Source organism: Sphaeramia orbicularis, chromosome 7, assembly GCF_902148855.1.
Source record: "Sphaeramia orbicularis chromosome 7, fSphaOr1.1, whole genome shotgun sequence".
Classification (NCBI taxonomy): Eukaryota; Metazoa; Chordata; class Actinopteri; order Kurtiformes; family Apogonidae; genus Sphaeramia; species Sphaeramia orbicularis.
The window spans coordinates 35,578,957-35,696,982 of record NC_043963.1 but is presented as its reverse complement, the minus strand read 5'-3'; the positions used below and the strand labels follow the sequence as shown (position 1 = coordinate 35,696,982).

Genomic DNA, 118,026 nt, shown 5'->3' with positions numbered 1-118,026 from the left:
GGGGGATGGTTGAGAAATGCAATCGGTGACTGGAATTTGTCATTTGAAACGAAACCAACACCAAAACAAAAGTCTTTGCAGGTTCACTGATATCAACGAAACAAATAAGTCAGATGGTTTTGTGTCCAGGGGATCAATGCCCTCTGTGTTTCTGTCCATTTCCAAGGCTCTTGGATTGCATCTAGGCCAAACGGGTTCATTTATATTTAGAAATGTTGGAGCTGCAGTTCTTCAAATGAAAAAACTATAACTTATTATTTTATTAAAAAGGTTGGCTTCGTTCTCCACCAGATAAATAGACTACACTTAGATTAAATTATGTGTTTTTTCTGATGCCTTTCCTTTTTCTATAAGTAATAATTTATTCACACAATACAGTTTATGATGCCAATCACAGTGGGTAAATGCTTTTGATCCTGTAGGGGGCTAGGATTAGAGGAAGGCATTTCTTTTTTTATCAGGTGGATTCCATGCTTATCACTGTGAGAAAAACACATCTGTCAGTGTAACTAAGGCAAGACAGGGTGAAGATAGTTCCTCTGACAGCTTCTGGGTCATTTTGAGGTAAAACAGTGATTTCAATCATGAAAAAAATATACTTTAATTAAGATAAATAAACTGTGGATTTCGTAGAAAGTATATTTTTACTTATTTAGTGGATATTGTGATGATTGTGTACTTTGAAATAGTTGTCATCTTCTCATATAATGTAAAAAGAATATAACCAACAGGCCGTTCTTGAGGGTCACACAGTGTAAACGCTACAGTAGCTTGGATGGTAGTATGAAGCTGTGAACCAACAGAAAATAAGGTTTGGTAACAGGTTTTAATCTACATCAGCTACTGTATATCTCATGTCATGCTTCAGAGTAAAACACTAAACTGTAACAGGTAAGGAGCTTAGGCTATAACTTAACATGTAAAAATAACCGAAAGAACAGCATCTGTTAAATGTCTTGGTCTGAGAGTAAAGGAGAGATTATCTTGAGGCAGTAGAGTTTACTGTGAAACATGCAGGGCTTCATGTTCAGTGCATTTCCCCTGAGGCAGAGCTGAGGAAAAAATGTTACAAATGTGCTAATTATTTCTCAACACATTTTAAATGAATTCTCCTTCAAATATGACAAGCTGTTAATGATATAGACTCTTGAAATATGGCTGAATTAAATAGATAAATCAAGGTTTTGCTTTCTTCTAAATTGTTAAATTTACATTGACATTTCATACTCATGAAAAATTCTAAATGCAACCTGTTTGGTTCCTGTAATATATTAATTATGAATATGCTTCTTCAGTCATTTATGGAATTTAGTTTGACTAAATGAAGTGTATTTTTTATTTATTGTGTCGTCAATTCATATGGCCAGAAATAAGTCAATTAAGATCATAAATTGTCCATAACATTTAAAAAAATAAATAAAAATCAAGATTTAATCTTTCAACCACATCTCCCTGCTCTATCTTGAAATATCTACTTGGTCATGACAAATTCATGGTTTAAAACTTAAATTTTTTATTAAAAGAAAAAAAAAAAAATCATTCATTATTTGTGAGCACAAGTCTACACAGACATGAAAGGAACAAAACAGTTGAATGCAGATCCTAATGAAACTAGAGGCAAACCTGAATTTTGGTTAGTTTCCAAGATTATGCAGTTTGATCTAGCCTTCAAAATTTGAGTGTCAATCAGATAATCAGAAATCATAGGGTTTTTCTTATTTATTTATTAGAATGACTGCTGAAAAATGTGCCAGTAAACAGGTGATCTCCATATGAGCAGATGTGTGCGTTAACAAATGGATCAAAAACCTTTACCTTCTGCCACAAAGAAAACAATGACCTGTTATTCTGATAAGCATGAAAAAACGTGCTTCATTTATATACTGTATTTCCAGAATTGCTGAAATTCTATTATTAATCACCACTGATGTTCTTATATATTATGTATTATTAGAATAGATGAGACTTTATTGATCCCACAACAGGGAAATTCACTGGTCAAGGCAGCAACAGAATAAAGTGCGAGAAAAAAATAAGAGTACAAAAGACAAACAATATTCATCATAATTATTATTGCTATTTTTTGTCACTTAAGCCACTTTATCAAACTTGTTTCTATTTTTTATCTCTTTATTTTTCTATTGTCTTGAGGCATACTATCTTGTGCTCCTGTACACACTTGAATATTCCCCTTGGGTGATCAATAAAATATATCTTATCTTGTTGTCTTAATATAAAAATAGCATGTAATAAAACTCTATAGGCTATATACATATTTATGTAGTAGTAGAATTGCAATGTGTCAGACAGTACTGTTTGTTTTTTTACAGTATTCACTTTTGTTGAATTAAAGTACTGCATTATATTCCAAGCTTTGTGGTTTGTTGTTTTATACATATAAGTACAGCTCCAGTTTAGCCTTGTAAGTTTGTCAGTGACTGTACAAGGGGTGTACAGCCAGGTTTTCATTTTGAAAATAGGTTATTACTAGTCCCTTTGACAGGATTAGTTAACTCCCCATTCAGCTTTAGCAAGATTGGATTAGATTTTGGGGGGCTGAGACTGGTTGGAGGACAGCAGCTGATTGGCCAGTAGATGTAAATAGAGGGTGGTATTAGCACACTGGGCCTCTCCTATTGGCCGTTCAGCAGAGCCAATGCTTTCCCATCTGCCTCTTGCATCTCAAGGATAATCCCCTGGAATACCTCCACAGATGTTTGCAACAGAATATAAACCGAAAGAAGGGAATGCAATTTGACTATCTGTTATGATTTTTGCTTCAGTTAAATGTCATATAATGATCAGTTAATAGGGGGAGTTTGTAGTTGTAGGTTTGTAGTTTCTTTCTGTAGTGCAGTGTTTTGAGTTTTCACAGAGAACTTGTCAATTCCAGTAACAGTAATGTCTGTAAAAATAGAATACTGAACAGACTTGGGTTGGCAAAAATGGTTATTTCAGGCACAATCATGAGGAGTAACTGAGAAAGTGGTGTGAATTAAAATTTACAGGCACAGTGTCTGTTCCTCCACAAGGGGGTGTATAATCCTAACCTTATACTGTGTCCTAAACTGAGCTCTAGTCATAATGGTGAACTTCAGAGGAGTTTTACATGAAAAATACTGCAAATAATTATGTAAACTGAGCTTGGAGTATGTTGACAGTTATATGACAGACTGGTTTAAATCAGAAAAATGAACTTTAAACATCAACAAAGTTAAAATAGGTGTAAACAATACTATACTGCACCACTGACAAGTAATTCTCATGACCCAAACTGGTCAGTGACTACAAACAACCTGTATATCATCTAAGGAGGGTGCTGAACCCACTTGAAATATAATAGAGTGATAAAGGCTGAGGCTGTGATAAAGTCAAGGTGTTGGCACAGTCTGAGCATATTAAGTACGTCTGGGTTTTTTATTAACTCGTCAGCCTGTTAGACTACATTTTTACCCACATAATGCTCTACTACGAGACCTAGAAGCTTCTACACGTCTCAGGCTTTTTATGGAAAGCAACTCAATTCTGATAAAAAGGGATAGAGAAGTCTGCAGACTGTTGTATAATACCATGACATTTTAATTAGTTTTATGACATGACAAGTGAGGACATACAATGCATGTAGTGGAATTATTATAATAAAATGAAACTTTATATATTATGATTCAAACAGTACAAAAATAAAGATTCTATTGTGTGAAAATTCATTCCTATCCCATTAGAATAGTACATTTTTTTTACATGTGTAATTGTCATAATTAAAACAAATGTCTGATGTACAAATAAGCTAATATACAAGTCTCATAATGTGGACATTTTACATTTTCTCTTTCAGACAGAACTATTTCACCGAACTCAACCTTATATAAAAAAAAAAAATTCCTTTACCATAGCGTGTATATCATTATGATCATGAGAAAAAAAAAAAAAAAAAACAAGTTACTCCAGTGCTTTTAATTTACTGAAGGAATGAGGAAAGGGAAGTGTTAGTGTAAATGCTTCAAAGTTATATCAAATGAGCAGTGGAACATATATGTTTTTAAGAATGAAAGAAGCTTGAATCTAAGATGACAGATCCAATATTGTAGAGTAAGCTGGCATACCAGTGTACATTGGACATCTGTCTTTGTAAGGACTGTTTTCCTTCCATTTCCATACGTATCGGTGCACTCTGATTGTCCTGTTTATTTAGAAAGTGGTCGATCACAGAAATGCCTGCTTTGTCTCTTGTAGTGCAGGAAGTTTTACTGTCTATAGTTTGTTGTTTTGTTTTCTTTCCCCAAAGCAGCTGGTTGAATGACGAGAAGATCCGAATAGGTCCAAACGCCCAGTGTGCGAGATTGTGATCTTCCACTAATGCGTAGCTGGACGTCAGAACACCATCAATAAACAGTGTTCCATCTTCTGTTAAAGGTGCATACACTCCGACGCTCTCCTCTACTGACACTGAGATGATTTTAGAAGGACGGACTTGACCTGCAGCAGTATGAATGAGAACATAGTCACCTGGTTTGGCTCTGCTGGAAAACTGAGCCTGGTACTCACTGCTGTGGAGTTCACCATGAGGGGCTAAAAAGATCAAGTGATGTGGAGTAAGGGTCAATCTGTGACCATCCTCTGTCTCCAGAGACAGAAAAGTAGACCAGCTCTCTGGGTCCTGGTGCAGAAACAGGAGGACTTGGCTGAACACTATTTGGCCTGTCGCAGACATGGCCATGACTCTGTCCCCAGGAGCCAGTGATGACAGCGTCTTCTGTCCCCCTCCAGCAACAGTCACCCGGGCCCAGCCTGGGAAACAGCCACCCTTTTCCACTGCAACAGAGTGATCTGCAGGAAGATCAGCAGAAAACACCAAGATGACAAACTCAGATTTTGTTTCTCCCGTTACACCAAAAGATGATATGATTTAACCCATAAAGACCCAAACATCCACCGTTGGCCAAAATTATGTAATGATCTAAAATGTTAAATAACTGTTGATCCACTAATCCTATCAGTATGTGTAAATAATTGTTGTAAAATGTAGTTTTTCCATCTTTTCATGGTCATCTGATATGACCCATTTGGACGTTCAGAGGCTCCGTAGTGAACGTGGAAACACAGTCATGTTCTATAAAATTGATTCACCAGTAAAACCTGTGTACTTTGATCAATGACAGTGGATGGAGACACTTGCTTTTATGTTCAGTTATTGATATCTTTACTGAAAGTCACTTTTTCTTCAGTTTTCTGTTTCTGATATAATAACCCTCAACTTTACTCTGAGCTTTTATGAACATCTACATGATCAGTGAATTAAATAAAGGAAACACTTGATTTTCACTGAAAAAAAATCAAAATACAGATGATAATTTATAATAAATGGTGATAAATCACTTAAGAAAGGTTAAATATAGAGAAAAATTCATTTGGGAACTGCCATAAAAGTAGCACTGGATCTTTATGGGTTAATTAGACATTATATAATTACTGCACCATCTTCAATTTAAACCTACCAGCTTTCACCGAGCAGTGGATGTGATACTTGGACTCGTAGTGGACCCAGTCAAAGCCAGCCTCCACCGCCAGCTGGGCTAGAAGTCCATACTTCTCCGTTTCTCTGTCATCAGTGGTTATGTCCACAGCACGACCCTCATAATGCAGAGAGCCAGGAGGGTGGTGACCGTCCTCATCCCAGGCCTCTGTCACACGTAAGTGGACGCCTGGCCACTGGTTCATGACTGCAATCGCCAACCTGTTCAAACAGTCCTTGCATCGCTAGGAACACAATGAAAAAAAGGAGTAAAAAAAAAAAAAAAAAAGAGTAAGAATGAAAAGATAAAAAGATCTTTGTAGCCTAAATATTTTATCAACTTTTTAAACCTTGGTATCAAAACAGGATATATTTAATAACTGTAATCCTTAAGCAGAACTGGAACCAAACCTGAAAAAGTCAAACACTACTCAAAGCAGTGATTGCTTGTGCATTTTCATTCTATTTTGGACTTAGTTAAAAAAAAAAAAAAAAAAAGGCAAAATTCCTTGTACCAAATTCAAGTATTTTTGATATGGCATTCACAGTTGTGATGAAAAGATGATTTGTCAGTAATATTAATTTACATTTTGGTTTGATGCTTACCACTTTACTCTGCATAATGACAATAAAGCTCAATCAAGCTCATTCATCTCATAATACAAATCAAAATCATGGTCATTAATGCACTGGAGGACATTTGTGTTACTGCTGTATTAATGCGTGTATGTTTGTGTTATTTCGGTTTTTGAAGTTTAATTGTAATGTTTCCGAAAATGTTTACTTAATTTTCAATTAAGACAAAAAAAAAAAAAAACAACCGGCTACTAAAACTAAACACCAGAGCAACTAAGAGGATACAAAGAAAAATGATCAGTTTATGTTTTAGTCACTCTTTCTGCAGTTTGAGCCACATACTATAAAAAAAAACAGGTCTGACCCTGCTAAAGTTGAGTGACAATAATTATTTATTAACAGAAAAAAGCCCCAACCTAAGACAGACAGTGTACAGGAGGCATGTGCAGTATGTAGATGACAGTACGCTACAGTGCACAGGCTGATAGAAGAGAAGAAAAGGAAGAGGATGGTGACCTGTTCCCTCAGTATTTCTGCACTGTCTCTGACTCTCAGGTTAGGATTGTTTGTCTGTTGGCATCATCTCATAATTCCTCCTCTTCTGTCTGCTAAAATGCCATCTCAACCTTGCTCACACAATCAGAGTAAAGAACAAAGCTACTGTAGCCAGTTTGGCACATTCTTTGGCCTTTTCGACAGAATAATCAAGGCCATTCTCTGCCTTTCCAGACTGTTCCAGGCATGAGTTTCTCAGTTTCACCCCTGAGACATTTGATCAAAAACTGAGCATGGTGACTCTTAACACCCCCGTGGGCCATAATGTTACAGAGAATGTCACAAAAATTCAGAATGAGAATTGATGACGTCAACATCTTAAGTGATACAGTTTTATCCAACATTATCATGCATTTGTCTTGCAAAAAGGGTAAAAACTGAACAGTGTGAGGAGAGAAAAAGATTAAAAAGGATGAGGAAGTGAGTGGGGTGATGGAGAGTGAAAAAAGTTGGGTGAGAAGGAAGCAAAGAGCCGAGGCTGGGAGTAAAGAGAGAGGGCAGAGGGGAAGAATGTATGGGCACAGAGATGGGAATGTGACAGCAAGAGTGAGAAAGATAGAGGGACCGAAAACAAACTGGGAGCATTTTTCTCGGAATGCCATTGAAGAGAGGCGTTTCATTGTCAGAACTACAATAGTCGCTTTTCCGACGGTGCCATTACTTCAGCAGGCGGGAATTTTGTATAGGCGACCCCTCAGAATGACGCACAAAGAGTGTCTTTCACATCTGGGCAAAGAAGGGGCACATGCACACATACACACACTCAAACTGGGCATCAGGAAGGTACACATATACAACCACAGATTTCCATCACATACAATCACTTGGGGAGGGGGAAGGAACACAGACTGATATCCTGAACAATCACAAAAAGCCACAGCATCCCAAACAGAGCGCCGCCGTCTGACCATCAGCAAGCCCTTGGTATAGATATGCAACTACTGAAATGTTCTGCTGTCTTAATTCCTCCTTGCTACCAATTGTCTTTTCTAGGCCTCGTATTGATTTTGGAAACCTATCACCAATTGCATACTTGTGCATAGTTCTCCTGGTATGCACAACCTGTCATATGAGCAGTTTTATTTCCAATAACAACGACTTTGGTTAAAGATTAAAAGGAAATGTTCCTGAAGGGGAACTCGGACTCCTAAAGGGTAGTGTTGAATTTCATCCTGATCTTCTTATCTCAAAAAAAAAAAAAAAAAAGGGAGGGGAAGTTTGGTTAAAACTTACACACACTGTGTTGAACATTTGTTTGTGTGATAAGAGCCTGGTCAGGGCTTGTAGTTCAGAGTACAGTGCACAGTAAATGAGGTTTCTGAGCTGAATGTGCCATGCTGCACTGGCAAAGTATGAACTATAAGCTGCTCATGTCGGTCTACTGTTTGTAAACACTGGTAATCCTCATCCGTCAGTGATATTGTCATGAAAAGAGACAAAAGTGAGAGGATGTTTCAGTCAGTTTTGCACTCTCGGCTATTTTTAAAGCACCAAGCAAGTTGTCTTTGAGGGTTTTTTTTACAGTAACATTACACCACAGCCTCACCTTAGTCATAAATCGGTCTGCGTTGGTGTTCTCTTCATCCTTAAACACAATATCTGGGTTGTAGTTGCACACAAGCTCATTGAAGCGATCCGAGTTGCGAGTGATCTTGCCCTCCGCTCTCCCGCTGGCCCCAAGGTTGTTTTCTGAGAAGTTGGGGAAGAACTGCTTGTAGTGCATGGCTGCGAGTTTCCTGGGCCTGGAGCGGATGCCGTACCCAGGGCCCGGTCCACATCCCTGCACCAGCCATATGCAAGTCCACACAGCAAGCAGGCCAAGCTGTGCCAGGCGGGCCCACCAGGACTGCTTCATTGGGGAGAGTTGTGGCTCCCAGGAGTCAGTGGCTCACGGTGCCGGCGGTGACAGCCCAGTTCCAGGTGGGTGATAGCATGTGAATGAGGCTCAAATCCTGGTCCATTCCAAATCATGAGGTTCTGGGCTGACTGGAGATGATGATTAAAACTGTCTACTTATTGGGACACATATGATTTATCTTATTCTGCTCACTTTTAAACAAAATCAAGTAGTTTCAGAGCAAAAAGTTACTTGGTGTGAATTAGTTTACGGTCTGATGGTCAAACCAAGAGCCCAATAAGTGACCAAAATAAACTTTTAGAAGTGTGGCATCAGCTGTGAAAAAAAGAAAAGAAATTGTTTTAGTATTTCTGTCTTGAACACATGTCAGCAGCATTTATCATTGTTGTATAGCAGTGGTTCCCAACCTTTTTTGGCTCGTGACCCCATTTTAACATCACACATTTCTGGTGACCCCAGACATTCAAAACACTAAAATTAATTTGTTTTTGATCATGTAATAGTTTGCTATACTATGTTGCAAATAAACATTAATTTTAGGTGACATTCAGTCTATATAATGTATATTATTATGGACAGAAGCAGTAAAGCCAGGTGTAGATTACTGCACAAAGTGAGAATTTGATTTTCCTTGGTCAGGATATGTACAGTCAGTCCATCTTGGATTTACAAGGCTGACAATTAATACTGAACAAACAATAACTCAAACTATGAATTATGAAAGAGCTGCAGCATCTGAAACTGACCACAATGAACATTTGAAAGATAACCAGAACCACAGTGCTTCAGTTTCAGCTTCACAGTTTGTCATGTCTTTTATGGATTGGGATTGTGTCTCTCAACTCACCATATATTTTTTATTAGTGAGTTTCATTTTTGTTTTGTTTTTTTGTTTTGTTTTTTATCATTTATGAGACATTTCAGGTGACCCCATTTGAATTCCAGGCGACCCCACATGGGGTCCCGACCCCAAGGTTGAAAAACACTGTTGTATAAGGTGTCTACAGGTATCAAATATTTGTTAAAACTTTAAAACCCAATTTAAGATTTTTTTTTTTTTTTTTTGTGCAAATGCAAAATAAAACACAATTTCATATTCTGGTTATATTATTATTATTATTATTATTATTATTATTATTATTATTATTATTATTATTATTCATATACTGGCCTATGTATAGAGGTAACAGAAAAGTGGACTTTGATACAGAAAATCCTGACTCACTGTGATTAAAACAAGTTAAAAAAAAAACATGATAAATGACAGATTAAATGTTGAGATGGCTGTTAGGACTTTGCAAATTCTTCTTGTCTAAAACTTGAAATCGGGTCATTTTAAGGACTTTCCACAGACCTGCAGACACCCCTACCCCTGCTCATGCGTCCTCCATGCCTCAGACGCAGGTGTGTGTTGCTTTGTGTGCACTTACCGCTTCTTTCTCCATTGGAAAGGGACCCAAGTGGCGCACACCCAAACCCCCTTCAGATCCCCTCAGTGCCTGCAGCTGTTACAGACGCTCCTGTTGCGCACTCATCCTCTTCGTCAAACCAAAAACGCCTCTCCTGGTTTTACTTTTTTTTTGTTCTTTTTTTTTTTTTTTTTTTTCCTCTCACTTTCCTGCCTCGTCCACCGTCTTCTATCGCGTTTCGGAGATCCTGGCCACCTTGCACCAGCCATTGGGTCTTATTAGCGTCCGGACAAGATTGCCCTCCCTTCCTCTGCGCGCTCCCACTGCGACAGCACACGCCTCCAATTCACCCTTACAAAGGACATATGATTAGCCTACTTATGTTCACACAATGACCACCTCCACCCTCCACCAAGTGCACCTCAAGAAATATTAAAGAATGACCTGAACCACAATTAAACATTTTCCAACTCATCATGCACATTCCTTAAGCAAACTTATAGCAGGTAAATAAACCTCAAGGACACAAAGTTTTTATTGTCTTTTACATAACTTCTTGTGTTTGCTCATCCCACTGAGCAAAAAGTCAACTGCTGATTCCGTGCTTGTGTTATTAATAGCCAGAGTTGAAGGTAAGGGTCTGAACAGGAGCACAAATGTCCAGCCTTGACACCCTTGACTGTGACTTACAGTGTTGCCTTCCTGTGTTTGGGGAACCAACCTGACCCCCCTGAACCCAGTGCACCCAAGACCTGGTGACTGGAAACACCCTCCGGCAGCATCAACGTATTATTTTTTAACTCAGAACAATAGCAGGGAGAGTCATAAAATCAGTCAGATAATGTCGAAGAGGGGGCGAAAAGTGAAGGATCATTGTGTCTCAGCTCTGACATTTCTAATCGTGTACGGAAGCATCATCCTACCTCAAATTTCCTGGAATGATTGTGGATGTGGAGGACTGTGTCTTCACTGAGACATTGTATTAAATAATCCTCTCACAACAAATCAGACTAGTACTTTCTGCACACTTTTCATATGTTTCACCCAAATATCCACTGGCAACCAAAACCATCTACTGATCTAAACTGTTTAATACCTGTCGATCCACCAATCCTATCAATACACGTAAATAATTGGTGCAAAATGAAGTTTGTCATCTTTTCATGGTCATCAGATATGACCCATTTGGACGTTCAGGGGCTCTGTAGTGAACGTGGAAACACCGTCATCTTCAACAACATTGATTCCCCAGTAAAATCCATGGAGTTTAATCAATGACAATGGATGGACATCAATCCAACATCAATTAATCAAATACATAAATACATAATAAAATAAATATACTCAATCAGTACGGATAAAAATATAGATAAAAAAGTATGAATATAAAACCACAGGATTTCAAACTGATAAAAACAAAGAGGACACTACAGGTAGACTGATTTTTTTTCTCCTGGAGTTTAGTAGGGCAATAGCTGAAGGTACAAAGGAATGTTTGTATATGTTAGTTTGAGCAAGTGGAAGTCTGAGAAGAAACTGAAACTGTTGATGGAGAGGATGAGAGCAATCTAGCAAGATGGATTCTGCTGTCTTATACAACTGTTTGTCATTAAGGTCCTGGAGAGTTTTTTGAGCAGTGCCATTTACTTTAGTGCAGACATTAACCACCTTATTGAGTAGGTTTTTCTGCTTCACCTCAAGTGACTGGAACCAAAAAATGAAGGAAACGGTAATCACAAACTTGATTGTTATTGATACCTTTACTGAAAAAGTCCCCTTTTCCCTCATGTTTTTCTGTTTTGATAAAATAACCTTTGAATTTATTCTGTTTTCATGAGCATCTACATGATCAGTGAATTAAATATAGGGAAAAATATACAATTTACAGTGAAAAATGCAAAATACAGAGGATAGTATTACAACAAATTCAATTCAGTTTCATTTGTAGAGCCCAATATAACAACAAGGTCACCTCACATGGCTTTACAGAAGTTGTTGAATTGATAAAAACACAATGAAAACAAGCAAACAGTCTATTAATTAGTTAGTTAACCCATAAAGACCCAGTGTGACTTTTGTAGAAATTCCCAAATGAATTTTTCTCTCTGTTTAACCTTTCTTAAGTGATTTATCACTATTTATTGTAATATCATCCTCTGTACTTTGTGAATTTTCAGTGAAAATCAAGTATTGTCATAAATGTAATTTACTGATCATGTAGATGGTCATTAAAGCTCAGATTAAAGTTGGGGGTTATTATATCAGAAACAGAAAAAAATGAAGAAAAAAATTACTTTTTCAGTCCAATCTCTCATTAACTGAACATAAACCCAGTGTGTCCATCCACTGTCATTGATCCAACTCCATGGGTTTTACTGGTGAATCAATGTTGTAGAAGATGACGGTGTTTCCATGGTAACTATGGAGACTCTGAATGTGCAAATGGGTCATATCTGATGATCATGAAAGATGATAAACTGTATTTTACACCAATTATTTACATGTATTGATAGGATTAGTAGGTATTAAACAGTTTTGATCAGTAGATGGTTTTGGTTGACAGTGGATGTTTGGGTGTTTATGAGTTAAACAGTTAAGCAAATAGATTAACGTCCCGAGCATCCCTGGTCCTTAGACCCTCCTTCTCGGTAAGGAAAAACTCCAAAAAACCCAGTGGGATAAAGAGAAACCTTGGGGAGAACCACAGTGAAGGAGAGATCCACTCCTATGGACGGACAGGCTGTAGATGTGACCAGGACTAATGGACATCCATTTGCTGATGCAGTTCCAAAATGGTGATAAATCATTTAAGAAAGGTTAAATGGAGAGAGAAATTCATTTGGGAACTGCCAGAAATGTAACACTGCATCTTTATGGGTTAACAGTAACTTTGTATTCAGGATGTATTAAACACTTAAGACACAAATGTCCAATAAGTGAGGTATCTCAAAGCTTCTGCGACTCATCTGAAAACATTTGCTTTTAAGGCATGGGTCACAGAGGTGCACGGTGACCATGGAAAGGCATCCTCAGTCAGGGGAAGGTTCCAGAAGATCCCAGGATGTTGTAGGGAGGGGTGGCGAGGCGAGGCTGCATCTTCCTGTCTTTATGATAAACATAGAAGAGTAGTCGAGTCTGGCCCGAGCAACACAGATGAAAGATATCAGCCTTCATGACAAATGCAGGGAATGACTCAATCAAAAAGAGCAACAAACACGTTCATATCTACAATTACCCACAGCGATGTTTCTCTTCAAAGTCATACAAAGAGAAGAGATTTCCATCGGACATGAAAGGGAAAGGAAGGAAGCAAACATCTGTGGGTCGTAGATGGAAATAAAGTCATTATTATTAGTTTTTATTTTGGTGCCCCCATCCTTCGGCCTCCCCACCTCCTCCTGGCTCTTAACAGCCCCGTACTCCCCCATTTCAGGATGGGAGTACATGACTGGGTGAATGGTTTAGTTTCCTGCAAAGCCACAGAACAGAAAACGAGATCTTTCCTGCCCGGGTTAGTCTACCCCTGCTTTGCTCTTTTCAGATGTGATGTGCGTGCTTGGTCCTGAGATTGTGGTCAAACACCCACAAGTTCGCTTTTCCTCTTTCTGGAACATGGAACATTTGTCCATAATAATAAGAAACTGGACATGTGATACCAGTTTGGAAGAATTTCAGACTTGTGGTATGAATGTTGTCTCCTGATAGACTTTTAAAACCTCTTTCGTGTCACTTTTTTCAAGATTTCTGTACTTTAATCCACACGTAAGCATCAAGAAGCGACTCTGAGAAAAAAAAAATACAGAAAAAAAGCAAATCTTGACATCTACACGAGTAGCAAAATATGAAATTAGAACTGCAAGCTCTTATTTTTGGTGATGTCGTTTTTGTTGGCTTTGATATCTCAAGTGTTTGTCTTGTCTCTTGGAGCTGAATAGACACTCTGCAGGATCCACTTCCTCAGACGGAGGCCGTAGAAGGGTTAGGGGGGAAAGGAAAGTCAAGGAACTGACACCTAACCACCTCCCTCCCTCCTCTATCCCAAACACACACACATATGATACACTTTTTTTTTTTCGGGCCACCACTGCACCGCCCAGTCCACTGTCTCTCACCATGTTATCAGTGCAGGAAGAGGCAGGGTGGTGCATTCTGATGTGGCTCCACACACTGGATGATTCTTGGCTTATGTATAGTCGCGTTTTATTGCAGTTTACTACGCATCGGAGAACATGCTTATCCTTACATATCTCACGTGACAATTTGACAATGAGGTGTAACCTGTTCTCAAACATATCCTGTCCAGGTATAAGTGGCTTTGCTTATTGTTGTTGTGGCCTTTAAACGTGTGCTGGAGTCAGTAGTGGTCTAGTCAATGCTGCGCAGGAGTGGACAATAGACTGAAAAGGGTGGAACTTCCTGCCCCAGACAAGCAGGTCAAAGGTCAAATATGATGCTATACCTTATTTATGAACCTGCCCTGAGAAAAATATCAAAATAGAGATATTTCACCCCCTGACAACACACACACAGGAGTAGATCATCAGTAATGTGACGCCATATCGCACATTTTGATACATGTTCCTTTGAGGGCCACGTCACACCACCAGTCCAGCGTGACAAAGGCCTGCGCCCGTCGACTGTGTGAAGCAAGTGTGCCGTGAGTGTGCAGGCAGGATGGAGGGCAGCTATGGCGAACGGACAGTGCGACCCATTATCAGTTGATTAGCAAGCAAGTCTCGCCTTTTCCTGTGAGTGGTTCTGTATTTGCAAGCGTACAAACCGGGCGAATAACAGCCCCTAATGCACTTTGGCATTGACTTCAAACGGCCGACTGTCAGGAAAGCTAATCTGTGTCTTTTTCCCCCCTTCATTCTTATGTTTTGACAATAAAGATATCCTATCTCATCCCATTACGAGCTGCTTGTCTCCCGCCTTGTTCCCGATATGCACCCACACCAGTCCAGGGGAGCGTGTTACCAGTGGAACTGCTGGGACACTTTGATTACACAACTATCAACCCTTCATATTTGGAGTGTCTGTGACCCAGTGGTTGTTCGGTTAAATCCAAGGTGAATACTGATATGTTGGGCTGCTTTATGACCTCTACGTGCATATGACTGCAAGTTTTGGTGGGACACTTTCACTAGTATTTTGACACTTTAACTTTATTATCACTTATTCAGGAGGAAGGAGTGAATGAATACCTGTCTAAAGTCATTACATCACAGACTTAATTCTATTTAGGAATTACATGTGACCACTAGTCCTGCTTTGAGATTAAACATGACAACGTAACAAATGTCAATTCCCGTTTCACATATGTACAGCCAGGAAAATGTGGATTGTCTAAAAATAAGAATAAACAGCAGGTGAAAAAATTAATGAATGCATCTTCTTGAGCATATAATGCAACCATTAAAGAGATACATATCATAGCATGTGCCAAGGTAACACTATCATTATTATTATTTTTATTATTATCAGTTGTAGTATTAGTAGTCATCATATTAGCTTTTATGTAGGCGAACTCATCATTGATGTTAAATAGGTCATTTTGAAGTAACCAGGCCAAGAAAACTGTAAAAAACCAGACAATTTTACAATAGGAAATGAAGACAAAATACTCTCACACAATACAAATGAATACATTATCTAATGAATATAGAAGATAAAGATTTATAAAGGAACACTTCTAAAACAATTCCAGCGGAAATTTAGAGGCTTTTCCATTGGCCTGGTAAATTATATATAAAGTCTGTTAATACAGACTTTAATTCCACTTAAGTATCAACTTCTGACAGTTCCAAGTCCTTCAAAATCCTTCTGTGAACAAGGGGCAGCGTACTGAAAAGCTAACTTTACCCAAATCTGGGAATCCCAATCATTTGTAGGAGGCTTTGAAAGATTGTAGAACATACTGCTTTGGTTTTTACTCGTGTATGTTGAAGAATGAAAAGGAAGTAAACCACAGAGAGATATACAAGTAAGGGCAAACTATTATTTTAATCTTCTTTTTCCAGTTGAATCAGGATAGGCATTTTCCTGTTTCAAGTCTTTATTTTAAGTCTGGGTAAAACTATTACCTTGAATTTAACAGATATAAGTGGAAGGAAGTGAAGAAAAAGACAAGGCATTGTACACACACCTTCCTGGATTAAAGCCTCTTGAATGTCATATTGTTCTGTACGTGCCTCAAAAGTCATGTCCAAAGTAATGAAATATAAAAGTGTAAAACTACGTTTCATCCAGTTGCTGGTGGACTCTATCACTTATGACAGCACTGACCTGGGTTTGCTCAAACATTAATCACTAAACAAACTCGTTTTTTCTTTCAAGACACACTGATAATGCACTAACCTCTGTAACACACACCTTATATCTGACTTATGTGTCACTTCCTTTAGAGGGTAACGAGTCTCCAGATGTGCAAGTAATGTTACGGCGACATTTTGGGTTCATTTCCTTTTAGCAAAGGAAGCACCATGCAAAACAAAACCTAAAGCAAATAAGCTTAATTAAAACATCCAACGAAACAAAACAAGATATGCAAACAAAAATCAAGAGGGAGAAATTAATCAGAGCTGGGGTTTTCTTGAACTGACTTCAGAAAACTGGGGAGGAAATGAACAATAGGCAAGGAAAGGGGATGGAAGTAAGGAGGCGGGTGGGTGGTGGAAATGTGAAGGAGTGAATCTGAGTGAACGCTGCCTCTCCTCTTGATTTGAGGGGTTTTTATCTGGCACTTGTATCAGAGCAGGGAAAGCGTGGGCTCTGGCTGTAGTGGCGTCGTGGCAGCTTACTGCTGACAGACAGGCCAAAGCACAGCTTTCTTCTACTGTTGATTAAAGAAGTGCAACAGAAGGGTGAAGGGATGTAGAAGACAGCAGTCACACACACCCACCACACCACATTTGTCACAAAGTAGAAACATTCCACAAGTGTAACCGTTTCAAAGAAATAGTTTATGGTACAAGTCACCTTGATACGTATCCAAAATAACACCAGAGAGTTTTAAATACAAAACATTTTTTATTGCATTCTGCTCATGAACAAATATGGTTTTAAGAAAATCTGAAACACCAGAGCATTAAAAAGGTAAACAATAGACACTATTTTTTCTTGGCAAACACCTCAAAAATGGGTTCTTTTACCTTAAACTGTATCACATTCAACATTTTTCAACCCTTTTAAATCTTTTCTGGAAAATCCTTTGACTACTGACTTAACATGTGAAGTATGGATCTCAAATGCCCGTAAATGAGGGGAAAAACGGATAACAACAATGTACAACATTTGGCTTCACCAAGAAAAAAAGAAATTCCCAGAAAAAGTGAAATGAGTAAACCTCAGAGTGCACCATACATAATAATAACACCTAATGACGACAGGAACCTCACAACACAGGCTGGAGTTGTGTTTGCGAGACACTGTCCCCTGCTGGTCAATCCAACAGATAATAACCTGCTGATACAGCAGTAAAAGCACACGGTGACACAGATCACCGACACAGTGAGATATACTGGATAACCATTATAAAATACAAGGTATCAACACATAAAAACGGACAGCCTACAATGGAAAAGATTATACAGATTGTAGTCACATTGATTTTGGAAAAACACTTTGTACAATATAATGTCCCAACAGAGGAATGAAATGAAATGAAGAACAAACAAAAAAAAACTATAGAAACCATATAGGTGATTTAGGAATTACTTTTGGTAAAGTTTAAAAGTGTCAATATTGCACTTACCCACAGTTATTGGTAAATATTTCACAGTATGATTGGTCTAAGGCAGAAATTCCTCCTAGTGGATGTCAACTGGCATTCAAAGGTCTTGCATAAGAAAACGAGTAAAGCTTTGTTTTTAATGTAATTCTGTAAATTTTCATGTAGTCCCAAAACTCAGTAAGCTGTTAACTATGAACACACAAACCCTGCTCAATGATAAATCACTACATGAACGCTCTTAAGTCTGTTTGTAAACTGATTTTTTTTAATTTTTTTTTTTAAAAGGAGATCCACCACAGACGATCAGCCAACTCCCATATTCCCTGTGTAACCTGTAGATCCATAGATAGACAAGGTACTTGATGTCACATCTGCACCAAATAACAACTTCCTTTCATTAACTAACATAACACTGGTGCAGACTGGACCGAACACATGGATTCCCAATCTTAAAATAGTGGTACCACCTAAGAGAGGAAAGCGTGGGGAAGCCACACAGAAAAAGAGAGCACTCCACCGACCTGGAGCAGGAAGAGGAAATTATGTCACAGTTACAATGTAATATTTGAAAATAACTCTGCTGACTTTCACATGTGTCAGAACAGCAGCTATTCAGTGGATCCACTTAGTGTAAGGCATCAGGTTTGGTCAGGGGCTTGTTCTGTCCATCACTGCAGAACTGGCATCATGGCTTCCATCCTGTACTTTGTTCCAGTCATAACCATGACTCAGGTACCCGACAGTACCAGTTTGTCTTTGCAGTCAATAACTGCAAAACATTTGGACCCTAAATTGGTCATAAAAACCAAGCTTCCAGCAGAGCACTCATTTCACAACACACTGTCCATGTTCCAAAGGGAATGAACTGCAAATACCTCTAATCCATTGGACACACATTTAAGGTGGCTCAGTTTCTTAAGTTAAGGAATGGCAGTGGTGAGGACAAAATCATCACTGGATTTTAGACAATCCACTGGCTAGGAGGAGTCTAAAGGGGACGGTTGAGCGGGACACAGTCAAGGGAAGTCTGTGGAGACCTGCAAGACAACAAGAAAAAAAGACCATTGAGCATGCTGTTAAGGCGGAGCACCAAAATTGCAAAGTTAGGAAAAATAGTGAAATGAGCAAAATGAAAGTCTATCAATCACAGAACAAAAGTAAATGGGAGGCAATAGGAAAGTGCAGGAGAGCTGCCACTGTGCAGAGATGATATCTATGCTGTGAGGAAGGGGAGTGTGTGCATGTGTGTGTTTAGCGTGTCTATGCTCTGAGCTCTTGTTTGTGTTGGGTGGAGAGGTGGTGGGTGTGTGTGCTGCGAGGGGTCTAGGGCGGTCAGCCTCAAGGTCCCCAAGGGGACCCGACTCTCCTCTTGTCCCTTTACACTTTCCTGAAAGAATTGTACTCTTTCTATCTGAGGAAGAGAGTCCAGCCCATAGGGAAATGGGCCCAAAGGTGGGAAAACTTGTGACACAACTATCCAAGTACAATGAACAAAAATATAAACACTGCATGCGATATGTTTTGATTTTCTTTTTTTTTTTTTTTTTAAAACAATGGAGTCATGGAAATCGTTTCACATTAAATCTCTACAGGTAGAAAACCAGCAGATTGAGCAAGTTTTTAAAATGTGTTTACTGCTCAAGCAGCAAGTATCAGGGCAGAGTTAAGCTGCAGACTAGACAGGTGTGGCTCCAATAAACAATGTGTACAATGAGTTCAGAGTGCAGTGACAAACCATAGACCAGGGACAATAAAAGGCTACCCTGAAAGGAAAAGACAAGATGCCACAGATGACGAGAGCGTGCATTGTGCAACGTGCACTACAATCCCAGAACATCCACCAACTTTGTCAGAGTGGAACAATGCTACCCAAAATGTCATCATCCCATCTGTGATCTGTTTGTGACTGATTTGTGGCACTACACAACACCAGTGGGGGACATACCCATTACTGAGTGGGTGAGATCCAGAAGACCACCCTACTTGAAATCCACTCATTGTCTTTGGGGCCATAACGAATCATTTCCAATCTGTTAATCAATTTCACTTTTTAAGGTTTTGTTTTCATGAAATAAAACTATTTAGGAATGTATGTCAGCATTAAATAAAAATGTGAATGCTGAATTTCTATTTGCATATATGAATGAAATCCAGAACATTAATCTAAAAAATATATATGATACACAAATATAAAAATATATGAAGACTAAGTGCTTTCTCCCTTCTGTAAGAAATAAAAATGCTAAAGTAGAGACTTACCAAAGGCACGTATAAGCTCTCTCTGCACTGCCCATGTGACAGTTTTGATCAGGGAGGCAGATGTGAGTCCAGCAAACAACATGTTGTACAAGAAGACAATGTAGAAGTTCCCCAGCCAGTTATAGCGACCAAAGTCTCCCAGTAGATCAAAGCGGGTGATCCCTAAGGTCATGTAAAAGCAACAAAAGATTTATTAAAAAAAAAACATGTGACAAGCAAATTAACTCCTCTAGCCAGCCCTGATCATTATTAGCATACACATGCCCTCTAGTGGCCATTACTATAAATACAGGTGAAGTGGGGTTTCTGCAATGCCTTACACGCTACTGTACGTACTTATGAGGCGCAACTTGTTAGATTTTTGTCATAGAAATTAATCTGCCCCAATACTGAAGAGCACAACAAGTACAATGACATACATTTAAGATACAGCACTTAACTCTCACCATCATCCTTAATCAAAAAATACTCAGGTATGCTGAGAGGATAAATAGACATAGAAATCCAGAAAAACTTCCAGACAGTGTTTTCAACAGTTGAAATGTTTTTATTATCATGGCATGGTCATATTAAAATGCTGATGAGTTTCAGCACCAAGGACTGAAGCAGAAAACCACATAATTGTTTAATAAGAGACTCTTAGAGTTTGAATGGATTTTTATGGACATCAATAATTTAGTTGCATTTTACTGCAGTTGTGAATAATGTAACTCAAACATTTAGTTTGTGCATTACACTGTGTAACAGCACAGTAACACCACCCTGATTTTATAAAATTATGAACAAGATATGCAAAACACTGCTTGTAACATCACGAGCTGTACATTTGTAGGCTGTGTAGTGCTCTTACCAAGTGTGCGTGAGAAGACAGGCAATGCTGAGCTCAGGATAAGCAGTGAAACACAGTTTGCGATTATCTAAGACATAAACACAACAGTCAGTAAGAGCAGTGAGCAGAGTGCATGAGGAGTTACATCTTAAGTTAAACAGACTACAGGTAAAAGGTTGTTGTTGGATACCTGTGTGAGGTTAGTGTCCTGTGCCCGAGGCAGCAGTCCAGTGAAGAGAGGAGAGCTGTAGAAGCCAACCACTGACGACACCATCAGATAACTGACATTCATTAAGGTCGGCACTGGAATGTGTGTAGCTCATATTCTTGCCAAACTATGTTCAAAAAGTGTATTAAAACATATTTTAATTCATGAATGTGCAGGACAGTTTAAAACAAACAAACAAACAAAAAAAAAACACAAAGGGCAGTCTGTGAGGGGCTGTATCAGAGTTAGAACCAGGACTAGCTGACTCTGTACAAAATGTGAATGGAACAATAAAAGGATACAGGATAAGGACCACTTGAACTGCAGCACCCAGTGAGCCGAACATGGAGAAGGAGACCATGCCCAGGTGAGGGTCCTAAACACAGAAAACACATGCAGCAGTTGTGTAGAAAAGATTGCAGTGGTGAGAGCTGAATGTTAATTTCTGTCTGGATTAAAATTTACCTCCATTCCTCTGGGCATAGCTGTCTCATCCAGGAGCAACTCCAACACATTGAAACATACCATTAGTACGCACATGACCTGGAGAGACATCAACGGCAATTAAAGAACAAAATACCAACAGCTGTTTTAATAATATGTCTCCTGTGGCTACATTCATAAATAAACCTGTACCGTCAGTGCAAGGAGTGCAAGCATGGCAAGTGGATAGCCTAAGTTTCGCTGCCATGGGGATGCTTTCCTTCGCATTTCTGTGGGAGGAGTCACGACAAATTAGTAAAAGGGCAACAAACTCATATTAGGGTACAGAAACAAATGACAATATGTGTGAATAATGCTGTTTTTTTTTTTCATTATCGGTTTTATAGATTAGAATTTCACATCTGTGTTTACTAAATGTAAAAATCCCAACCCACAGTGGGTCGTAGAGCTGTTGTTACTGGGTCACCAACTGGCAAAAAAAATATAGAGCAATAATATATGTCAATTAAAAAATAACTTTAAACTTTAAGTGTTTCTGTTGAGGTCACCATCATAAACGCTTCCACTGTCTGCAGAGTGGAGGTGTTAGTTGTTAGTTGTCATAACAGAAATGATGTAAAAGAGGTAACAAAGCAAAAAAAAAAAATTTTAAAGGACCAAAAACACATTAAAATGTCAAGATGAAAATGTAAAAGAAACAAAAAGATGTCAAGAAGAAAATGATGTAAAAGTTGCAACAAGAGTAAAAGACAATACAAGACAAAGACGATTTACAAAAAAAATGTAAACTGTGAATGATACAAAAAGAAGAAAAAAAAAAAAAAATCACAGTGTTTTGACAGTGAAAGAGGCAGTAAAAATGTAGATCTACAGCAAATCATGATATATTTTTATAAGTTTGGGATGTGAGGACAAAAATCATGTTTCTCATTTGAGTTTCAAGATGAAAAAGTTTGGGAAACCTTGTGTCAAATCATTATCATTAATGTTATACTACATAGTATTATATTTGTTTTTTCTTCAGTGGTGTTTTGACTACACTCTATAAATGTATTATTTATTACAGACCAACAAAATATCTTTGATACAGATTAAATCAGTTTGTGTAATTTCCAGTTTCTTAAATGTGGATATTTTCTGGTTCCTTTACTGCTCAAATATTTAAGGATGCCAGCCTTGGCTTTGGGGAGTCCTGATGGACAGTATTCATCATTTTCTGGCATTTTAATCAATGAAAATGATCAGCAATACTTTGTGAAAAGCCCAGAAAGATTAGCCTGTTTAGTCAGTCTTACCGAGGGCGATGCGCTTGTTTCGAACTGTTTGATATTCTTTCTTCATTGCCTCTGTGTTGAGCTTCACCCAGCATGATGTACTGCAATCTACAATCACAACAACATGGGACCAGAAAGTCAAATCAGCTGTAAACTGAATTAACAGAGAAAGTCAATTGTCTATGGTGGTCCACTCACTGTTCAGTTTCCTAGATAGTGTGTCTTCCTCAAATGTAGTACAACTCAAAGTGTCTTCGACATCTTCCAATAGCTGAGGATCAAAAGAGACAGAAATCAATCAAAAATACACAATATAGTCAAAGGAATGTCATCATTATAAATCCTGTGCGTGTAACCTACCCGTGGTTTGACCAGCAGACTACCCGTTACACTAAACATTCGAGACAGTCCAAAGGGAGTACACACTAAGGATAAACACACAGGAATAATAAGGGTTGTGAACTACAGTTTACTTTGGCACTTAGATTCAAGTAACTGTAAGTGAAATATACTTACACAGAAGAAGTAATACTCCAAACAAAGAGATGCCTGAATACACATATGGAAGGTAATATTCCCACAAGTCTAGAATTCAGAGAAGATGAAGTATGAGCACCCACAAGGAAAAAAAACAGTCAAGCCAATTGTCAGTGAAGAATCTTCAGGTATACTGCAGGTGACTCACCGTAAAGGCTTTTCCTGGCTACATTGTCATGGAGAAGGGCTGATGCCACCCACACAATGCCCAGCACAAGCAGAGCTAGCAGCAGCAGCAGCACAACTGCCTCATACACTCGTGCCATTACCCCCTAAAAACAAAGAGCACATCCTCTGCTAACTTGAATTACACTCTTTGCTCATCGTGAAATTATTATGGATTTTAAAGCAACTGTACAGAAATGCCAAAACCAGTACCTTTTTGGATCCTGCAAATCCCTCAGACTCAGTAAAGAAGTAGGCAAAGGGCATGAGGAAGACCAGGGACAAATTAGAGAAAAGAAAAACTAAGTTCCACAGACCTGAAAGAAAGAAAGAGAGATATGTCCAAATGTTAGTTTTTAACATAAACCTGTAAAATTGTGAGGCATATTTGCAGTGCTGCTGCCAACCACTGTGAGGCAGTGCTCTGCCAAGAAGTGCAGAATATCAGCACTGGATCCCCCAAAATGTACAAATACACAAGTACCAGTAGTAACAAGATGTTCAACATAAATACACTCCAGTCTAGCTTACATTTGGGTTTGATTTCTCTTTTATTCAAGATGGTGAATCTATGCTTTACTTAAGAAAAACTACTCATGTACTGTAAAAGGATTCCACTAAAAGTACTGCATGAACAATCTTAAATTAGTGAAGGTACATTAACACCTAAATGTAGGTTAAGTATTGAAGTACAACTGCTGGTTTGATCAGTGTGACTGACATGTTGTTTGTCAGAGATTATTAATTTTATTAATACTGAGTCGTCAATGTTGTGACAGCATGCTACTGTAAAATTCTGCTGAAGATGGAGCTAGTCTGAATAACTTATTCATATCCAGTTTTATGCAGAAGGACACCTGATAAATCTTTGGGCTCATCACATGGTTAACTAGAGAGAAAAGGTAAAAAAAAAAAAAAAAAAGCTCTGATACACAATTGTTTTCATTTCTGGAGCTGAAATGAAGCCATATGAGATGTTTAGAAGGACAGGTCACTGTTTGGTGGAGCTGTTAATAACTGAGATATGAAATGGGACTCTGCCTACACGCTGGTTTATGTAAGACATCAGAGGACAAAATGTTAGAAACAAGTAGTTTAACCCTTAATGAGCTGTATGTTAAAGCAAGTATCAGGCTATCAGGTAAACTCTTTATGTTAAACGCTGTTAAATAAATGTAGGTGAATAAAAAGTGCAATATGTCCCTCTGAAATGTAGTGGAGAGGAAGTAACATGAACCATAAAAGTGCAGTTCTTGGTTACTTCCCTTACTGTTCATTCAATATTCTGGAAAACAACTTTATCATTCATTGTAAATTAAGGTATTTGGCTGAGTTTGCCTTGTGCAGAAATGTTTTCTTTTGCATCCCAACCATGCACACACTAAGGTCACAGCAGCTGAATCCATATTAATTATCACTCTGAACACAACTCTGTGCAATATTGATCCTGAAGTTGAAACCAGTCAACCTCATTAACTCTTTTTCAAACATCAACTCCCTCCAAATGTAGACTGATAAGAACTACAATTTGCTTTGGCAGTGTTGACAAATAAACACAATGAGATGTACCGTGGATAAGAGATCCGTTGAGCCACTGCATGTAGTAGCTGTGTGGAAAGGCAAGCAGCACTTCATTGGACAGAATAGATATTGGCAGGAGCAACACAGCACACACTGCAACAGACAGGGTGAACGTACACAACCACAGCCTGGGGGAGGAAAACAAAGACAGGCTATCAGTGAGGGCTTTTTCTTCAGTGTCACATGCACGTTTCTGTTAAGCCTCAGCCTAAAAGCTCTGTGTAGGTGAAAGGCTTGTAAGTGGCCAGGGATAAGGTAATGCAGTGCCAGCGTGTAGGGGCAAAGGGCAGAGAGGCGCTGCTGGGCCTTCATCCCTACCAACAACAACACGCGAGATGGAGCCATGAAACTTTATCCAGCTGACCCGAGGCCACTACTGATGTCATGCTGACTGAGGTGTCATTCATGATGACACTGACTGTGAGTGAATGACTGCAGATTGCTGTGGGTCAGTAAATCATTAAATTTCACTTACGCAATTTTGTTGACGGTGGCATCCTCAACATCATCTGAAAAATAAGACAAAAACAAGTGTTAGGTCAGCTGTAGCAAAAATGTTTCAGACACGCGTATTTGGGTCACGCGAAATCTCCAGTGAGGTCTCAAGTTGCCACAGACATGCCTAAATTATACTCCATCTTTCATGACTGAGGAAAGCTTAAACCCAAACCAATCAAAAAAGTCAAAAAAGGGTGGCTTGAAATGTGTTGTGTTTGAAAAGGTAAATTCAGCCAGGGGCAGAGTGTCTGTGTATACATTCAGTACATACCTGTAAGTTAAAAAGGGGAAAACTGACAGAAACAGAGACAGTCCATGGGAAACTGAAAAAAGTCCCACTGGCCTCAGACTGGGGCGTGGGTGGGGGAGTATGTCAGGAACATTTTGTTCAACAGACTCACATAGATATTGGAAGGAACCGTACACTGATCTGCAGAGCATTAAGGACACCAAAGCTTCCTAAATATTATTGAATGTCCAAATATTTCACAAACAGCTTCAGTCAGAGGCAACATGCTATACATCCATGATCTGTACTCTACGGAAAGTTGTTCGTGAATAATGCATATCACAGTACAGTGATGCAATACTTTCCTATGCAGGTGGTGGTACAGCTCTTTAATAAAATGAAGGCAAAAGTACCAAAAACCAGTTCTACAGATTGCTTGATGTTAAAAAAAACTTTGTGGTTTGGTATTGCGCAATTGTTGCATAGCTGTAAGGCACAACTGTTCTGCAGTTGCCGTTGCAGAGATGACATAAACAACAGTGGATTAATGCAAAGCAGGTTTCTAAAAGAAAAAAGGAGTTTGGCCATGTCCCAAGTCCCAACCCAGTGAAATTAAAGTGGAGTATGAAGACCTGGCTAGTTGGACATCCTACATCTGGTTCCAATAACAGCAAGTTATTGCATTTATTACGTAACTTCCAGCCTAGTAACAACACTGGTCTTTAAACATGCTTTTTAATTTGGGTAAAAAATAAACGAATGCAGCATAAACCTAAAACACTTAAAAAAGTCAGTCTTCCCTTAAAAGCACATTTTACAGTATACAAATGATTGTAAGTTCATTACCTCCATCTACTGTGCTGACAACACGTATTCTGACATTGCTCCTATTGTCATAAATCAAGGCAAATTTCATAGCAAATACACCCTAAGACACTTTCATAGCACTGAATCAATGGGAGTGAGTGCTTGCCATTTTGCTTAGTTCGAAGTATCTTGAAAGATACCTCTTAAGTACAACACCATGTTTATCTTGTAACATTCTTTACTGCCCCTCCACCATCCTGACTCACGAGGATACTGTCTGAAAGAGCTGGTCACAGGTTACATAACATTTTTTTTAACTTGTGGGCTGCTCAAACCACAGTCCAGAGCATTAGGTTAAAATTTATAAAATAGATGCAGGTAATTTACCCTCTTGAAAAGCATATAAAAGATTTTCAGAAGAAGTACAGTTCAGGAAGAAGAATTACTTTTGCACCCCTCTGCTTCCAACCAACTTTAAGTAGAAGACTGTTTTTTGTTATATAAAACAAGCACTTTTCATTTAAACGACATTTATGTGTTGTGTTGTGCAAGTGTCGTTAAGGGTAGAAACACATTCCAAAACACAAATGTAATCAGTGAGCTGTCAACACCATGAATTCTCCTCCAGGCAATTACCTTGGAGGAGACTTTGATGCAAATATGTCTCACAAAGCATTCTTTATGTAGACCTTATATTCAAATCGAAGAAGTGGAAAAGGACAAAACTCACCTGTGATGAACTCAGCAGTCTTTTTGAAGTGAGTTAGTATGAGGTAGGAAACTATGTAGAGGCATGTAAACAGGAGCACACAGATCTGCAAAAAAGACAGAGGAATGTAATGCATCATTTTCATTTGGCACAGGCCACATGTGAGATGAGCAAACCAAACTGCTATTCCTTTCACTACATGAAGCCTTGTAACCAAATTATCACATGCTGTTGAACAACTAGTGGGCCTTGAAAAGCAAATTACAGAAAGCACAGAAAATAGCTTAGTGAAAAACATAACATTCACAATTTTGAGAGAATTGTTCCTCACAGATTCTTCCAATTGGTATAGATAAACTGACAGAAAAGCAAAAAAGAGTACCTGTACTGTTACACATGCCAAAATCCAAAAAAAATAATCAGCATTTTGCTGTGGGCAAAATTGACAGATGGGGACAAGAGCTTAACATTTTATTCCAACAAAGAGCTAAATGGGGTGACAGTGATCAACTAGTAAAGATTAAGTAGAGCAAAGAAAAGAGGGTTAATACCAGAGACAGATAGCCCCCATACCACGAGAGCAGCAGGATAATTATCCAACATTATAATAAATCTGCCAACAAATTTAAGATAAGCCTACATTCACTCAGCAATCTGGTGTCTGGCAACACTGTCTCTCCAGAGAGGACTGTAAAAACTCTTGATCAACAATGATGCAAAACATGAAAGAACAACTAAAAACTAAAACCATCTTAGTATTTTTTTTTAATACATTATCAATATGAAGTCTGTTTATGGTGCAATCCATTCCCTGCAGCACAAGCACTCCTGAGCCCAATAACACCTAAACACTCAAATCAATATTAACATGTGTATGTGTGTTCCCATGTGGGAGGGAAAAATGCTCTCTTCTCTTTAATAATTTTAAGCATTAGTTTGAGCCACAGAACTACAAAGTACCCTGATAAAACACTTTGATCAGAAAAGAAAAGTATGATAGAAACGTATGAGAAAGAGGACATGCAGAAGGAAGCTGTAATGCCCGTTTTACCAGAATATAAATTCAGACTTACTACGGAGACGCTCCAAAGTACTAAAACTTCATAATTTTATCATCAACCCCTTTGCCCTCCAGGGATTGTCCCCAGCCTTCAAATTTAATGGTGACCAAGCATTAGACTAGTGGGTTTTCATTCCTGACTGAAAAGTGACAAATGAACTGATAGGTGTCTCGTCTCAACAACCAAAATCAAAGGAAAAATAGTGAGAGTATGTCAACTCTGAGGTTAAAAATACCAGCAAATAACATAACAGGTATGCAGGTACAAAACCAGTTTTTCTTACACAGGAAGCCAAAAAATGCATTGGCGACATGACGCCTTGGCATAAAAGTTACTAGTTTTAGGTTTCTAAGAAAGTTTCCTTTAAGGTCCAACACCAGATCAATTTTCCAAAGGCAGCAAACGGCACATTTTAAAAAAACTCAAACATAACAGGGCGTCTTTGTTTCTAGATTGACAGCTCCTTCGTCCCTGGCTTTGTCCAAAATTCCAACAGTAAAAAGCAGTTTGTAATTTGTAGTCCTATTGACATCTGACACAGCTAGATAGTCATATTACTGTTACATATAAGTTATGAACATTTAAGTATACAATTAAATTACATTTTGTGTGTTATGAAATAAAGATTCTGTAAAAATTAGGTTGGAGTGATCATTAGTAATGTTTTGAAACAACAATGGACTGTGTATAACAGCTAATCAGTTTGGCTGGCAACTGTTCATTAATTATTTCTGTTTTGGCAGTGATCTTTAATCCAACAAAGGGAAAGCAAGGAAACAATGGATGGAGGTTATGGTAGAGAAAAGTATACAAATTAACCGCCTTTTTTAAAATACATGCTGGTAGAAATATAGACTGTCTGGCAATGTTGTGAGTAGGTCCAAATGGCACACCACTGGGAAGAGTTCAAGAAAATGGATGTCAAATGGATGTCTTTGTCCTGAAAACACAGACCGAGGGTTAAGAGGTCACTGAAAAGCCTTTAAACGTGCAGACTAATACAAACATCTTTGTGCTGATGCAAGCAAAAAAAGAAACAATCAAGTGCACGTTTTGAAATCTCATCTAACCTTGTGAAAAATAAAAGGGAAGTGGTTTTAGCTTGTCCATGGCAATGTGTGACAGGATTCCTTTGAACTGTGTTATTTCAGAGGCACACGGCCTTCCAGCTGAACACGCTGAGCAAAAGCATGCCTGATGGCTTTTGTTTACAATAAGAGGATAAATTGGGCAAGCTCTAAGCAAGATTTGTTTTGTGTGTAGAAGCAACTTATTATTGTGACGTATAGCAATCCTGATACAGAATGTGGTCGGATGTGTTGCGCCAACACAGCTCTATACAAACAAACAAATACTTTAACGCACTTAAACATGCACTTAAATGCACTTATGCATCTGTACTATACATATTTATATATTTTTCTGACAACTTCATAATTTTACTTCAATCATTTTAACACAAATGTCTGCTTTCTAACAATTATGACAATTCTGAAACAAGTATTACTGAAGCTTTAATGTATATGAAAGAACTATTGCATTTTGAGGTAATTTATTTTGCACCATTGAAACCTATTTCAGACTAAATGGATTAGGCAAAAACATATAGAAACGTTGATCCTTTGGTGTATCCATCTTGGAAAATCTCACTCAACAAATGTAGAACAAAACCTAGATAAGATAGGAAAGATGAAATAAGTGTGAAAAGGAAAAATGGGCCACAGAGAAAGGGGCCAGAATGTCTTCATCTTTTGTTGACAGTGAAAACTGATTTGCATATATGAGCAAAGGTAGTGCTCATTATTTTCATTTTTGTTTTCTTTTTTTATATTGAGTTAGAATGTAATGGTTATACTATATGACACAAGCATAAGTCAACTTTGCTCAGAAACAGCCAGTAGATGTGTCTTTCAAGTGCTACTTATACTTTCAAAGTCAAGATTTTTTCACTTTTAATTGAGAATTTGAGTTACTGTCTCAGCTTTTACTACTTTTTAAGAAACCTCTGCTTGTCTAGAGTAATAAACCATATTTATGCTACATACAGATCACTGTCATTGTGCCTTCTCTGAAAACTCAGACACAGTGGTTACATTTTTAAAAACCGGTTCTAAACTGTTTCCATTTTAATGCAAGCTGATACAGGGTGTTGTATTTCTGCAACAATCTTATCATGACCCTTTTTATTTTCCTGATCATTGATCCCTCCTCATCCCTCAAGGCCCAGGGTGTGGACTTAATGTTTCTATTCCTGAGACTATCATGAAATTTTCATACCATCTCATACAGACAGTTTTTTTTAGTCTACAGTTATTAAATTTGCCAGAAGCATTTACCAACAGTGATTTATAGTGCTATTTTAGATCAATCGAAGACAGACATTTGGCTGCAATCAAATCTTCCCACAGCTTAGGTTGTTATTTTGCTTAATAATTCATTCAAAAAATTAACAGTGTGGCACGTTTGACCCATATAAATTTCAGGCTACATTAAATTATATTTCTGAGGACTAAATCTGTCTAAATATATCTATTTATAATCTGGAAAAAATTTGTTTACAAGCAGGAACCTGGCACAAAATGCACAGCTGTAAGGCCTCTGTAAAAACTGAATTAAACAGCACCTTTGAAATGTGATGTGGGTGAAATAACACAATATGAACAAACATCAGATTTAGTTATATTGCTCACAGTTCACAGTCTGAATTAAGTGTTTGTTCTTAGTGCAAATTGGACAAATGTATCCATATTTTAGTGAAACAATGAACCTGCTTTGCCACCTTTCAGCACTACAATGTAGTTTGTGTTCTGTATTAAATGGGACCAAATTCAAATGATCTATTCCACAACATGTCTGCAATTATTCTCTTTTATATGTTATGCTCTGTCATACTACAGACTTCTCTATTACACATTTGAACATTTTCTGAACTTTGAATTTATCTGCGCTTTCACTAATATTATTTATCATTGCCAAATTTGCTATCCAATTGGTACAAATGCTCATTGGTCACTGAGGCAGCGCTGTGAAGAGCTGAAGCTGCAGACTTGAGGCTGGATAGTAGCTTAAGAAGGGGGTGCCGACTAATAGCATTAGGTCTTTAGGTGAAAGGGCCAATGACACTACAAGGGCATTACAGTGGGCCTACCATAAAATGTGGGGGGGAAGGTAGGAGTCACACCTTTTTCAGACAACAGAAAAATGGGGGGTTCACTTGAGCCCATCTGTCACTCAAAGTTCAAGTCAACCCATCTAAAATGTAGCTTTATGGGCTGTTAAAATGTGTGCATCTTCATCCTATCGCAATGACAGTTTATCTTTAAGGATGAGTAACTCTTTGAAGTAAATATTGGACACTATCTGCATTTGCTGGCCTTATCTACTGCAAGACTATATGAGCTTCAGTCAGATTTTGATCTACTCACAGATAGCCGTGGTAGGAGACGACAAAGTGATAAGCAAACAGATTGCGAGGTACATAATGTCCAGCAGTAGGGAAGGTCCTATCTTTTACAGTACACTGTATCACTGACAGAAAATTAACTGCTTGTGAGACCTGACTTCTCCCAAGGGTTAAAGGGCAGTATCCATGTGCTTTGCTGTAACTAGCTATATCTATAAAGTCTGAAGTTCACCAGAGTCTGTAACATTATTCAACAGAGAGTGAGCCACTGTGATTGAAAAAAGTGACCTGGAAAATGCATTGTTTTCAGTACAGTCTATCTGAAAATGCCTGGCAGGCTGAGCCCGACTACGGATAAAGGAAACGGAATGGGGCGTTAAAACACAATAGAGGTGCCCCAGATGGTCAACGGGCTTTTTAATGTTTCCAAGACACACCACTTCCTAATAGTGAGCAGCTGCATCCATGTAGCAATTAACGGTTAGAGAAATGTTTAGCTAGCATTAACTTCACCTTAAAAAGAAGTGTTTCCAAGTCTAAAACTCACAATAAAATAACTAAAGAATACATATTAGAAACATACCGTGTCATTTGTTAAATATGACACTAAGACAACTTAACGCTGCGAGTTATAAAGTAGGCAAATCATGTAAAATGTTTAGTTTAGAGGTGTGACTTTGCCTTTAAACAGCGGTTCGTATTGTTTCCAGTGCCCCTCATATGCATATTAACTGACGCTTACACTAACTGTGATACTTACAATAGTCTCCCGGACACGGTTGTGGAAAAGTTGCTCCCTAACCGACACGTCGTCCGTTTCCATTCTCCGAAACCATTACAGTATCCTCAGGCTTTAAAGCTCTGTGTGAAAAGACCGGTAGTTAAAAGGTTAAAAGATAAACCATTTTCTTAAAAACTCCGTAGGTGTGTAGCTGGGTAGCCCGGCTGCATTAAAGCGGCTAGCCTACTGCTGCTACACGACTGTGATAAAAACCAAACAAGGAGGGGTCCAAGGGGCGGGGCTACAGGGGAGACAGGAACAGGAGAGAGGTGTAGGTAGCTGTCAATCATCACAACCATCATTCACACATTCCCAGCCGTCAGCTCTGTAATGTAGACCTACTCCTTCACAGAGGTGTATTTGCATTTCCAACATGCCATACAGGTTGATCAAGTGTGAGAACGTAAAAGGGGGCTACTCTTGAATGTTGCCTGTGGCATGTTCCCCATAAATGAAGGACAAATAGATCCACAGATTCCTATATGGATACTGACATCTGTTGGTCAGCCCTCACATAAAAGCTGAATCCTCTATCACACAGGTGTCAAAAATAAATCCGGCCCGCCCCAGGGTCCAGTCTGGCCCTTGGGATGAATTTGTGAAATGCAAAAATGACACTAAGAAGTTAACAATCCTTTTACTTCAGGTTCCATATTCAGACCAATTCAATCTCAACTGGGTCAGACCAGTAAAATACTATCATAATAACATATAAATAATGACAACTCCAAATGTTTCTCTTTGTAAATATTTTCATGTATTTACACTAAAACAAAGTTTAATTTTGCAAAAACTGTGAATACCCTGAACAAATATGAACAACCTGAGATGTCTTAAGAGAAAAGTACAATTTTAACAAGATTCTGTCTGTTATTAAATGTTTTGTGTATTTGTAGATCCACTGTGTTCTGTGAGTTGTAATGTACATGTGTAAATGATAAACTGAAACAGAATATTGTTAAAATTACACTTATTTTTTCAGTTTGTTCATGTTGTTCACATTGTTTGAAAGGATAGTTTGTAAATGTAAACCATCTCATGTAATGTAATGATGTAAATTTACTTTTTTCGCTCCAAAACAGAGAAAAGTTTGGAGTTGACATATTGTTATGTTATTATTTCTGTGGTTCGGCCCACTTCAGATCAAATTTAGCTGAATGTGGCCCCTAAACTAAAATGAGTTTGACACCCCTGCTCTATCAGTACATTTTCTCAAATGAGAGAGGAATTTATTTGTATGTTTTTATTAGCTTATGTTTGGTAAAATGTAGAGTTGAAGAAGACTATGCTCAACATTGCAGTTTAAAGGCGCAATTTATAATATTTTTGGTTCAAGTCAAAGAAATGTATTGCGATTTAAAGACACCATAGACGAGTATTTTTCAAACTTTATCAGCTTGAGACATGGATGATAAATGCGGTGTCTCATTGGGATCCAAATTTGCAGAGTTATGTCCTTTGTGTTGTTTTAATTTTGTTGCGTCTCTTATGTTATTTTTATCTCATCCTGTCTTTTGCACCATTTTTGTCAGTTCTGTATTAGTCTTTGTTTCATGTCACTTTTGTCTTTTGTGCTGTTTCTGTCTTGTTGTATCTTTTACATTATTTCTGCATTTTATGTCATTCCCATGTTGTTGCATTATGTCAGTTTTGCCTTTTATGCAATTTTTGTCTCATTGTTTCTTTTACATAATTCTTGTCTTCTACAATATCTTGTCTCTTTTCACATCTTTTATGTCATTTCCATGCGGTTGCATCTGCCTCTTTCCTACATATCTCATACGTTCGATTAAATTCTTCTGTAGGACACTATTTTTGTTAAGGAGGATGAATTCACACTCAGTATTTTGCTCTTATTATATTGTTCTTGCTCTGACAGATGGTGGCCATTTTGGTCCTTGCTCTAAGTTTGAGAAAGGCAGTCAAAGGCAGTCTGAAAGCTTGTATGCTAATGAGCTAAAAGATGCATTAAAAATATTGAAACTGGAGATAATATTGACATTGCTTTCCACTGCTGGAAACAGGTCACAGCATTTCTTCAGGGCTGTTACTGAGAGAGTAAACACTTTTGTTGGGTAACTTTCTGGTAAACATTCTGGTTGCCTCCATCTGTTGATCATTGGACTTACAAATTGTATATTACTTTCACACAAAGTCATCTGTTAGGATAGGATGCAAGGTTAATTTTACAAATTAACAAATTTAGCTAAAATTTTGTACATTTTTAATCATTATACCTACTCAGAGTCTTGGCTATGGAAGCTGTTAGTTGAAAAAATGATCTCAAGAGCCCTGGAACTGCTTCTCAATAGAAGATAATAATCACTAATCGCTGAGGGCATATTTTGTTTATTTCTTTTTTTTTTTTTTTTAATATCCTACATGTCTATTAATAAGCTGTTAGGTCAGGCAATTCAAAGTCATATTCTAAATGCAGCTTTCCTGTTATAGGCCAAACACAGTATTTAAATAGCTTGTAAACATTGCTGATTAGCTACTTCACCTCTTTACTTCATATTTGTCATCACTGATTATTTTCCAAGAGCGTCATCTTCAGTTTTTGGTCATTGTCAATTATCAAATTAACCAAGAGATTTAATCTCTTCATAACACAGTGTTTGATCAGTTTCACCTCATATGACTTAGGGCTTCAGTGTTAATGTGTGACATCTTGGTGCGGTGTCAGATTCACTGTCATGATCCAAAGTCCACCAAACTGTTGCAACAACATCGAGTAACGTTACTGACAGAAACAAGAGAAAAAGGATTTCCTGGAATATGGATTAATAATTTAGTGTTCCGTGAGTAATGCAGTCTTCATTCATCAAAAGCAGTTGGGTAAGTCTTACTGTACGGGTAAAAAAAAAGTCAGCCTAATGTGTTTTGTTCATTAGAGATAGTGATGCTTCGACTATCATTTCTTACCTATATCATATGACTAGCCAACGTTTCTGTGTTTTCTCCCATAAAAAATGATAACACAGGCAAACATGGACAAAAACACGCCAGTCAAGCTAAGATAAATCCCTATTATATAATAACTTATTTAACCGGGGATGTTGACCACAGATTAGATTATGTCCTGGCCAGCAGAAAATAAAGCACTGACCAGAGTAACGTAATGAATTAGATATAGCATTAAAATAATATGAGTAGGCTTTCACAAAAACCAAAATGAGATCATGTATTATTACAAAAATGAAATAAGCAGATAGCATATTGCTTTTTAATATAAATGCATCAAATGGACACAGATTTACAACACTGAGGGTCAACTTAATGTTCTCAAAATGTATCTGAATAAGAGACATCTACATTGTTCCTTTAAATTATCCATTTGTATACTTCTTTTTTATTGCAGGTTTACAACAAGGATGTTTAATACTCCATATCTGCACTGGGACTGATTTACAGAGGCCAAAGTATGAATAAAAGTGTAATGGTAACCTATGTGCTGTGGGCTGTAGGTGGGCCTTTGGGACTTCATCATTTATATTTAGGAAGAGACAGCCATGCTCTGTTATGGATGCTAACTCTGGGAGGATTCGGCTTTGGCTGGATCAGGGAGGCCATACGAATCCCTTCATATGTCAGCGAGGCCAATCAGGAAGCAGAGAAAGTGAAGAGAAGACACCCCACTAAGGCCATCCCAACTCTAGGTCCTACCAGATTTGTGGGACAGGTATGTGTTGGGATCTACTTTGGTACAGTGGCTCTTATAGGACTAAACTCCCTCAGCTACTTCTACCTGCTCGTCCTTCCTTTATGTGTGGGGGCGGGGGTACATCTGGTGTCTACTGTGGGCCAGCAAACCTCAGATCTTCAAAAAACTCTGACTGCATGTCTTATAACATCCCCAGTTTTCTATGGCAGTACTTTGTCACCTCTCCCTATTAGCCTGGCTGCCAGTGTCACCGCTGCACAACACCGCAGGTTTAAACCTCCACAAAATCCTGAAACCAAGCCAGAACTAGGTGAGGACATCTCACAAAGAATGCCAAATTGTCACATTTTCTTTCTACACACATGTACGACAGTAGATTGTTCTTCTTTTAATGATATCTTCTTCTAAAATTGCATTTGTCTTTATCTTGTGTCCAGTTCCACGGCTGTACAGACTCGGTTTAGCCTGGCTGGCCTTCTCTGCTCCACTGGGTTACTGTATTTTCCATAACACCACCGCCACACTCTACTACCTGTCTGACTGTGTATCAGCACTGCTGGATATGTTCTGGTTTTTACCTTGGCTTAGAGGCGCACTGGAGTACATCCTTTTAATGCCATATAGGATCTTGTGTGCTCTGACTGGAGGAGGGTACTATGAGGAGGCTTGGAGGAAGGTGCTGGAAATACTGCTCAAAGAATATACCGAGAAAGAAAAAGAGGCTCTGCAGGTGAGCAATGTAATTCTGTTCCAAAGATTGATAGAAATGCTCATTTATGTCACTGTGTGCATTTTACAGAAAAAAAAAACACTTTGGTGTAAAGATAATTTGGCAAATACAGTAAATTTTGACATTTACTGTGATAGCTTCACCTGTTTAGAGACACCGTGTGTTTAAGTCTGTGCATATATTAGTATGCTTTTATGGTAATAGTGATAGAACTATTCAGTAAAAATACTACCACCACACCATATACTCCACTGGATGTAACAATTTTACATTCAAAACATATTTTTAGCAAAATGTTCTTGAAGCATAAAGTCCCATGCCGCTAAATGGTCATATTCTGTATTTTTCTATTTAGTATTATGTATTTGCTGTCATAAATTAATCCCATTCAATTAGATCACCATGTATTTGTAGCACTGCTGTCCTGTGAAAAGTACATACAGTACCTCTAAAAGACAATTTTCATCAGTTCAGAAAAACTGGCCTAAATTGGAACAATGGGTTTTCTAGTGGATATAGGTTTTAAATAATTTATTTAGCTTAGATAACTTTAAACTCGACCCATTGAGAAACCCATCATCCTTTAGTTTATCACAAACATTCGCAGTCAGCAAATCTGGAGATATGTGGTTTTCACTGGACAGGAACAAGATGGATAACTGTAATATCAAAAGTAGTAATGGTAATAGTAATAAATACAACATTGTGTAGAGATGCAGTGGAACAGAAGTGCGGTATAGAAAAGGAAATTGTCAAGTAAAGTACATCCTCAAATTAAATACAGTAGGCTGAGTACTTCATTCCATTCCTCCAATCAAAATGACATGTTTATTACATTCTTGCTCTGTGTTGTTGTCTCAGGTCATGTGACTTTCTGTAAATTTTTGTGTGTACATATACTGACAGCAACCAGTCAAGTCCTACATTCATCTAGGCCAGTAATCCTGTTTCCTGTTGCAGATACTGTCACTGAAAGCAGAGGCCTCTCTTGAGGAGATAACCCGGTCCTATAGGGAGCTGGCTAAGACATGGCATCCAGACCACAACCCCAGCAAGGATTCTGAGGCGATGTTTGTGAAGATCCATGAGGCTTATGAGCTCCTGCTGCAGCGGCACAAACCAAGGCGATTCAGATAGTTGTCATCTATTTTTCACCTGCTGCTTGAACTAAAGATTATTAACTGATATACTCCACTGTTCATTCAATATGAAAATACTGAAGAAATGGTATTGTTATTATATTTTAACAAGTGGTGCCAGGCACAACAAACCCCGCCCCTCGCACATATTGTAGCTTACTTTGGCATCGAGCTGATGTCATCATGTCTGTGCGTGTGGTGATGTCAGCGTATCAATTGCCTCTATGTATGTGCCAAGTTTGAATTAAATTGAAACAAAACTGATGTTTTTTTTATAGACTTGTGAAATTTTGCCCTTTATAAGTAAATGGGAGAAGAAAAAATTCATAAAAAATGTGAACTTTGACCTACTGTTCCTAAATTGTAATCACATCTATTCTGGGTCAATGGCGATCTATAAACCAAATTTGATATGAATTCAACCAATAGTTTTGCTGCTACAGACATGTGAAATGTCGCCCATTGTAAGTAAATGGGAAATAAAGAATTTAAAAATTCATTACAAATGTTAACTTTGACCTATTGTTCCCAAAATGTAATGACATCTATTCTGGGTCACTGGCAATCTATGAACCTAATTTGGTATGAATTCAACCCACAGTATTGCTGCTACAAACATTTGAAATTTTGCCCATTGTAAGAAAATGAGGGGAAGAAAAGAATTTTAAAAAGAATTTTTTTAAAAAAATTGAAATATTGACCTACTGTTCCCAAAATGCAATGAGATCTATTCTAGGTCACTGTCAATCTATAAACCAAATTTGGCAAGAATTCAACCAATAGTTTTGCTGCTAGAGTGTTAACAAACAAACAAACAAACAAACAAAACCGAACCAAAATATCATACTGCCACAGGTTAAACAACATTTCATATCTCTGATTGTTTGGTGGGCAGTGTTCCTCTTTTAGACTAAAAACAACAGTTTGGTGCCACCCTGTGGTTATATACATGTGATAACGCATAAACTATTTTTCACAAAAATTGTTGTTCGGCTATGTAATGCACCCATATTTTGTATTAAACGCAGAAAACACTACACATCCGTATATTTTTGTTATTCTGGGAAATACTGTGACTTCCCCATAAGAGGTGTTGTAATAGGGTGAATGTAAATCTCCACGGACTGAGATATACAGATGCAAAAAGACAAAACGAAAATATAGAAAATACGCCTACTCTGTTTTCATTTGGATTTCCGGGAGATGGGGACGGAGTTCATAAACAGGTTGAATTTCCACGTTTTATTTTTTCATCTGCAGGATATTGTCCATCTTGTTTAGTTCCTTAAAAACACACACACACACACACACACACACAAACCCTCCGCAGACTACAGCCTTCTATGGACCCTATACTTGTTCTTATATGACAATATTTCGATCCCTTTTCGCCACCTGTACCCTGAGCTGACATGCATCGATGCATTCGGCAATCAGTGAATCCAGAGCTCTGTTGTACAATTATTCGGTCTGTATCCCAGCATGGGCCCGGAAGTTCTTTGGGATTCCCAGGTACAAAAAAAAAAATCCCGGAGATGCTGTCGTCGCCTGGGAAAACAAACAGCTATCCAGACAATTAAGGAGGAAAACACCGATCGGTCGCCAGGTAAGGACGAGGCTGGTGGACTTCTCCGCCGTGCTCGGTAAGACCATCGGTCGGTTTTAATGTGGAAGTACGGCATGTTTTTGAGTAGTTGGTAGGTGAATGCCATTTGTCGTGTGGTCGGGTGCCATAGCAACGGCTCATGAGAAACATTGTATAGGCCAGTTTGACGTCCTCGATGCTGGATGACAGCTGCGTTCATGCGGGCAATTTTTTTTTTTTTTTTTTTTTTTTTTGGACAATCGCAACTCTTTGCAACAAATTGCCGTTGTTGTCTTGGTTGCTTGTGTCGGATCATCAGTGGACTGGACGGACCGGTGTCATCGCGGAACCAAATCTAACCGAGCGGCTAAAACAAGTAGCTATTGATATATATGGACGAGATGACATGTATGTGGGAAATGTGTGTGTTTTTATTGCACAGTAGATAGGATAGACGGGTAAGTGTCTGCGGTGGTGCGCGTCCCTTTTTTTAATCGCCGTGCCCTGGTGTGACTGGCGCGTCTCCCGGCTGCATCAGCGCCTGTTGCTCCCCATGCGCGGCCAATGCCAGGATATTAATTTTCCCTGCGATGTGTTGTCTCCGCCTCCTGCTCGCTCCACAGTCTCCTGTGTCCACTGCTGTCATCCATTTGAGCAAAAGGTGCAGCACTGTATAAATGGTACTTAAGTCTATCTCTCTCTCTCTCTCTCTCTTGTTTTTTTTTTTTCTTTTTCTTTTTTAAAAACAGGGAAATAAATGCGCCTCAACTCAAGCTGCGGAAAATCCGTGTGAAATCTATCAGAATATAACTCAGCACCGTCAGTGTTGGAAATGTTTAGAGCAGGCTACCTCAGTTTTATTGTCTGCTGTTGAATACATCAGTCGTACTGTGCATTTTTACCCAGTATTTAATATGAGGTGACTGCACTGCATGGAAACACTGGAGGTGGATAAAAAAACAACAAAAAACGGATCAATGAATTTTCATATTATTAAATAATCTATCAAGGTAAACAGTTATTTGTAAGCATAAGTATTAGCTCTTTATTAGGCATTATAAAGCATGTATCATGTGCATGTATGTCTCTATTAAGTATGTATTATGTCATGCAGAATATGTATTATGTATTGTGCATGACCATATTCTACAAGTACTGGGCCATTAACTTACCTGTATGTGTTCCCTCTGTAGCCACCTAATTCCTGCTAGAAAAATAAATTGTTGTACATGAATTGCCATATGAATGTGCTCTAACTAGTGTGAGCTTTACAAGGTGGAGAATAATAATTTTCCCCTAATAGCTCTTGGTACATCTGACTTCTGTAAAAATAAATAAATAAATAAAACAAATGTCCGTGCAAGACCTCCCTAAATTAATACAGTATGTTCCCCTTTCTAAAGTACTAATTTACTAGTAGTTTAACCCACATAGGTGCCTAGTTCTATTAGTTTAATTAGTTAGTTATGGTCATGCTGGATAAGGCGTTGATAAATGCTGATAATGACTAATAAAGAGCCTTACATGTATGCTGACAAACTAAGTTGATGGTGAATAGGTTTACCTTAAAGTGTTACCCAAATCATAAATCATACAAAAGATTCAGTAGTATTTTTGGTCACTTACTATTCTGCTTCACGCTGTAATGTGATGTTAATATTTTGTCTTCCCCCTTAAGTTTTAACTCCTCCTTCAAACCCCTTAGCTATCACTTCTCTATAAATATGGAGGCTGACGGTTAAAGAACTTGATACAGAAATAGCTGAGCAGAACCAGAGTTTGCCACATTATTTTATTAAAGCAATCTTATTATAAGTACCTCTGAATCTGAAGTGTAAAACATTTGTATCCTAGTTTATTAGTGTACTATTATAGAACAGCCGCTTTGGTTAGTATTCCAAGTATTAAAACACAGTTTACATTTTACTGAGATAGTTGAGCTGTTAAAAATAGACATTATCAAAGGGAAAGAAAAGTTCTCTTATTGTTTTATGTTGTTCTTTTGCAGAAATCTGGTGAGAGAATGAATGCTGATGACTGCAATGGACGCTCATATGCACCAGGTGAGATTACAGACAAAGGAAAAACTACTGTACATGTGTGTGTACAATCTCCAGACTTTGATGTTGACTTTAATAATGTGGGCATATTTGTGTTTCAGGCAATGGAGGAGAGTCAACCGAACAGGAATTTTATGGCGGGCTGCAGGGCCCTTCAGCAAGATCTCCAAACAGTCAGCAATCTTCACCACATCAGTCTCTTAGCGGTGATCATTCTCCTGTTGTATTATGTCGACATTGTCTTTTAGGGATTTTTCATTCAAAGTAGGTGTGAAATTAAATGTGTCTTTATTTGTGATTTGTATATACACAGCAAATTCCATTAAGGTTGAGCTGTGCAGCGATGATGAGTCACCAGGTGCTCCACAGGCGGAAAGTAAGGAGGCTGTGAGGGACGATAGCAGGATGGATGACAAAGGAGATTCCATGGAAGAGGGGAGTGCCGAGTATGCTCCTGCTGGAAGAGATAGAGTGAGCGTCTACAATGAGATGGCCAGTACAAATGCCGGTTCTCCAGGACCTATTCGACTACCCAATGGAAAGCTCCAGTGTGAGGTATGCGGGATGATCTGCATTGGACCCAATGTGCTCATGGTGCACAAGCGGAGCCACACGGGTAAGAGCCAGCACTAAATGTTTTATAGACAACACATATATGTATATATTTGCTCTACATGTCAAAATGTTAAGTGAAGAGGGTGCGCTGATAGAATGTGGACAACGTAACAAGGCTCAGTCCTTATCACAGTGGCCTGGGTTCAAGTCCAGCTCAGGCCCTTCACTGCTTAATGCCATCCTCTGTCTGTCTCTAGTCTCATATTTAAGGCTACGAATGTTCAGAAATGTATCTTAAAATTAAGAATTTAGCCAATAATTTGATGAGTGATTCACATCTAAAATGATCTGTTCATCCATGTGTTCTTAGGTGAGAGGCCATTCCACTGTAACCAGTGTGGGGCTTCCTTCACTCAGAAGGGGAACTTATTGCGGCACATCAAATTGCATTCAGGAGAGAAGCCTTTCAAATGCCCTATTTGTAACTATGCCTGCCGCCGGAGAGATGCACTGGCAGGACATCTGCGCACACATGCAGGTAAATCAACCTCTGAAGAAATGAAAGCAGCTAAATCATTATATGTGTTCTATAAAAATGTCAAAAATCCACCTATTCAGTTGATAATCCATAATATCACACCATAGTATGAAGTATGACATGTGAAATAACAGCAGAGATTTATTACAATGGTCTGTTTCACCCCTGTTTGAATGTAAGAGGAAATGGGTATTTTGTACAAGAATATACTGTACACGACAAAAACATGACATTTAACAGTCTGAAAACAGGAAATCCTGTACAACAGGTGCTCAAATGGTAGGTCTTGGTGGATCTTCAAGTCTCTAAACTTCAATTTCACAGAAAAGACTCTCGCAAACTGGATTTCAGTGAATTGACGTCACTCGTTCTGATGATTTTCTAAAATGGAACATTGCGGTAAAGAGTCGGACATTTTTTGTCATCATTGGCGGGAAACAGAACAATATCAAGAGTTGTTAATGAATGGGAAAACCCATTTCGTTGAAGATAGAGAACACTGCATTGTTAAAAATCCCCTCCAATAAATACAGTAAATAAACAACAATACAATACAAAACGTACATATTTGTTGTTACCACAAATTACCCGCATATTTGACCATCATGGTTAAACGTTTTCCTTTTAGCTCATCTTGGAGGTAACCACTGTATTTTCTTCTTTTTTTTATTATAGTGTCTTCTCCAACGGTGGGAAAACCTTTTAAGTGCAGCTACTGCAGTCGCAGCTACAAACAACAGAGCACATTGGAAGAACATCTGGAGCGCTGCCATAGTTATTTGAAGAGTTTGGACAATCAGACAGCGGTTACTGCTCAGACCGCACGAGGTAACACAATATAGCAACATGAAATACATTATCTTTAAGACACAATAGTTGTGTGAGTCCCATGTGACTGCCTGGTCAAAAATCAAGCTAAAAAAGGAAGAGTAAATAAAAGTATTTGTGCATTAATGTTTGACATGGTATCTTCTATTTTCAGGGGAAGAATCACTGAATATGGAGCCAATGACTAAACCTGCACTCCAGCCATCTAATGAAAAAGTCCACTTTGCAGATAGACTGTCTATTAGTATCACCAAACGCAAAAGATCAACGCCACAGAAGTTTTTGGGTGAGCTTTTTAAAAATCAATAGAAGTAATGTTTCTTCATCTTTGCTCAGTCTGCTACAGTACATTTATTATTCATGTCCAATCCAGTAGAAATGTCTTGCTGATTGTACTTGAGTGTAGGCAAACATGTAACCTGTGTCATAATATGTAACTTGATCTAGTTTTGGCTTGTTAAGGGGCCACATGGAGCACATTAAGTCAGTCATCAAGTTCTCCCATTTTAACTCGTGTTTGTGATTGACGTGTCCTTTTCATAGGTGAAAAGCACATGCATCTTGACTTACCTGAAGCACCTTATGAATTGTCCTCTGGCTCTGAGAAGGAGGGGGACCTCATGAGCGCTCACCCTACGGGGGACTCTGCTCGGTTGGGAGCGTCCCATCTGCAAGGTACCAGGGGCAAAGTTGAGAACCATGAGCCACCCACACAGCCTCAGCTCCATCCTGCCTTCCTGTTGGGTATGGGCCCCATCAACAGTAACGTGACTCCTCAGGGCCCACGTGCACACGCTGGAGGTGGGCTGACAGCGATGTCTTTTGGTCTCGCTGTGCGGGAGGCAGGCGAAGGCCGTGATGACCAACCCTCAACCCATAGCCACACCACCTCACCCAACGGCTGTCCTGACTCCACAGACACAGAGAGCACAGCAGAAGAGCAGAGCACAAGGGCTACAGGCCCCACAAGTACCTCTAACAACCACCACCTCCACTACCAAACCGCAGCACTGCCCCGCAGCCATCCCACTTCCAGCCCCAGCCAGGCCAAAGACTTGGACCCAGAGTGGGAGAGAGTGTGTCCGGTGCCCACCACCATAGTAAAGAGGAGCCCTGGCTCACCTCTTTCTTCCAAGGAGACCATGCAAGTTTTGGACAGAGATGGTCGGCCCGTGCGCTCCTTCTACTGCCGGCACTGCCGCATCCTCTTCCTGGACCATGTCATGTTCACCATTCACATGGGTTGTCACGGATTTCGCCAGCCCTTCGAGTGTAACATCTGTGGCCACCGCAGCCAGGACCGCTATGAGTTCTCATCTCACATCAGCCGTGGAGAGCACCAGGTGGGCTGAGAGGACGGTATAGTGGTCGTCGAGGAGAGGTGACTGCTGCTCTCTAAAGTTGTCGGCTCACGTTTGTTCTGCACCAGATTAGTTGCTTTAAATCCCTAGCATAAGTAAAAGGATTTGTGGGATCATTGTGAAAATCTTTATGAAACATAACCAGGTGCAAGTGAATCTTTTCATTGCACATTTTAAAGATAAGCGGAGGCAAATTACATTTTATGATTGATTGCACTCCCACATCAAATCATCTGGCAAAACTGCAGGTTTTGCTTCAGAAGTGCCTTCTTGGGGGATTTCCTCTAAACTAAAAAAAACTGGCAAAGACCTGGTGCTCAGAAATCTTGACTAGCCATCTTTCCTTAGCGACATAGTTAGCACTTTTGAAAGGTCTTGTGCACAGGTAATTAAGAAAAGCGTGGCATGTACATTTAAAGAATTATATTTGGTACGTTTAGTATGCACAAGGTGCTTTGTTTTTGTGGTTGAGGGGGGTATTTTGTGTGTCAGGTAAGCTTAATATGCACTGAGAGCTTTGTGCCTCTGGGTCTGGGAGGAGCTTTTGTCGTAGACGAAGCACAGAAAATGGATTGCCTTAACTCCTATAACAGTACGCTGTTATGGGAATACATATTGTTTACAGTATGGTTCAACAGTGTGAAATCACCTCAGAGGTAAGAATATTTGCAGCTGCACAGTCCGAAGACACAGCAAAATCATGAAGGAAGCTAACTACAAAGTTCTCACCTAGAGGTGAATTGGGGGTTCAGGTCTTAGATGTGAAATAGGCTTTTGGATTTTAAAGTGAGCCTTAGAAAACTGGTGCAGATCAGACCGTGAGCCGTGTAGTGTACAGTAAGAGCCTGACTGAGATGGCCCAGGGTGCTATACCTACACAGGATTGCACTTTTAGGTTCCCTGCTTATATATGAACATTTGCTGAAGCACTTGATGGCTTTACAAATTTTTTTCTGTGATTGTTCTACTGCACTGATAAATGGCATAATACTCTCAATAATTGATCGTGAAATTTGCAACACCAGTGCATTTTTGACGGAGCCGGCCTTCTACAGAATCCCACAGCGCTGCACTGGTTCTGCGGTCTACACTCAAGTTTGCTGCAAAGTGTGACTGAGAATTAAATATCAGTTTAACTACAGTAATTCTTTTGCAGTTTTTCACTCAGAATCTTGGGTGAGATTTTTAAGAATTTGCATAATGAATGAATTAATAATTCATTATTTAAAAACAATTAACAAAACCAGTTTGAATCTGTTCAGTTATCACTTGTGGTTATCTATTTAGTGTTGTTTGTTTCAGCCTTGGTGTATTTGCATCAGCTATATTCCAAATCTTATCCAGCATATTCCTCAAGTCCATGAAATGTTACCTCCTGCTTCTTTAAAGCACCCAAATACCTTATTGCTACAGTACGGTGAGTTATCTGGTAATGTTAATATTGGGAACATGAATGAGACCAAACTCAGTATTCTAACTTGTTATTGTGGGTTTGCTGCTTCATAGTTTAACTTGATTTTCTTTAATTGCAGGCAAAAATGTACTTGAAACTGTTTTCAGAAAAAAAGAAAATCTAAAATGCACTTGGTTTGATAAGTAGAGAAATGTGTGTGAATGGAATATAGCATGTGTGCTTGTCATTTTCTGCTTTTACCTGAATTGTGAATTATTTTTTCTAAATGTGAAGTACTTTCAGAAAGTGAAAATGAGGCATGGGTTTTTGTCTTCTTGTGTGGACCTTTAATGTTATATGATATTTTGTGAATGACGTAACATGACAAAACACTTTACCTCAAAGTTAAAGATGTACAACTGCCTCATTATTTCAAGAAGTCATGTTGCTTTCCGAGATGTAATTGCAGTTACAGATGCGTGCCCCTCAATATTCTCAAAACTTTTTACTGTCAATAAAGTAAAGTTTATTAAGTGATTTTATTTTTCCTTGTTTGACTATGATAACCTTGTTTCTTTGTGTGTTTCTTTGTGCTTTCTAGTCACTTAAAATTGCTGATGTTTACCAGTGGAGCAAAAAAAACTAGACTGCAGATATGATAAGACATTTATTTCATTTATTAAAAACATTCCTCAAAGTCCCCAATCTAGAAGAAGCAACACAAATGTATTATTTCATCCAACAAATGAGACTGCAGCAATACTGTAACCTGTTTTTGAGAATTATTACTACGGATAGGCGACTAAGCCTATACGTCATGGCATTTACTTTCAGATAAATAAATTAAAATGATGAATTAATGTCCATCCTTATGAACCTTAAGGTGATGAAAACTGTAACAGCAAGAGCAAAGACTCAAATGTTACCTAATGTTCTTCAGAAGAAGCATGTGCAGCACATACATAATAAACAAAACTTAGACAATGATTGATTGATTGGTTAGTTTATTAATTACTTATTCAAGAAACGAGACAGTGGTCACAGCTTTAACTCATCATTCACCATTAAAATTTATTATAAGCTACCTCTGTTCTTCATAAATAGCTAAAAGAGAAGGTTAATATCTACATTTTATCTAAGTTAACTTAAAGGTTTCACATACATTTTGAAAAAATTATAATAGCATCAATGGAGAAAAATATGTTACAGGACAAAAGCAAATAAAGATTTCATTATTGCATATTTACCTTTTGGTTTATTTTTATGGAATTTAAAAATTGTTAAGAGCAGTTGTCAAAAAGTAACCTCACTCAAATTTACTAATTCCAGAAAAGAGTGTTTTTGGGCAGGTTTTTGTCAGATGCAAAACTATGGGCTTAACAAAAAGATAATACTACGTGCTATGAATGTGGGAAAAAAAGACGAGGTACTAAATAGGAAGGCTGTACTGATGCAGACATCTAGATCTAAAAAGATCAAATTTATTTACAAAAGTGTCACTATAAAAAAATGACAACTTAGAAACAAGCACAGACTCCGTCGTTCTGAGGATTCTTAGGGAGATTTTTTTTCATATGACCTTTGTTTATACTTTGGGCTTACATGTCAGACCTTGATGTGCAGGTTTTGACCTTTTTAATTCACAGCAGTGGAAAATCTGCACCTACATACACAATCCAGGTGCAGTTTAAAAAGTACATAAAATAAGGAAGCACAACAATGATTGACACAGTGAAAGCAAATAATTACATTATGATACAATAAACTTTTCTGCAAATTAATATACTAGTATCTCTCCAAATACTAGTAGTATTTAGAGAGACAGGCTCCACTGAAGAGTAGACAACCAGGTGTTTAGAGCATTTTTATTTATTTATTTATTTATTTATTTGAGTTTATTTTTAAATCAGTGAAAATATTCCGCTACAAATGAAACTTTACTTGCCTGTTTACAGTCCTGGTCAGTAGTTGATCACAGAGTTAGTTACAGCCAACCAGTAAAGGTACAGTATTTTTATATATTAACATACACAATATTATATAAATGACATTAGAGACTTAGATATGTGTTCATTTTCTCACTCATAGCTGCATGTTCAGATCAAAACCACTTCCAAGTAAAACTGTAAATGATTTTACCACATTGGCCCCACCCAACGAACTCACCTCACCACCCGAGCTGATCAGTTTTATTTCTCTCTGTTCAATGTCACTGCAGAGGAAAGCGAAACAAAAAATACACATTATACACATTATCTTTTTGGGGTGATAGGGTTTTAGCATTATTTGTGCATGTTTCTATCTGGCTTACTTTAATATGTCATTGTGCATTTTTTAAAAAATATATCTTCAGATCTCCGGTAAAAAAAAAAAATACAACTTTGGTGCATCAGTGCAAAGGTACTTTAAACTGACAGGTTCCTAATAAACAGTTGTTGTTGTATGATTTATTTCCAAAGCATCATTTTTCAGTTTAAGAGGTTGTATAAGGAGAGAATAGAGAAGCTTCATAAAAGCATGAAATGACATAATTTTACTAATGGATTTTGGAGTTGTTTATTTTCATTGACTATCATGTAAACTGTTTACTGTAATAGTTGTAATGGCAGCTTATGTGATGTAAGCAGATGTTTCAAGAAAGGGGCAGGAATTATATGTTTTCTTCATCCTGCTCCTTTCCAATCATTTAGATTGGAATGAATAAATAAATGAAAATGAAGGAAATGAAATCATGTGTGCCACAGTAAAATACCATTCAGAGGCTCTGGTATGCAAGACTTTTAATTACGTACTGAAAAGCATTCCAAAGATACAGTATGTTAAGTACAGTACAGTGTGTTGTCGCAAAGAGGCAAGATAACTCTCCCAAGTGTGGAACAATGAAAATTCAATGTAGCAAAAGACACCCAGCTAAATACAATTATGAATAATGGATAAGAGTTTTATAGGCCTTTCAGTCCTCTAACATTGGAATAAGTGAATTGATTATCAGTCAATCCAGTTTAACTCTGTAAAATGACTCATAACACAATGAAGATGAGGCAAAAAATGCTGGTGGTGGTGTGGAGTGTCTAAGCAGACTGGGAATACAGATGTAGATGATATATTCCATGGATGATGTCCTTCAGAGTGTGCTGCCATAGCCCATGTTGTGTCAGCTGGTGACTCACAGAAATCAGTGACCACAGTGGGGTCTTTCTTCTCACAGTGGAGGGTCAAATCAGGTCAGGCGGACTGGATGCACTGGACGAACCCACCACTACTCCACGGCTGATGGTTCAGGTGGGATGCAACCAGAAGTCTGGCTCCACACAGGACCTGATATCAACACAAAATGTAAACATTAGACAAACGACAGCATGTCTTCGCTGTTTGTGTTAGTGTTTGCAAGATGTAGCTTGCTACTTACAAAATGCTTTTTTTGTGTGTGTTTTCTTTCCCTTCGCCGCGCCCCCTTCTGTTTCTGCTTTAGGTGTGTGGCTATAAACAGAGGTAGCGTCTCACCGTGGATGTATTACCGGAGTGGTGTTGTTTTGTCGCCACCAGCTGGTGCACAGGGAATCTTTTCTGCCAAACTGACTCGTAGTCTAAACTAATCGTCACTCGTAGTCGCAGTCATAACCGTCTCTCTGAAAGACAGTTAATTTGTAGCATTAGTACGTGGTGATAAATTAGCTAAAATGTATACATTATTAGCCTCCTCCACTAAATATTCAGAGGCATACGTTAAGTTACCTAGCAACGGCTTGCACCCTGGAGCTGCACACTGAGAGGTAAAGTGAGCTTTCTTTGGAGGAGAGCTGATTCGTGGTTTCAGGTAACAGCCTGTTGACACGGTACATGTTTGCTCTCGTTACTTGTTGGATTATCAAATATTTAAATTATACACGCACATCTATGAATGGATATAATGATTTTAGATATTCATTTGTAAATGGACACCTGTGAATATATCAAACAAAAAGCTAAGGTAAAATCAGCGGATCTCGCCCAAAATCTAACTTACAAGCTTTTGAGATACTTTATTTGCAACCAACATGTTTGATTTCATTATTTTGTGTAGCCAACACGTGTATATCGAGAGGAAATACCCACCTAAAATTTGTGTTTGTTATAAGCTAACTTTCACTTTGTGAGTTGAACCTTCACCCACAAGATGGCAGCATTTTACAAGGTCCTGGTCGGTAGAGCAACACTGAGGATGTTAGCTATAGGTACATATATTCAGTGGTGGGAGCCTATGTTGCTCAAGTACAATAATTAATTGCAAACGTACTTGCACTTGACATTTACACTATACATTTTATGTAACATTATCCAATTTTTCATCTCTTTATGTAATTAAACTTTGTCCAAATGTGTTGTTTTGATAAATACTTTTGATAAATTGAAGGATGAAGTGTTCCTTTATAGGTTGAGAAAACCGTCCTTTTTCTTAACTAAATTTAATTATTTTAAAGCCCCCTTGAATTAGCATGCGCAAATCTGACTGAAGTCCAGCTCATGAAAAGGTTGTTTTACACATATGTGGTTTTCACAGGACAGAGACTCTACAGACAAATGATGATCTTATAGAATGTAAATCATTACTGCATATTAAATGACCCAACAGTATATAAAGTAGTCCAGATGTGACAACAGTCAGTCACCAGACTCAGCATCATCTCAGAAACCATCTAGAGTAGTAGATCTAATGCAGCAGTACTGAAGGTTTTCAGTGTGTGGCATTTATGTTTTTTGGATCCCTTCCACATCATTCATGATTTCTAGCTTTCACAGCACAGAAGAAGAAACAGTATTGAGTCACTGGCTGATATCTAATTCCAGACTCCAAACTTTCCACAGTTAAAGTCTTATCAGGGCAGAGTGTGAGTGATGTAATATGTATTAATATGAGGCTCTTCATAGAGAAGGAAGCCAACAATTGGACGACCCTAGGTATAAAGATTAAGAAATGTAAGCATCTAAGTGTGTAGACTCTCATGATAAAAAAAAGGTACAAGACACACTAAGTAGTTCTTAATGCCTGTCCAGTGTAAGTAATTACCCTCATACATTTGTTGCTGTGCCAGTGAACAAATCAAGTTCTATCCACCTGCCTCACATTTCCCTTAATTTCCAAATTCTTTTCTTCTTCCATCTGTGAATTCTCTCTTTAAATTGAAACAAGCTGAAACCAAGCAAAACAAACTTGTTTACATCCCAGAGGAGATCTGAAGGAAAACCACTGTATAGCTACCAGACAAATGTATAGCTAGTACTCTTTCAAAAGCAGAACAATTATTCTAGTGAGCTAATTCTTTACACACTTGTGTGTCTTTTAGACGATCCAGATGTCAGATACTTTATAACTTGTAGCCAAGAAAAACAGATACTGTTTCTCTCCCAATATGCTCACTGTTGAGGGAAGCTGCTTTTTGCAGCTGAACCTTGTGTGGGCCACAATATGCATGTGTTGTTAATTAATGCACGTATTGTGCCATTTCAGTTGTACAAAGAATGTGTTTATGTGTCAGCAGCTGAATGTCAATTAAGGACACATTCAGGTATGCTAGGGTTACATTATATGTGCCCACTCTGCAAGAATAGTAGCAGGGTTTAGTGCCTCCCCACCATTTCTGAGAATAACAGCATCACAAATGAAGACATTCACAGGGTAAATGTGATTATCTCACTTTTCAGTTTGGTCACTGACCATGTCAACAACATGCTAAATTTAATGCTACTAAATGAAACACATTTGTGTATTAACTCACATCAGCACTTCTGCAGTACAGCTATGTATTACACTCACACAATATTCATTAAGGGGCCACAAGGAACATTTTAGGGTGCAAAATGTATTGAAAGACTGCTGGCACAGTTTGTAGGATAGTGCTGGCTCTGGAAGCGATTAGCCCTCAAAGCTTGGGTGAGTATATTGCACAGAGACAAGGGCGGGTGGGAGCAGTATCATATGTGTAAGTGTGAGTATGACACAGAAAAAGAAAATTTGTGTGCGTGTGTGTTTGGAAGAGAGTGAGAAAAAGAGTCTTGGGCGGTTCTGTTATGCAAGCAATTCTCAGTATGCATGTAGATTGGAAGATGTGTGGCTCCTGTGGTTGGCTGTCCCCTGTGTCACTGCCTTTTAAAAAACAGTTGCCAAGAGAAATGTCTTCTTTACAGGCTTTGGCTGCCAGATGCTGGGGATAATAGATGGGACTGCAACAGAGGGAACGATGGAGAGGTGTGTGTATCCAGCCACACAGACATACATGCAAGCACACACACATCTAACAAAATACATGTTATAGTGCACTGTATGGATAGTTATCATCAAAATGCTGATGTCAGGCATGAATAATTCACCTTAAAGTGACTGTTGTTCAAATGCCACAGACACACTGTGACACAGAGGCGATATATTAGACTATTAGATTATCACACTAAGTCATGATGAATGAGTACAGTTTGGGCGTGCTTTCAGATTCCAGAGGTGCCACATTTAGTGGATATGTTAGGAAGGAATAGTTGTGTGTCTGTGCAGCTGTGAACCGACATATGGGGCGCCAGTGTGTGAATGTGATAGTGTGTCTGCAAGTGGGAGCCAGTGACACAGGAATGTGTCATAGTTCCTGCAAGCCACTCAGTTCCTAAACTGCAGCAAATAAACATTCCTCTACTGCTGTGTCAGTGCTGAGCCTTTGCCCACTGTGCTGTAAAACACAGCTTATAATTAAAACCAAAAACCAAGTATATCTGCTTTTGTTTCCAGGAACAGTATTTACCAGATAAGAGATAATGGCCCATTCCTCTAGAAATTTCTCAGTGTTTTCAGTGGTGCACTGTAGTCCTGGTTATGTCCACGTAGACAGTGCATTGTGGTGCTGACCGATAATTTGTATTTTCAATGTCATCACGACATGAACATGGACGATAAACACATGACAACAGACAGTCTGAAATTAGATGATTTAGGAAAAAAAGGAATTCCAGCTAGTCATCAGCCAGCCCCAGATTAAATTATGTCAATTTGGTGTTGACTGTGAGGTTAGTTTGTTTATTTATCACAAGGATATTGTCATTGCAGTACTGAACAATATCAACATATATCATGGATTATTCTTATATCACACAGGACTTATATTATGCAGTGATTTTAAGGTGTTTATCATGTTTCACCATGCTCCCAAACTTAAGGTTCACTTAGAGAATACTAAAACATAAACATACCTTCAAATCTAATTTGAGATGGTTTCACAAAAATTCATTTGGGTGAAGAGAACTACTGCTATTCCATATTGCCATATTGCTGTAAATAATCACAGACTGGTCTGACTGATTTTAATAAATGTAGACTTCATTCCTGCTGACAGGTGAAATGATGCACCGGGTTATATTGTGTCACACAGATTCCACCACAGTTTGTGCTCATATTTCATGTGGATCTCAGGACTGAAAAATTGCTGTGCTGTACCCATACATTGTCAGATGTCTATAAACATATTCTGCTGTTGGTTGTCCTTGCCCTAAAGTTTTCCCTGTCATTAAAGCTCTGTTTACAGGAGGACTTGCAGTATTTGCTATTATATGATCTCCTGTGGAATATACAGTGGGTTAAAGTCGCACTCTGACGCACACTTTTCCACTTTAAACACTTAATTCCAGTGGAACCAATTTAAACATGTCACTTTATCTGTTTCATGTCGCTTATTTGGTCTTGTCAGGTTAACGCTTCACAGATGTGTAATTGGGGAATTTAACTGTTTCTCGTTGGATAATAGTTTTCATCAAACTATTGCTGGTGCATTCCAAAACTTTAGCTGAGCAGTACTTGGACTAGAGAACCGTTATGTTTAGTTAGAGGTGATAGCTTTGTGGTCATACTGTGTTTATCTCAGCAGTCTTGAGGTCAAGGAAAGTATTTAATATCAGCAGAGATGGGGACGATTAAGCTGAGACAATTGAGAGGTTACGAGGTCAAGAGGTGTATATGTGCGGAGTGGAGCTTTTGGGAAACTCAGAAGACAATCCCACCATGTAAACTCACCCATTCTTGTGTGTTCACATGCAGCGCACTACAATTCAAAACATTCTTATACACGTGTGAAGAGTAGTGGCATATCACAAACACGCACACGTGGACACACAAACACTGCACATTTTTCTCCATCCCACCTTAACTGCAGGGCTCATTCTCCATCCTGCTCCACAGGGGCATAGAGCCTGACCACAGACATCATACTGATTGCTCACCGTGGTCGAGTGGTCTGTCCACATTCCCACCCTGATTCACTATGTGCAGAAAACCCAACAACGGAAAGCAGTGGTTTGAGAGTGTCTGGGGGTTTGTGGACAGCAGTGAGTGTCTGCTCTGTCTCTCCTAAGTCTATCCTCCTCTCATCCCTTCATCTGCCCTGCCACATACCCCAGAAACATGGGAACAGTAGAATACTCATCTCAAACTGATGTGTGCGGAATTGAAGACAGGAAAAGAGTGCAGATCAGAGCCAACCTGACACCAAGTGAAACCAAACACCTGCTTAAGACCCCCATGGCCACTAGATGGCCCCCATCATACCAAGATTTTTAAGAAATGTAACATTATGTCAATGCTAATGCAAAAAACCCACAATATTATTGCAAGGAAATGATAATATGTATTTTTTTCAGATCCAAGAATTGTTGTTGATTGTTGCTTTTTACTTTCGCATAGTGCAAATTTTTGGAATGTCCAAAATATATGATTTTGAGTTTTACCTAGTTGGAGAAATGGAATATAATGTTCATAATTATGTTTTCGTCAGCGTATAATTACATGAAAAAGGAGAATTGTTTTGTTGTTACTTTTTTCTGTTCAGCATGGTGAACTGCCGTGTTTTAGCTGTAGCTCCAAACAAACCTCCTCTGGTTTTTTGAGTTTTACACTGGACGCCATCCAGGTTTAATGTACAGTATCTTAACTTAGGGTGGATCTGAGTTAATATCCACTTAAAAGCCCATGCACACCAGAATTTTGTGTTTTGTGTTGCCCCCATAGGTGAGAATGAGGAGTTGGTGGAGTTTAGTTGGTTGTAAATTGTAGCTTCACCACTAGATATCACTAAATTTCACACACTTTCAAATTTAAAAGTCTAGGAGGGTGAAAACATGCCAGGCTCACGCTAGATGTATTGGAAAACCTTTCAAAAATCCATGATTTCACAAAACATTTTTTTTATATACTTGAAATGATGCCTTTTTACAAAAGAATAATAACCACAGCAAACATTCATTCATTCATTCATTCATTCATTATCTGAACCCGTTTTATCCTCACTAGGGTCACAGGGGTTGCTGGAGCCTATCCGAGCTACTTATGGGCAAAGGCGAGGTACACCCTGGACATGTCACCAGTTCATCGCAGGGCCCATAGCAAACATCCAACTCTAATGACAGATCAGCTGACTGCTTAGCTCTTTGTAGCATCTTCCTAGATATTCAGATGAAGTAGAATAAATGTCTGTTTGTAGAATATGTTATGAGGACTGATGAGATTTTGATTGTAAATATCAGAGCACACTGTTTCTTGTACTCTGTTTATTACAGTAATGTGCAATGCAGCCGACATCGCCACCTGCTGGGGACATAATGCAACTGGATGGTTCACTCCATGGCAGTCTATTAAATAACATGTAATACATGTTTTCAGTTTGCAATTTTCCAAAAGTTTGCATCAGATTCACTAGACGGAAACACAGCTATTGGAATGGAAAAACTGATAATAAGTGTGTTCGATTTACAGTAGGTGTGCCAATGATCCAGCATTGGCAGAAGTTGATCGTATAGGCAGCCCTGAGGTGCTAGTGGGGCCCTCAAATCAAGTTCTGCTTATGTCTCCATAGAGACCTGGCCTGGCCCTAGTGTATATGCTGGTGTGGATTTGCTCAGTGATTACAACTTTCCTTCTCTCCTGTGTGACAGGTTGTGGCAGGCCAGTAGATGATGAAGTGATGGAGATGTTAGGAGGCCACAGCCATTGTGCTTCTGGGAGGCTGTTGCTCTGGAACTGCCATCTGCCATAAAGGTCAGTTGCTAGGGGACGGTTCTCCTGGACCCTGTCTGCCTCCCAGCTGCCATCCACACACCCACACACACGTACACACACCTCACACTGGCTTGAGAATGTGTACAAACTTGCATATGTACAAATATGCACACTCATTTCATGGTTTCCTAGAAACCTGAATTGAATTGGGGTAAATTAAGCCAATTGGATTGACCAAAACTAATTCACTTGGTAGTTTTCTGTAACTCTAGGTGAGGTTTAGTTGATTATAATTCTGCATGTAGTGTGTGTGTGTGTGTGTGTGTGTGTGTGTGTGTGTGTGTGTGTGTGTATGTGTGTGTGTGTGTGTGTGTGTGTGTGAGTGAGATTAGGCTGTAAATGCATATCTTATTACATAATAGCCCTGTGGTCACTTAATGGCACCAAACAAATGCTTCAGATTATTACAAGGGCAGTGTAAGGGTGTTCCTGTCATAACAATGCCCTAATTAATTGGAGCTTGGCCCATGACTCTAGGATTACAATGAAATGTTAGGACAGCATGAAAATCAAATCAGTATTATTAGCTAGATCCAAGCCACGCCACATTGTCCATCACAACCGCTGTGAGCAGAATATCATTCAGTGTGGTGACCCAAACCCAATTCTAAATTCTTTATCATACGCCCTTTAAATTAGAACCAACTCCACCCAATGGGCAAACGTTTTTCCGCAATTTATCAGGAATTTTAATATGAAGCTGCTGTGCCGTCGTTATGCCATATCGTCTTCTTTGCATGTAAAATAACTGAAGTGAGTCACCTGATTGTTACACTGAGGTTATATTTCTACTCATCAGATTACGTTGTTGGCAGAGCTGCTTAATTAAATCTGACCTTTTGTTTAGAGTTAATAGCTCTATAAGACAGGACCTTTATAGGAGAAGAGTAGATTTGTCCTGAAAGGAAATTGACCATGTAACAATTAGTTAGCCACAGACCAAGAGCATTAATTTTAGAAAGAGTAGCGATATGAATAGAATAGAATAGAATAGAATAGAATAGAATAGAATAGAATAGAATAGTCACTTTATTCACTGATACAGAAATTCTGCCTGTTATAGCAGTGAGATTCACAGTCCAGATGTTTTATATATACAGTATATACACATATACTGTACACCTACAGGCCAGTCATTTATATACATAACAAAAACATATCCACTTCAATACATGCATGTATAAAAAAAGACATAACGTACAATGTATATACAGTGTTGATAAAAAGTTCTGGCCAAAGGTTTTACTAATGACACAAATGGATTATTTGCTTGACTATGAATTTATATAATACCTCTGATTGTTTGTCAGTGTACCTCAGAAACGTGTGAAACTCGTAGCAAAAACAAAAATTTTTCTTTTTTTTTTTGGCCACGACTGTGCACATGTAAAAATGTTTAAATATTTTTCTGTATTTTTTTTTCTCCTGCTTGCTCTCACACACCTCCATTCTTCATAACAATCACATGTGGATGATATGCACTGCTTTTTGGCTTTGACACACACATTTTTCTCCAGCTGTATCTGAGTGAGTTTGCGTACGTCAAGTTTTGAGTGTTGATTTTCGTCTGGTTTAAATTTGGTTCAATAAAAATAATATCTAAATACACCTCAGTAATCACAATATGATACGGTGCATAGGCACTGTGTCGTTAGGATCAGACCAGGACTAGATGTCAGTGAAATTTAAACTAAAATTCAGACTCAGCTCTACATTCATGCACCACTTATGTCTCTCTTTTGCTGCCTCCCTGTCACACTCTGCTCTTTTTCCTTTTTTCCTCCGTCACTTGCACACCTCCAGCCTGCTCCTCTCTACTGGCCCTCCGCAGATAGTGACTTTTGTAAAGGGGAGCTGTTGTTTTTGTTTGTGCCCTTCTCACCATGGCTGCCTGCTCGCCGCCTGGCAGCCCCGTGTGTCAAAGGTGGCTGCAGCAGAACAGACTGTGGGAACAGCCGGTTAGCCTCCTCTGGTCCCCTGCTCCCCAACCAGAGGGGCAGCCATCAATCCAGAGCTCCCCCTGCCCCTGCACGCACACATACACACAAACACACAAATGACCAACCAAACACACACTCACACAAAAAGCCTACAACGCTCACACCCTCTCCCAATAATCCTCGGAAGCAATTTCATCTCGACTCGGGTGGCAGCCCATTGTCGCCAGCCCCTTCAATCTTTCCTTATTAACTCTCGCTTTGTCCTGCATCCGAGCTTCTGGACTCATCTCTCCTACATTCCGATCGGTGCTGCTCCCAGCACTCCCAGGCAACCTCCATTCGCTAATCCCACTGCCTCCCCCACCAGCCGCCCCACCCCAAGGAACTCTTACTGCTTTTTTTCCCAACCTGCCGATCACCTACTTACAGGGTAAGGTAGGGGCATTAACTCCATGGGTTTTCTGAAGGCAGAGTGTGAAGGCGGGGTGGGTAAAGGAGGAGGCGGCCACAAAGTGACTCCAGCCCAGACAATTAGAACAATGAGCCGGGCCTGTAGGGGGCTAACTCGCTGCGTCACGCCTGGACGGTGGGGTATTTTGTCAGTTTAATGAATTGTCCGTCAGGCCAGGGCCACATCGCAGGCTGCGCAGGGAGAGGCCAGCAGGGACCCAGACACTAAGTCGGTATTTATTACACTGCCTTTGTCACTAATTGAGCTAATTATCACTGACTCCTCAGCACTCCCACAGGCTGCACCCCCTCCACTCAGACTCTACCGACTCTCCCACCTCACTCTCACGCCTGGGATTTGAACTCTGCCTTCCTTCTTCTGTTTTTTAATCTGTCTGGCACTTTCTCTGTGGGTTTTTTTTTGTGTGTGTGTGTGTCTTTATGTATAATCATTGTCACTTGTCATCTCAGATCTTTACCGTTTTCAACTCGAGTTTCAGACTGAGCACCTTATAGCTCTGAGAGGTCCCTCATATGATTCAGTGGCGCACAGTTTGTGTTATTAGTGATCAGATTAGAGATCATTTTTTGTCAAAGTAAAAACTTATTATAAGAACTAAGTATTGTTAGGCACTTGTATTTAAAGTATCAAACGTAAATGTACAGAATGACTCCTTTCAACCTGTTACACTATGATTGTTTAATGTAGTATCTAGTATCAGTGTGGAACCAGTTTTACATACTATTAGGTATTTGAGTTATATAATACAATATAATATGTCATATCATGCACCTATACTGTATTATATTAATATGATTGCAGAATCCTCCTTAGGTTTTTAGAGGGCTTTCCTTCTGTATAGGTTCCAAGTTTGTAGATGTCTTAAGAGCACAGGTTGGGGGTTTTAAGGGTCCTTCTGTGATTAAAGTGTACATTTTTGAAACAGAAATATACAAATTTGCATTGTTTGTGGACCATTATTATTTATGTGTGCAAAACCATCTGATAAGTCACTCAGTTTTGATGCTTTCCACATAATTTTACATTAAAATGGCCAAGGAGCTGCCAAAAAATATCTAAACTAAATAATATTAGGGAAAATGTTGTAATTTCCAAGTAAATGTAAAGTACAATACTGCCCTCTGAGGTGTATAGAAGTATTCCATAGGTTCAAATGTAGATACTTAAGTAAAATACAAGTATGTCACTACTACACTTAAATACAGTGCTTTCGTTGCCTTCCACTACTGGTTTTGGAGGAACACATGTGTCTCTGTGATGAATTTACAGCTGTAATCTTTATGTTTTGTTTGACCACCTATTCTCAGGTGCAGTTCTTTGATTGACCCCGGTTCTCATTGCTCTTTTGGTTTCTATCCTGTGTTGAAGTTCAGAAGTTTATATTCTGCATCAAGTTTTTTATCAAGTAACTTGTGTGCCATCTTGTTTCGTGTGGAGACCATCAGACTGAGAGGTGTGTGTCGGTGGCCTTATTGTGCCTCTGCTCTGCTGTGTTTGGGTGAGCCTGGCTGTTCCTGAGCTGCGGTGGGCTACAACAGAAAATGCACATTTTTCCAAACTCTCGTGGTTAGTCTAGTTGCCAGGGGTTGGGGGAGAATTTATAAGGTTTTCATTATTTTTCATATTATTTCTTTCCGACATTAAGCAAATGAAGCAATACATTCAAGTCCAGTAAAACCCTATACTGTATAAACTAAGGTATGTGGCTGGATAAGCAGTCGCTGTGGCTGGGAGCGCAGATGCAGGGATGTTTTGTGAGCTGGAGAAAGAGGCTGCTTTGGTGGCGGTAATAGGATTAGGCAAAGGACACCCAGGGACAGGCTTATATGTTCACTTGGTTGGTTGTCAAAACTATCTCAAACACAGAAAGTACAACAGACATAATGGCATCTTTTGACACATTCAGGAGGGCAACTTAATTGAAAATATAGACTTTATTGTTCTATCTTACAATACAAAACCAACTGAGACCTAAATCTTTTGATTAAAATCTAAAAATGCCTTTTCTTACGTCTTTCTATAACAGTATAAAATCCTCAGAAATAAATATTTTGTATTTACAAAAAATTTCAAAAAAAGTAAATATTCAGTGCATGACCAAAAACAAAATGGTTTAACAGGAAAACGAGCGAAGATGCAATATTTCTGTTTGTAGTAAGAGTTGGGATTTGTGTCATCTATATTACACATAAATGCAACATATCTTCTGACTTTACACTAATGATAGTGAATACACAGCCATTGACCGGTGCATATGTCATTCACCAAACTTATGAGTGACACCATTATAAATATATTTATATATTTTAGTATTTACAGCATTTTGGTTCTCTTAGCTGATATACATGATTACTTCTGAAGAGGCTGTATTCTTGTAAATAACAATATCTTTAACATACTGCTCTTTACTGCCTGTAGTTTGAAGAAATACACCTTTTGCCCATTATAAACCTGGAGCAGTCTCATGCTATACTCATGCATAATCAGGAATTTAGTGTATTTTCCGTCACTACATATCAGAGTGCCATCGGTTTTCATTCCAACAGCATGCTGATGATCTACATGTCACATTTCATTTATTTATTTAATTCTGACTCCACAAAATTGCCAAACACTATCTAGTCAACTCATAATATTCAGTGTATTGATAATACATTCAAATTATTTGCCTCACTAAGACTTGTTTAGACAGCTCCAGGTTATGGCTACGTTTCTGTTTTGCTTGGCGATTGCTGGTTCCAATCATGTAACATCAGGACCATCTTGTGGTAAATCAGAGCGACAAATCAGAGTTGAGGTGTATTCAGCTCCAGAGAAATCTAAACAAAACGGGCAAGTGTGGTGAGGAAATTATAAGAGGCTGGGCTGCATCCAGCGCCTAAGTATACAACTTGGGAAAAAGACAGCCCATCCCAGGAGATAAACTTCACACAGTTTCATGTGAGAGAAGCCAAACTTCAGCTTAAGAAAACAAAACACAGATTTTTTAAATAACTGCCCCCTTGTTCGAGGTCTTCACGAGTTTATGAGAGAACATGTTTGTGGCTCTTTGGCCACAGAAACATCTGTGAAACATTGTGTCCAGTTTCTGCCCTCAGTGGGAGAGGAGGCTCTAGTAGTACCTGGTTACAGCAATCGATTCTCCACCACAGAGCTTTGTCTGTTTACTTCTATTTCTATTTATCCACAGTGTAAACTTTTGAGGGATGTGGATGATTTCCAGTCTACATGGATGAATGCAGTGTTTAAATACCCTCATAATACTGTAAAGCATCCAAGGCAAGGAGCAAGCACATAGAGTATACTCCATCAGTACCCTGTTCATATATTTGTGCTTTTCTCCATCTCTCCTTCATTACACTGATTGATTTTTTTTTTTTTTTTGTGCCCGTAAGTTCCCTGTTTTAATTTACCTGCTTTGAAGCTTTTCTAGCTTCTATACTTTAACCTTTTCAAAGCACCTGCACACTAGCGGCATTCTCAGCCAACTACATGATTTCCTAAGAAGTTCTTTTCTCCTTGTAAATGCCTTAAAATTCCTAATTTTCCACTTGTGATCATAGACACTGGTGTAACGTCCGTGTACTAGTGCAGTTCAGGCAGCTCACATGACAGCACCAGTGAAACGTGCAGTGGCATCGCTCAGTCACGCTCTCAGTCCGGGTCTTATATCCACGTCCACAGCATAGCAGCTCACATCCATCCAGGCCTGGAGAGGAGCTGTTGCATGTTCTCCCTGATGTGCCCAAAGTGCCAGTTTTGCCATTGTAGGAGCAGAAATTTGGGGATTTCTCAAAATACACAAGGTCCATGGCAGAAGGAGGTTTGTGAGCCGGGTTTTCTGGTTCCAAATGTCGGGGGTCAGCTCTGTGAGAGGCTCGGTTGCTGCCCTTATTGGCATAAACTACTCTGGAAGCACCATCAAAACGGTCCTTTAAGAAGTCTCCTACTGTGCGGAAGCTGGGCAGACGCATCCAACAGGTACGCACAGTGCAGGAGCCTGACATGCCATGGCACTTACACTCCTGATGCATCTCTGATGATACAGTCTGCACAGAGAGAATCAAAGGCAACTGATGAAATACATTTGAAACGTGAGTTTTTATCCAGAAACCTGTTGCAGTACCATCTCCTTACCATTCTACCGGCTTCATTGTTGTGTAGGTTGGTGAGGTAGCGCAGGTCTCTGCCCCTCTCACTGGAGTCCACAAATTCACGGCTGAACATGCGGCCAAAGTCCACATTGTCACTGCAGCCCCCCCAGTGCCAGTCTGGCCCTCCGGGGCCTCGCCGACGGTAATCGCATGTGCATGACTCTATGGCTCCTTCTGAGCAGGAGCGAGCCACAGCATGGGTCACCCCTGCACTAGTAATGGCAAATACAAATGCTGTCTCCCGGCAACCTGAGGAAACAACATCAAAACTTCCTTTCAGAACCTGATCCAGCCTTTTGGGCATAGATTTGGCACCCTTTTTGACCAAAATTGGAAAATATTTGGAGACAAAGCCTTTAAATGTGTATAAGAGATTCCATTACATCCTGCCTAAATTGCCCAAATATTGCCTGATGAGAAAGAAAAGAGAGGCTCACCACGGTTGACAATTTTGCCAAATATTGCCGGGCTGTGGGTGGTCGGGCAGTTCCAGCGGCGGTTGCGGAACTGCCACTTGCACTCCTTTATGGCAGTGTGCAGTCCAGCGGCGATGGCATGCAAGATGCCAGGATTCTGCCGAATCAGCCGGCGCTGGCGACGACTCAGGAGGGCCAGGCTGGGGTCCAGGACCAACTGCACGTTCTTGGAATTGGTGAGGAGGTTGGAGGAAGAGGCCACATTGACAATACCCCTGGCACAACACAAGGACAAAGGAAATCAGAGTCCAGGAGCTGGCATGTTATGCATATAGCTCTTTCTGTGACCCTTTAAACTGATGTTTCTTGGCATGTCATGAGTTTTGTTCCATTAAAATAACAGTTTTCATTATGTCCTACAATAATAGATAGTGACACATGCTGTTCCAAGAACAGGGGGAGACAGTGAGTCGCTGAGTCAAAATGCACGTTTCAGGCTTGGCCAACATTAAATGAAACTATACTATTTTGTGTATGACGATACAGTATGAGTCACATGGAAAAGAGCTATATACAAATACCTGTCAGATGCATAAGGAGATGATGTAACCATATTTTGTTAAATATTTATTATAAGGCTAAGACTGACATACAAGAAAGTATGAGTTTTACTAAAAGACATCCTCTTTGATACACATTAGTCTGCAAGTCATATTCATACTTTGTGTGACAACCACAGAGAAAAATGAATGAAACAATAAACCACATGAGAGTAGTGGTTACATAGATCATGAAGATCTGATCTTAATTGACCATCCTAAATCAGCCAACCTAGAGGAGGCCTCCTGGGGCCTTTCATGTTAAAAATGTGCATGGCTTTCTGCCAAAAATAAATAAATAAATCACATTGTGTACTTTACTTAAAAAATAATAATAATGATCTAGATGATTTACTTATACAACAATAACTTAACATAATCTCACAGAACATTCAGTCAGTGTGAAACCACTGTCACATCACATCAGAAAATCCTCTGTTTAGTTTTGTGAAAGTGTCCTGTTTATATGTGTCCAAATATGGCACCTGTGATTCTTCAAATTCACACAGAACTGTCTGAGCCAGTGAACAGGATCTAAATGTGCTCATTTTGGTTGTCAAGTTTCAGAACATTTCTGCTTTGAGCGTTTCAATTCACATACTGTGTAATTTTCCACTTTATCTACCGGCAATTTCAGTGAGACTTCTGTGTCAACATTTTTGATTCATGTTCAGTGTAATGGCTGTGTCTCCTGTTAACCATTATTATCCGGAAAAGCGGCCGAGTCTTGGCCTGTTAGAGGAGTGACCCAGACAGTAGTGTGGTGAGGCCTGGGAACATTAATAATATTCTCGTCTTTTGGATGTTTTCGACATTCCAGGACTCCGCGGTTTCTCGCATTTTTTTCTCTTTTCGTTGTTTCTTGGATTTCATTTGACATTTTAAACATTTGAAAACGCACTGACGTTGTGCGCAAATACTATCCATCTAATGACGCCGCAAAATCAACCGTATCTGTTGTAATATCTACCCACAGTTTATGGATTTAAAACACAGAAAACGGCATACCCACTAATCCATTTCATTTTTTGTTTTCCATGACAAAATAGCTGGCGCTGACGCGTTTGTTTTGGGCCATTGTATACGTATGTGGACTGATGGACAATATTAGATCAACACAGCTCAGGATGAGAGCTTGTATTCTTTTCAGCTATGAAATAAATCCATATTTAATTTATCCCATATTGGCCTGAAAATGTTGTCTCGTATTCAAACCGCAATGTTGAAATGACAGAGTCAGGGAGAAAGAGAGAGTAAATTTAATCTACCGCAAATAAAAACTGTAATTACTACAAACTTAATTGGTTTATCGTTTAACAGATAGTCTACTGCCGCAGTTTGCGCTGAGGGCGCAATAAATTCAATAGAAAACTGTAAAATGGGTTAAAGCTGAGCTCACGTGGAGCAATTTGGACACGACGCAACTAAAACCCACATGCCTTAAAATCATGCAGTGGCTTTTTTTTTTTCCTTTTCTTTTTTTGTGTGTTTTGTTTGTTTTAGGATGAACAGAAGTTGTGAGCAGTGCCAAAACTAACACATTATTTTGAGTAGCGTAGAATTCGGTAGCCCAATAAAACACTTTCATGTGTTGCACACTTTAAAGCGGCTTTTTTTTTTTTTCACGCTGATAATTGAATGCGTCCACCTTTACGCACAGTGTCAGTGAACTCACCACCACCGGCCGCTGTTGTTGACGGCCCCTGTGCCAGAGAGCGAAGACACCAGCAGGATGCAAGCGGCTTTCACCCCCAACAGCAGCGCTAGACTCCTCATCGTGTCTCCAGTTCACATGTGAGGAGGAAAACGTCAAATTTACTCTTTGAGCACCTTCTTATGGATTTTATACAAATAAAATCAGTGCCTTTAGATTCAAGTACCTAACTTTGCTTTATTTTTCCCAAAAACGCACGACACAAAAATTGCAAAATACAGAAATAGAAAATCCATCAAAATGCACTTTCAGCTCAAAACAAGTAAAATAAAAAGTGAAACGCACAGTGATGCCTGGTTTCATTACCCAGGGATGCATAGGCTACCACATAGGCTATGATTTCCATAATTAATAATTGTGTTTTTATAATGGTCTAAATTCTGCTCATCAGGGTGTGTATAGGCTACTCACCACGCCACAGTCCAGTGAGGCGACTTGAAAGGTGAAAGAAGCAGGCAGCCTTAATTGACTTAAATGGATCTTGAGTGGAGACAGGTTGCTAAATGATCTGAAGTCTCCAGGAAGGATGCTACTGCTGCTCCAGTCCTCTTCACTCTGTCTCTCTCAGTGATGCTCTGCACGGAGCATTGAACGCGTGGGACAGTCCCGAAGACTTGATCCCCTCGGTGACTGATAGGCAACACATTCTTCTCTTATTGAGCGCTACGAGGGGAATAAAAAAGGGATTTGCTGCTCTCATCTCCCTCTGTTTTTTTCGGACCCTTTTCAATAGGATTGGAGGGAGGGATAGTTAATGCTCTTCATAGGGCGCACAATGAATAAGGAAACACAACTGGGCAGAAAAAGGAGAAAGGAAGAGAAAAAAAATAGGACAATCCTCAGTGTTGCGCATATTACTTGTGGAATCTCACGGTCATCACATAATCATCCCTGTAAATGTGTGCAGCAGAGAGTACTTTCCCACTGGCCGTGCGCTTGCTCCCACATCCAGTGTTGGTAAGAAGAGAAGTGCCCTGACGCACAGATGTACTGGTACAGATGCTGGGTGCGCCCGGTTTGGTGCTCCGCCGCTGCTCAAAGCTGGTGTCACGGTGCAATACAGTTACAGCGGAATATGAGCTATCTAAAACTGCCCTTTCTACCCGGTGGTTGGATTAGCCTACTCCCTAACCGCATCTCCTCCTCCTTTCTCCAAATACGCTCCCAAAATGTGCAATGACTAAGGCCATTTCTGTGCGTTAGGTTTCCCTTACTAATCCTTTCACAAGTGTACCCCCATTTTCAGTCCTTTTATCATCACACTTATTGAATACATTTCATGCTTTTGCAAGGATCTTTTCAGAGTTTTGTTTTAAATATTTTCCTTTTGTGTTCCCATTTTTTAGCCCGTGACGCATGCACAAGCGCAACAAACTTAAATAGGAAAAAAAAAAAAAAAAAAAAAAAGTGACACTATTTCAGCTGTCTTCTAACTCACAATACGTAGCCTAGATTATTTAGATGTTCTTTCTTAACGTGGGAGAAATGAAATACGGCTTCTAATCAGAAGTTTGATGTATGATGAACCAGGAAAGGAGGGGGACGAGTAAGAATAAAAACCATTCGAACATCTGGCCTGCAGACCTCCCTCGACGCACATGTAGCCCAGTGTAATCACATCTTGAGCCACTTTGCGGCATCTCCATCTAACCAGACCAGGACTAGGAGCAAGCGTAAATGCGCCCAGACTTCTTCATATTGGTTCATTGCTGAATGTTTCACTATATGACATTTATCTGCTAATTTGCATGTTTCACATTATTCGTGGCAGTGGCTGTAGTCTCTCTCTCTCTCTCTCTCTCTCTCTCTCTCTCTCTCTCCGTGTCTTTGCCTCAGATGACAGTAAAAGGAAGTGGGCTTTTGTAAAACGGCTTTAATGACAGCCATCCTACGTTTATACTCCAGTCTTATATGAAGGTGCTCAAACGGGTTTCCTGGAGCAGTCATGCGACACCGAGCAGATTAGAGCTTCAATCCGGATAAGGGGGCCTTTTATATACAAATCAACTTAAAATCACTTTTTAAGCCACTTAGATATACACGCCAAGGCAGAATGCTAATGCACTTTTCATTGCTGAAGCTTAGGGAATGGAAGGAGATTAGATGAATTGGTGTCACTATGCGAACCGTGTTCGAGGGGGGTTTTAACTTAATTTTATGAAAGTAGCCTCCATCCATGTTTTGGGTTATCTCACAGAGGTGTCTATTATAGGAGGGATCGATAGTGAATCTGAAATTGTGGTATTTTTGTGAGTCTGACCTGTTGATTCTTTCCCATCATTAAATGCAAAAGCAGTATGAGGGATGTATTCAGTGACGGGTTACCATAAATCTGCTGCTGGTTTGAAGGCCTGAACACTGTTAATAAAGTGGCATTTGGATAGATAATGAATATGAGGTTTTTTATTTTTCCCATATGCACAAGGAATAATCTGATAAATATTAATACGTGATGATGCCATTAAGACATCACATACCAAACCAGTGAATCCATACATGTCACTAGCCTTTAGATATTTTTCCTGGACATGTGACGCAAAAAATGTGAATAAAGACAGTTCCAAAATTGCTGTAATTTATGCATATAATTTAATATTCTGAAATAAAGTCTTTGGAGTGACAAAGTGAAGTTGTTTCAAAGTTAACAATGAGGAACAGCCGCTCTGATGGAGGTGGTGAGAAGGGGGGGCCACATGACTAAAAACAGTATTGTTGGAGGGTCTGTGAGCGGAGCCGCCTGCCTGCTGCTGCCTCCCTGTTGTACAGTGGAAACAGCGGCTCTCCCCTCCCCCCCATACATCACTTAAACTAGTTCACCCTTTATGAACAAAATCTTCTTTGACTTTCCATTTTTCATCTTATAGAACGTTTCTTTGTTCTCGGAAGTTGGGACGCCTGTGCTACACAGTCTGCCGGCTCACCAACAAAAAACATGAATAAACACATTCATATTTAGATGTTTAATTTGTTTATTCAATATTTTAGATGGAGGTCACTTCTGCGCAATGATCAATTAAAGGTGCCCGTGCGTAAAAGTTTGGATACGTCATTTTACGCGTGGACAGATTATTATATTCACAAATAATCAAATGATCAACTGGTGGTCCAACTTTCATATTGGCCAATATTTTGCAAACAGTCGCCTGTGGAGGCATCTCCCCTCCCCTCTGTCTCTCCCCCTCCCGTTTACTCTCGCCCCCGAGCTTCTCTGTTCTCCGTCTTCACTCTTCGGTCGTTTGGCGGTGCATCGATAATACTCCACTCTTCTTCAATTCTAAGTGAATACGGGACTCGAACATCATTGTTTTAATGTCACGTCGCGAAAGACTTCTGACAAAATGGAGCTATCAAATAAACTCCGCTGGGACCAATTCCTGATTTTGGCAACAGCCCTTATGTCACCTGCATTAAAGTAAGTGCACTTGAGAGCGTCAGGAGACTAGATGTTACATGCGGTTTGTGACTTCATGAGATTTGGAAATGGAGTTCATTTTGTGTTTTTGACTTTGAATATTTTTCCTTATTTAGTTTAATCAAACAGCTGCTTTTCATTTCTCACGGTGACTTGTGTGTTATTCAAACACTGGGATCTGTTTACTGTGTTTTTTTAGCTTAAGTTTAAAGTTTGGCAGAAACATTTTTGTTCTTGTTCTCTATAAATATAGCCTATGTGTATTTTAAAAAATACTCTCTTTATGGGACTGTAAAAAAAAAGAAGAAAAAAAAATTCCCTTCCTATAAACATAATGAAAACAGTTTTAATTTAGTGTATTTTTAATATCTTCCAAACCCAAAATTACACTACAGTGAGTTGGTGTAATTATAATTAATATATTATACATCACATATGTCTTACATTTATCCCTGATCCCTTGAATTCCCTAAATCCAAATGTTACCAACCATCTTCCACTGCCACCTAATTCTGTGGATTTGACTAATGAACTCCTGAACAAATATGATGAGCCACCCACCCGTCCACTCCACTACCAACCCAACTCTCTCCCTCTTTTTGCTCTGCAGGGTGCTGTGTAATGATATCCTCAGCCTGAAGGTGGCAGGAGACCCAGTCCTAACCCCTAACTCTGTGTGCCTGAGGCTGGCGGGCCTCAGTAAGCGTCAGATGCGGATGTGTGTACGGAGTCCCGATGTCACAGCCTCTGCGCTGCAGGGCATCCAGGTGGCCATACACGAATGCCAACACCATCTCCGGGACCAGCGCTGGAACTGCTCCTCACTGGAGGGTCATGGCAAACTGCCCCACCACAACATCATCCTCAACAGGGGTGAGATACTGAGGCAAGCTAATGATGGACAAAATGTGACATGGGTTTATGGGTGGAAGGTGTAGAGGTCAAAGAGGGTTCCACATAAAGACCCAGAAGATGTAAGAAAGTGTAGAACTCATTTGTTAATCGTTCCCAAGTCTCTGAGTATGGATCTTGTGTTCCCAGGTTTTCGCGAGAGTGCCTTCTCCCTGGCCTTACTGGCAGCGGGTGTGGCTCACTCTGTGGCCACGGCCTGCAGCATGGGCAAGCTGCGGGGTTGTGGCTGTGAGGCCAAGCGTCGCCAGGACGATGACAAGATCCGGCTGAAACTCACACAGCTGCAGCTGCAGACCCTGCAGAAGGGTGGGGTAGGCCTCAGCATGACACGGTCATTACCCACTGAGTTGAACAGTCACCATGGCAACCTGCCCGCTAACCTGCGCTCCACCCACCCCTCTGCCCTGCTCAAGCCTTTACCAGATGAGCTGAGCTCCATGCAGGAGACCTGGGAGTGGGGGGGCTGTAGTCATGACGTCCGCTTTGGGGATCGTTTCTCCAGGGACTGGCTCGACTCCCGTGGTTCTCCAAGGGATATCCACGCTCGCATGAGGATACACAACAACCGGGTGGGACGACAGGTGATTAACGATCTTATTCTTGGAGTTTTTAGTGTGTCCAAAGCAAATCAGCACTACATTTCTAATCTGACCCCAACATTTACCTTTCTCCACAGGTAGTGACTGACAACATGAAGAAGAAGTGCAAATGTCATGGGACGTCAGGGAGCTGTCAGTTCAAGACCTGCTGGCATGTGTCCCCAGAATTTCGGCTTGTTGGTTCTTTACTTAAGGACAAGTTTCTGTCAGCCATCTTTGTCAACTCTCAAAACAAGAACAATGGGGTTTTTAACCCCCGAGCAGGAAATGGTGCCAGTGGCAGCACAGGGGGACTTAACGGAGGCCGTCGTCGAAGCATGTCCAGAGAACTGGTGTACTTTGAGAAGTCTCCAGATTTCTGTGAGCGTGATGCATCCATAGACTCTCCAGGAACACATGGTCGCATCTGCAACAAAACCAGCTACAGCACAGACAGCTGCAGCTCACTATGCTGTGGCCGTGGACACAACATCTTGAAACAGACGCGAAGCGAGCGCTGTAACTGCAGATTCCACTGGTGCTGCTACGTGCTGTGTGAGGAGTGTCGTCTCACAGAATGGGTCAATGTGTGCAAGTAGATTACACATCTTCCCGTCCTAACTGCCTTTACCCATCCAGGACTCAAGATGGCGAACCTGTCCCTCCTTCGCCCACTCCTGTTGTTCCAGCATTTGTTTTTCTCCTTGTGTAACTCTCCAAGTGACTCTGTTTATCCCCTCTTTCCTTTTTTTTGCTCCATCATCTGGGATCTATTTTCTCTTTGTAGCCGCTGTTATTCTCAAAATGCCAAGTCAGAGATTGAAGAGGTGACTCATGTCATTTGTCTTGCAATGGTCTGTTTAGAAGCTGCCCTCTCAGGCATGAAAGCGGCCTAAACCCATCTTTTCTATTGCACAGAGCAAAGAAGAGCAGAAGCAGAGAAACATTTCTTTTTAAATGTTTTTCTGCTAACTCATCTCATTTTGTACAGTACGTGTGTATTTTAATGTGTACATGTATATTTGTAAATCTGTTATTAATATTATTGTCGTGGAAGATTTTGTCTTTTTTTCTAGTTTGGTCTGAGAGAAAGAGCTCTGTAGTCCCATCACAATTTATCTTAGACCTTACTCTAATGTTTTCCAAGATATTTACACCATTTGTATATTTTGCATCGTTTTTTTGGAATCTGCCTCCAACAAGGATTTTACTAAATATAGAAGACATGAGTGAAGACTGTGTATTTGTAGTTTTTGAAATACTGATTCATTTAACTGAAAGCTTTTTCACAGAAGCAATGCAAAGAACGCACAAGACATTCACTGTATAAGCTTATCATAGCTTGTATACTTGATAGGAAGTTAAACTATCACTGTAGCAGTAGTAATTAGAGCAGGAAAAACATGACCGCTTGGTCAGTGATGGTCGTGTTTCTCAAAAGTTCGTATCAACATTATGACAGAGATATGTTTTCTCTGGAGATAAATGTGTGGTATGATGTGTGACACTTTACTATGAAATCATGACTGAACTCTTGTTATTCTGTACTTGCTTTTCTTCATTTTGTCAGTCTGAGCACGCCGCAGATTCTTCCCACATGTAGTACATGTCAAAATGAGAGATGGACTTGCTTTAGTCTACAACTGATGTTGATGAATGTGCATGTGTGTATGAGAGTGTGTGTCTGTTGCTGTGTAAATAGGGTGTATGCTCTATGCTCTGCTTTAGGAGGTGAGAGCCTTTTTTATGGCCATTTCATTCTGAGAGAAGGACTTTTTATGGCTGCAGGATATTGTTTCCTTAAAGTATGACTTTTATTACTGGAGAGAAGCATCGAGAGAGAGAGAGAGAGAGAGAGAGTGGGGGTGATTATACCAGTCTTTGCTGTGTGAGCATCTGAGGGGATCATCTGTCCAGAGTTCATAACCAAGGATGGGACTCAACGAACCACGTGCTTCTGGGACACCGTGCCCCTGTTACCTGGGATACAGACTCCACAAACACAAACACACAAACACATGCATGCATTTATGTACAAAGACAGTTCACATGCAGAAATGCTGACAGTAATGCACAATCAAAAACATGCATGCTGGTGTGTACACTGTAGCTGTCAGACGGTGACTCCTGGTGAGTGATTTGCGCTCACATTCTAGTTACACTGCAGCTTTAGCAATATACTAATGTCAACACCTGCCTGGATTTACGATCGCAGCACACTGAGGTATCTTAAATGATTTAGACTGTCTCCATATTGTGTCTGCTGGGAAAATCTCCTCTGCCATAGGATTTAATACCCATTAAGATTTGTTTGTATGGACTCTGGTAAAGATCTTTTGACTCCTAAGGAATGGCAGTGCCACTGGCTAAATTGACCAGCATTTAGTGATGGAATAAAAAAGAAAGCGCGACTGGTATGATATGATAAGGCTCTAGTTCTGGTTTGCATTTCTTCATTCCTTTATCATTTCACCCTGGAGCGGTTGCAAAAGGGAATTTCCTGTCACTGTTGTCTTCCATGTGTGAGACAGAGGTTGGTGGACAGCCTAGGATTGCTTTCTCTGCTGCTTTGTGCTCTTTTTCTCTTCTTTCTCATTCTTCCCCTCAGTGCAGCAGACATAGACACATGCATAGCAACACATTGACTGCCCCCTGAGTAATGACAACCAGACTGGGCTGAAATTAAAGAGAGGGAGGCAGAGAGAGGAAGTACGAAGAGATAAAAGTTACCCACTTTGATTGACAGGATGATTATATGTATAAAGTAAGGCGATTTAGTGTGTTTAGTTGGATATAAAGATGTGGAGATAGATCCTCACTGTACGTACAGCGGAGATGCTGTAGCAAAGGACAAACAGGGTATGGAGAAGGGGGTGAATAAAGTGTACTCTGTATAAATACATGCCTCAAAACATCTGCTTCTCAACTCCCCTTTCATTTTTGATGTGGGACAGGGAGAGAAAGAGAGCGGGAGAGAAAACACAAGGAGCCAGCTACCCAGAACATCAAAGCCCCTGCCCTCAACGCGCAGGCCCTCATTAGTTCAGCTAGCAGAACCAACGAGACTTGTGATTGTGTTTGCTGGGGTGCACGCTGGCAGACACTTCAGAGGAAAGGCTCCTTTAAGTCATAACTCCCCACCCCACCTCTCCTACCACTACCCGAGCCTGCTGTAACCCCCCTGTAACCCTCTCCAAAGTCCCCGCGCACACAAACTCGGCAGGCTCCCCCACCATCCACTCCACCCCATAATCTGGTCTGCAGCTGCAAACATCTGCTCCCCTCCTTATTCCTCTGCCTTCACCACTGAATTGATAAACACATCTATCACCGGACCACTGACTGACACGCAACAAAGAGGAAGAGGGAGAGAAATGTTTGGTTCACCTAGATCTGTGGTGCTGGTCTCAGGGGTGTCATTTGGTTATATGGGCTACTTTTTAGATGGGCGCTAGGCAAAACCCACAATTACACACACAGTGGAGCTATTTACATGTAACAGGGTTACGTAATTAAATTACAATATAAATGTTAGTTAGGGATGGGAATTAATAATATTTTATGAATATCAATTGTGATCATCAGTCCAGTTCTTTAATGATTCCCTTATTGATCACTGATCAGTTGTCTTTGTGGGAAACTTTTTTTGTCTAAAAAAAGGACATGTACATTAGTTATAAGTATCAAATCTCCAATGTTTTACTGCTGATTAATTTGGGGGGGAAAAAATACATATATATATATATATATATATATATATATATATATATATATATATATATATATATATATATATATATATATATATATATATATATATATATATATATATATATATATATATATATATATATATATATATATATATATATATATATGAAATTATTTTTAAGATCGATCAGACAATTTGGAGATGGTTTTTGATTCCAATTCCTAGTTTCAGTTACTGATAAAAACATTGTAATTAAATTACAGTCATTAATCAAAATATCTGTGATGATATAGGGGTTATGTGCAAACCTGTTCTGTTAGGTGAAGAGCTTAGCCTCTGTGTAGAGTATAACATTAACTCTGTTGCCTTGCATCTTTTTTGCTGTATAGAAATGTCCTCTTTTGGCATGTTTCTGGACAAAGTAGGTCAGTAAAGCTGATGGGTACAACACCTTGTTTCAGAGATAGTTGTGAGGTTTATACTGACAGGTCGAATGTGTGCTAAAGATTTTTAACATTGATCACTTGGTTGAAAGCTATAAAGATGCATTAAGTGTAAGGAATTATATTATTTTTGAAAACATCTACATTACTTGATCGCATTTTGAGTAATTTGAGACCAGTTACACTTTGACAATCCTTATTCTCATCACTCCATGTTAGATGAAAGTTCACATGTAAGTGGACAAAATTATTAGAACTCTTGGCATATTTAAGAGGCTTCATCTGTATGTTTTTCAGCTGGCCATTAAAATACCCATAAAATGAATGAAATATCTACACAGTCATCATTATGCTCTATAAAACATAGAATAGAAACATCAAAAGGAGTTTTAGGTCATTTTCCTTATTAAAAAGCAGCTACGCCCATTTCGCTGTCAGTATCACATAATCATGTTCCTTCACTGAAGAAGCTGAATTCTTTGTGTATCATTGTCAAATATGTAAATATTAAATATTAGATTAAATACTAAAGTTAAAAGTGGATAAATATAGCATTACTTATTTCATCTGATTTCACTGGTCTATGAGTAAAATGCCTCCAGAATAAAAGTAGTGAAACTTAACCCAATTTGAGTCAAAAATGAAGAAAAATTAGTCAAAATGCTGGTTGGCTATAGTTTGTAAGATGCAGTATTGGGTCAAAATGTGAAATTCTGTGAATTAAGGTTCAAAGTTTGTCTGAGAACAACCAGATCTACTTCAAAACACTGTGTGTATATTATAATACATTCACTCTACAGGTTATTTCCAGTGGGAGATTTATACATCTCTTGTATAAATGCACATAAACCAATATATGTGTGTGTGTGTTTGTGCGATAACACAACACATATATACACTGAAAACATCCACTAATCAGCACTTTTGTCATTTGTTTTCCAGTTCATCTCATCAAAGCATGTAAGATTCACCACATTTAATCACTGAGGCAGATCGTTTCTAAAAAATTAATAAATAAATAATCAAATTATAGAATAGTGTCAGTGCTGAAGACATTAGTGAGGTTTACAGTGCCTGGTTAAATGTATACTGAAGATTTTTTAACATTGATTACGTAGTCGAAAGCAATATAGATCCACCAAGTGTAATGATTTATCTGAAAATATTTCCATTACTTAATAGCATTTTGAGTTGGAGACCATGCCTGTTCCTATCACTCCATCAGTTAGATGACGGTTAAGATGTGAATGACAAGCTGTATAAATATAGACATGTATTGTCACCTGTAAAACCAAATCATGCGTCAGGAGGCTATCACCTTTCTATCTCTATGACATGAGCATGCTAGTGGAGCTCATCCCAGGCTATGATTCAATGTCAGTTTTTCTGCCTCCTGTCACCTCATTATCTGTCACACACACACACACACACACACACGCACGCACACACACACACACACACACACACACACACACACACACACACACACACACAGGGCTGCTGCCGGGAAGGATCACTTGGCATCCTATTACAGTCAGCTATTAACTTATTCATTAGGATGATTCCTGTGTTAATTATTCAAGCATGTTTTCCTCCAGACTCAGTTAGCTCCATATCATATGGGTTTGGGCCCAGCTGACTCTGAATAAACATGCAGGTGTTTATTAGAAAGATTGTGCCGTTTTAATTTAATTAAAAAACTGATGAATATTTTTGTCTAATAAAAACATTAGGAATGACAATATGATCCTGGTGTTACATGCTTATTTTTCCATTATTTATAAAGTATTAAAGTAAAGCTCTGCTGCTGGCTTTTAACAAGTCATCTGGAGAGACAAACGTGAGAGGCGATCTGGACAATTGTACTATCGCGAGAACATGCGAATCACAGCCGTAGCTCATCGCGAGATTACCGTCCAGTCCTTTGCCTGTATCCAGCTGGTAGCCTGCCTGCCTACCGTTGAGGGGTAAGTGTGACTGAGATGTAAATAGTGAAAATGCTCAAATTACGTATGTATAAAAGGAGCCCGCGGTAATATTTACAGCTGTCTTTCCGCCTTTCACGCTTCTCGGTGAATAAACGGCCGTTAGTCGACGACATCAGGCCGTCTCGTGCGCTTGTCGTGACTGCACGAGGGGATTACAGCACACAAATTGACCCGGAGAATTATTTTTTAATACCGCAGACGTAAGCTAACATTGCCCTAGAGCTAACTACCTCTGAATAATTTCGTTCCGAGCTAAAACACGTAATATGGCGCATTAACATCCTTCTCCTGGTCTGACTGCAGCATCAGCCGACATCCCCTCGCATTATGACAGATGTACATGAATGTCCGGCCACTGCAGCTGTAACAGGCTATGCTAGCAGCTCCAGTCTCGGCTGTGTGTAAATGAATGAATGTGTAGCAGCAGCTAGACGGTGAACAGCATCAGTAACAGGTTCAATCATAAGAAATGGATTCCTAGAAACATAGGATGCTCCACATGTCGCCCTTTAGCCTGTACATGCATATATGCCATATCTTATAGTATGTATAAGCTATAAAATATTTATATCGTTAATACTAAAGCATAACCATCTGAATATTTTATGTCAAAGCTGGCCTTTTACCAAGAAATACGTTACAAAATCTGCATTCTAAACCTCTTGCTTCAGTGCTACAAGTTGTGTGTATCATACTTATGTGTTATGCAATAACAAGTGATCATTACACTACTGCATATTCTTTCAGTGATGGATGAAGTACTCACATCTTTTACTTGAGGAAAGTAACAATACTACACTGTACGAGTAGCTACTCTGTTACAGGTAATCAAATAGACATACCCTCAAGTAAGAGTACAGATGTCCAAGTACCAAAAGAAAAAGTGTGTAACAGCCCATTTCTGAATCATATATAACATATAATAATATAATTATTGATGCACGAGATTTAGTGTTGCAGGTAATAATGGTGATACTACATAATGGATAAACTGATTTTTATTTTATATTAATGATATGAGTTTGTCAATAAATAGTAACTTGAAGAAAAAGGTACAATATTTGCCTCCAAAATGCACTGGAGTAGAAATGTAAAGTCACAGATGGTTAGGAACAATACTTAAGATAAATGCAAGTCCTTTACCTCGATCTATCAATACTTTACTCTGTGAAGACTCAGAAAATAGTGAATAAAGCCACTTGTAATCTCTTATAGCTCAAATGATGTCTTCAGGATGTTTACTTAATCAAACGACACAAAACCAAAAGATAGCTCACTGACTGTCCTGTGAGACAAAAAAGGAGATGAAAATTACGCAGATTGTCACATTTAAGAAGCAAGTGTTCTTAGTGTGAAAAATCACTGAAGTAGTTGCCAGTTTTTCAACCAATTTTTGCGGCTCAAGAAAGGTGGTTGTTCTGTACCACATGAAAGCTGATCCACATATCAGACATTCAGTATGGCTGCCTCTTTCCACAGTGAGCTGTCAAAGTGTAAAGCAGCAGCCTTTGAGTCAGGTCAGCTGCCTGTTGAGGTGTGAAGTACGTTTTTACTGGCTTTCCTCTGAGGTGGCTTGAAGCTGTAATGAGGTGGTAATGTTGAGAGCTACTTTTGAAGAACTGCTGTTTCTCACCGCGGCATTTTTGTGTGGTTTTTTGGACTTTCTATTTGTGGTTCGCAGTTTGTTTTGTCGCTTTGTATAGAAACCAGTCTTTTTTTTTTTTGGTGTCTCACTGACAGTTTTGTAGCAGTGAGGTGAGATTCACCCATCGTCATGGGAAACATCTTTGGTAACCTGTTGAAGAGCCTTATAGGCAAGAAGGAGATGAGGATTCTAATGGTGGGGCTGGATGCAGCAGGGAAAACCACTATCCTGTACAAACTGAAGCTGGGGGAGATTGTTACTACCATCCCCACAATTGGTAAGTGGGTGAATAGTTCTGTTCTAGTCCTGATAACAAACTCTCTGTAATATTGACAAGTCTGGTGTACACTGTATGAAACGATGTGCCTGAGATAATCTTTTATAGAAAAAAAAGATAAAGTGAGTAGGTGTAACAGATGTATTTGCGTTTTTTTTTGTAGGTTTCAATGTGGAGACAGTGGAGTACAAAAACATCAGCTTCACCGTGTGGGATGTGGGTGGCCAGGACAAAATCCGTCCCCTTTGGAGGCACTACTTCCAGAACACCCAGGGTGAGACACAACGAGTAAACTCTCCCATGATGCTGTAGCTGGTCATGTTGGAGTTAACGAGGGCACTCGAGTCCTGCAGCAGATCCTGCAGCACATGCTCGCCCCCAGCACCTGAGGGCACATCTGACTAATACTGTAGATGAGGTCATTTGCATACACCCTCCAACAGTTTCATATTATTGTCATCTTAGTCATGTTCAAAAGACTCCAGAGTGAATAAGCTCGGTTTACCAGTATGTTCCTTTTTTAAACCATGCAATGTCAACTAGTGGGTTCACAGACATTGATCACTGTGGCTCTTATTCTACCATAGAAAAGCTGGTGGTGTGAGGATTTTTTTTTATTGCACAAGGGGTAAAAATGGCTAATAAAGAAGAAGGAGAAAATAGTTTTCCCATATAATTTAAAAGGTGTAAATATTGGCCAAGATTATTAGCAATTAGTACTCATATTCAAACAACCCATGCAAGTCAAGGATCTGGCAAAAGACACATAAAATATGAGATTTACAAGTTGAATAAATAAATAAGCTGCATTTAATTACAGACAACAAAAAACTAAGACATACATACAAATTAAGAGCATGTGATGTTGAAAACCATTCCACTCCCAAAAACATAAAATCCAAAGTCATTTGAAAGACTGTAATGTTGAATGGAAAATCACAGATGGGCTCATAAATATTTCCGTAGATGTATATCACACACAGATACATTAACACATTTACCCACAACCACACATAAACACACAATTATACACACACACACACACACACATACACATTTCTATACATAGTTATTTGTACAGTTATACAAACAAAGAGGAAAAATAAACAACTATATATAAATAAAATATTTATGGCCCTTTCATTGACTTTATGTAACATATATGTAACTTCAGCGTTCACCACGTTCTGTTCTTTATTTCTCTAATTTTTGATGGTAACATGGTGTAATATTCTGTATAATGTTGTTGTTGGTTTTGTGTTGAAGTCATAAAAACACCCTGTTTTCCTTTCCTGCAGGTTTGATCTTTGTGGTGGACAGTAATGATCGTGAACGGGTAAACGAAGCTCGGGAGGAGCTCATGAGGATGCTGGCTGAGGACGAGTTGCGGGATGCGGTTCTCCTCGTCTTTGCTAACAAACAGGTAGGCTTTTGTTTTTAAGTCTGAGTATTGATGTTTACACACAGGAGGTGTCGTTATTATTCAGTGTTTTGCTTCTAACTTCTCCTGGGATGTGTTCAAACTTTTTCTAAATTGCTGTCTTTTTATATTCCCCTAACTGAACAAAAAAAGTTAACATTATATCTGATTTTGTCTAGGACCTGCCTAATGCCATGAATGCTGCAGAGATCACAGACAAGCTAGGCCTACACTCTCTACGTCACCGCAACTGGTACATCCAGGCGACCTGCGCCACCAGTGGAGACGGTCTGTACGAGGGCCTGGACTGGCTGGCCAATCAGCTGAAGAACAAAAAGTGAAGGGTCCAGTCGGTAGAGCGGGGAAGAGCCTGGGTGCCAGCTCCAGGTAGTGATTATAGTGGATCCATTGTGTTTACATGGAGAGGCAGTGCTGAAAAGCAACTCTCAATGGCTTTCTCCCCCAAAAAACTTTGGTTTATTTAATTTCTTTACTCTGTCTAATTTATTTTGTCTAGCTCCTCTGAGAGCATTTTTTTTTCTTTACATACCACTGGTTGACGTAAGTGATTTAAATTTTATAGATTGAATACATAAACATTGGGATGTAATAGTATAATGTCATTGTAAAGTATTACCCCTATTTTACAGTCTCCGTGACCTTTGACATTTATGAAAGTGATAAATCTAGACTTATGGCAATTATCGCAAACTAATCCTGTGTAACTGAATTTTCTTTCAGATACTTGATGTAAATTATAACGAATGTCATAATAGTATAAGTGGGAGTACTATTACTAACTCAGAGTACTATCATGTTGTTTAAAACCTAATGTAAAATAAATGTAAATTTGTCATTTCCTGCATATACCAGTGTTTAATCACAACCAAATTTTGCTTGTCAATCTTTTTAGTCAGTTTAAGTTTTATTCAGCTGTATTATTTTTTCTCTTGTTTTATCAATGACAAAACCTGCTGATAGACTTGATAGTCTTAACTTATTTATATTTCTTGTCAACATGTATTTATTTCTCTGTTTTTTATTTATTGATATTACTATCTAATCGCATCACGTGGTTTCTCTCCTCCTATGGCAATGTGCATTAACTGCTAAGGCAGCTGGTGAAAAAACAAACCCCAGTATCACTGTATATTACTGCTTCCCCAATCTGCATGGAGATATCCCAGTACTGGCTCATGAGCTTGTAGGAGCTGTGAACTGCTGCAGGCCACTGCTGTAAATAAAGATTTGTTCTTAGTCGAATTGCCTGGTTCAGTAAGGGTTAAAGCAATTTGTCTGGCGTCAGTGAAGTGCTAAAGTGATACAGATGACAGAACAGGCGCACTGTACCAGCTCTGTGGCTTAGAAATTGCTGCTATTGGCCTGCCGTGTGGAGAGTGATGCAGCAGAGCATGTGATTGGCGATATTAGGAAGCTTTCATGGTTACGAATGTTTATTTCTAAAGGTAGTTTGTGCGAGCAGCTGCACTATATCTGTTAAACATGGGACATTGCTTATCATCCTGATTTATCCATCTTATATTGGCGTGACATATGTGTTTCTTGTGTTGCTGTATCTCTGTGTATCACATTGCACAAAATAACTCTGCATTACTATTGTACAATATGTAATGTCTGTTATCTCTTGTATTTTTGAATGGAGTATTTATTCATTTTGGACCAAAACACAAGTGTTGATTTTCGTGTTGTTTTTTTTAATTTGCTATCTAGATCAGACAGTCGTCTTTCTGAGTGGTCACACAAATCACATTATTTGGAAAAAATAGAAGAGAGGATGATAGTAATACTGCATCATAAGGCATGTTAATACTGTACAAGATCTGTAATAAAAGTGAATTATAATTTCTCAGACTATATTTGTTAGTCTAAATTACTGCTGCTGGTTGGAACAATGCTGTACTGATAAATGTTATGGATTTAGTGTAAAGTTTACTGAACAACCTCCTAATATGCAAAAGCATGCTTTTCTATGTCAGCGCAACTGTATATATGTTTATGTAACAAAAGTATACAATGGTATTTACAGTCATAATGAAAGTGTTGTTCATACACCTGTAGATATTGGGGTCAGTGTGTTGGCAGATATGTATAACTGACAGCAGCTTGTGTGTGTGATGTGCCCTCTATTATGTTCAGTTTGGTGTGAAAATTGTTTTTGTGGCCTTATATTGCCAGTGGTTGATTTATCTTTGATAACAGGTTTGTATGTAGGAATGTCCAACATTCAGATAGCCCACCTATGATCTGTAACACTGACGCACTCACAGTACTGTTGTAATGTTGCTAAACATTTTTCTTTCAGTTAAAATTTGCAGATTAGAACAAGAATATGTAGAACAGTAAGACTGCGTGACATTCCCAGTGATCATGTGTACTCACAAAGGAACAAACTGGAAATGGGTTTATTTAAGTTACCAAGAATAGGAAATGAAATGGACGCAACTGATGCGAAAGTGGCGAATGATTTAGTGATTCCTGGCACTATATCAATCAACTAATAAAAAGACCAAGACATGAGTTTCTGTGTCACTTTATTTTTTCATCACACTTTCACACTTTAGATCTTTTGACAGCTTAAAGAGGTGGTTTAGATTTTATTCTCCCCTAAACTTTGACTAAATGCTCAAGATTGAGACTTTAATTAAAAACTGCTCTTGGAAACAGTTGCTGCCTAACACTAACCCAGATTAATTAACAGCACATATTGGGAGCTTTATTATTTAAAAAGGAGTGATGGATCTGGGCAAAAGAGGGACAGGTCAAATGGATTCCAGTCCTTTCAGACTGGGTGGGAAGGACATGGATCTCTGTCGCCTTTCTCCTGTGGCCTTTCCTAACTGCTGTCATCAAGAGAAGTTTGGCACAATCAGGTAGTTTTTCCCTGTTGAATTGCTGCGCTCCTTAGAGAGTCATTTTGGCCAGACCTTGTCTTAGCCAATCAGAGGTCCATGTAGAGGAGAGTGCTGCTGTGTCTCCAGGGGTGTGACAGCAGTATGTGGGTCAGATCTGCTCCTAGGGCCACCGGCCCCCAGGGCCCCCTGCAGGACTGCTACAATAGTAGCCCCAGGGCGGATGCCATAGCTGGGATTCCCACCCGTAACCGGGACGCCTTCGCCCAGGGCACAGACACACTGGCAGCAGCTCCACAATCAATTCATCAATCTCTGAAGGGAGTGGCAACAGCAAAAGGCCACAGCAGTCACCCCCACAGTTTGTGCTGGAAGGGACAGGGCCACCAGGGCTGACACTGAGGCTGACACCACAGTGCCGTTGTGAAACTGCCAAACTCTGCGGAAACCGTGGAACTGTCTAAGGAAGGCCATTCAGTTTGACCTGACAACAAAGAAACCCTCCTTTTCATAACTGTTTATAATTTATAATAAATGAGACATATATGAATGATGAACTTCACACTGTTCTAATAGACGACAAAAATGACAATACAGTGATTTAGTTTGTGAGAAACTCCACCAATTCAGTAACACAGTGAAGTAATATAACTAATATTAAAAAATCTATATTTTAGTAGAGGGGTATAAGGTGGACTGTTTTATTAGAGCAGATAAGGGATCATTTTAAAAAATATTTTGTGGTCAAACAATGATCATGTAAAACAGCTACTGACATGAATAATCTGGACCGAGGGGCCACATGGCAAAGGCCTCAGTTGTCAGATCACCAATCCTGAGCCTCTGTCTCCTCCTGCTGGACAGAGAACTGATGCAACATTCAGTCTGATGTTTGGGGAAGATTATGACAAAACTGAATGAGAGTAAACACACTGTTATGAATATTGTATTGTGAGACATGTATATAGATGCATTGAAGCCACAATAACAACAGAGATGAGTTGAAATTGCATGAAAAGATAATTTTCACATGTGTAAATAAAAGGACACATAAGGATAAGGGGCTTAAAGCTCCATATGTGAAAACAGGTTCCATTTTAATTGCTATGACATAGAAAAATCTCTATTCTCCAGTCTGATAGATGTTCATATGTGACCAGAATATGAGATTATGATTACATATTATTTGCAGTTTCTCCATGTGACCTTTTCTCTGCCCCCACATTTTCCCCTTTTCACCTGTTGACTTTTGCTTTTCAGAGTATCTGCTTTATAAAGGTCACAACTGCTGCAATTATGTTATGAGGAAAAGAATAGAATTAAAATACAAAATGAACAGCAGAGGAACTGGATAGGGACCATCTTAAACAAATAACTGCTCATCCATTGTTTTCTGTTACAAAATTTAGATTAACAGTACATCTGTCACATACTGATGTCTTCTTTTCATTCACAGCTTCATGTTCAGGAATCTGATCCGCTCTGAAGCCATTTTCTCAAATTAAGCATGTTCTTGTTTTGGGTTCAGAAGTCACTTGACTGTCTGACAATGCACCCATTGTGGCAGACTGCTCCATACGCATCAAAGAGGTGATTAACCAGTTGACAGGGCTGTGGGGACAATACTGCTCTTTACATGGAAACAGTGCATCCACTCACAGCGCTGAGGCCGACTGCACAGCTTCCACATGCAGCAGCTGACAACATAAAACCAAAATAACTGTACATAAAGGGACGTATGGGGGGGGCATGGTGTTCACACTGATGTACATGCAAAGGGATTAGATTATATGGTTTCACTTTGAATATTTTAAGGATGCATATCATGTATAGAGCGCTATTATCATCTTCACACGGAGGCAGCTACTATATATACTATACTGTGCACAAGTCCTGGGCAGCCTTTAGTTTAGTTGTTTTTTCAGGGTTGCAATAGGCATGTGTCTTTATTTCTAACAAGAAATATGTGCATAGTATTGAAACACACACATGAAAAGAAAAAAAAAGAATATTGTAGAAGATATATGGGATAATTTGGACAGAAGAAAGGATAAAAGACCATGAGAGCATTAATTCTGAAAGTATAACATAACATAACATAACAAAATATAACATAACATAATATGATATAATATAATATAATGTGATATAATATAATATTTACTAAATCCTACACTAAATACTGAATTTACTACCACTGTCACTACTTTGCTGTCTGTAATTTTTAGAGAAAATGAAAGCAGTGTCAATGCTTGTATGAAATGCAATGAAAGTTAATTGAGCACAAGTGTTAGAATTGTAATGTGTAAGCCGTTAAAAAGAAGTGGAGGCTGAAAAAATGACGGACCGACATCTGATTGGCCAATAAATCGGGCTCCTGGCCAATCACATGTCACTCTCTGGGAGGGAAACCCCAGCATCAAAACAAACTGCCACTTGTTGTTGTCCACCGTTTTTACTCTAGCATTTGGCGCGATTTATCCGCCCTTTAAAATTACAGACGTGATTCACTTTTACTGGAAGAGACTGGATTTTTTTCTCCTCTTCTTTTTCTTCTGGATTTCAGGGAGGGTATTTATGTGTTGGTGTACATCAAGTCAAGTTGTTTTACCAACGTGACTTATTCCGACTCCTGTGATATGATATCAGACTCAACATGATCCACTGGCCACCAGTCGTTTTCCTGTGTGTGACTTTATCACCTGTTCTACAAACAGCCTCTTCACAGTCACATGAAGGTAAGGCAGCTGGGGTTCTATATCTGTGCTGTTTCTGTCTATAAAAGCTGCTCAGTTTTGATCAGAATATATGCAAATATTATTATATAACAGAATCAGTTTTCTAATCTCAAAGACAAACTAATTTTCTTAAGTACAAAGCTATGTAACGTGTGATTCTTGACCACTATCTTAGATCAAATTAACAAAGAAATAATTTTTATTATACCAAATCCCTCGGACCATCATATACTGTAGCCCATGAAGTTTGTACCTCTTCTCATGAGGTGATTATAACAATGTGATTTATTCTTCTCTTTGGCGTTAACTCTGAGATTTTGGCTTATTTATTTATTTACTTTTTTTTTTTTTTTTTAACTCTTTTGCTTTAGTTTTATATTTAGTTTTATGTGCTTTGTAAATAAAGTTGGATTATGTAGACACTGTGTAACTTGGACTCAGTATGTAATTATTTCACCTTGTCAAAAGGTGTTAACTGATGTGTAAAAGAGGAATATGTCTGAAAAATAAATAAATCCAGCCTTATGAGTAACAGTTTATTGTAGCATGTATGGACATTTGTAGTGCATGTGTGGCTGCTTTGTGTTTTAGAGATGCATGTATGCCCTGATCTTAGTATGTGATGGATTATTTCAGGTATAGGATTTGATGAATGTGGATGTGTTGACTTGACTGTGACGTCTAATGTTTGCACTTTTTTTTAGTGTCTGAGACATACATGTAAGAGAATATTCTGTTTCTGTGTGTGTATTTAAAGGTGAACACCAGGAGGTGTGGTTATGGTCTAAGGCACAGCTAATGGGGATCCTAATAAATAATAGAATCCTTTTTATGATTATCAATTACATGCCTTAAAGGTGTTGTGAATATACAGGTATATAAGAGCTCAAATAGAAGACATTCTTAACATGAATTTGTAGTTATAAAGGGTTGTGTTCCTCTTCCTGAGGAGGGTTTTTTTTTTTTTTTTTTTACCATTATTGTTAGGTTGTAATCAAGACCCTTATTGCAGCTATTTCTCTGAAGTTTATTTGCTGCCAGTGATGGCAGCATTAGTTCTTCAGTGAAGAGTGCATGGTAATGGTCCCTCTTGTAAAATACTACTTAAGACAACTGGTTTTGTTTATGTGCATTGACATTTTATAGGGTTTCATATTAAATATGTTCAATATTAGAGTCTATTCAGTTAAAAGCTTATTTGCTCTTGGTGCTAAAAGTGTGGGAGTGTATTGAATTGAATTCCACTGATGTCCTTGAACAATGAAGCACAATGAAATCTGGATATAACTCTCCATAATAAACAGGTTAAAAGTAGAAACAGATGTAAATGGAGTAAAGTAATACAAGAAATATACTCACTTAACACTACGACAGCTTCAATACACAAAATATAGTGCAAATTATCCAAACAGACCTGTGCACATGGTAGTAGACATGTGCAAGTGGCTGAGTTTTTTGTTTATTGCACTGGGTGAGAGGTTATTTAAAGCATGAATTGCACTGGGGGGTGATATTGGTTTTGTGTAGAAGTGCTGTCATTGTCATGCATATATGCTCTAACTCACCTTGTCTTTTAGCACAAATCCCTACACATCCTTAATGTTAACAGAGTCCACAAGTAGCAAAAGAAAGACGAAGACAGTAAATGCTTTTCAGGAGTAACAGCAGTTTTATTTTGAAAGAACACACATAGACATGAAGATGCTTTGCTGCAGGTGTCTACATGATGGGCCAGTCCAACTATTTTTGTTCTTTATCCCAAAATGGTGTGTATGTCTCCTTCCGTTCACGATATTTCCCGTCTTTTTGCCAGTATGTACTGCTAACACATGGCCCATTGTCTTTTGGTATGATCTCAGCAATGCAGACGCACATACACACATGCACACACACTGAAGCACTGTCTGTCACTGCATCACTCTTCACCCACTGTGACACACTGTCCACTTTTATAGCATTACCACAATGAGGCACTTTGTGTAGAGAAGTCCTGCTGCCCTCTACTCCATCAGCCCCAGGCCTGGACTGTGGACTGCTGTAACCCGCCTGCTTTTACTCTGCTTCGCATCAAATTCTAAAATCGGACAAAACAGCAGCGGGCAGGAGGAAACAGCAAACCTATAAAAATTTTAGAAACAGTACAACACCATCACTCATGCATTTACTGGTTGTTCAGCTTTTAGGGGAGACTTTCGAGCTACAAATCTTACTTTCGTTGTCATTTTCAGATGCAGGGTACACAGTTGAAATTCTTGGGTGTATTTTTGTCGTTGGTTGATGCAACAAAATTAATGCAGACTGATTTAAAAACATAGTATCATCGTCTTTTAACCCATAAAGACCCAAACATTCAATGTCAACCAAAAGCGTCTCCTGACCTAAAATGTTTAATACCTATTGATCCACTAATCCTATCAATACATGTAAATAATTGGTGTAAAATACAAAATTTGTTATCTTTTCATGGTCATCAGCTATGACCCATTTGGACATTGAGAGGCTCTATAGTTACCGTGGAAACACTGTCATCTTCTACAACACTGATTCACCAGTAAAACCCCATATGGTTGGATCAATGACAGTGGGTGGACACACGTTTTTTGTTGTTTTTTTTTTTACATTTTTACATTCAGTTAGCAAAATCTTTGCTGAAAAAGTAACTTTTTCTTCATTTTTCTCTGTTTTGATATAATTAACTTTGAATTTACCCTGAGTTTTCATGAACATCTACATGCTCAGCTAATTAAATATAGGAAAATATGATTTACACCAAACAATGCAAAAATATAGAGGATAATATTATAATAAATGGTGATAAATCATTTAAGAAAGGTTAAACTCATTTGGGAACTGACACGAAAGTAGCACTGGGTCTTTATGGGTTAACATACAGACATAAAATAATTCAGCCTTGTGGTGACTGTGCATAGTCAAACACATTTAATAAGTACAACAGCTCCTTGAAAAGTAGGAAAAAACACAGAAAAAAACTTTTAGAATGTGTAATGATTTATGAGAAATTCATTAAACTTTGCAAAACTCATGGAAATACTTGAATAAAAGTTGAATTTAGACATATACTTGAAGTCTTTGTATTCTTCTTATATGCAGTTTTATCTCAGAGGATATTATTGTACTCTTTTTTTATCTACTTAACAGCTAAAGTTTCTTTTCAGATTGTAGCTTTTTATCCCCTTCCTGCCCAGATTGAATGTTTTTGATAAACTAAAGGATAGAGTGAGAACTTCTCCCTCCTTCGTGAGCTAAATAAACTCTAAAACCCTCTCGGATTTGCTGAAAAATACATTGTCACAAAGCTGAAAATAGCCCTGTGTTTCTGAGCTCAAGAAACCTTTCAGACACATGTGGTTTTGGCAGATCATTGATGGTACAAACATATGATGATCTTATAGAATATGATGCATTGCTGTAGTTTATATTCCCTAATGATGTGTAAAGGAGTGAAAATTGGGCCAAATACAGCAGTGACAGTTGTGCTCATAAGTTTACATACTGTGACAGAATGTGCATGGGACGGTGTTGGATGTTCAAACATGACAATGACCCAAAACACAAGGCCAAGTCCACCTGTCGTTGGCTACAGCAGAAAAAAGTGAAGGTGAAGGAGTGGTCATCTCAGTCTCCTGACCTGAATATCATTGAGCCACTTTGGGGAGGTCTCAAACATGCAATTCATGCAAGAAAATCTGAAAGGAACTGAAGGTGTTTTGCTAAGAAGATTGGGCAGCTTTACCATCTGAGAAAATAAAGTGCCTCATCCACAACTACCACAAAAGACTTCAAGCTGTCATTGATGTTAAAGGGGCCAGTACAGAGGATTAAGAACTAGGGCATGAAAACTTTTGATGAGGGTCATATGAATAGTTTCTGTTGTCAGTATGATTTAAAAAGAGCAGACACATTTGTTTGATAATAAATGGCTTCATCCAACCACTAGCCACGAGTGAAAGAAAAGTTTTTGTATTATCATTCATATTTTCTGAAAAATGGCCAAAGAATCACAAATTCTGCTAGGATATGTAAAGTTAGGAGCACAGCTGTACATGTAAAATACACGTTAATGCAGCAGTAAATGAACCGAAAAATTTCATATACGATAACAAACTGATTGGGGGAAATTATACTCTGTATTGAATACTTTTACTACTACATTTTCACACTTAAAGTACTTTTCCTTAAGTTGGGGTTAGAAAAAGTGTGGTATTCGTGTTTTGACTTAACTAAAGGGTCTGTATACTTGTACTATTGCATGGAAAAGAATAAAAACCACAGTTCCAGCAGGATTTTTTAATGTAATTTGTGCTGATGTTTGATCGCTCATTGTGTTTTTCCTCAGTCTTATTTGCTGTGTGTCTTTGCAGTGGTTTGTCCTGGTACTCAGAATGGTCTAAGCTCCACAGGATCCCAAGAGAATCAATACAACCTGATAAAGGATCGATACGATGGCTGTGAGATCGTCATGGGAAACCTAGAGATCACTCAGATTGAAAGTAACTGGGACCTCTCCTTCCTCAAGGTAAAACTCATCCTATTAGCCTCATCTTCTCTGGTTTGTAGGAATCAGACATTGTTGGAAAGCTTTGTAAGGCAGTGTTTCCAAAGTTAGCTTGGTATTTTTTTTTTTTTTTTTTTATTGCTTTAAACCACCAGAAACAGAACAGACTAATGCATTTCCTTCTTCAGTCCATCAGCCTCTTTGTTGTTTCTTTAAACCTTCTATTTCTTCTTCTACCTTTCAGACAATCCGTGAGGTGACCGGCTACATCCTCGTTGCTATGAATCACTTTCAGGAGATTCCTCTGGGACAGCTGAGGGTCATCAGAGGAAACAATTTGTATGAAAGACGATTTGCCCTCTCTGTCTTCTTTAATTACCCTAAAGATGGGTCTAATGGCCTGAGGCAGCTGGGACTCATGAACCTAACAGGTACAGACACTAACAGGAGAGGAAAGACTGCACAAAGGAAAATAGAAGCATGGTATTAACCCTTTCATCCATTTCATACAGTTATTCAATTAAAACCACAATATTTGTAATAATTAGTCCAAACTAATAGTGTTAATAATAGTGTTTAGCCTGGCGATACCTTAATTACAACACTGATTAGCTGATAGTCAGAATCACATTCAAAATACTTAATTAATCTCAGGGGAAAATTGTTGAATGTTACAGTTGCTCCATTCAAGTATAATTATTCAGAAGAATAAATAATCAATACAACAGAAAAAGAAAAAAAAACATATGTAAAGCTTTAAATATACAAACATATATATATAGCTCTGAATATATATATATATATATATATATATATATATATATATATATATATATATATATATATATATATATATATATATATATACACACACACACATCAAAACACTCTTTTAAAACAGCAATTTGTACAATATGTACGAGACAATATATTATCAATAATTAAAGAAATATACATAATAAGTGTAATTAATGTTTCTGTTATTTTCAAGACATTACTAAGTCATTAATGTGGATACTGATGAAACAAATGAGTCATAAATCCACTGTGTTTATGAACATGTTTATAGAAAATATGATATTTACCATTGAACTACATTCAAACCACTGATATGAGTGTTTCTCACTCAAAATAAGAAATGAATCCATTCACACATGTCTGTGTTTCTCCACAATTCATGCCCAAGAGGGTTAAGTGTTATTAGTGAACATCATAGTTGAACATGGATATTTTGGTTATTTAACTATACAGAAACTTGTAACTGCTTCTGGATGTTTTAATGAATGATATGTAAATAAGTAAAGGGAAGTAGAGTTACGACAGCCTACATAAAACTTTGATATAAAAGTTTACTGTTATTTCACCACATCTATCATTAGCCATGCAGTCAACGATCACAGGAGACAAGGCTTTAATATTGTGTTGCAGCTCTCAGTTTTTTATTGATGATAACAGAGGATGATGGTTATTTGATGGATATCTTCACAGAGATTCTGGAAGGAGGAGTTCAGATTATCAATAACAAATACCTGAGCTATGGCCCCTGGATCTACTGGCAAGATATCATCAGGGACAACAGCGCACCTATTGACATCCAGTACAACGGAGAGAGAGGTTGGTGTCAACTTTACAGATTACAAATGTATCTCTCACATGGAAATATGCACAACCAGGCCAAAAAAGTCAAACACGCTAATATTTTGTGCAGCATCTTAAGTTTGACTACAACATGCATTTGCTGTGGTATCATTTTGATAAGCTTCTGCAATGTCACAACATTTATTTCCATCCATATTTGCATTAATTTTCACCAAGATCTTGCACTGATGATGGGAAAGTTGTACAGCTACGTGAAGTCCAGACCATCACATCCCAAAGATTTTCTTTCATTATTTGAATCTGATTAATCCTAGTATTACTCCAGCTTCCTCCCACCGTCCAGAGACATGCACTAATAGGTTAATTAGTTAATCTAAATTGCCCATAGGTGTGAATGTAAGTGTGATTGGTTTTTCATCTCTATATGCAATGAACTGGTGACTCGTCCAGGGTGTTCCCCACCTTCACCCATAGATAGCTGGGACAGGCTCCAACACCCCCACAACCACTCGAGGACTAAGCTGTTCAGAAGATGAATGAATATGTCTGTGTGATCAGGAAATAAAAATCCCACTGATGTTCAGACCTGGTCATTCAGTACATTCAGACCTTATGTTTTTAGAGACATACGTAGACCAGACAAACTGAAGCAACCCCAGATCATAACACTCCCCCCACAGGCTTGTACTGTAGAATCTAGGCATGATGGGTAATTACTTCATCCACCTCAGTTACAGGGTCAATCTGGAGCTGTCAGACCACATGACCTATCCCAGTCTAATAAACTGAAGCCTTTTTTCTAATTAACGTGAATGAAAAGTGTTTTTTTTAAAGGCAGGCAGCTGTTTGGTCCTATTTTCTTGAATTCTTGTATTTGTGGAAATGCTTTTACTTTCACTATTAAACATAACCATTTCAGTGGTCTCCAGTCATGATCATTTAAGATATATTTTCTGACAACAGTTCTTTGAAGATGAGGGTTCAGTGCTGTGCTTCCATGTTTTAATAATGTGTTGGACAGTTTTAGCCCAAATGTAGTAGTTTCATCAGTGTCCTTAGTTGATTTCTCTGAACAGGCCAATAGTTCGACACTTCTGAAATAGAACTACATGTTTTTCTCAACCATGTGACATGTCTTTTGACATGGTTGTTTATTTATTTAGTTATGATTTATTTATCACTACATCAGTTAACTCTTTCCCCGCCAGAGCATTTTCCAGTGAGTTGGTAGCCAGCGCCAGCCGTTTTGGTCATTTTCACTAATCTTTGGAGGCTCACTGAAAATGTTGTGTTAGGAGTATGTGAACACTGAATACATCAAAAGAAAGAACAGAACTTCAACTTTTAAACACAAAAAACTATTTTATTCTATCTTTATTCGTTCGTGAGATATAAACATTTGAATATTGGTCATTTTCAGGAAAAAAATGAATTTTGAGCAAAAAGCTGAGAAAATTGCATTTTTTTCAAAGATATTGATTTTCAAGAGAAAACTGATTTCCTATTTACATTTTTGACTCTTTCTTATTTACCAACAGTAACGCTGTCTTCAAAATCACAAAATAAAATAATAATAACAGCAATAATAGTAACAAACAGCTCTAAGATATCCCATCATTCCACAAAATGTTAGGGGAATCCACACCAAACTTTAGACCGAACATCTTGTAAAGCACCAGGTTCCTTCTAAACTTTGCACATTTACATACATCAGTTATAAGTCTAACACATAGTAGTTTAGCTTTTGGATATAAACACCTCAATATTCCTCATTTTCAAGAAAAAAAGAAACAAATGCACTAAATACTGTAGATTTCTGGCCTTTGGCTGCACCAGGTCCTCCTGTTGGACCAGCTGCTGTGTTTGATCTGTAAATAATTCTATGGACATCTAGTTATTTATCTCTGTATGAATATATGTATTTATTTATTTCATACAAAAGCCAAATCCAAAAGTGTCTTCCATGTGTCCTGCTGACATTCTACAGCTGAATCTGTTCTGTGTCCTCAGTCTGAATCTGAACTCACTCTAACAGATGCAGACTAGCTTTCCTTTGTCTTGTCCCATGTCTGTATGTCTGTCTTCTCCTTGAATGTCCACTACAAATGTCTCTTTTCTCTTCCTCCTGTCTGTCATTTTCTCCGTGTCGCTCTGTGCCCCCCCCCCCCCCGCACCTCCGTGTCGGACCTGAGCCGCTCCGTGTTTCCCGTGTTCCGTGTCCGTCTCCCTCACCTTCTATTTCTCCGTTCCTGTCTCTAAATGGTTCTTCTGTAGCTCCATCATATATTGAATTGTCAGACTCTGTCTCCATAATCATCTTTAAGGCTTTTGAAACTGCGCGCGGTTCCTGCAGTCTTCATTTCCTCATTAAGTGACTGCCGCTGGATGCGTTACCATGGGATACGGAGACTCCAGTGCAAAAACGTTAAACCCGGCCCGTCATTTTTCCGAAAAAGTTGCTTAATTGTTTGTTTTTGGACTAAGGAAAGTAATTCACATGATCCACAACACCTCCAACTACAGTATAACAGTGAAAACACGGATTGACGGAAAATCTCGTCATTGGCGGGGAAGCGTTGGGAAGCAATTGACGGAATATCTCGTCAATGGCGGGGAAAGAGTTAAGGTCAAATACATATATTATTCACTACAGTATTTATCCAATGGAAGGATCTGAACTATTTGCTGAGTTGAATCCAGTTGGGCACTTTTTGTTTTCAACTTTGAACATGTACTAATTTTATCATGTGGATTTCATCGGTTGTAAACTTATATCTTCATATAGACAGAACATGTAAAAATTTATTGTAATACAATGTGTTATAGGTCAAATAGTGCGTACAGTATATATAACAGGGCATATATTGTGTGGAGTTGTTCCAGTTACTAATAGGATTCTCATATAGTTTGTACATATAGTTTTAATATAGTTTTCACTTCATATGCATAATATATTTCAGACGTAGAACGTCAGTATGTGTCCATATGCTACATTTGCATAAGTGATATACGCTCACTGTTATATATACTCCAACAGTCTGTTTCTTTCTGTCTCTTTCAGGTCCATGTCACAGATCCTGTGGAGATTACTGCTGGGGACCAAACAATGACCAGTGTCAGATCTGTAAGAGCCTGATTCTTCTACATTTCTTTTCTTCTTGACTGACTGTCTTTCTTCTACTTGGCTTTTTGTTCAGATCATTTCCCCCTCACAGATGCACAGACATGTTATATATAAATACACAGTGTGTCTTTGACCTCAGTTGACCCTCTCTCTGTCCTGTGTGTCTCAGTGACAAAGACAGTGTGCGCTCCACAGTGTAACGGCCGCTGTTTTGGGACAAGCCCCCGGGACTGCTGTCACATAGAGTGTGCAGCAGGATGCAAAGGCCCCCTGGACATGGACTGTTTTGTAAGTGCTCTGTGTTTATCATCTGCAGATAATACAAAGAGAAAACTGTCTTTGATGTCTTCAGCATTTATTTATAGAAATGCCTCCAATGTACTGATTATGACCCTTCAGTCCTGTAGATATACTTTCATTCTAAGCTTAATGAAGGTATGCTTTTTCCTGTCAGCAGTATTTTTAAGTGATGGCTGTGAACATTTTTAGACACACAGTACTAGGAATTCAATGGTTTCGCCTGTTTTCTGTAGTATATGTATGTGATAAGATAATTATGTATCACTGACTTTTATTCGTAATTTGCTTTATTATCAGAATATGCAGCTGAATCTTTTCCAAATCTCTACATTAGATTCTCCATTTGAGATTTTAGAGTTGCTTTATTCAAGTGTTTTAGTCATTTGACAATAAATCTATAAAACTTGCTATCTCCTATTTATCCCACATGACTGTATATCTATATCTATATATGTAAGTTCATTCTGTAACACGATTGTCATGAACCTTGCAGAGTACTTTACTCATGGTGTCAGAACGTCACTGCTCTAACAGTTTGCTGCTACAACCTGACATTCTCCATGACATGCCCCTCTGAGACTGTCCCCAAAAGTTCAAACAATGAGACTTTGTTTGTGTGGAATTAGCTCTGCTCATAGACTTCTTCTACACTCACCAATTTAACTCTAGAAAATTAACACTTCTGAATTTGCTGTGTAATAGGCAACAAACATGTTAAACCAGTACCTTCAAATGTAAAAACCCCTCCAGTATTTGTGGTCACATATGTGTCTGTGCTCCTTTAAAGGCTTGTCGTCATTTCAACGACTCCGGGTCCTGTGTGCCACAGTGTCCGCAGAATTTGATCTATAACAAGCAGATGTTTCAAATGGAGACCAACCCCAACGCCAAATATCAGTATGGATCCATCTGTGTGTCTCAGTGCCCCAGTGAGTTACCTTCATTTCACTGTATGCTTGTATATTTTGTTGGCAGTTATTGTGCACCGTAGAACAGGGGTAGGCTATGTGGCCAATAAATACACACAGATCAGCTGTAATATTATGTCCACTGACAGGAGAAGTGGGAATAATATTGATTATTTCATTACAATAGTACTTTGAACAACAAGATCTGGAGATGCTCTGACCCAGTATTTTCACTATTACTTTTACTCCCCTGTTCAAGTTGCTCAGATCCCTTTTCTTGCCTATTTTGCTGTTTCTAATTTATCAATTTGAGGTCTACATGTTCACTTGCTGCCTAATATATCCAACCCACTAACAGGTCTTATAATGAGATAATCAAAAATAATTCCACTTTGCCCATCAGTGCAGTGGTGTAGACCAGCGTATACGGCGGTATATGGAGTACACCTATTGATTTTTCAGTCAGCATTGGAAATACCCACTTCTAAACCCTCCTGATGTACACCATTCACTAATACCTGAGTCAAATTGCCCATGTTTCCCTTAGGATGGTGAAGCCATGACCCGCCCTACTCTGCCTCTAATTGGCTAGTACTCACTGCCTTCACTGATTAGATTGGTTAACGTTAGGTATGAGGACTGATGAGCCAATCAGAGGTAGAGTAGGGCTGGTCATGCAGAGGAAAATATTGCTAACTTAGCGCCAGAGCCAGGGCTCTGTTTAAAGATGGCCACCTCTGGAACCTGATTGGACACCTCAGGTGCCAGGGCCAGCCCAGTTGATTGACAGGTCACGTCACGATGAAAGATGTGCGATTATTGGAAATGCAAACAAGAAAGGCAGAACAAACGTCTTTCAAATGAGTGACACATATCGAGAGAACCTACTTTCATAGAATACATAATTCTGAGGTAAGTTTTAAAGTGGTTTCAGAATGAGTCACTGTTTTAAACTACTGGAAATATGACAGCACATTAAGAGAGGAGATGTTGTTGCCAATAGTTCAACTATGTATGTAGGCTAACGTTACGAAAGGCTAACGTTATGAAAGGCTAACATTATCCTGTTTGCATCATGTTGAATCCATTTACATTCATGCAGCTGCTTGTGTGACCAGTAAAACCTACAAACTGCTCCTGATCAAGTCATGATAATTTTATAATAGTGAGCAAATTCTACTGACGGATTTTTGAGTAAACTAAATAGAGTGGTCTGACATGTCACTGTCTCTAAAACGGCATTTTTCTGGACTACTTAAAAGAAAGGGCAAAAATTGAGAGTATACCCACTTCTCCAGGGACCATTACACCACTGCGTCGGTGGTCAGATTATTATGAGTGATCATGTATTTCTGTAGAGCCTGAATTTTGTTTGTTTGTGGCTAAAGCTTCAAGTGTAAGAATAAAAAACTTACAAAAACACTGACTATATTGAAGGAAGTAAAATACAATATACAATCTCCTGCAAGTTAGAGATATGGAATAACCAAACACTTCTAGAATAAAAAATAACTGTAAATTGACTTCATATACATATACATATACATACACATACACATACATACACAACACTTCAACACTTTTCATTGATTAAATGTTTCTAAAACCGTCAGGCCAATGTGACTGACCAATAGAACTGTTTTATGACAGAAAAAAAGAGAGCAAAAATGGACTTACAAGGGTTCCGCCACACAGCAACAATATACATAGACATACATATAAATCCATATATATGTATATATATATATATATATATATATATATATATATATATATATATATATATATATATATATATATATGTATATATATATATATATATATATACATATATATATATATATATATATATATATATATATATATATACATATATATATACACACACACACACACACATATACATAGACATATATGCATACACACACATTTACATATACACATATACATACACATACACATTTACATATACATATACAGATACATACACAGGGGCACTTGCTCACTTATAATCATAGTTTATTTGTTTATTTGTCAGCAATCAAGCGCAAAAAATAATCTTATAAAACATGAGATGCAGATTTTCTTTGTATGTTTTTTGTTGCAGCTCATTTTGTGGTGGACGGCAGCTCCTGTGTGAGTGTCTGTCCTCCAGACAAGATGGAGGTGGAGAGAGGAGGCCAGAGGCAGTGTGAGCTCTGCAGTGGACTCTGCCCCAAAGGTTTCCATCACTATCTATTTCAACCACTTTTCGATGGCCTTTTCTGAGTCTTACATAAGCGTGTTGTGGGTTTTTTGCCCTGTAGTGTGTGAAGGCACTGGTGCTGAACACAGACAGACCGTGGACTCCAGTAACATCGACAGCTTCATTAACTGCACTAAGATCCAGGGCAGCCTCCACTTCCTGGTCACAGGGATTCTTGGGTAATTGTCCTCTGAGGTTCAACAATATCATCATCTTTCACTGTGATTCACACTCAGCTTGGTTGTGTTTTTCTGTTTTCTTTCCCAGAGATGATTTCAAGAAGATCCCACCTCTGGATGCCAAAAAGCTGGAGGTTTTCCGCACTGTCAGAGAAATAACAGGTTTATATAGATGTTAATATTCTGTCATAACTGATGATTCATCCTTGTGAACACAAACTTACAGACTTTGTGGGTTCCACTATGATACCAACTGTTTCTGTAAGTATTCTAGGTTTAAATATTGGAATTTTTTTCACTGGTGGTGGTTAATTTATTTTATTAATGCATACATTACATGATAAAGATAATGTATCACAGTGTAGTGAAGATTTGTCTGTGATTAAAGATAAATCATCATCACATTACAATACAGATGTTTTAGAAATGGGGTGTCACTATTTTCATTTTATCTAATAATTTTGGGATGAACGTTCACCACAATGTGGAATCAACTGAAATATTTAGTAGAAACTGTTTCATTAAGTTAACTGTCATTTTAATTTCTTACCAGATATCCTGAACATCCAGTCATGGCCTAAAGAGCTGAATGATCTGTCTGTGTTTTCAAGTCTTACTACTATTCAAGGAAGGTCTCTTTACAAGTAAGACATGTTACTGTATGACTATTATATCTTTAAATCTCACAATTTGGATTAATCAGAATCAGTTATCAATATGATAATTAAATAAATATACATAATAAGTGTGCAAAAATATTGTGTGTAATTCTAATTATGTGGTTATAATATGGAGTTAAACCCAATTAATTTCATTGTAGTTCTATTATGCTTTACTTAATTGTTTTATTCCCATTATAAACAAAGAATCAAAGATGTGGCTGTTGATTTATAGTTTGGGATTTCAAACACAGTAGAAGATCTAAAAGTGACAGCAGTGTTTCCCCTTGACTGGCTCTGATGTTTACACTTCTCTAAACTAATATCCGTCTAAATCTAATGTCAAGTGTGTTGCATAACTGTGTGTCATCCCACGCGTTAAAACACTCAACACCCTCCTACGTGTCTCTTCATCTCCTGAGACACCACATTCTAACCTCTCTCCTCTCTTTGCCTGCCCTATTTCACCCCTTAATACTGACATGTCTCACAAAAGTATCTGACAGTGTTAAATTCACAGGAGATTCTGATTCAAGTTTTAGATGTGATGCACATGAAGCCCCTGCAGCAGACAAGACAAAGACAAATTCTTTGACTTTGACTCTTTTCTTTGTCTGTCTCTTCGTCTCATTGCAGGCGGTTTTCTCTGATGGTGATACACATCCCCTCTCTTACCTCACTGGGGCTGCGCTCTCTCCGAGAAATCAGTGACGGCAGCGTGTACATCAGTCATAATGAAAACCTTTGTTACCATGACACTGTGAACTGGGCACAGTTGTTCAGAGGCAGAAGAGTTCGAGTCAACAGCATCAACAACAACAAACCACCGGCACAGTGTGGTGAGGCAACAAATAAATTAGTCTTTTTTCGTTCATTTAACTCAAGAAAATGTCATTTTAACTCATAAAGACCCAAACAGCCACCGGCAACCAAAACCATCTACTTACGTAAAATGTTTAATAATGTTTAATCCACTAATTCTATTTATACATGTAGATAATTGGTGTAAAATGCAGTTTGTCATATTTTCATGGTCATCAGATATGACCCATTTGGACGTTCAGAGGCTCTGTAGTGAATGTGGAAACACCATCATCTTCTACAACACTGATTCACCAGTAAAACCCATGGAGTTAGACAAATGACAGTGGATGAAAACACTTGCTTTTATGTTCAGTTATTGATAACTCTGCTGAATGAGTCCCTTTTTGTTTAGTTTTCTATATTTTTGATAATATATCAATCAACTTTATTCTGTGCTTTTATGAACATCTACACGATCACCAAATTAAATATAGGAAAATACCAGATTTTCATTGAAAAATGCAGAATACAGTGGATAATAAATGTAATTAATGGTGATAAATCACTTAACAAAGGTTACATAGGAAAAAAAATCATTTGGGAACTGTCACAATAGTAGGACTGGGTCTTGATGGGTTAAACTGTCATTTAGTGACAGTCTGTTAGAGTGAATACCTACTATACAGCACTGGAAAAAAACTTAGACTGTTGGTGGTGGTGCAGCGGTTATCACGTCACAAATCCTGGCAGTCTTTCTGTGTGGATCTCTCTAGGTACTCTGGCTTCCTCCCACCGTCCAAAAGCAAGCACCTTATGACTCTAATTGGTCAATTTAAATCGCCCATAGGTGTGATTGTGGAAATGAATGGTTATGTCCCTCTGTTGGTGGGACAAATTCCAGCATCCCAGGAACAACTCTTGGTTCAGGAAATGAATGAATAAATGAATGAGTGAATGAGTGAATGAATGAATGAATGAATGAATGAATGAATGAGTGCTGGGTTTACAGCGGTGGCCAAAATTATTAGAACACTTGACAGATCTGAAAATGTTGACCTTTTTTGCCTCCAAAATATGATTTCATGGAACTTGCAGATGGAAATATCAGAGAAGTGAGTTCTACTGTTTTTATCAACTTTTAACTTTAATATTTATTTAAAGAAGAGGATAGACCCTGTACATTCAACATAAAAACACAGCTGTGTCTTCCATCACCATCAATTTAACCACAATCACGCCTGACAATGATACAGAATTCAACTTGTTCTATGAAGGAACATGATTGCATGACACTGACTGCGAAATGAGGCTAACATGTTTTTGTGAAGGAAATGACCCAAATCACCTTATGAAGGCTCTATTCTATGGTATAATGATGGCATAATGGTGATGTTTTAGATATTTCATGCATTTTTTGGGTATTTTAAGGGACAATTAAAAAAACAGATGAAACCTCGTAACTATGTTAAAGATTATAGTAATTTTGAACACAGTTTGAACAAAAAAATAAACATTTTAATAAATGTAGAAACTGCTGAAAACCTCATGTTCAAATCCTAAATAAATAAAAATATAATTTAGTGCATTTTTATTTTCAGAATATTAAAGCTGTTCAAACTTATACATGTTTTTGGGCCTTGATTAATGCCGGAACACAAGTTTCTTTTGACTTTTAAACAATGCATTCCTATGAATTTAACTTTGGATGTGTTTTTCGGTCACTGTTTTCACATTTTCCACCAGGCATTCACATTATTTGGTTCTTTGTGCAGCTCCAGACTCACCTCATCTTTGTTTAATGACTTGTCTGACATGATTCATCTTCCTCTTATTTATATTCTGGAGGTTTTCAGTGTGGTTCAAGTCTGGGCATTTGAAGAAGGGTGTTATTGTATAATTCATAGTTAAATACACTGTTGCCCATAAAGTTGTAATAATTTTGTTTTCTGGCACATTCCTTTTTTTATTCATATTTATACACATCAGTAATCACCTTTGACCGGGTTTAATGATGAGTATAATGAGTCCCAGTTACACTTTATCTATCAAGAATAAATCACTTCCTTCTAATCATTTCATGAGAACATAGTCTAAATTCATATCACAATATTGTGTCAGATTTCTTTCATGCATCACTTCAGCAGATACCTGATGGTTTAATGCTGTTCTTTGCAGTTGCTGAAGGCCGTGTGTGTGACCTGTTGTGTTCAGACTCGGGTTGTTGGGGTCCAGGACCGGACCAGTGTCTGTCGTGCAGGAACTTCAGCCGAGATGGTACATGTGTGGGCAGCTGTAACTTTCACCGAGGGTCAGTCGATAAGTATTTGTATTCAGATTTATTCAAACAGGATAGAAATGCACCACACCAGACTCAAAATTCAAACAATACACAAAACAATAGCAGTTTGCAAAGAATTTTGCCTGGGTGTAAAGTGTAAAAATGTGTCCCTCTGGTACTCCTCAACTTGAGCGTCTTACTAATTACATCGTTTTTAAGAAATCTGAGGCACTCCATTTGATAATTCTTGGCGCTCCAGTAAAAACTCGCCCACACATTGCAAATGGACTTAACCTGATGAAGGCCTTAATAACAGAAACACGTGGGCGTATTTTTACTTTGACTGAAGAGCCAAGAAATATTAGAGTCTCATTACCCTCCTGTGTGCCTCAGATCTCTTAAAAGACATGCAAATAGCACAAAGTAATTGCTTAAAATAACAATAATTTTACATATTCACAAGTCAGGTTCATAAGTGTATAGGATATCTTTGTTGACCAGGATTTATCCAGTGTCTTTTTTAAAAATAGTTGGCTTCATGAGCTCACATCACATCCTGTAGTACCTTAATTATAAAGAACTTTGTGTCTCTTTTCAGAAAAACACTTGTGGGGATAACTTTAATGAAAAGCTTATTACATGTGCATGCTGAGCAATGTATACATATATTTTTTTAAATAATTGTTTAATTGTGTCCCTAGGTACCCTAGGGAGTTTGCGGGACCTGATAGAGAGTGTGTTGCCTGTCATCCAGAGTGTAAACCTCAGCATGGAAAGGCCAGCTGCACTGGACCGGTACTCACCTCCTTTAACAGTAGACAGAGTCTGTGTCACAAGTTTGGAAACACAGAGTTCTATTGTTTTTTAAGAAGACATATAGTGTCTTGTATGGTTCCTATGGCTTGAATGGAATACAAAGGTTAATTTAACAATAGGAAGATTTATTTTGACCATGCAAATATAGAAATGTAAGTATTTACACAAAATGTTGACAATCACATTGTCACCTTATGCCGTGGGTGATGGAGGTCCACAAAGTCAACCAGATTAAAGTCAATTTACTGAAGTACATATAATTTATTTCACTTTTAAATCAACTTTGTTTGCATTTGACATGACTAAACTTTAACACAAGAAAGACGGACGGATGGACGGACGGACGGACGGACGGATAGATAGAAAGAAAGAAAGATAGATAGATAGATAGATAGATAGATAGATAGATAGATAGATAGATAGATAGATAGATAGATAGATAGATAGATAGATAGATAGATAGATAGATAGATAGATAGATAGATAGATATTACTTTTCAAATGCAGGAAGGAAAAAACTCTTCAAAAAGAAAGGAGAGAGGATGAAGATCACATCTCAAATGAAGGAAGGCAGGAATCTTTCAGATAAAATAGAACCCAGCTTAGATAGAATCTATCCTTTGCTGTTCAAAGATGATCACATGGAAGGATGGAACACTTTGAAGGCAGGATGGATGGACTGTTTCAAAGGGAAGAAGAATTGAATTTTTTAAAAACAGGAAGGACATAGCCCTTCAAATGCAGGAGGAAAGATGGATGGAATCTTTCAAATGTAGGAAGGACAGAACCTTTCAAAGGAAGGAAGGAAGGAACTTTACTTGAAGATAGGGAGGATGGATTGATGGCAGAAACCTTTCAATGAATGGAAGAGTGATATAATTGTTGTTATTGTTGTTACAGTGATATAATTGAATAGACAGGGGTAACAAAATGGTTTCAGAACATATCTGATGGCTAACTGATAAGATGAAACTTCGTGAATATAAGTCAGTTAATAGTTAATTTTTCAGGGTCTGCAGCTTTATAACCACACCGTCTTCATATATATGTACAGACAAATATCCACATAGTTCAGGACCCCGATAGTATTACTGAGTAGGCTAGCCTTTTAAGCACCAAAGTTGCAATTTTGAAAAAAAAAAAAAAAAAAAAACAATAACTAAGGCACCTAAAGGGTTAAATATTCCATACATCAGGACTGAGAGCACTGATGGATAAAAAACAGTTGAATGGTTCTGCACTGATACAGGCCAGTATATAAAACCTTGTTACCATTCCATAATTCAACGAGATTACCTGCATCACCACAATGTCCAGAAACATGCATCCAAGCTCTGTGAGGGTTATTGACAGAGAAAGGGTTCTGCTGGAGTGTTGTCTATCATAGAGCAGCCTGCCCAGTCACCTGACCTCAATCCTGCTGAACTGGATCACTAGGTCACAGAGAAATATCCAAGTGACCAAGAAAACATTTGGCAAGTTTTACAAGAGTCATAGCGATGCATTTCAGATGAATTTTTTGTAGAAACTAACTGTCCAGAATCCAGTTTGAGTGTGTAAAACTGCTCTATAGTTTTTTTGGTCAAAATAAATTATCATATTGTTAATTTACCTAGTTTGCCATTTATAGAAATATAAATAACATCTCTCTCAAAAATGCTAAAAATTCTTTTATCATTTCATGTCATGTCATTTCACCATTCATACCATAACAGACATTGGTGGTGTGGTTATGATTAGCATTTAAAAGTAGGACGGACTCTCTGATTCCTCTTCTTTTCTGTTTTTTTTTTTTTTTTTTTTAGGGTGCTGATGAGTGTGTGTCATGCACTAACTTTCAGGATGGTCCGTACTGCATGTTCTCCTGTCCCTCTGGGGTTAATGATGGACAGAGGGGACTGATCTTTAAATATCCCAACAGGGAGGGTCACTGTGAACCATGTCACACCAACTGCACTCAGGGGTGAGGCTGGGCTGTGTGTAATGTTTTGTCTATAGATGTTGTATTTCACTAAATGCTTAAGGTACTGCTGTTCATCTCTTGTTTTGCAGATGCTCAGGGCCTGGACTGGCCAATTGTATAGAGGCCACCAGATTGGCAGTCAGTAGGTAAGAGCTCCCCCTGCTGGTGGAAATAAAACACTACATGTTTATGTGTCTGCAGTGTCCCATTTGAGTGATTTGACTGCAATGAAACCAGTGTTTTATCTATATGCAGTCTTGTACAGAAGTCTTGGGTCACCCTTAACTGTATTATTTTTACACAGTTTCAATTAGCATGATGTCCATTTCTCATTGTCTTTATTCTAATGCAACAAAAATAAAGGGGAATATTGTGCACAGCATTAGAAACTCACAAAATATATATCGGCTAAAATTTGCTTAGAGGTCTTATTTATGTCTTTGTGCATAAGAAATCAATATAAGTGAATCCCCAAAGGAACTTTGTGTTGGTAAATGCGAGTTATGCAAATGTGCAGGATTTCAGTTCTGTTGCAACATGTTGACGGTCATATGAACTATGTTTTCAGCTCAAAAATGTCCAATTTCATCACAATTAATGCTATATTTTCATGTCACAAATGGCTAAGTTATATTTTAACTGAATTTACCTGAAAAACAAATATTCTATTCTTTTAGATTCTCCAATTTTTCTTACAAGATTCTATACTACATATCACATGTTTTATTTTTACAGGTTGCAATATGGAGTATGGTGCTGATCCATCCTGCTTATGTTACGCCAATACATACATTAAGAATGTCACATGCCACTTTTTAAATCAACAGTTTTCTAATAATAAGCATTTTTATAAAGAAATAACAATTCTGTATTGTTATTTAGTCTTTAGTATGATGATAAACTATCCAATAAATAATTATGATACTAGTTTTTGCACAGGGATCATTTGTGGAAACAGTGACATGGCTGCCGAGCATCAGTATGATGGGATCTGTAACAACCATGTCACATCCGTCCACTGCCACATTTTGTGTTTTTGTTAAGCTGTTATTGTTTTAGATCCACAATACTAACATTTATGAATAAGAGGATAATTAGCAATAGTAAGTATATAAGTTTATTACTAATAAAGTACTGGTACAGACCAGATCATCATGGGTAATGTCACGTCCGTCCACCAGCAAAAGTTTTCACATACACGTGCTATTCAAAATCCAATATTTCTGAAAATATAGCTTCCACTGTCAAATAATATCAGTAGTCTGTGCACAAATGTATTAGCATTATTTCAACACAGTTCTATGCATTTCTTACAACTTTTTTTTTTTTTTGACAAAAGTGGCCATTCATTTGACCCCCTAAGTAAATTTTAGCCGATAAATAAACTACATGGCTGCAATAGGAAATAATTAATGTTTAGTGTGACAACAAGAATCAATAAGAAGCATTGGACATGTATTAAATGAAACTGGTGGGATTGATTCAGTAAATCTCATATTGTCTGCACAAAAGAGTTCAAGACATGTTAAGCACAAAGAAGGTCACATTAAATACTAGATACTTCAGACTGTATTTTTCGGAAAATCTTATTTTTAATGCTGTTCTGTATTTGACTTGTGTCTGGTTACAGAGACTGAGAAGTACATTTGTAGATTATAATTATTGCAACAATGTAAATAATATGTACAGAACAAGTAATATACAAAGCAGTTTTTCTCTGTTATATACCATGTTTTGCCTTTGAATGTTTCTGCCTGTCTGTCTGCATTTTGTTTTTTGTATTTTGCTGCTTTAACCTATAAAGACTCAAACATCCACTAGAGACCAAAATCATTTACTGATATAAAAGGTTGAATTACTGTTGATCCACTAATCCTATTAATCCATGTAAATTATTGGTGTAAAATACAGTTTGTCATCTTTTCATGGTCATCAGATATGACCCATTTGGACGTTCAGAGGCTCCGTAGTGAACGTGAAAACACTGTCATCTTCTACAACATTGATTCACCAGTAAAACCTATGGAGTTGGATCAGTGACAGTGGATGGAGACACTTTGTTTTTGTTCAGTTAATGATAGATTTTGCTGAAAAAGTCACTTTTTCTTTATTTTTCTCTGTTTTTGATATAATAACCCTCAACTTTAATTTGAGCTTTTATGGACAACGATCATGATCAGTAAATTAAATATAGGAAAATGCCTGGTTTTCACTTAAGAATGCAAAATACTGAGCATAATATTAGAATAAATGGTGATAAATCACTTACGAAAAGTTAAAAATAGAGAAAAAATCATTTGGGAACTGCCACAAAAGTAGCACTAGGTCTTTATGGGTTAAATACAAATTTCGAGTACAAATACTTGCATTCAGCTCAAATTTCAAAGACAAATATTGTACTTTTACCTCCAAAATGTCAGCTAATGTAATCTTTTATCAGATTTACATACAACCAGATCTAGGAAATGTATTGTCTGGAGTAGCTCCTGAAGTTTTTGGATTTGCCGGTGCACAGTGAGATCCCAATCTGATAAACCACCACTGCACTGCAAAAGGGTTGAAGGTGTTATTGTACACCTAAAACTTGAAAAGTTAAAGTTTTCAACAAACACAGTTGAGAAATGTTTGTTCAGATAAGTATGGAAGTCTTCCTTTCTTTTTTTTTTTTTTTTTTTTTTTAAGAAAACTTCGTATCCCTGGATTACCATTACCATCCCTCTTGAGTTTTGTTTTGTTTTGTTTTTGTGAGGGTGTTTTGTTGTTTTATTGGTGCAGGACTGAGCATATTCTGTCAACTTTTGATGACAGTGGTGGAAAAACTGAATATTCTCATGGCCTTTCTCCTCTCTCTTTCTGCTTCTCTCTGCAGTGGTCAAATCACAGGCATTGCTTTAGGCGTCCCGGCTGGCTTGATTTTCTGCCTGGTGGTGTTTTTCCTGGGTCTGCTGTACCACCGAGGTTTGGCCATCCGCCGCAAAAGAGCCATGAGGAGGTACCTGGAGAGTGGAGAGGTGAGGGAGCACAGAGAGTGTTCAGTCCCAGGAGCTGCTATAAGGAGTACTGCATCATCTCAGATGTGTTCTTGTTTCCTGGCAGAGCTTTGAGCCGTTGGGCCCCGGAGAGAAAGGCACCAAGGTTCACGCCCGCATCCTGAGGCCATCGGAGCTAAAGAAAATCAAAGCTCTTGGCTCAGGAGTCTTTGGAACTGTGCACAAGGTATTTATAAACCTGCTGTCCTCCACATCTCTACTGATTTGTGTGATGTTAAAGTCCCACTCACTTTTATACATGAACAGACTACATGTGAAATGACGTGACCTCAGTGTGTGTGTTATTTTTGTTTAAGGGCTTTTGGACTCCAGAGGGTGAGACCGTGAAAATCCCTGTTGCTATTAAGACCATCCAGGACAGTTCAGGCCGGCAGAGTTTTACTGAGATCACTGATGTGAGAATAACATTTCACATTTACATTAAATCTCTTTATACACTATATGGACAAAAACACTGGGACACATCACACCTAAAGCTTGTGGAACTTCCCATTCCCACTGATAATACATATTCTAATATTAAAAATGCTCATGTAAGTTGTCAATAATCATCATGATCAATGTCAGATCAATATTTCTTTCAAGTTTGAAGGCTGATTTTTCTTCTTAATGGAAGTTCAGCTTCAATTTTATTTCAACTTCAACTTAGTCTAGGTGGTTATTTGTGGTATAAAATGATTATTCAGTTACAAAACACAATAAATATTTCAGAAATCTAGAGGTATAGAACATTTTAAGCTACTAAAATTATAACAAAATGAATGCATTTGGTTAAAATGAAGTAAAAACAAGCTCTCAAGTCATTTTGTGAGCATAATGACAATGACATTGCTATGATGTTAATGGCAATATAAAATTATCAGTTGATATTTCTCATTCTCATTTTGTTTTCCAGTTGTGTTATCAATGAAACATGAATTCACTCTTTCCCAATACATTATGTCCATATAATGTGCATCAAATGTTTAATGGCAAATATTGTAGGTTAAATTAAGTTTTTAATGGCTAATTTAATTATTAATGATCAGGGATTGATTTAGGAACCAATAAACATTTACAATAAAAATAGAAAAATGTAACACAAAATATTGTTGAAATGCATTAAATTAAAATAGTGCATTTAAACATGATCTAAAACAAAAATTACAAAGCAGCATAACTTATAAAGTTGACTGCAACTACAATCAAAAAGTCAAGTCAGTCAACAAATCAACAAATTGAAGTTCTAAAAAAATAAAACTATTAAAATGTTTTTGTACTGATAATAGTGTCAACAGTTGTAGCTCCATTTCAGCATCAGCTGTTCAGTTTTTGTGACTATAAACAAAGAAACATCTGCCTAAAAGCCAAACTAATACTTTTCAAAAATTTGTTTATTTATCTAATAAAAAAAATAATAATGATCAACACCAGTAAACACAAATAATTGTAACAAGTGGTGCCAGATACAACAAACCCTGCTCCTCACATATAATGTTGCTTATTTGGGCATCAGTTCAGCTGATGTCATTATGTCTATGCGTGTGCTGATGTCAGCATATCAATTGCCTTTATATATGTGCCAAGTCTGAAGCAAATTGAAACAAAATTGATGATTTTATAGGCATTTGAAATGTCACCCAGAGGATAGGTAAAAGGATTTTAAAAATTCATAAAAAATTTCAACTTTGACCTACTTTTCCATAAATGCAGTGACATTTATTCTGGGTCGCTGGCAATCAATGAACCAAATTTGGTATGAATTCAACCAAGAATTTTGCTGCTAGAGTGTTAACAAACAAACAAACAAACAAACAAACCAAAAACAATACCCCTTGCCTCTCCTTTGGGGGGCGGGGTAAAAACACTGAATATTGGAAAGGTGCAAACTGAAGATGACAGAAGAGATAACAGTGTTTGTTGCTGTGTAGCACATGCTGTCTATGGGCGGTCTGGACCATCCATACATTGTGAGGCTGCTGGGCATCTGTCCAGGTGTCAGTCTGCAGCTGGTGACTCAGCTCAGCTCACAGGGGTCCTTACTGGATCACATCAGGCAGCACAAGAACCACCTGGACCCCCAACGGCTGCTCAACTGGTGTGTGCAGATAGCCAAGGTGAGAGCTGACATGTTTACAGGGACTGTACATGATAAACAGTCAGAGGATACAAAGGTGACATGTTTGTATCTCAGGGTATGTACTATCTGGAGGAACACTGCATGGTCCATAGGAACCTGGCTGCGCGCAACATCCTCCTCAAGAACGACTACCAGGTTCAGATCTCAGACTACGGGGTAGCAGACCTCCTTTATCCTGACGACAAGAAATACGTCTACACCGACACCAAGGTTGTTATGACTCATTCAGTCGTTCATCAAACCACTAATACGAGCCTCTTACACTAATGACATCAGGTTCATTTGTGCAGCCTGTTTGTAATCTGTCTCTCATTCCAGACACCCATAAAATGGATGGCACTTGAAAGCATCTTGTTTCGAAGATACAGTCATCAAAGTGATGTTTGGAGTTATGGTAAGATGTGCTGTGAGTTTACATGGTGCATACCACTAAATTAAGTCTTAAAAGCTGCTTAGCAAGAAGAGGTTCAATGTCTCACCTCTTATTCCTGGACAGGGGTGACAGTGTGGGAGATGATGTCATTTGGGGCGGAGCCATACGCATCTGTGCCACCGCAGGAAGTACCGAGTCTGCTGGAGAAGGGCGAACGTCTGTCCCAACCCCACATCTGCACCATAGACGTCTACATGGTCATGGTTAAATGTGTGTGAAGACTTCCCCTCTGCAAAATTATATAAATAGCCCTGCAAAACTATTAAGAAACCACTGCACATATCCAGATGAATGAGATGTTAGAAATGCTGGGGAATATAATGGAATCACATGAAAAACTAAACATTGGTGACAGACTGTAGAGAAAACAACAGAAAACACAGACAGAAATGACTAATAATCAGTTAATCCATGTAATGATGATTTTCCAACTTGAAATGAAGTTGTTTTCTATACTTTGTCCAAGGTCTTAAAACACTGACCTTTTTGTAATTTTGAGCATGTTTAGTAACATTACTTTTTATTTTAGATTTAGTTACAGATTAAGGATTATTTCCAGTAACAAATTATTACTTTTCTAACAAATGTGTAAATTTCCAGGCTAAAACATACCTGGAAATCTGCCTTAAGTCAAAATTCCTACACCACAAAATGATGCAAAGCAATGCAATGACTGTTATGAATAGGCTTTTTACCAATAGTCATGTTTTCAGATGTAAAATTTGTACATAGATCTAGAGTAGTAACTGTAACTGACTTACATTTTTTGCAGTTACATTTATTTTGTAATTTATGCAACATTTATATGTAGGGCTGGGCAATATATTGAATGAATTTGATTATTTGATGTTTTGCTTTTTAGAATTGTGAAAAATGTTTTAATTCCAAAATCGAGATTAATTCTCCAGAGGCATGTTTTGCACACAAAAATTCTAAATGCAACCTGTTAGCTTATCGTAATATATTAACTGTGAATGTGTTTTTCCAGTCATATATGGCATGGAGTTTTAGTAAAGAAAGAGTACTTTTCAATCATGTTTACATTCAGTCCGTGTTGCCAGAAGGCAATTAATTAAAATGTAAATCATCCATTACATTAAAAAAAAAAAAAAATCTAAATTTAATTTTTTGGCTATGTCTCCCAGCTCTGCTTACATGTAACAGTTCTTTGAAATATTTGCCATGTTCACATTTACTGGCAATAAATGCACCAAATGGCAATGGTAAAAAATTGTGTTAAAAATAGTTTCTAGACTCAACAAAAATATTTGAGATTGTTATGACTTGCCCGTACACAGTAAAAATAAGTATTAGATTAGATTAGATTAGATTTCCTTTATTATCATTGCATGAAAAACACAATGGTGTTCAAAGCCCAGGGAAAAATAGAACACATCTAATTATAAATAGTAAAATAAATGGAAGTAAAATAGAATAGTAAAATAAAAGATTAATGCACCCTGCTCATGTGCACATACACACCCATGCGCCTTCAATCATGACCTTATTGCACATTACTACATAGGTATTGCACATTGTTGCACATACTGCAGTTAAATAAGTAAAAATAAATGGTGTCAGTGGTTTCTTATTTTTTCAAAGCTGTATGAATATTAATATATATATAATATACCAGATTGTTATGAATTCTAGCTTGTTCTCTGTCTTTTCCTTGTAGGTTGGATGATTGATGAGAATATCCGTCCCACCTTCAAAGAGCTGGCCAATGACTTCACCCGCATGGCGAGAGACCCACCCAGATACCTGGTCATTAAGGTGTGACCCTCACCTTCACAGCTTCACGTACAGTTGAACTCTGATGTGTTGAATGAGGCTGTAGAGTCTGAACGGTCATGTCCGTCTGTAGGTGGATGGAGCAGACTCCTCCACAGAAGAAATCCACCACAGGGAATCAGAACGAGGACTTCTGGATGCAGACTTTGAGGACCAGGATGAGGAGGATTTAGAGGACGGTCTGGTTACACCTCCACTTCATCACTCTCCCTCTTGGAGTCTCTATCGTTCTAGACTTAATTCTAACAGGGTAATGAAACAGGCCTTATTGTTGTTCTCTTACAGTGATGGAAGATGTGTTCAGATCCTTTAGTTCATCCCTAAAAATCTGCAACTACTTCTGTGATCAATTTTTCTCTACATTTGAACATTTAGAAGTGATTTATCTCCATTTCTTATAATATTATCGTTTTTATTTTGCATTTTTCTGTGAAAATTGGTTATTTTCATGTAGATGTTCATAAAATCTCATTGTAAATTCTAAGATTATTATATCGAAACAGAGAAAACTTAAACAAAAGTGACTTTCTCAGGAAACTATATCATCATAAAAATCTACAACCGCTGTCATTTATCACATCACAAGGGTTTTACTAGTGAATCAATGTTGTAGAAGATGATACTGTTTCCATGTTCACAAGAGTCTCTGAATGTCCAAATGGGTCATATCTGACACCAGGGAAAGGCTGAGAAACTGCATTTAACCCATAAAGACCCAAACATGCACCAAAATCATTGACTGAAACTGTTTAATCCCTGCTGATCCACTAATACATGTAAATCACTGGTGTAAAATGCATTTTACCATCTTTTCATGGTCATCAGATATGACCCATTTGGACGTCATCTTCTACAACCTTGATTTACCAGTAAAACCTACGGAGTCTGAACAATGACGATGGATAGACAGTTTATGAGCAGTTAATGATAGTGTTTACTGAAAAAGTCAACATTTCTTCAGTTTTCTCTGTTTTTGATAAAATAGCCTTTGAATTTACTCTGAACTTTGACATCTACATGATCAGTGAATTAAATACAGGAAAATACATGATTTACACTGAAAAAACTAAAAGCAAAGCAGGTAATATTACAATAAATGGTGCTAAATCACTTAAGAAAGCTTAAATATAGAGAAAAAAAATATTTGGGAACTGACACAAATGTCACACTGGGTCTTTATGGGTTAACTTGAATTATTCTATATGTATTGATAGGATTAATGTCTCAACAGTCATTGAACATTTCAGATCAGTAGCTGCTTTTGGACATTAGTGGGTGTTTAGGTCTTTGAGGGGTAACTTCTAATTCCTAGTTTTTGTGTTTAACATGTGGCTGAAATACAATAGATATGTTTAGACATGACTCAAATGTAACCCCAGGTCTAACCTCAACCCTAACCTTTAAATAGTTCAGCAATGACCTGATGGATGTCAAGAGGTTATTTAGCTATAGATAGAGACAGAGGAAGAACTCTGCACACCGTTACAGCTCCTGTGGTAGGGTTTATTTCAGCTGCTGCTGACTCTCGACTGTAATAAACCCAGACACAGGAACTGTACCAGTGAGTGGATTTTCTCTCGTTTCATCCCATAATGAAAATGGCTTAAATTTATGCCAAACAATCAACATCAGTTCATTTGGAATTGCATGGATTTCACTAGACAGGAAGGGGATGAAAAACTGATCATGTCAATCAACATAATGGAGTAAAAAGTACATTTACCACTGAGATGTAGTGCAGTTGCAAGTATAGAGTTGCATATAATTCAATAGTCCCTCAGATTTGTTGTGCATGAGTAAAAGTACATAAGGTTACATTACACCACTGTTGTTGTTTTTTTTTACATCTACTATCTCTGTCTCTCTCTCTTTTTTTGATGATCTGCAGAGTGGCATTTCTCAGGCTGGACCCATTGGATACCTGCCCATGACCCCCAGCCCTGTCGACAGTATCCGCCAGGTGTGACAGACACACACGTTTACACAAATGCACGCAAACACAATCCCACACTGTGCAACTACTGGCCACTAAAGGCTGCATTACAAAGGAAGTAACAATGATATATTGTAGCTCTCAAAAGTTTCACTTTAATGAGAATTACTACAACATTTTGCCTGCAGCAGCAGCAGCAGCAGCAGCATTGTAATCAATATCATGTCCCTGCACTGCCAGCTGCTCATTTCCACTCTAACAGAAGCACATTAAGGTACATCATTCAAGTCAGAGTGAACACATTACTGCGAGTTACTGATCAGAGTCTCTGTTGTTCCCCTCCAGCTGTGGTTTCAGAGGTCACGTCTGAGCTCAGTGCGGACTTTACCTGACAGGTCAGAGGTCATGGGACATGCACGGGATGCAGATCCTCATGAGGAGGACGTGATGCATAGCAGCCTTCGTAGAGCCAGGTTTGGCTCTGAGAGGGGTAATCCCTTCATATCCATCAACCGGCACAGGAAGCTATCTACAGCCTCTAGTCCGTCCTCCTTCAAAGTGTGGACGACGGAGGAGGAGGAGGAGGTGGACCACTATGGATATGTTCTGCCTGGATCACCTGACCTACCAGAAAGAGGTGAATTATCTGAAGCTGAGCTCCAGTCTTTTGAAAGGTTCCCATGCAAAAAATGGAATTTCATTTTTATTATTACATGGCATAGAAAAGCAATTATGGAAAAAAAAAAAAAGTTTGTTTCCAGACTATTGTCTTAATCAGTATTTCTGAAAATGAACTGAGAATTTTTTAAATAAAGTTTGTAATAGACAGTCAGCACAGCTAAAATATTCAATGTGTAAGAGAGAATGGCTCAAACTGAGGACTGATACTGAAAAAAGCAAGAGGTTCCACCATTAAACAACTGGTATTAAGTGATTTAAATAAGATACAGAACCGAGAGATAATCGTCTGGCAATTATTTGGCAAACATAGGGTATTTATTGCTACCGAGGCAGCTATTTTCTCTTATACTTGGAAAACTCTTCAATTGCCTTGATGCATGATCAGGTTTTGTATTTGGAAAAAAATCAGGTTTATACAGGATTTGTCTCATGAAGACATTTATAACCTGCAATTCTAATGAATGGAACAGAAATATATTTAGTGGAAATGCATAGATACAGTATGAAAATATTCCATGCATGGGTCAGCACATTCCATTTTCCAGTTGAACAAGACCAAAAATAATATATCAAACCTATCATAATAGATTCTCCTGGGTTTTTACACCTCTGACAGAGAAATCCTACCATTAAGGTCATTTAATTTGTTAGAATTATCATATGTTCTGCTAGGTAGGAATCAAACATAAATATCAGTTTCTGATTTTTCTAGGAGAATACACCAGTCATCATCATTCCCAGCTCCAATTCCCAGTTTTGCTTTATTAAAGATTTCCTATATGTTGCAAAATTAGAAACTGTGATGTTGTGAATACAACCACAATTCTATAAAAGTTTGGACATTGTGGAGAATAGAAACAATTGGGAAAACTGGGAATTATATGAAAAAAAAAATATAATTTTAAATCTTATGGCAGCATGTCTCCAAAAAATTATTACAGCGCCATGTTTACCACCATGTAGCATCACCTCTTCTTTTAACAACAATCTATAAACACCAATTGGTGAAGTTATGTGAGAAGAATGTTCTTCTCTGATTAAGGATTCTACAGATTTTAGCTTCTAGTGTCTCAACTTTTTGGACCAGTTGGACCAGTTATCTTCAACTGGAACCAGTTTTCAGTTCCCATCTCTCACGTCTCTCAATATTTAACACAATCTATGTTAACAGTTGGTATATGAAACCTTTTTTTTTTATATAATAAACCTGCAGATTATTTATTCTTCAGTATTGAATCTGAAATGGTAGTTCTTTAAAGTGGAGCTGTTTTTTTCCTCCTCTGAAATACATTTTAGCTTCAATCAGACTTAATCCACTTGTTTTATCTCATTTTCTTCTCATATTTCACAGTCTGTAGAATCTCACATTCTGGACGAAGACACTCAAGATCTGCTAAGAAAAACCTGTCTCCCTTGTTGATACGTCCCTCTCAAGAGTATGAAGTTATGAGCAAAAAGTCCAGTGCTTCTCCCTGCTGTACCAGAGGCTTCTCAACCAAATTAGATGTTCCTTTGCTTGGACTTAACTATAAAATTTCACCTTTACCCTCTCCAACCTCTATGGCTCCGTTACCTATGGAAGAAACAGCACATGTGGAAAGTGTAACATCAGTCTTAGGTGTGAGGAACAAGAATGTAGATGAGGATGGTGAAGGGGCTGTAGCAGAGCGAAGGGGCTCCTCAGAGACAAATGGAAACTCAGACGGTGTCATCAGAGTCGTCAAAGACCAAGAGGAGGCAGACCCAGGGATCGGCAGGTACGAATATATGGACATCAGACGCTCCGACTCTCAGGAAGAAGAGGACGACTCTCAGAGGAGAAGCGAAAGTCGAACACCTGTGCAGGAAGGAGCAGAAACACACAGGACAGTAGAAAACCAAATAACGGATTTGTTGAAAGAAGAGAATGATGAAGAGAACTGCGATGACACAAATAAACAACCCATGCTCGAGGAGAGTCTGAGCCACATGGTTACGCCCGGGCCAGATGTGCTCACAGCTGGGGAGGAACAGGGGGAGGACTATGAGGAGATGACCAGATTGGGAGTGGTACCCAGTGGGTGGGAGCATCCAGAATACCAGAACCTCCCGGTGAAGGAGAAGCCTGTTTCAGATGACGCAGGTGGTGGCAGGTGTGCAGGGATTGGGGGATACATCAAGGTGTGCGCAGGCATGGGGGAACATGGCGGAAACACGTCCTTTGACAACCCAGACTACTGGCACAGCAGACTGTTCCTGAAGCCAGATGCTGTAAGAACCTAATAACGTGGACTGGGACAGACACAGTAAATGTTGGAATTCGTTTAGTTTCTCTGCTACATTCAGATGGATTTAGTTTTTGCTGTTGAAGTACAGGGTGTCAAAAAAGTCTATTTACAATTTAACAAATTTATTACAAAAGCAAATGAATTGGCCAATCTGTGGAAATTACTACAAAATAAAAAGTTGATATTGAACTTTTTTGCCTCATTTAATCCACCTCTATAAAGACACCATTAGTTGAATGAAGCACATCTAGACGGTACTGGATTTGTTGCTATATTGGATGTAGCTTCATCAGTAGTGTCAGTGCCATCAGTGATCTTTTACTTCAGGTTGTACACGATAATCTTTAACATAACCTCATAGAAAGAAATCCAGGGTAGTGATATCTGGTGAATGAGGTGGTCAGGAAATTGGGCCATCTCCTCCAATCTACTGGTCTGGACATGTTTGATTTATGAACCCACTAACCTGCAGTCCCTAACGTGGTGGTGCACCATCTACCTGGAAAATTATGTTGGTTGAAGGTTATCCAGCTGTGGTGACACGTATTCAGTCTAAAGGTCAACGTGAACATTTGCAATAACTGATCTCTCATTGAAGAAAAATGGACCAATGTTTCAATTGCACATGATCCCACAATGTGATTAAAATCTTTAATAACCACTGAGTACATAGAACAAATCTGATAAACACATCTCATCATCGCTTTTGTAATAATTTTTTT

At 38.5% G+C, this 118,026-nt stretch overlaps 8 protein-coding genes across 12 annotated transcripts; 5 read left to right on the top strand and 3 right to left on the bottom strand.

The window, feature by feature from the left end:
* Window positions 1–3,569: 3,569 nt before the first annotated feature.
* Window positions 3,570–10,152, bottom strand: dhh (desert hedgehog signaling molecule). The gene is made up of 4 exons (XM_030139152.1): window positions 9,932–10,152; window positions 8,190–8,816; window positions 5,496–5,757; window positions 3,570–4,827 (listed from the first exon to the last, which is right to left on the bottom strand). Exons 2-4 carry the CDS (start codon window positions 8,496–8,498, stop codon window positions 4,040–4,042), a joined length of 1,359 nt encoding a protein of 452 aa, XP_029995012.1. The 5' UTR covers window positions 8,499–8,816; window positions 9,932–10,152; the 3' UTR covers window positions 3,570–4,039.
* Window positions 10,153–17,912: 7,760 nt separating this feature from the next.
* On the bottom strand, window positions 17,913–32,610 carry lmbr1l (limb development membrane protein 1-like). Its single transcript, XM_030139151.1, has 17 exons — window positions 32,407–32,610; window positions 27,204–27,288; window positions 25,415–25,448; window positions 24,928–25,067; window positions 23,572–23,675; window positions 23,342–23,465; window positions 23,173–23,241; window positions 23,017–23,081; window positions 22,855–22,927; window positions 22,678–22,764; window positions 21,575–21,651; window positions 21,404–21,481; window positions 21,241–21,314; window positions 20,921–21,011; window positions 20,752–20,818; window positions 19,902–20,063; window positions 17,913–18,679 (listed from the first exon to the last, which is right to left on the bottom strand). Exons 1-17 carry the CDS (start codon window positions 32,467–32,469, stop codon window positions 18,594–18,596), a joined length of 1,479 nt encoding a protein of 492 aa, XP_029995011.1. The 5' UTR covers window positions 32,470–32,610; the 3' UTR covers window positions 17,913–18,593.
* A 3,241-nt stretch (window positions 32,611–35,851) lies between these two features.
* Window positions 35,852–37,958, top strand: dnajc22 (DnaJ (Hsp40) homolog, subfamily C, member 22). Its single transcript, XM_030137764.1, has 3 exons — window positions 35,852–36,401; window positions 36,529–36,821; window positions 37,782–37,958. Exons 1-3 carry the CDS (start codon window positions 35,852–35,854, stop codon window positions 37,956–37,958), a joined length of 1,020 nt encoding a protein of 339 aa, XP_029993624.1.
* A 1,511-nt stretch (window positions 37,959–39,469) lies between these two features.
* Window positions 39,470–46,817, top strand: ikzf4 (IKAROS family zinc finger 4). 4 transcript variants are annotated; one of them, XM_030138407.1, is made up of 8 exons: window positions 39,470–39,603; window positions 41,554–41,608; window positions 41,707–41,811; window positions 41,919–42,221; window positions 42,531–42,698; window positions 43,374–43,526; window positions 43,681–43,812; window positions 44,070–46,817. In XM_030138407.1, the coding sequence occupies exons 2-8, from the start codon at window positions 41,569–41,571 to the stop codon at window positions 44,876–44,878; spliced, it is 1,710 nt and encodes a 569-aa protein (XP_029994267.1). In that variant the 5' UTR covers window positions 39,470–39,603; window positions 41,554–41,568; the 3' UTR covers window positions 44,879–46,817. The 4 variants fall into 4 exon arrangements, with proteins under 4 accessions (XP_029994267.1, XP_029994265.1, XP_029994266.1 ...); XM_030138405.1 differs by lacking the exon at window positions 39,470–39,603 and adding an exon at window positions 39,663–40,206; XM_030138406.1 differs by lacking the exon at window positions 39,470–39,603 and adding an exon at window positions 40,137–40,225.
* A 15,337-nt stretch (window positions 46,818–62,154) lies between these two features.
* On the bottom strand, window positions 62,155–66,194 carry wnt1 (wingless-type MMTV integration site family, member 1). Its single transcript, XM_030138412.1, has 5 exons — window positions 66,053–66,194; window positions 65,603–65,708; window positions 63,350–63,603; window positions 62,896–63,161; window positions 62,155–62,807 (listed from the first exon to the last, which is right to left on the bottom strand). The coding sequence occupies exons 2-5, from the start codon at window positions 65,701–65,703 to the stop codon at window positions 62,316–62,318; spliced, it is 1,113 nt and encodes a 370-aa protein (XP_029994272.1). The 5' UTR covers window positions 65,704–65,708; window positions 66,053–66,194; the 3' UTR covers window positions 62,155–62,315.
* A 2,701-nt stretch (window positions 66,195–68,895) lies between these two features.
* Window positions 68,896–71,968, top strand: wnt10b (wingless-type MMTV integration site family, member 10b). 2 transcript variants are annotated; one of them, XM_030138411.1, is made up of 5 exons: window positions 68,896–69,053; window positions 69,664–69,926; window positions 70,095–70,276; window positions 70,379–70,546; window positions 70,642–71,968. In XM_030138411.1, exons 1-5 carry the CDS (start codon window positions 68,980–68,982, stop codon window positions 71,140–71,142), a joined length of 1,188 nt encoding a protein of 395 aa, XP_029994271.1. In that variant the 5' UTR covers window positions 68,896–68,979; the 3' UTR covers window positions 71,143–71,968. The 2 variants fall into 2 exon arrangements, with proteins under 2 accessions (XP_029994271.1, XP_029994270.1); XM_030138410.1 differs by having other exon boundaries at window positions 70,095–70,546.
* A 4,608-nt stretch (window positions 71,969–76,576) lies between these two features.
* On the top strand, window positions 76,577–82,566 carry arf3a (ADP-ribosylation factor 3a). The gene is made up of 5 exons (XM_030138413.1): window positions 76,577–76,665; window positions 78,427–78,608; window positions 78,772–78,882; window positions 79,907–80,031; window positions 80,208–82,566. The coding sequence occupies exons 2-5, from the start codon at window positions 78,461–78,463 to the stop codon at window positions 80,367–80,369; spliced, it is 546 nt and encodes a 181-aa protein (XP_029994273.1). The 5' UTR covers window positions 76,577–76,665; window positions 78,427–78,460; the 3' UTR covers window positions 80,370–82,566.
* Window positions 82,567–85,375: 2,809 nt separating this feature from the next.
* Window positions 85,376–117,668, top strand: erbb3b (erb-b2 receptor tyrosine kinase 3b). The gene is made up of 28 exons (XM_030139948.1): window positions 85,376–85,636; window positions 90,019–90,173; window positions 90,397–90,583; window positions 91,641–91,766; window positions 94,813–94,875; window positions 95,045–95,163; window positions 95,963–96,104; window positions 98,191–98,304; window positions 98,390–98,507; window positions 98,596–98,669; window positions 99,061–99,151; window positions 99,803–100,005; window positions 102,146–102,278; window positions 102,950–103,043; window positions 104,870–105,027; window positions 105,117–105,173; window positions 107,897–108,038; window positions 108,124–108,243; window positions 108,374–108,472; window positions 109,988–110,173; window positions 110,251–110,406; window positions 110,515–110,590; window positions 110,693–110,839; window positions 112,308–112,405; window positions 112,497–112,673; window positions 114,312–114,383; window positions 114,702–114,993; window positions 116,389–117,668. Exons 1-28 carry the CDS (start codon window positions 85,555–85,557, stop codon window positions 117,297–117,299), a joined length of 4,392 nt encoding a protein of 1,463 aa, XP_029995808.1. The 5' UTR covers window positions 85,376–85,554; the 3' UTR covers window positions 117,300–117,668.
* Window positions 117,669–118,026: the final 358 nt, after the last annotated feature.

Coding starts and splice junctions, on each gene's coding strand:
- dnajc22 (XM_030137764.1), top strand. CDS start 35,852: ATGAATAAAAGTGTAATGGTAACCTATGTGCTGTGGGCTGTAGGTGGG. Junction 36,402..36,528: donor TGAAACCAAGCCAGAACTAG/GTGAGGACATCT, acceptor TCTTGTGTCCAG/TTCCACGGCTGTACAGACTC. Junction 36,822..37,781: donor AAGAAAAAGAGGCTCTGCAG/GTGAGCAATGTA, acceptor TTCCTGTTGCAG/ATACTGTCACTGAAAGCAGA.
- dhh (XM_030139152.1), bottom strand. CDS start 8,498: ATGAAGCAGTCCTGGTGGGCCCGCCTGGCACAGCTTGGCCTGCTTGCT. Junction 5,758..8,189: donor CAGACCGATTTATGACTAAG/GTGAGGCTGTGG, acceptor TTGTGTTCCTAG/CGATGCAAGGACTGTTTGAA. Junction 4,828..5,495: donor CCACTGCTCGGTGAAAGCTG/GTAGGTTTAAAT, acceptor ATCTTCCTGCAG/ATCACTCTGTTGCAGTGGAA.
- arf3a (XM_030138413.1), top strand. CDS start 78,461: ATGGGAAACATCTTTGGTAACCTGTTGAAGAGCCTTATAGGCAAGAAG. Junction 78,883..79,906: donor CTACTTCCAGAACACCCAGG/GTGAGACACAAC, acceptor CCTTTCCTGCAG/GTTTGATCTTTGTGGTGGAC. Junction 80,032..80,207: donor TCGTCTTTGCTAACAAACAG/GTAGGCTTTTGT, acceptor GATTTTGTCTAG/GACCTGCCTAATGCCATGAA.
- wnt10b (XM_030138410.1), top strand. CDS start 68,980: ATGGAGCTATCAAATAAACTCCGCTGGGACCAATTCCTGATTTTGGCA. Junction 69,054..69,663: donor CTTATGTCACCTGCATTAAA/GTAAGTGCACTT, acceptor TTTGCTCTGCAG/GGTGCTGTGTAATGATATCC. Junction 69,927..70,094: donor CAACATCATCCTCAACAGGG/GTGAGATACTGA, acceptor TTGTGTTCCCAG/GTTTTCGCGAGAGTGCCTTC.
- ikzf4 (XM_030138405.1), top strand. CDS start 40,099: ATGCGCGGCCAATGCCAGGATATTAATTTTCCCTGCGATGTGTTGTCT. Junction 41,609..41,706: donor TGGACGCTCATATGCACCAG/GTGAGATTACAG, acceptor TTTGTGTTTCAG/GCAATGGAGGAGAGTCAACC. Junction 43,527..43,680: donor TACTGCTCAGACCGCACGAG/GTAACACAATAT, acceptor TTCTATTTTCAG/GGGAAGAATCACTGAATATG.
- erbb3b (XM_030139948.1), top strand. CDS start 85,555: ATGATCCACTGGCCACCAGTCGTTTTCCTGTGTGTGACTTTATCACCT. Junction 98,305..98,389: donor CAGTGGACTCTGCCCCAAAG/GTTTCCATCACT, acceptor TTTGCCCTGTAG/TGTGTGAAGGCACTGGTGCT. Junction 112,406..112,496: donor CCAGATACCTGGTCATTAAG/GTGTGACCCTCA, acceptor GTCCGTCTGTAG/GTGGATGGAGCAGACTCCTC.
- wnt1 (XM_030138412.1), bottom strand. CDS start 65,703: ATGAGGAGTCTAGCGCTGCTGTTGGGGGTGAAAGCCGCTTGCATCCTG. Junction 63,604..65,602: donor AACAACAGCGGCCGGTGGTG/GTGAGTTCACTG, acceptor GTGTTGTGCCAG/GGGTATTGTCAATGTGGCCT. Junction 62,808..62,895: donor ACAATGAAGCCGGTAGAATG/GTAAGGAGATGG, acceptor CTCTCTGTGCAG/ACTGTATCATCAGAGATGCA.
- lmbr1l (XM_030139151.1), bottom strand. CDS start 32,469: ATGGAAACGGACGACGTGTCGGTTAGGGAGCAACTTTTCCACAACCGT. Junction 22,765..22,854: donor ACTATCTAGGAAACTGAACA/GTGAGTGGACCA, acceptor TTGTGATTGTAG/ATTGCAGTACATCATGCTGG. Junction 21,315..21,403: donor CTATGCCCAGAGGAATGGAG/GTAAATTTTAAT, acceptor TTCTGTGTTTAG/GACCCTCACCTGGGCATGGT.